General features: G+C 28.7%; 1 protein-coding gene across 3 annotated transcripts; it reads right to left on the minus strand.

Annotated features, from left to right (window-relative positions):
* Positions 1-21,024: 21,024 nt before the first annotated feature.
* Positions 21,025-118,025, minus strand: LOC122509333 (elongation of very long chain fatty acids protein AAEL008004). 3 transcript variants are annotated; one of them, XM_043623313.1, is made up of 6 exons: positions 117,853-118,025; positions 111,872-112,024; positions 37,240-37,586; positions 29,246-29,383; positions 27,817-28,059; positions 21,025-21,524 (listed from the first exon to the last, which is right to left on the minus strand). In XM_043623313.1, the coding sequence occupies exons 2-6, from the start codon at positions 111,900-111,902 to the stop codon at positions 21,336-21,338; spliced, it is 948 nt and encodes a 315-aa protein (XP_043479248.1). In that variant the 5' UTR covers positions 111,903-112,024; positions 117,853-118,025; the 3' UTR covers positions 21,025-21,335. The 3 variants fall into 3 exon arrangements, with proteins under 3 accessions (XP_043479248.1, XP_043479266.1, XP_043479257.1); XM_043623331.1 differs by lacking the exon at positions 117,853-118,025 and having other exon boundaries at positions 111,876-111,994; XM_043623322.1 differs by lacking the exons at positions 111,872-112,024; positions 117,853-118,025 and adding an exon at positions 73,700-74,282.
* Positions 118,026-126,741: the final 8,716 nt, after the last annotated feature.

Consider the following 126,741-nt stretch of genomic DNA (forward strand, 5'->3'; position numbering starts at 1 on the left):
CCAAAATATTTACAAATCCGTTTAGAAGTTTATTTTTCTTTGCTTCAGTTCTATAAAAGTATCCAAAATATTTAATAACCTTATCATAATTCTTTCTTTTATCATTCTTTATCCAACAAAAAAATTGAGCAAAATCAGTGAAGATTTACTCGAGTTATTCGATTTCATCGATAAACAGTTGATATTTACAAAAATAAATTTCTAATTCGTTAAAAAAATTTACAAAAAAAAGTAAGAATCCGACAGTAGTCGGCCACTTAAGGCAATCTTTTTAATTAACAATGTTTTAAAAGTGCCGTTTCATATTTTTTTTCGAATTCTTTTATGTAATGTTGTTCCTTACGATCACACAAAACTATTAAAACAATCATGTTTATAAAAAATAAATTTTTATTCGTTAACAAAATTAGTAAATAAACAAGTAAGAATCTGACAGTGATCGGCCACTTAAAAAAACTTTCAAAAACCGTACAAAATTTTTTTTTCAATTACAAAAGCTTAGATTTGTTTATAATCACCTTAGAAATGATTATCAACAAACAAAATATTTTTCTCTTATACGGTTTTATAGCTATTCAAAATTGAAAAGTGGCCGACTACTGTCTGGTTTACCCTATACACGGTTTTTAATTTTTACTTAGCGGCAATTCTCAACCACGAATCTTGATATAATTTTCTAAATAGTTTTTTATTAGGGGAGAGTCTCCAGTTGTGAGACAGTCAATTTTTTAACATGCAATATTAAAAAGCCGATTAGTTTATATAAAAACATTTCTTTTTATATGAGCCAACTTTTTCGTGTACACCGAAGCGGATATATAAACTGTTTTTGTTAAATACCAACACTGTGTGTGATAATCGACTAAAAAGCGTTTTTTCAATAAATGCAAAGTACTTTTTTTCCAAGTTAATTAATTAGAAAAGGTAAATGTAATGCATTTTCTTTTAGTGTTTTCTTTATATTTTGTGATGCAATATTGCATTGTTCCAATCTACGGTTGAAAATAATTTAATTTTCCTTTTTCAAAATAGCGCCAATTTCTGGGTGTGAGACACAGCATATCACCAGTTGTGAGACGGTGTCAACACCCATCTGGGCAGCATAAAAAATACGACTTTGCAAGCATGTCAAGTGGAAAAAAGTCAATTGATTCAGAAGAAATCAATTTTAATGCTCTTGTTGAAGCTATTAAATTGTGTTTATTTGATAGTCATATTTTGGCGAATAAATATTATTATTTAGTATATAATAATATATATTATTAATATATTTAATTATTTCCACTAAACATAACGTTTTATGTCAAACTTATTAAATTTTAGCAATTTTTAATGAGTGTCTCACAACTGGAGACATTTTTTTTTTTGACAAAAGCGATGTGCTCGGAAAATGTATCGTAACATTTTTTGCGTTCATCGAAACACTACACTTTCTTTTAATAAAAGTTGCGTATTTTCTTTAACCCTTTAACGCCCAAATGTGCTGATTTTTAACTTCGGTTTCAAGCTTATAATATTAAAAGAAAAAAATTATTAAAAATTCTACAAGGACATGTCCATATGTTTTTGGGGTCGCTCTTTCGAATGGCATGGTCAAAATTTCTAAAAAGTGACGTTTAACCCTTATTATTTTCAAAAATACTCAAAAAATATAAAATTTTGGGAAGTATTTTTTTAATCCAATTTTAGTTGTGATACCGATACAATTTTCCAAAGTTCTTGAAATCGCTTGAAATCTGTTACTTGAGGATTTTCGTGGTCGCTAATTACGAATCTGAAGTCAGATTTTAAAAATTCAAAATGGCGAATCCAATATAGCGGACAATAAAATTAAAAATGCATAGTATTCGCTTGAAATTTTTTTACTCGGGTGTTTTCGGGGTCGCTGATTACAAACCTGAAATTAGATTTAAAAAATTTAAAATGGCGGATCCAATATAGCAGACTAACAAATTAAAAATGCATCGCCTTCGTTTAAAATTTGTAACTTGGGGGTTTTCGGGGTCGCTGATTACGAATCAGAAGTCAGATTTAAAAAATTCAAATTGGCAGATTCAATATGGCGGACCACAAAATTAAAAATGCATCGTATTAACTGCTCATGCCCTGTTAAATATTGTAACATACGATAACGTCTTTGTAGACAATAGGATAAAGTTTTAATTTTATCATCAAGCTATATTGAATCCGTCATTTTGAATTTTTAAAATCTGATTTCAGATTCGTAATCAGTGACCCCGCAAAACCCCCAAGTAACAAATTTGAAGCGAATACTATGCATTTTTAATTTCATTGTCTGCCATATTGTATTCACCATTTTGAATTTTTCAAATCTGACTTCAGATTCGTAATCAGTCACTTTTTTTGACCATGCCATTCGAAAAAGCGACCCTAAAAACGTAGGGATATGTCCTTGTAGAATTTTAAATAATTTTGTTCTTTCAATATTATAAGCTTGAAACTGAAGTTAAAAATCAGCACATTTGGGCGTTAAAGGGTTAATACAAATTGAGATTTATTTGAATCTAACACTGCTTTGTTTTGATGCAAATAAATTAAGTATTTGGACTATATTTAAAGCAATTAAAAGTATATTAGTCTGAATTAACATAATAAATTATGAAGAATAATTGCATATTTGATACAAATAAGTATTTAGTTATTTTAAAAACAATATTTTATTGATGCAAATAAATATTTATTTGAATTAAAAACCATGCATTATTGAATCAAGTAATTTTCCTATAACTGATACTATAAATTAAAATATTTATATCTAGTAAATATTTACTTAGCACAAATAAATAGAAACAAAGAAATAAGTAAAAACAAATAAGTTTAATTACAACCGAACGAGCGTTAGCGAGTGAGGTATATGTAGCTAGTTCAAAATAACGAGAACGAGAGAACGTGGAGGTATAAAACGTTTGAGATCGGACACATGAACCTTGGCCACACGCCAATTATTTCCCGAACCCAATTCGTAAACCGAAGGAGACATTTGCCTAACAATTTCATAGGGACCTTTAAATTTAGGAGCCAACTTTGCTGAAAACCTATTTGCCGCATTCGACAACTTATGAGTCCTCCATAGAACCTGATCCCCCACATGAAATTTAGCCTCTCGTTTATTACGGTTATAATAACGACTCTGTTTTTCACGTTTCTCGTCAATAAACCTCGCAACCAAATCTCTCAGCGCGTCCAACCTACGCAACCTATCGCACCAAACCTCTGGATCAATCCTCTGAACCGTAACCTTACCTTCAACTTCTCTTCTCAAACTCTTAACCGGTTGAGGCTGACGGCCATAATTCAAAAAGGCCGGTGAAACCTTTGTCGAAGACTGTACGGCCGTATTGACCGCATGTCGGAACTCATGGACATGTTTGTCCCAATTCCGATGATCCTCGCCCACAAAAGTCGCAATCATCGTCTTTAAAGTACGGTTACTTCGTCCGACCGGGTTAGCCTGGGGGTGGTATGGCGGCATTGTTAAATGCCTGACACCATAGTCTTCCAAAATGGATTTGAGGTGTTGGTTGTCGAATTCCTTTCCGTTATCCGTTAACAGAAAGTGAGGAGTGTCCCACCTGAACACTACCAATTCCTCAAATGCCTTCGCAATGGATTTACCATCAGCAGATCTGATTGGTTTCACCCCAATCCAGCGTGTAAACAAATCCTGGAAAGCAACCAAATGCTTACACTGATTCTTGCTGGATGGAAACTCCATACAGTCCGCTGCAACCACCGTCCACGGTTGTTCCACAATCCTTTGACCCATTAACCCTTGAGGTCCTTCTTGCGAAACCTTAAACCTTTGACAGTCAGGACACTCGCGAACAAACCTCTGGACATCATGCCAAATGCCTGGCCAGTAATACTCTGCAGCCACCCTAGCATATGTCTTCTCTATTCCCAAATGACCTGCTGCAATTTCAGAATGAGCATCCCTGAGTATCCTACTCCGATGCTCCTCTGGGACAACCAACATCCAACCCTGTTCTTCGCCCGTGATTGGTAACAATAAAGGATCTTTCCTATGACGATATAACAAATTGTTTTCCACCAACCATCCTGGAAAACGTTGAGGAAACTCCTCGACCAATTGTTTCCTCTTGATGTACCACGGGTCATCAATGGTGCTGAAAGCCGACATCTCGTCCGTGTTATCCTCGTACATACGCGACAATGCGTCCGGTACGTGATGATTAACACCGCGACGATGAACAATGTCAAATTCCCATTGTTGCATCTCGAGTGCCCAACGAGCCAACCGACCAGACGGATCCTTAAGATTCCTGAGCCACCTCAGTGCACTATGATACGTGATAGCCTTAAACCGATATCCCTCTAGATATGGCCTGAATTTTTTAATGGCCCATAAAAGTGCCAGACACTCACGCTCAGTGACACTATAATTCCTTTCTGCCCCTGTTAAAGCCTTACTTGCGTACACAATTGGGTGTTCGCCATCCTCAGACTCCTGAGTCAACACTGCGCCAATCGCCGAGTCGCTAGCGTCACACTGAACAGTGAACGGTTTGCCAAAATCCGGCCGAGCCAAAACCGGGGCCGATACCAACTTTTTCTTTAAAGTTTGGAAAGCCTCCTCATGCTCAGCTGTCCATTCCCAAGCTCTTCCTTTTTGAAGAAGCCTCAAAAGTGGTACCTTGATCTCGCTATCATTCTCGATGAAACGAGAATACCACCCAACCATTCCCAAGAAACGCCGAAGCTGTTTAATATCATGGGGTGCCGGGTATTCTAAAACCGGTGCCACCTTCTCAGAATCAGGCCTCAAACCATCCCTATCCAACACATAACCCAAATAGGTTACCCAAGAGCAACCAAATTCGCATTTGTCTGGGTTTACCACCAAACCAGCAGACGCCAATCTCTTCAACACTATCCTCAAGCATCTAATATGTTCGTCGTAATCATCGGTGACAATTATGATATCATCGAGATACCCAAACACGACAGGTTCAAATTCCGGACCGAACAACGAGTCCACAAACCTCTGAAACGTGCCGGGGGCGTTTGTTAATCCAAAAGGCATTCTCTTAAACTGAAAGAGACCCAAACCTGGAACCGAAAACGCTGTGTATTTTTTACTTTCCACCGACATCGGTACCTGATGGTACGCCATTTTGAGATCGATTTTGGAGATATAATGAGCCTTCCTCAGTTTATCCAAAATAAAATTGATACTCGGTATCGGGTACACGTCCCTAATTGTCACCCTATTGAGGTCCCTATAGTCAAAACATAACCTAAGTGACCCATCCACTCTTTTTGACTATTACCGGTGCAGTGCTCCAATCACTGGACGCTGGTTCGATAATTCCTTGATCCCATAATTTTTGCACCTCCTTGATCAACCACTGCATAATCATCGGAGACATTCTCCTCGGCCGATGCGTGTGATCAATCAACCTAATGTGGTGCTCCGTCAACGACGTCACCCCATGTTCCTGACCTTGAGGAAGGACCAACTCATTAACCAAACTTTGAACCTTATTTCTTTGATCAACCGTAAGCTCCGAAATCCCTGCACATTCCGCGAAAATACCCTCAGAGTTTATTTCTCCATTATCGTACGCAAACTTATGCCACTCTTGGCCATTAATCCTCCAGAGACCTTTCCCGAGCTGGACATCCATATCCATTTTCCTACAGAAATCCATTCCCAAAATTAAATCCTTGGTTAAGGTGCTAAGGGCTTTCAGCTCGAAAGACTGCGCAAATCTATCGACTGTCAACCATAACCTTAATTTCCCTAAAGTTTGAGTGGATCCTCCAATGGCACTTTGGATTGCCGTATCCGCTTGTTCCAACCTTTCTCTAAATTTTTCAGCCAGTTTGGGACCAATAACAGAAACCATTGCCCCTGGATCGAACAATGCATAATATGGACGATCCGCAATGATTACCTTTAAAATGTACCTATTTCCAGGCCTAGTCCCATCGACAATCTCGTTTGAATCCGGAGAACCTACTGCATCCGATGCAGTTTCTCCCCTCTCCTGGACTTTCTTGAACCTTTTTCAACACTATTAGTCCCACTAATACCAGGGGCCTCACCAAGATTTTTCGCATAAACCACAGTTTTACCTAAGCCCACAGAGAATGAGTACTCCTCATTCATTTGACCAAAATCACTACTCTCGTTTTCGGTAACCACTATTGGCGAGCCATTTATTCCACCAGAAACGTCCCAAGTCCCGCGACGACCTGAGCATGGTTCAAGCCTAGCCCTACCGAATGTGCCCAAATTCTCGCTGACACAATTTCCAACTTTTGAGAGTGAGTTCTCCTCACTCGCAACACACAAATTCCCAATATTTGAGAGTGAGTTCTCCTCACTCGGCAACGAATAATCCATCTCTTGTACACGCAAAAACACTTCGTTACTACACACAGGGACCTCTAACCCTGTCCCTACTGTTTGGATTAGGGGGGGAAGAAGTTGTTTTGTCCCCCCCCTTTCGCGTTTTCCAAATAACTACGGAACTCCACACATCTTGGACATTGAGCAAAAACTGCTCCCTTAGCCCCACAAACCTGACACGAAACCTCAACCTGAGCTTGCTGTCTGCTTGGGCATTCTGTAGCAAAATGACCCTGTTGTTGGCAGCTAAAACAAACCCGATAAGGACACTGGGACAGACGATGTCCCACAACCTGACAACCATTGCAAATACCCATAAAAGGAACCTGACCATTACCCTGGTTTGCTACACCCGGTTTAGGCCTACCTTGTTGGGGTAATGCACCAGCCACTTGGCCGCCCGGTGCATTAGGTGGGGCTCTTACACCCCCACTTTGCGAATAGATTATAGGTTGTGCCGGCCCCGGAGCTACCTGCATTGGCTTGGGCCACCCTTTATTTGGTTGACCCCCTGCAGCTCCCCTAGGCCGACCCTGACCCATCCCAAATGCATCCACTGCATTTTCCTTATTTTCCGTTGTTTCTTGTTTTGCTTGATTTTTATTTTTGAACCCTTATCTTTTCCTTAGCCGGGGGTGGAACATATCTTTTGTCAATATTCCTAATTCGCTCGTATTTCCTCAGAATATGCTCTAATTCCCCAATATTTCCGACCTCGAAATTCGACACATACCTACGATAATCAGGTGTTAACCCTCAAAAAACCACACGCAAAAATTTCCTAGAGGAAATAGGATGCCTAAAATGATCGGCTATTGTGCGCAGACTCATAATATAAGTTGAGATTCTTTCTCCTTTAGCCTGAGTTCGAGCATTAAGCTCGTCCCAAAGGTCCTCATCATCGAGAACACTGGAGAATTCTCTCAAGAACGCCTTTTTAAACTGTTTCCACGAAACAATTTCGTTCCTAGTCAACCTATACCAACGGCTGGCTGCCCCACGCAACGCCGAAGGAACCGCCTTAAGCATTTCTTGACCAGAGAGATCATAGCATGTAATGCAATCCTCTAGCCGCTCTAAAAATTCTTCTGGGTCCTCCTTTTCGCCCGCCGAAAATTTAATTTCCCAGTCCTTAAGCGTCTTCGTTAAGTTCAAACTAGACCCATGGAGAGGTGACGCCACCTACTGCCGAACTCCAAACCACATTCGTTTCGGCCCTCCCGCTCGAATTAGATGTTGTGGTCACCACAGAGTTGGCCACTGACGTCACACAAGTCGTAACAGTGCTACTGCTGGCCGAAGCTACTTCGGCACTTTCTAATTGCTGTTTTCTCTTAAAACCCAAAAAGTAATCATCATTACTCGATAAAACCTGAGAATCTAGTTCCCCTAACAGATTGCCCTCATATGAACTCAAATCAATGGCCGCTTCCTGTTCTGTTTCATAACCCGAGTAATAGACCCTTCTTGCCCTACGAGCTGCAAGTGCCTCGCTCAAGAAAACCCTTTGAGAATTCTCCGCATCATACATTTCCAGCTATGAAACCGAAATTATTCCCGCTAAAATTTCCTTGGTCCTGAATCGTAATAAGCGTTCCCGTAGTACCTGGATTGACCCCTTTGTACTACAATTAGCCCTAACCAATTCCTGAACCACATCATTAACGGGGGTTCTTTGAATTTCCCTCCAAATGACCCTAGCTTGCCGACTTTCCAAAATTTTGAGCATATGCTTTTGATACGAATCCATAATCGACACGTTTATCCAAAATGCGAAAATTTATTAAATAAATCCACACCAAATCCAAAAAATTAATTAACAAAATTATTGTCAACCAATTTAAAACCTTTCAACAAACACCAAAAACAAAATAACACTCCAATAAAATTTCCAAACCCAAAAACAAATTTGCAAAATGTCACTTGGAACAAATCTAAATCCTCATGGATTTACCCAATTTGTTTTGACCTTTACGACCAATCGTCGTGCCAAACCCAAATTATTAATTCGCTAAATCCATAAAAAAAATTATTGTTTACCAACTAACCATTATCTGTCAAATAAAAAAAATTCAATATCAATTTTCCCGACAAATAATAAAATGATAAACAACCAAAGTGCTCAGTGACAATTAACCAAAAATTTTGGAAATTTTTACACTCAAACACAAACCCCAAAATTTTATGCTATCACACAAATCAAAAATAAAATATTTTTACACTTGTGAAAAATTTTCAAAGTCCCGAAAACTTTATTTTTGAGAAAAATAATAAAATAGAAAAAAATTATTTTGCCCACAAAATAGCATAAAATAAAAAAAAATAAAAAATCCAAACACAAATAATAATTTAAAAAAAATAACGTCACTCGAAATTCGGATTAAAATAATAATGAAAAAAAATTTCATTAATTAAAATTTTTGTTCAAAAATAAAACCAAAATATGGCTGCCACCAACGCTCAAAATTTTCCTACGGCCCAAAATCGCCGTCCTGTAAAATTTTTCCCGCGTTTATTGGCAACCTCGTCCCTAGATTAAATTTTCCAAAATTTGCGAAAATTATTTTATCTAAATAATACACAAAAAAAAACCAAAATATTTTAACAAATTCACACCAAAAACGTGACAAAACCCAAAACAATTCACGAGAATTATTTGTTTAAAATTAATTAAACATTAATTAATTGAAAATGGACGAGAAACAATTTAGAAAATTAACTTTTCTTTCCGACGCAATAGTATTGACCACACAATACTTAGTCGGCGTCGTTTGCCATGTGCTTGGTGCACTTGCACCCAACCATTGCTTCTTCGAAAAATTTTGTCAATTTTCCCAAATTTTTATTTCCCCAAAAATATTTTTCCAAATAAAAATAAAAGTCAATTTATCCAACTGTCGTAAAATAAATCAATTACTCGCGAACAATTTCGAGAAAAATCCACAAAGGTTCAACTTTTTGAACTAACAGCCAAAGTATTGACCTCACAATACCAAACCAACACGACAAACACTATGTCAATACTTTTACGGACAAAAAAAAATAATCCGTTCGATTTTTCCCAAAAAATTATCAATTAAATTCGCATCACTTGCCCAAATAATTTACCATCAGTAAATTCACTGCCAAAAATTTCAACTTATTACACTGCAATTCCCGAGATATTAGCCTCACAGAAAAACAATTGTCCCAACTTCGACATTTTTCAACTTTGCTTTTTACGCCTATTCAAAATGTCTGCCCATATATCCGAGCACATGTTTTCAAACAATTTTTCAAACCCATTTTTATCACTGAAAATAATCCCGAATATTGCCAATTTTACCATCAATAAACCCAAAAAATTCTGTGTCCAAACACAAACCTCTTAGCCTCCAAAAATATTATTTAAAAAAACCATAAAACAAAAATATGAAAAGCCATTATCGTTTTTGTCTCTCAGTCCAACGCTTTGCCCCACGTTGGGCGCCAACTTTATGACAGATTTTATTTAATTAACAATTAAACTGCATCGACTGCACAATCAATCTCAAAGACTAAAACCACCTCAGGGGAAATTCCGCCCCGGAACTAAACCGACGGATGCGACGACGGCGAGACAGAAACGGCAATTTCAATAAAGAAACATGACTTACCAAAAGTGACGAATTTGACAAAGGAACTTCCACACAAATTAATCCGGAAATTGACTTGACACAAATAATTGAATAAACAAAAGATTTATTGCTTCTCCTCGCGACGGAAACTCCTTGGTCCAAGGGAAAGACAGCTAACTCGCTCCTCTGATTGGACACTCGAAACCGCTGCGCGAAACCAACCCAAGGGCCTCAGACCCAATCAAAACCATTCCCGCAAAACCCGCGAATATTCAAAATGAATATTAAACTTAAATAACCTAAAAGGAAAATCATAACGAAATGATTCGTTACAACGCGTTTCCGCTTTCATTACAAAATATTTCATCGATAATCCCGAAAACAGGTAGATTGCATTTTTCATTAAAATTGACAAGAACACACATTCCAACCTGATAATGAATACCTTTGAATTTAACCCAAGACACTTCCAAACACGTATTCTTGATATCAGACATATCTTCTACAAGTAAAGTTGGACCTAATTCTAATCTTTGTTCACAACCTGTGTTACTTGCAGACCTAAAAGCTTGTTGTAGTTGTTCCTTCATGGCTGCAGTATATTTATTCGATATGCGCCTAATGGACCATATGATGATGTTTTGGTTTCAAAGTATCATTAAATAATCTACAATACATTTCGTGATGCTCTGATTGGAAACTCCGTGCTTCCTGTAATCGAATGACGAAATTCTATCGTTTAAGACATAATTTTGAAAAAAACGCGATTAAAGTTTTCATTACAGCGTAAACGTTATTGCGCAGTAGTGCGCGACCATGTTTGTACAATTCGAAAATTGCCTTTTCACTGGAGATATTGATATGTAACTAATGACAAATCATTTTAGTGTCCATAAAGATTATATACTTTAAGCAAAAAATTATTTTTTGATTTTTTGAAAATTTAAAAATGGTGTAAATAAACTACTTTTATACTAATTTTTTTGGATCCATAAAAGCAAAATCTATCCTACACATCATCTTTGTAACGTGGCGTTACATAGTTTCCCGCGTCTGCTGAGAATTGGGCAATTATCCCTGGAAATGACCGTAAATTTCCAAGTGTGTCAATCGCCAAGGCAGACGCGACACTTGTTTGTTCTTCGTTCGCGTATCTCCTAAGTCCGATCTTACCTAAAAGTAAGTGTTCCGCGATTGAACTGTCGCGTCGTCCACTATCCCGCTGCTTAGTGTTGTGCACCGAAGTGTATTTCCCAAATTGTAAGATCGATGGAAGTAAGTTTAATAAATAATTTTGTGTTTTAACTAACTTGTCTTCCTTTACTCTCCTTCCTCCCCCATTTTCACTAATTATAATTGGAATCTGGGCCTCTAGTTATAAAATTGGCACCCAACGAAAAACCCACCGGAACATTCCCTTCTTGCCTGGAAATTCCTGAAACATTTCGATTTTTTTCATGGTTTGGAAAATCGAAAAAAAAAATCCATTGTCACCGCATGGTCGACAATCAGTTATAAAATTGGCGGCCAACGAAAAACCCACCTTAATATTCTTTTCTTACCCGAAAATTCCCTGAAGAAATTGAATTTTATTGTTGAAAATTCGAAGAAAGAAAATTTTACCTGTCACCACATGGTCGCCTAACCTCAAAACCGAATCTTTTCTCTCTATTTGTAAATATCGAGAAAAATTTTTTTTATTCAAAACTGCTAAAAACTTTTAAAAAATTATTTATTTGTACTTCGTAACAATCACGAGACCAGTTGTTTGATTGCTTGTCTATTAACCAAGATCGTAGCATGTTTTCTACATCAGCGTTTGCTCTTTCGACACTGCCTTGTGTTTGTGGATGTCGTGGTCTACCGTGAACGATTTTGCATCGTTCAATATGCATGTGGCCATATTGAAACTAGTTCTTCTATCAGAGCAGCATCGAATTCTCGGTCATTATTACTCTGTAGAATTTAATAAGGTGCACCACACGTGAAAAAAAAATTTGACAACTCTTCAGCTACATTAAATAGCTTTTTTGGTTTTTAGTAGTCGCAGATGCAAAAATTTAGTCGCATGGATCCAGTAGTTAAATATTTACTTGTATTCTCCGCCTGAACTTGATTGAAAATCAATCAAGTCAACCTGTCCTCTCCTCTGCTGTTAAATACATCCGAAGTGATTGGTTTCACGACAACACCTTTTCTTATTATACTTCTTTTGCGATTGAAAGTTGTACAACATTGGACGAAAATTTCACATGCACTCCGAGATATACGACACTTCTTTTTAATATAAAATAAAATTTTGTCACGTCTTCCATGTCCAGTCTGAATGTGTGCTTCTAGTAATTTTGAGAAATAGTCTTCGAATTGCACCATATACACTAAATCATCGCACGGGCATTTTCGCTTTAAAATAACATGACACTCTTTCCCAATTTCTTAATTATTTAAATAACTAGCTGTCGTACCCGTCTTCGACGGGTTTTAGTTTCTACCAATACATTAAACCCATTAAGGACCAGCCGAACGAAAAATTTCAATTCACTTTGAGAACCTCGTTTTTTATTAAAATGCATATAAAAAAATTGGCACATACCATTTTTAATATAAAATTTACTCCTCTTTCACATTCTGCTGTTAAAATTTGTTTATACCAAATTGTTAAAAAGTTATAAACAATTTTTTACAAAAAAACAAGATTTTTCGAGAAAAAAAATTTCATTTCTGTTTACGAATATGATGCTAGTTCTCAAAAATTAAAAATGGCGGATCCAATATGTCGGACAAGTTTTGTAAAAATTTATTGGATTCACTTGAAACTCGCTACTCGGGGGTTTTGGGGTCGCTGATTACAAATATGATGCTAGTTCTCAAAAATTCAAAATGGCGGATCCAATATGGCGGACAAGTTTTGTAACTATTTATTGGATTCACTTGAAACTCGCTACTCGGGGGTTTTTGAGGTCGTTGATTACAAATGTGAGGCTAGTTTTCAAAAATTGAAAATGGCGGATCCAATATGGTGGGCGCAAATTTAAAAACTGTTCGAATTTGCTCAAAACTTGTCACTCGGGGGTTTTTGGTGTTCTAATTAACCTAAAACTTTTTTCTTGTAGGTTTTCAAGGTCGCTGATTACGAATCTTACGTCAGTTTTTTGAACTTTAAGTTGGCGGATCCAATATGGCGATTTTTTTAAAAAAACTTATCTAAAAAGCTTAAAATCCCTGTACAGGATCCTTAAAGGATCCTGTGCAGGATTCCGACCGGATCCTGTACACGTCCTGTACAGGATCCCGTACGGGATTTTGGGACAGGGTTCCTGTGCAGGTTTCGATTAGGAACCTTAGCTAGCAAAGGTTCCTGTACAGGAACACTTGCAGGATCCTGTACAGGAAACTTTTTAATTTTTTAAATTTTTATATGTTGTAACGATCCTTACGTTTACTTGCGGATCTTACCCGCGAATCGTTACAAAAATGGCAATTTACGGATTCCAAATTGCCGAATTATAAATTCCACACTTCGAACTTATAATACACCATCGATGACCCGTTTTAGGGAACTTCCCCGGCGCCAGGTAGGTAAACTACCCGGATCACGATGCTGTAACAAAATAAAGAACTTTCCCGGACTAGCTTTTACCGAGCTCAATATTTTATTTACGAAGTTACGTTTTATATTGAAATAATAGGGCGCGAGTACCGCACACAGAGGAGAGAGACAAGTTGAATTTAACACACAAATAAAACAAATGAATAAAGAAAATTATAAGAACACACAAGCAGATTATTTTCTTTTAAATCACTCTTCTTTTTATTTTAAACTTTGAACTTTGAGAAGAGAACTGAGAACTTCCACACGCCGGTGATTGCGACGGTCGACCGAAAATGGCGGCGTCCTATCGGCTTGCCATGAGGTCTTCCTTCTCGATACTATTTCTCGGTCACACCGTACACCGGTGATATTCCCAAGATAACGAGGAAGATGTGCACTGGACACTAACCTTTGATCCGGTCCAGACGAGCAAGGAAATCCATCTTTGATTTTTAACAATGAAACTGATCAACCGCGGTGTCACCGTAATTACCAATCGGCAGCCAGACACGAACTGTCGAAATTAGGTTAATTGACATCCTGCTTCGGTCCCGTATATATGTCATGCGCACCTTGGGTTCGCCCCAGCAGCATGATAACAGGCCCAACATCTATGACAGGTGGTTGCCAGTTGACAGTAGATTTGTGCCGATTAATATTAATTGTTGACACATTTTCGGTCGGTTGATAATTAAATAACAATAAATAACATTGTGTTTTCTAATCAACCAAAACGTGTGGAACTCTCTTGAGATAAACAATATGATTTTTATACAACTCAACATTTTTGTATTATATTGATTCTATACAATTCAACAAGATAATAATAAAGTAAAATGTTGAGTTCGATTCTGGCTACCGCATTTAATTTATAATAATTAATCAAGAATTAACTGAATAAGTTTCGGCGAAAACTCAATTCGGTTTTTATAACGTGATTATTTAAAATCAACGTTACAATGTTAAGCAACATTTGACATACATAGACTTCATATTTCAATATGTTAGGCTCGTATAACAATGTTGGACAGAAAAATGTATTGCGCATTCGAGAAACTCAAAGAAAACTACTGCGCAGGAGTTAAAAATATAAATAAATTAATTGAGGAAACTGTGTAGGATCCTTTACGGGTTCCTTCCAGGATCCTTTATACTTAAGTACCTGCAGTTTACAAAACTGTAAAGGGTCCTGTCCAGGATCCTTTACAAAGTTTCCTGTACAGTAACCTTTACAGGGACCTTTGATAGCTAAGGTTCCTGCATCGGAACCTGCACAGTAACCCTGTCCCAAAATCCCGTACGGGATCCGGTCGGGATCTTGCACAGGACCTGCAGAAAATATCCTTTAAGGATCCTGTACAGAGATTTTAAGCTGGGATCACCCTGAAACTTTTTACTTGGGGGGTTTCGCGGTCGCTAATTGTGAATCTGACGTCATTTTTAAAAAATTCGAAATACCGGATCCAATATGGCGGACGAAAAATTTTAATGTCGTCTATTTCACTTGAAACTCGTCACTCCGGGGTTTTCGGCGTCCTTGATTACGAATACAATGTCAGTTTCCAAATCAGCAACCCCGAAAACCCCCGAGTAGCGAGTTTCAAGTAAATCCAATAAATTTTTACAAAACTTGTCCGTCATATTGGATCCGCCATTTTGAATTTTTGAAAACTAGCCTCATATTCGTAAACAGCGACCGCAAGAACCCCCGAGTAACGAGTTTCAGGCGACTTCAGTGACTTGAAAAAGTTGGAGCACTATGTTTTTATATGTGAGCCATTTTTTTTAGTTTTTGCCGCCATATTAGCGTCCGCCATTTTGAAAAAAAAATTGGTCGCTTCAGGGTTTTGTACTTGAGGGTCAATGGACGCGATGTTTTAAGCTTTTGAGAGTATCTACCTACTTTTTTTGGTGAAAATACATCTAAAATGAAATTTTTTTCTCGAAAAATCGTGTTTTTTTGTAAAAAATTGTTTATAACTTTTTAACAATTTGGTATAAACCAATTTTAACAGCAGAATGTGAAAAAGGAGTAAATTTTATATTAAAAATGGTATGTGCCAATTTTTTTATATGCATTTTAATAAAAAACGAGGTTCTCAAAGTCAATTGAAATTTTTCGTTCGTCTTGTCCTTAATGGGTTAACAGTGTTTCTACCAATCTGGAAAATCAAGAAATAGCCAGAAATTTAATTTGACCGGAAAAAAATAATAATTAGTTACCATTAGCTATTTCGGTAGGAAAATATTACTATTTGAATAGTCTCCACTCTTTGGTAAAAAATAAAAAATTATCAAAAATTCGAAAATCCGAATTTCTTAAAATTCAACATTTTTTCTTCTGTTTTATGACATTTAGCTTTATTATTTTTAGGATCTTCAAAAACACTTTACTTATTTAATAGTTTCTATCCTATGGTAAAAAATAAAAAATTATTAAAAATTATCAAAAATTCGAAAAACCGAATTTCTTAAAATTCAACCTTTTTTCTTCTGTTTTATGGCATTTAGCTTTATTATTTTTGGGCTCTTCAAAAACACTTTTCTTATTTAATAGTCTCCACCCTTTGGTAAAAAATAAAAAATTATCAAAAATTCGAAAAACCGAATTTCTTAAAATTCAACATTTTTTCTTCTCAGTTACTGCATTTAGCCTCATTATTTTTGGGCTCTTCAAAAACACTTTACTTATTTAATGTTGCCAATGTTACTGGAACATTACGTGCTACTGGGGAAGTAGAAGGAAAATGATTATTAGATATCAATATTTTCATTTCTATAGGGGAGAGTGGGACAAACCGGCCATACTAACGGTTTTTTTACTCTTGTGACTAAACAAATCAACCGTTTTTATTTTTCGATTGCTTGTTTGAAAGATCATTTAATTGCGCAACTTTTTCTCAGAGACACCTATACTTTATCTTTTATTGTTTAGTTGCTGTGTTAACTTATAAAAAAATTTGCAAACTGGCCGGTTTGCCCCACTCCCTGGGGTAAACCGGCCATTTGGGTTTTTGATCTATAATATTGAATTTTTATAATCTACAATAACAACAAACAAAGAATCATGTGAACAATGGTCGTAATAATATGTAAATAATAATACGGGATTGAATTTTAATTAAATAAATTATTTTTTTTCATAGCAAAACAAAAATGTTTGAAATTATCAGGGAAACAATATTAAAAGGTCTCATTGGAAGACAATTATTTTTCATTGAAAGTAAATATTTTAATGAAAAAAACATTCTAATTAATAATAATTTTCTTGAAACTCTGATACAATGAAAATATCCTATGGCCGGTTTGCCCCATAGGCTCATTTTGAGAATAAATATTTGTTTAAAAAAAACGCTTTGCAAATTCATCAAAGTTTTTTGTGGTAAATATTCCTGAGGTGTGAACCTTCAAAACCTAAGACCTAATATTTGGAAATATTACACGATTTCCTCAGAATTTCCTTAAGAAAAAATTCGTAAAAGTGTAGAAAAAAACTTTTGCTCTCAGCGTTGCACAAACAAAAGTAAAAAATGTTAAATTGAAAAAATAAGGTATACTACACATGGTTGTTTCAAATTTCTAAATAGCACTTTTGACAATTTCGCCATTTCGGAGATATTGACACCTGGCCGGTTTGCTCCACTCTCCCCTATAGGTATAAAAATATTTGAACTTTTAAATTTTAGATTTAAAATTCCTAATTCTTTCTATTTTTATGATAAAATTGAAATTAGAATGACCAAAAATACAAATTAATTAATTAACCAGAAAATATCAATACCAACTTGATGCAAGAATCAATCAATATTTAACCCTTTGAGGAGCAGTGATACATTCAATTCATATGATCATTTTTTTGTTAACTTGTGCATAACTTTGTTGATTTTAAAAACTGAATATTGAAACAATATTTTTATCTAATGTAGCAAATTTCTTATTTTACATACTGGTCTTTAAATAAAAAACTTTAATAACTTTTCCTGAAAAGCTTGCTTAAAAATTAAGAATTACTATTTTTTTAGAAAAAAGTTGATCTAAAAAAACGAAAAAAAATTTCAAAATACGTCTTTTTTTAAAATTTTATTGTAGAAATGTGTTGTATTTATCTTAAAAAGTTAGCTAAGGTGTTTTGCATTCCCTTTACAAAAAATAAAAAATTTGTTTTTTTTTATTTTTCAAATCTTTTGGAAAAATGTCATAACTTTCGTTCATGTTAATATTTTTTGATCGGATAAGGCTATGATTTTAAGTGACGTTAATACCTAATAGACTGACAAGTTTCAGTTTAATTGGTTGAACCGTTTTCAATTCATGCGCGAACAAAGTTTTGCATACAGAAAGACAGACAGACAGACAGAAGGACAGACGCGTTCCTCGTTCGCCAATCAATTTATGGAGAACTCAACTTTCAACTAGGAAAAAGAAAATATTAACAAAAGGTTTTTACCTTTTGTCTATTAATAGTAGTCTATTAATAGTAAATGGATCTTCAAAATTAAATTAAATAACGAAGGTAAAGTGGATTGCTACATGGCAAGAATGCTGCCGTCCAGTTTAAAAAAGGCACTATCTACATATTTTATGAAAAATGAGTTCTTTATACGGTTGGATTCGTAATGAAAAGACGAATCTAATAGTCGTATTCGTAATTGAAAATTTTAATTAGATTAGAAGATAACACAGCCACACAAAAAAAATAAAGTGTCTCGATCTAGGGTCGAGACATATGTATTCCGATGTATTCCGATGCGCTGAATCCGAATCTGCCATCAGAATTTGGCCAATGGGTCCTGGTTCCGCCCTAACCTCAAAAAATACCCTAATATCGTTAAAATGGTCACTTTTGAATTATCAAAATTGAATCTAACCGCATATTGATAATTTTCGAAGATCCCTTAATTTAAATAAACTATTCTATAAGCTTTTTATTTGAAAATTCATATAAAACATTAAATCTATCGAACCTAACCTCAAAAACACATCTAAGATTCCAAACAAACAAATTATACCATACACAGCGAAATAAAAAATAGGTAAGCTCATGAAAGTTACAACTTAGGTGTTTTTATGACTGCTGATTACAAAGCCGGTGTTAGTTAATCAAAATTCAAAATGGCGGATCCAATATGGCGAACAATATAATTAAAAATTTGTTTGGATTGGCTTGAAAATCGTTACTCGGTGGTTTTCGGGGTCCCTGATGACGAATCCCATGTCGGTTTCTAAAAATTCAAAATGTCGGATCCAATATGGCGGTCTTTATTATTTTAACGATTTTTTTAAATTTATTACTCGCGGTTTTTCGGGACCTTTGATAACGAATCGTATATAAATTTTTATAATCTTACTTTATTACTCGCGATTTTTCGGGACCTTTGATAACGAATTGTATTTAAATTTTTATAATCTTAAAGCCTTAAAATATTAAGTTAGAAAAAATTGTTAGAAAACAATTCGTAAGACTTTAAGATTATAAAAATTGATATAGGATTCGTTATCAAAGGTCCCGAAAAACCGCGAGTAATAAATTTTAAAAAAATTGTTAAAAGACATATTAACAAAAGGTTTACCTGCAAGTCAGTTTGATAAGTTACGTTCTGAATTGAGTTTGTATGAAATTTAAATACAGCTTGAATTCTTTTTAATACGCGTTATTAAAATTATGTGACATATTTGATTCTTTATCTGTTACATTGAGACGGAGTGTTGAAAAAGATACAATTTAACTCTGGGCATGTATTCAAATTACTTTACTCAACGCAGCCAATGGCGCTGTCGTTACTATGTATTTTCTCTGCTACTATTCTTTCTCATACTACCTTTGCTGTTGGTACGTGACTTTTAAACACAATACGTATTTTGTACTATTTTTGCTCAAATAATTATCAGAACTTAAGCTAATTGTTTGAGACACTTATGTCATAATAAGACACTCATCGGCGAGCAGTAGAACTCGAAGAGTTTTCGTCCGTTTGGCCTGAAAATTTAACTGTAGTATATTAGTTGCCAACAGCTACGTATAACCTCTTAATAAACGCAATTATTACTGCTTGTATATTTCTCTTTAAGTTTCTAAATTTGTCTTGATTGTCCTGTAAAGAAATAAATAAAATATTCGAGACAGATTAAACATTAAAACATCTATACTTATTAAAACCATTATAAAAATTTGTGAAACACAATTTTTTTTTTTTAAGATTGTATTTAAAATTAATTTATATTTATATTGACAATGTCGATCTCATTCGATAGAAAATTCAAAACTATTGTAAATTACATACTGATATTAGATATAAAATATATAATTACTAGTTTCAAGCTGGGACACTCATAACAACAAATATACAGATACATTTTTTAGAAGGGTAAACAATTACATAAAGTTATCAGCAGTTGATTTTCCTTAAATATGGAAGTTTTGGTTAACTATAAAATTTTGTTTCATTTGCTACATATGAAAATTACAAGAATATATTTATTTGAGACCAAATAGTTCAGCCCTGAACATGGGACACTCATGACATTTTAACTAAATTTTTATTATTATATACATCTTTACATTCATGACAGTTAACAAAGTATTTTAAATAATTGCATTTTATGAAACAAACAAATAAATTTTACCATAAATCTTATGACAAAAAGGTTTTATTGGCGAAGGACACAATTATGACAATTTAAGTGAAATGACCCTTATTTTTTTCAGAGCAAGATATATATATATATATATATATATATATATATATATATATATATATATATAATATATATTTATTTATTAATCTATTTATTGTATAGCCTACCTAATTCTACAAAACGCAATTGCTAAAAGTGACTTATGTTTGGGATTTTATCTAACTCGAAATCTCATATTTAAAAACTTAATTAAATTACGATAAATAATAAGAATAATAATTTATTACTTCCAAAGTTATATTAAAAATTATCAAATTTCTATACATTTTTTAAGCTCGTTTATAAAGTAAAGTAAAAGTTCTCTTTTTTATCAAGCTGTAATTTAAACGAGATTTTTGATAAAAAAAAATTTTATGGTAAAATGAAAACAGGGCGTTATGAATTTCTACAAAAACGTTTCCCATTTTCAAATGTCCGGTTATCATCGCGGTTTTTCATAAAGTCAGCTAATTACGCAGATGAATCGACCTTAAATATTTATTTGTCTTTTGACATACATTTTTTTAAAACATTTAAAAGAATTTAGGTTTAAATATTATTTATAAATGAAGATTAACACCAGTAAATATAATTTACATAATAACATAAATAAACGTTTATATAAAAACGTAAATAAAGATTTAGAATAAAAGCAAACGTAAATTTAGAAAAAAGTATAAATGCATAAGATTATAATTACCATAATAATTATGTAGATGCATAAATTAAAAAATATATATGTATTTAAATTAAAATTTACTGAAAACACTACAATAGATATATTTATTAAAATTTTAATATGAATTACATATTTGTCTTATAGTTGTATGATTTTTAAAATTAAGGATAATTTTTTATAATTAATAATTTAGATTATCAAAGGTCGATTCGATCCAAGAATCTTTGGCGTGACAGAAACGCCGTCTCGCGATTTCTTTCTCGATCTATGTTCTCATCTTTGCTCGCATAATCCGCCCATGGCTTATTGCGATCGAGAATCAGGCACGAGTAGGACTAGATTAAAGCGAAAAGGTATCTCGTCCATCTGACAACCAAGGTTTTTTCTGATACTTCTTTACTTGGATTTAAGTTCTTTCGTGACGGACGACAATTTTTCTTTGCGATAAGCTTGTCTGTAGAAGTCTGAAAACAAGGCGAAGAAAATTGTTGAGTGAAGTAAGAGAAGAGTAGCAACGAGTTTCGGATATCCACAATCGAATACTAAAGCCTGAGCACTGTGGATGAACACCAAGAAGAACTGGACCTGTAAACAAAGAGATTTTTCATTATAAACACCATCGAGCTTTTAAAAGCATGACAAATAGTAGTTTGTTATAATTTTAACAAATTTAATTAAAAGAACTTTTTTAGAATTTATATATAATATATTGTGTAATTTTATTTTATTTTAACTTGAGATAAACGAAATTATTTCAATATGATATCCAAGTTATTTTTGAAATCTTACCTACTTTTTTCTAATGTTTCTAATATTCTAAAGTTTCAAAATATAAATTTTTTTTACCATGAATGATTTACAAAAAATATAATTTTAAGTATTAGTAGTAAATCAGAGATTTAGGACCTCTGTATTAAGTCGTCCATTTTGAAATGATATTTGATTTTTTTATTGTAGATGATTCTGCAATGAGCTACAATGACAACCAGTAATTTTTCACAGTAAACAAAGCGCCCTCTGTAGAAGAAAGATACTTATACTTTCTCAAAATTAAAATTCTTTTTTTAAGACTTCTTAACATACACTATGACATGTATAAACATTTGACCAATTATATTTTAAAACTTAACAGCAAAATTTTTTTTAAACTTTTGATTTTAGGGCCTAAAAAAGTTGCAAGATCACTTAACATTACAAATTTTTAAAAAGTGTCTTTTTGTAGTTTTTTGATTTTTTAAAATTGTGAACACGAGTTTAGTCTAAAATTTTAGTAATTTTCTTGGGGTGAAAACAACCCTTAAATAAAAAGTGCCAGGATATCCTTTAAAAAATATTAATTTTTGATGAAACTTGATATCTAGGGGTTTTTGGGGTCGCTGATTACAAATCGATGTCACTTTTTCAAAATTCAAAATGACGGATCCAATATAGCGGACAACTGTTTGAAAAATAGATGCAGTTTGCCTGAAACTCGTTAATCGGGGGTTTTTGGGGTCGCTGAATACGAATCTGATCTCAGATTTTCAAAATTACACAATTAAGTAATTAAATTTGTGTACGAAAACAGTATTTTTTGTTTATATACTTGCCATTTTTCGAAAAAAAACGATATTTTCAAAATCCCTTACGTGGTCTACTAGTTTATGGCATATATTAAAAGAAAATTTTTGGTTTTTTATTCCAGGTTCAAATTTGTCGGTACAGACATTCCGCCCATTTTGGGCCTCCAAAAAACGTCATTATTTAAAACTGATCCTGGAGCAGGGCATTTTATAATAAAAAAAACTTTGTTTAATATATTTTTTGGTACATTTTGAGATATATAATAAAGTACTGAATACGAAAATTTAATAGCTTTTAATATACTCTTTGAAAAAATTCCCAAATTTGACCATTCTGTTTTACACGTGCTTGGTGGCCTGACCCCTTAATCGTATCTTTTTGTACAATTGAGATTTCTTACAAGATTTCATCAACATACATTTGTTTAGAAACAGCAAGTGAATAAAGTTGCGTTAGAACAATTGGAAAAATTATAATTACTTTTAAGATGTTAAAAAGGAATTAGTGAAATTCGTTATTTCAAAAAAATGTTTAAACTTTGAATAAAGTTTCGGATTAAGCATATATTTGATTCTTAAACATTATTTTTCAGTTGTAGAAGTACCTTCAAAATTTTTATATTTTTTTCTTTCAACTTTGGTCACTTGCATTTTCTAAAGAAATGTATGTAGATAAAATCTTGTAAGAAATCTCAATTCTACAAAAAATATGATTAAAATGAGCCTATGAACATTAAAAAACGTTAATTTCTTTGGAAGATATAAAAAAGTTAGTCAAATCACTGAAAATAATGTTTTTGTATCAATTACAGAATATTAGAAAGAATTTGATAACTTTTGTAAGAACATTGAAAAACGTTAATTTCTTAGGAAGATATAAAAAACTTATTCAAATCACTGAAAACTAAGCAATTAAAAAACTGTAATTTTTAATAGTTTGAATTCATTTGCAAGTTTACAAATTGACTATTTTCAACTTGCAAACCTTCATTTTATAAGAATTTCCCAGAAATTTTTTTGTTAATGTATAATTACAAAATAAAGGGATCGATTGTCATTAATCAGGTGAAAAAAATTCGTGAATAAAATTGTTTTAAAAAAATTTTAATTTTAGAAAGAAAATTGTAACATTTTAGAATTTGAATATTTACCTCGAAGAGCAAAAAGAATATTTTGATACAAAAGCAGGAGAAAGCCCAAGGAGATAAATTAAAAAAAATTTCATTTCTTACAATAATTAACATGTTTAACAAAATTTTCAGTACCATTAAAGTTATTTTTATCTCAATAAATTTTTACAGTGCAATAAGACATGATTAAACTTATTATTAAAATGTTTAAATTTGTAATGAACATTAAGCGACGTTGCTACATCTCTAATAATTCCTGCAATAAGGAGATAATTTTCAATATACTTATAAGAAGATATTGGTATTAGTGGGTATATGCAATGCTATACAAAAGTATAGAGTAGGTAGATGAAAGAGTAATATGGACAAGTACTTTAATACGAAATAGTATAATAATAATTAATTCTATCTACGGCTGCAGCCGATATAATCCCTTAATTTTCTAAGATAGGTTCATAATTTATTTTTAAGCATTATTGAAATTATGCTTTTTTACATAAATAATATAGGCAGACATGCCAAAGCAGAATGTCACATAGCTAAGCTGTAATTCGGTTCAATTTCTGAATATTTATCTTCATAATTTTAGTTCTGCATATTTTAATATACAGAACTAAAATTATGAATTAACTAAAATTATGAAGGTTTGATTTTTCATTTTGAAAATGAATCATTTTGTGTGCATCCGTATAGGGAAATTTTTGCCAATACTTTTTTAAATCCCTAAATACTTTAATTTTATAATACTTTCTGGTAATTAACTAGAGCATTTTATGATGAGATTTAACTATAGATAAATGGTGTGTTTCTTCGCGGATATCTTGAAGATGAATGTCAACAAAAAATTAAAAATACAGGGTGTCAATAGGATTTAGTAAATTTTGTTAAAAAATGCACCATGCGAAAAGATTCATAGGAAAGTTCCTCCTTGGAAATTCAGATCCCATCGTAATTATGACGATATTTAACTTTAATGAAATATTACAATATTACAGTATTAATTAAATATTATAGTAATATTACAGTAATTTTACGTGCTACTTGAACGTTAATTAAATTTCATTTTATTCAATTAAATTTCTGCATTACATACAGCATCAATTTGCGGTTTAAGACAGAAGAATAGCTTTGCATTTGGCAAATATTCTACAGTAATAGAATAATGACAACTATCTGCGTGGTACAAAATTACTTTACTGATATTACATAAATTTACAAATTAGCTATACTGGTAGAATAGAGTTCAATGCCAAATGTTGGCCTAATACACGGATTTCTAAGTACTGACATTATATAAAATTACTACCGCCTTTGTACTGTGCCAATGGTCAATTACATCTAAATTCTACTTTCTTCTCATGGTCAGAAGAATTAATATTAATTAGATCGTTGAAAGTGGATAATAGAAACTTTTCACAGAATTGTGGATTTTTAGTTTTCTGAATAAAATTCCAATAATATATTTTCAAATATATTTATAAACCAGTTGCATGATTGAAAAAGTACTTAAAATTTATCCTATTCATTTTTAATTGAAAAAATAACACATTCTTGACAAGTTAGTAAAATCTATTACTATCTATTAGTCATAAAATAAATTACAGGGAAAAATTAACATATTAACAAATTTAAAAAAATTAATTTTGTGACTCTGAACATTCATGTAAAGCGAAAATATAAGAACTGAATACTAAATCATATTATTGTAATGAAATAAAACATCCACTTTTACACTAGGGTCCGCGGTCTTTCAAGTCCACTTCAGGCACTAATATGTGTTTAATCATTGAAATGCATGTGTTCTTTCTGTCAGTTGTGTACACATATATTGGAATGCCAAATTATTGCGCCACCACACATCGCAGTCGCACCACGAGTCCTATAAGTTGCAATTGCCCAACGAGTACTTTTCACTTTCCCCTCCCCTCCATCGGTAAATTTTGCTTTAACGACCTCAGAAATCGGCCAAGAGTCCACCACGAAGAAAAAATTGAAACATTGTGTACCATAGGGTATCCATAGAGTACTAGCTGATCACTCTTCGTATCACACGTTCTCTTTTTATTTCTACTACTTATATTTAAATCCTCATAAGCATCCATACCCTTCTCTTGATTATAAAAACTCTCTCTCAATTTAAAAATTAATGTGTAACGCTTTCTAAGGAAAGATATACCTACCCCACCCAAAAATACTTGAAAGTGTAATAACATTTTCAATATTGCCTCAACGTTTCTATGGATTTTACAATATTACAGCAATATAAAATTATTAAGGTACAGGCAAAGATTGATAATATTTTTCTATTTTCATTTCAAAGTGCAATTCTGTGCTGAAAAAAATTTATCTTATCCAAAAAAATGATTTATTTGTCTATCTTTCATTGAATTAAAATATCCATGACTGAGACTGAACCTCTGACTAGTAATAATTATACGTCTCTCACGGTGTGTTTTTTTCGATTTAATTGGAAGGAAAATGTACCTCAAATTTTCTTGCAGATTACATCAAAGTATGAAACTCTACGAATTTTAAGACCATAAATAAAGAAAATTTAGCATATAATTAACATGAAATAAAATTCAGATTAGTTTTTAAAGCCATGTTTATTACGAATGCTTACATAAAATACTAATCCGCAGTTATTTTTTAAACAAAATTGTGGAACATGATGAAATAAAGCTTGGACTTTTGGAATTATTGATGTTGCAAGATCGAGGTAGCTCTTCTTGAATTCTTCGATGCCATCTTGGTACGTGCTTTTCAATTATGAAGAGAAGCAACTGTCCACAACTTTTTTTAAGTCTTCTAAAGCTTTTACAAATTTAAGGCAACCCAAGCTACATATTAATCTTAATTTATCGACACTATCCAAAAGTTTCTTACATTGATTGCCTTTAAAAAAAGGAGAACTATAAATTAGCGACCTTTCAACAAGACAATCTTTAACCCACTGCAAACTTACATCTTCATACTTTATCATCAAATTATTAAAGTAATAATGCTTGCTAATTTAAGATCAGTTGCAACAGTGCCGATAAGATCATTTATTTTCAAAGATGACCAAATGAGCTTAACGTTTGTAAAATTCTCTTGAACCTGAAGCGCAGCACATAGAATGAAAACTTTTTTTCTCCAAAACATTTGAATTCCTTTTCAGTTTTTTTAACTTTATTGATTTCGATTTATCTTTAATCTGTAATGAGACACATATTTTTAAAAATCTTCCTCCTCCATCGATTCCAAATTTAAAATGTAATGAATCAGCCATTTATTCGCGCTCTTCACATACGTATTTTAAGAAAACCTTTGTATCATTACAAATTATAACTCGCTCTAGTACTTGATTTGTATTCTCAGCTTTTTGATTTATAAACGGAAAATCGCGTTCTTCAAAAAATGAATCCAATTTGTGATTTCTTTCGAAAACTCTTTCGAAATCGGTAGAAATTTTTAAAGTTTTCTTTTTTTTGGCTAAACATCTACAATTATTAGTTTGCCACGAGATGGTGATAGTACGACCGTATTTTTATCATCCATGTTGTTTACAGTGACATTGTTGTTTACACGACAGCTGATAGCTTTTCATCATTTGGATTGTAAACACTGCACAAATTACAAAATTTTGTTTTTGTTGCTCTCTTTACTTCATAAAGGACTTGAGATTCTTTTAAACAAATTAAACACACTCTATGCCAATTGAGGAAAACAACTTGTGTTTAAGGTAAACATCACATATAGGTATATCATAATCAACGTTGTCAATGTTAAACATTTTGATTGTCTTACAGATGAATTGCATATATATTTCGTAAAAATAAAAATTTTCGTTTTTTTCATTATTCTCAAATAGCGCTCGGCGGATTTCTTTGGTTTTTGGACTTGAAATTTATAGAATTTTATACTTTAATGTAATCTGTAAGAAAATTTTAGGTACATTTTCCTTCCAGTTAAATCGAAAAAACACACCGTGCTCAACGTCTGCATCTCCAGTACACACGTTAAATCATATTCTGATGATCGAAATTATATTTATTTCTTTTCATAAAATAATTAAGTAAGGGGTCAACCATAAAGCACGCAAAGCTTAATTTCGGAAATTTTAACCCCTCTCTCATCATAATACCACTTTACATGCCTGAAAATTTAGCTCTTTTGTAGAGAAAAATTTATATTTTTTCTTACCAGTTGTACTGTTGTTAAATGCTTTTTCCACCAAAGATATTTCTGGTACTCAGGTCCCATTGCTGATAACATGTAGTACAAATACATCACCACGTGAACAGCGTTGTTTATTAAGTTTCCGAGAGTACCGTGACCACCTGGAATGAATTTGACACAAATCCATGTTTCGAGGGGTGTCAAGGAATGATGATAAAGGTGCAAAAAGGTGACTTGACTGTCCTTTTTTCGTAGGATAAAAAATATCTGAAATATGAAAATCTTATTTTAGAAAAATTACCATATTTGCAAAAATTTTCGAGTTATATGAATTTTCGAAATTTTGAATTTTTAAAAGTAGACCTATTTTCAATAGCTTAGAAGTTTAAAAGTATTGAGTTTAAAAAAAAGTTGTCAAAGAAAGAAAATTTTGGTTTTTCTTCAACTTTTAAGTAATGTAAAATTTTTTTTTTTTATAAACAAACTAATTTTTTTTAACTTTGGACCAGATTTTTTTTATTTTTTTTTTATTTATACTTTATAATATAGAGAAGATTTTCCAAAAAGTCGCGAAATGGGCCTGATGTGTTAAATGAGTTTAAAAACATTTTCAAAAATCACTTGCAAGCATCACAGTTGGATTTTTTTACAATTAGCTATTTAAAACTGTCTATTGTGTACAATTTTTAATCTATTTGAGTGTTCTTTGTTTCTAAATTAATGGAGAATAATTTCTCAAGACCCCTTGCATGCAAACTTCAAAGTATTCAATTTTTTAAATAATTTTTTTTCAACTAAAAGTTAACAAATTAATACTGTATTTTCATGTAAAAATAAACGTTTATTTTCTTATTTCGTTACTGCACATGTCCTAAATCAGTTTTAATTAATATATACCTAATATAACCTCCAGATAAATGGTAAAGCATAAAATAATTTATTTAAATTGGTAATAAACAATATTAGTTTATTATTCTGAAATATTTTTTTTAAATTGGGTAAAAAACTAAAAATTTTGAGCATCAGACTTTAAATTCGTAATCAGTGACAAAAAAACTCTCGGAATTAAAATTCTGTTAAAATCCATCGACATTTAAAATTTTTCAAAATTTTTGGCTGCCATATTGAATAAAAAACTTTTTAAAAAAATTTTATCTGATTTCAGATTCGTGTTCAGCGACCCAAAATACCTCTTAGTACCAAATTTTGGAAACATACATCCAGTCGTTTACCTGTACTGCCTATGACGTGTATACGCACGTCATACACACCTTGTGCCGTTTTTCATGACGTGTATACAAGTCATCCACACGCAAGGGGTTAATTAAGGTAAATATAACACAAACATAACCTCAAAATAGATTTGTAAGTTTTACTGTTCATTGCCTTTATAAGTATAAGTATAAGTGAATTTAATATTTCAAAAATTATTAAATGACAATTAAAAACATACCGTATCGGCAAATTCCGTAAATTTGCTTATGAAATACCACCAACAAAGATTAGCCATTCTAAGGGCTGAAGGATTGTGTGAGTAGTCGACTGGTTGACATTTGTAGCTGTATTCTAGCAACCATCCTGACATTAAGTGCTGCAATCATAAAAATAAGAGTGAAGGTTTGGACAAAATTCATGTTTGTATGTAATTATTTTTAAGATTGTATTCTTTATAATAATGCAGTGGTGTAAAAGTCTATGCAAGGAAAAAATTATTTTACTATATAGGGTTCCTAGCAGGTACGGGACCATAAAAGTAATATGAATTACGTAATGAAAGTGTTGGTAATAAAATAATTATAATTAAAATATAGGTAATAAATATTTACTGTACATTAATTCTTCACATTATTCACAGTCTTTTAAAAATTATTAACGCTAATTTGTTATCCAGAATTTTTATTCTTCTGATATGTTCAAGGAATCGATTTATTTTCTCTATTTAATAAATTGATTTCTGATGCTACGACTAAAGTTTCTGAGATTACAAAAAACTTTGTTCAAGAATTGTGAATAATCATTTCTGAAATAAAATAATCCCATATGGTTTGAAAAAATTTGATGAAGAAAGAAACTAAGAATTTGAAAAAGAATTGATTCTAGCCTTCTCCCATTTTTTCAAAACTTCCCATGGTTTAAATAATGAAAAAAATTGATAAAAAAACTAAAACATATAAAAGAACTGATTCTAGCCTTCTCCCATATTTTCAAGACACTTCCCATGGTTTGAAAAAGTAAACAAAATTTTGATGAAGAAACTAAGAAATTAAAAAAGAATTGATTCTAGCCTTCTCCCATGCATTTCTAGTCTCTTCGTATGCTTTGAAAAATTGAGAAATTTGCTAAAAAGTGATTGTAGCCTTCTCCTATACTTTTCTAGACAGTTCGCATAGAAAAATTTTAAAACATTTATGAATATCCGTGTGCAATTGAGTTTTAATCGAAAAACTGACATGGCGGTGAGATTACCCGTTTCCGGCCTGCTCACATGGGGGTACATTCTCTGAATTTGTAGAATTCATTTACTGTTGATGTTTAGTTGTCTTTTAGTGAAAAGTCCTGGCACCACGACAAGGTCTACCGAACATACACTGCAAAAACAAGTGTCTCATTTTGAGACGTTTTGTCCCATATTTGAAACACATAAGATGTCTTAGTCCACATATTTGAAACAGATATGTGTCTCATTTTAAGACGTTTCAAAGTGTCTTACACATTTAGCAATCCATTTTGAGACACGAAATGTGTTTCGAGTATCCGTCTCACACTAAGAAGACGTTTTACGTGTCTTATACGCATTGAGTTACCTTTAATGTCTTAAAATGAGACACGAGATGAAATTAAATGTCTCAATATAAAACAGATCCATGATGTTTTATGATTATTATTTATCCAATATTTTATTATTACTAATAATTATTATTATTATTATTATTTGCTTATATTATATTTAAAATTTTTTTAATGTAAAAAGTAATATAATGATAATTTATAAGTTTAATAACAAAAATTGAGGCGCAAGAATAGGCCCTAAAAGTAATTTTTGAGAATTCTCAGTTGTTAGAATTTTATTAGACATAATTTATTTTTGGCTAAATCTTAATCAGACAGAAGTTATGTTTAATAAAATGAAAAGTAATTTTAATTTCTAGTAAACAGAATAAATAAACACATACGCTCAGTCCGAAAAAAGAAAAGTTCGAAATTATTCGATCAAATTTGTAATTTCAAACTTTTTGCACACCTTTAGCAAAAAATTAATTTCTATTGAATATTTAAAAAAAATATAATGCTTTTTTTTAAAGAGAATTCAGTTTATTAAAGAATCAGAGGTTTATCAAGTGCATAAGAAAGTTAGAAAAAACAATTAATACTTTGAAATTTCTTGGCCTCTTGGTCGTTTTTATAGTTTGTTTAATGTACGCAAGCTGCATTTAGCTATTTCATAGAGCGAGAGTGTGGACCTTGGCTTATGGAAAGTAGTCGAAGGAAATTCCTCGAGGGAAAAAAGAATCATTGCACAAACTCTCGAAAACAGGATGCTTCGCCTTTAACGAACCGCTCTCCCGAACAAATCTTCGTTGGGCAATATGTTTCGACGTCGATGAGCTGATAGGTTATTCGCGAATTCAAAGATTTGTACATCCTTTACTTAAAATGATGACCTCAGATAAAACAATTACTAGATTTTTATCTTACTTTATATATTTGCATTGACCACGATACAATATTTTTGTGCTTTTCATTTCATCACTTCCTAAAGTAGTTTTAATTTTTTATTGCGGTGTATACATACAAATTTTTACTATTAAATCTAAAAAAACTATAGATTTTTAAAATAAAATTTTAAAAACCTGATTTTTTAGTTTTTTTGAATATATTTAAAGAGTATATTTTAAAATAGTCGAATTTAAAAAAGGCTATTTTGGGTACGATTTTCAGATTTCAGACAATTTTTAATTTTCATGTCCGCCATATTGGATCCGCCATTTTGAATTTTTTAAAAATAACCACAGATTCGTATTTAGCGATCCTAAAAACCCCTAAGTAACTATTTTTAAGCGAATTCAGTCGATTTTAAATTTTCATGTCCGCCATATTGGATCTGCCAGTTTAAATTTTTAAAAACTGACCCTACATTCGTATTCAGCGACCCCAAAAACGTCAGAGTAACTATTTTTAAGCAAATTCAGTCGATTTTAATTTTTCTTGTCCGCCATGTTGGATCCGCCATTTTAAATTTTTAATTAGAAGAACAGACTATTTAAGATAATAGCAGGGACATGGAGAAGTTGAAATAAAAAACAGAGCATACACTGTAAAAAAAATTAGGGAGTTGACGGTCACTCGAGTTGAGAGTGAAATTTTTCGAGTTAAAAATCAACTCCAATAGGGAGTTAATTATTAAATTAACTTACTTTTGGAGTTGCTTAATAAAATTTAATAATTAACTCCAAAAGGGATAAAATCATGAGCATTGTCAGTCAAATTTAAAAAATAGAGATAAGTTGCTAATCCTGAAATAAAATAAATATCTACCTAGGAAAAAAATACAATAAATTAACATAAAATTAAAAAAAAATTCAGTATAATTTAGCTAAATGACAAGATAATAAAAAACATTTTTTATACTACGACAGATCTTAAAATGTAAATTTTAAAATCTTAAAGGCATTGTATTAAGGATTGTCACAGCTGTGGTGAGGGGCAAGGGGATTGCTCCCATTACTCCCATGTAAAATCTTGCATGTTTGCAACCTCAAAAAAAATTTCAGTTTCATAATTTTAATCAAAAATCCTATATATTTATTTTATTTAAAGAAAAAAAAAACATTCAAAAAAGATGTAAAAATTAATGATAAAATTTTTTCAAGACTAAAATATTAAAAAATGTATTTAATTAATTTTTTGAAAAAGTGCTAAAAACCATTACACAACATAGTCGACATATGGTTGGTACGACTGGAATATAGTATATTGTCAGAGGTTAACCTCAAATTTTTTAGTGTTGAGAACACGAAAATTACAATAAACAAATGTAGAATATAATTATGATGCAAAAGAAACATAACAGTTATCAACTTATGTTTAAGGAATATTATTAATTTCAAATGTACAGATCAAATTTGTATTTTTTTGAGGTTGTGTGTTGTTGCGATGTTGCCACATTTTCATGTGTTTTTGTGTTTGATACTTATACAATTATTACTGTTCTGAAAACTAAAACTTTAATAATTATTTATTCATTAAATCTGCGGTAAACTTTTTCTAAAATCTTCCAGTTTAAACTTTTTGACATTGTCTATCCATATACAAAACCACAGAATTTTCTCTCATTTCCTTCACACTTTTTTTCTAAGATTTATCTGAGCTCCCATAAGAGCCTATGTTAAATTGCAAATTTATTTTATTTTTTTAAGAAAAAACTACGTAATAAAAAATTCTGAAAAAAATCATATGTTTCTAAAATAATATAAAGATTAAACTGTCAAATTTTTATAATTGTCTCTCATTTCCTTATATTGCCGGTGACAATCCTTAAATACAAATAAGTCACGTACTACACCGAAAAAAATCTCGATGATATTATTATTAACTATGACCCTATAGTTAATCTTAACCTAGTAAAAGTAATAAGGATTCCTAATCATTATGGTTAGGATCGCTAGGTTGATTCAACAAATTCAAGCCTGGCAAAAATAACCCTGCAAATCCTAGTCAAATTGACTAGGATTTTAGTAATTTTGCCTATTTCCATAATGCGCACGCGTCTGCTTCTGTTCTGACAGTGTTTACCTCTATATCTTTCGCGTCATTTATCATGATTTTGTAAAACGATTTTTTATCATTACTCGCGTCTATTTTTTGTACATAAAATGGAGTTCTTATACATACATCAAAATTGCTGGTTTCTCGGAACCTCTGGAAATATAGATAGTCCATGTTTTAGAAAGTAAACTATTTAATTATATTAGTCAATTCTTTCAGACTTTTTTGGTTAGGTTTTGATATAAATCGTCGAAATTTTTACGCACGTGGTGACAACATTTTTACTATTTTAATCGCGCAGTGTGTTTGAAAATTTACCTTTGCAATAATTTGTGTATTTAAATTTATTTTCATTTAAATGGCATAAATAATAAAAAATAAATAGTTTTTGACAAGTGTATAAAATTGTGTACTTGAAATGTATAAAACATCATCTGATTAAGTATTGTATTTTGACTCGAAAATCTAGTGTCTATTAAAAAATTAAAATACCAAGTCGTGTTTAGTGTAGTGGTTATCGTTCCGGGTTTCAAAGTGCGTATTCGTTAGGTTCGGGTGTTCGCGTCCCCCGTGCGTCAAATATTTATTTCATAAGTTTAAATTAATTCTTAGGTATATAAATACAAAGTCAAATATAAATATGTTCAAATACAATAATTAATTTTTTTCTTTTTTCTTTTAATTAGTTTTTCTCTTTTATTTGATAGTAAGAATTTGATTAGCAATTTCAAATAATTATGATACACAGTGTAAATCTAATGTTATTCTCCTAGTCAATTGGACTATTTTTTCCTAATTACATCGACTAATTTTCCTGGTCACTTTAACTATGCTTGAATTTTATTACTTTGACTAGGATTCTATAGTCGGTTCCTCTCGTAACTAGGAAACCTAGTCAATTTCTGGTATACGGGTCCTAGGCATTTTTTTCGGTGTAGTCATAATTACTTTCTACCATCTGTAAACTATACTGATAAATATAAACATAAAAAAATATTATTAAACAAGTAAATAATATATTATATTATATTAATAATAATATATTAATTCAGGGTGTCTACAACTAATCTGAAAAAAATTTCCCTGACATTTCCAGGTTTTCCAGGCCTTCTAAAATTTTTTTTCCATGTTTTAAGAATCGACATAATAAGGGGTTACAAAAAATGCAGTGCTTAGATTTTATTTGATAACACTTATAAATGACGTGGGAGAAGTTTACAACGTTTGTCATCAACGATTTGATGAAAAAAACTGTTTTTCACTCAGAAAACAATATTTTACGTTTACAAAATTTTCTTTTTTAACTATTTATTCAAGAAATATTGTAAAAGTTTTATTAAGATAAAAATTTGAATAGAAAACTATTTTTTCTTCTAAATCATTGTAAACGTCACCAACGTGATAAATTATGAATATAAAATGAACATTTTTAAAAAAATTATCAGGGCTCGAACCAAAGACAGTATTCAAAAATGATTGTAGGTCAAAAGTTCCAAATAAAAAGTTCTATACCAAATGTTTCAATTTTACGAATTTCAATTATTCGTTTATTCTTCAATTAAATATATATATATATATATATTAGAAAATAAAAACTTTAAATAATATTTATAAAATGCAATTAACCTTCTTAAAAAAAATTAATTTCAAAATTCAATTACTTATTTATAAAAATTCATGCTATATTGCTTTAAAAAATTCAAATAATTATCTAAAATTTAAACTGAAATTCATTTTTTAATCAATTTTTATTAGAATTAATTTAATCAAATACAAAAATAAATAATTTATTGAATTATTGAATGTTTCTTAAAATTTAATTTAATTTAATTCACCAACAAATTTTTAAATTGATGATGAATTTTAATAAAATTTTTAAGGATAATTACATTTTTCGAAGAATTCGATTAAAATTATAGTATTAAAAATAATTGAAATTCCTTGATAAGTTTTATTATTTATGAAAATAATTGAATTCCTAAAAAGAATTTTATTATTTACGAAAATAATTAAGGGGCTGGATGCTATAAGGAGATACGCGCAATGTTAAGTAAATGGCGCTTATTCCCTTATAACATCCAGCCCCTCAATTAAATCCCAGTAAAAATTTTATTATTTATGAAAATAAAAAAATTAGATTCTTTTGGGAAAATTTTATTAGAATAGTAGATATTGGAAAACATTAAAATCAGTAACATTTTTGAAAATAATTGAAATTTTGCCAAGAATTTTAATAAAATTTTTGAAAATTATAGAATTTTGGAGAAAAATTTTATTATTTATAAAGATAATGTGAAATTTTGACGAGAATTTAAAAAAAATTTGAATATAATTGAATTTTTGAGAAGAATTTTATTACTTTTGAAAATAATTGAATTTCTGCAAACATTTGTAATTTCTATAAAATTCCCCAAATATTATATCGTACAATTTACAAAATTCTCGTCCTTTTCCAATCAAATTACGGACTTTACGGACCTTTTTTCAAAAAAACTGACTTTTATGGACTTGAAGTAAATTGACGGACCTTTACGGGATTTATGGACCTAGTTCGAGCCCTGAATTATGTATTTTAAAAACAAATTGACTTATTTTACGAAACAAATTTTTTCAATGACATTATTTCTGTTTTTCTTTTGATCTATCAGAATTTTAAGTGGTCAATATTTTTCAATTTGATTATATGTCTGCGTGGTTCATACTATTTATCAAAATAGAATTGCAAATTGGAAGGTCAATATTAATTATTACTATTAATTTTTTGAGGCGCATGATTATTCCCCGAATGTCATTTGACCGAACTGTCATTTTACCGAATTGCGTTTATCCGAACTGTTATTTTAACGAAATGTCACTTTTGCGAATCGCCATTTTTACGAGTTGTCATTTTTGCGAAATATCATTTTTACGAATTGTCATTTTTACGAATCGTTATTGTTTTGAAATGTCATTTTTTCGAATTGTCATTTTTACGAAATGTCATTTTTGCGAATCGACATTTTTACAAATTGTCATTTTTGCGAATTGCCATTTTTACGAATTGCCATTTTTACGAATAGTTATTGTTCCGAATTGTCATTATTACGAAATGTTATTATTGCGAATCGACATTTTTACGAATTGTCACTTTTTATAAGTCATTTTTGCGAATTGCCATTTTTACGAATTGACATTTTTACGAATAGTTATTGTTCCAAATTGTCATTATTACGAAATGTTATTATTGCGAATCGACATTTTTACGAATTGTCACTTTTTATAAGTCATTTTTGCGAATTGTCATTTTTACGAATTGTCATTTTTACGAATTGCCATTTTTACGAATAGTTATTGTTCCAAATTGTCATTATTACGAAATGTTATTATTGCGAATCGACATTTTTACGAATTGTCACTTTTTATCTTTGATTTTTCCTTTGTTTGAGTAAAGATACCTTCTATCAGGAATTATTAATTAAATAACAATTTAAAGAAGTAATTCACTACCATTATAATAATATTCAGTTGTCTGAAGGACAAATTAACATATTAAATTGGCATGTCAAATTGACTACAAGCTTACTTGACTGCTAGTCTGTATCTTAGGAATAGAATTTAGATAATTAATTAATTATTCTAAAAATGCAAATAAAAATTATGTTATAACAGTAAATTGATTGACATTGTGAAATTTATAATTACCTCGTACATCATTCCAAGTGAAAAGACTACTTGAAAAGCGTTGTAAGCAACAAGTACGTTCCTGAGGCGAAAGGGTTTTCTGTTCACCATAATTCGTGGACCAAGGATCGCCACACAATACAAATACAAAAGCACAATAGCAAAAGTTGGAAATGGGGAATCCATTAGGGGCCAATTGCTTACTCTTGGATCAGAAGCAGTTGTTAAAATTTCAGTATATTGCTCTAAAGCCATTCGAACAAGGCCTTCTGCCCCTACGAATGATCTGTTTGTGTCCTTAATTATTTCATGTCGTGGCACAGATTCTCTTTCAGCTACCAGTTCAGCAGCTGCCGACGCCATTTTTACTGAAACAGAAAAATTGTTTCCTTTAAACATTTCGGGAAAATCAACATTTTAATGAATTTTTGTAGTTCTCTTAAAGTCTCCTCAAGAAAATAATAATGAACTGGATTTAATGTTAAGAAAAAATAACAGAAGAAAATCATCTTACTAAAGATAAAAATTAATCAACAAAGTAATCCTACCATAGAGCGGTGATTGAACTCTAATTGCTGCATAAAAAGAGATAAACTTCAGTATAAATTAAAATTGAATTAGGAATAGCATTAATATTAGTTAGTAAATATAAGTGAAAATCATAGGAAACTAAGCACACATATAGTGATTACAAATTGAAAGGCGGATTTGTTGTTTAACTAAAGAAATTAATCTTAAAATAGGATAACTTTCTAATTTTCCAAAAGAAGAGAAATTTCTAAAATTATTTAAAGTACAATCTATTTTCTGATTATTTTTAGGTTAACGCTTTGTTTTATCACATATTACATTATTAATGTCATTGAAACAGAATAATAAGCTTACAAATTTTGCTTTTAAAATATAATTTAATCGCTTGTATTAAGTGTTATATCCGATTAGATTATCATACAAAGAATTACCTAGGGGAGAATGGGGTAGCCCCGAACACTTAAACTTTTTAGTGAATAATTTCGGTTCAAATTTTTAGAATCCAATCAATTTTTCGAAAATACGTCCGCCATATTTGGACCGACATTTTAAATTTTGAAAAACTAATTTCAGATTCGTAATCAGCGACCCCAACAACCCCCGAGTAAGTATTAATCGAATCCGATGAATTTTAAAAAAAATATTGCGCCATATTAGATCCGACATTTTGAATTTTTGAAAGATAAGTTCAAATTCATAATCAGCAACCTCGGAAACCTCCGAGTAAATAGTTTCAACTGAATTTGAGCATTTTTTACAAATTTCGTAGACGAGGTTGTTGTATTAAAAGAAAATTGACTTTTGGTCGTCATTTTTTATCCGCCATCTTGAATTTTAAGCAAATAAACTTGACCATCTAAAAGCTTGAACATTTTTGACGCGATATTTCAAGGTTTTATGAACTTCTTCGAACTCAATGCCTTTGAAAAAAATTCATTTTGGAAAATTTTTTTTCAAAAAACAACATTTTTTCCCAAAAAAATGTCCGTAACTTTTTGGTTTACGATTTTTCTAAAATTTTAAGAGCAGATTCTGAAAGAGCGATGTCTAAGACGTAAGGAATAGTTACTCTGGATTTTATTAAACCCCTGGTCGACGAGAAAATAACCGTCAAAAGTTGTTTCAAAAATGTGTCCGTCCCGTCCTTAAAGGGTTAAATAAGGAAAATGAAAAAAATGAGTCAATAATTCAAAAATAAAAGTTAAACTGTATAGTTTGTGGCTTCTAGGGCTAAAAACAACCCTTAAATAAAAAGTGACAAGATATCTTTTACAAAATATTAATTTTTCATGAAACTTGATATCTAGGGGTTTTTTGGATCGCTGATTACGAATTCAATGACAATTTAACAAAATTCAAAATGGCGGATCCAATATGGCGACAACTTTTTTAAAAATAAATTCAATTTGCCTGACACTCGTTATTCGGGGATTTTTTGGGTCTCTGACTATGAATCTGTTGTCAGATTTTCAAAATTCAAAATGGCGGTTCCAATATAGCTGACAAGCTTTTTAAAAATAGATTAAATTTGTCTGAAACATACATATTCATTAAATATAAACAAAAATTTTCTAATCTTATTAAAATGGATAATTGCACCCCTATTATTAAAATTTATATTAAACCACTGTAAATAGTATAATCAACAAATTTCCATCCCTCACAACACCAGGTATTTCCTAAAAGTTGAAATTAACTTGACTGTAATAACACAGCCACACAAAAAAAAAAGTTCTGATCTGGGGGTCTCACTATGTAGACTTTATGTTTTTTGGGTCGCTGAATCCGAATCCGAGGTCCATTTAACCTCATCAGATCAGGATTTTGACATAACCTCAAAAAACCAATATGGCGGACACATTTTTGAAAAGTTCATTGGATTCGCTTGAAATTCGTTACTCGGGGGTTTTTGGGGTCGCTGATTACGAATTTGAAGTCTGATTCCAAAAATTTAAAATGGCGGATCCACTATGGCGGACACGTTTTTGAAAAATTCATCAGATTCGCTTGAAATTCGTTACTCTGGGGTTTTTAGGATCGCTGATTACGAATTTGAAGTCAGATTTCAAAAATTCAAAATGGCGGATCCAATATGTCTGTGTCAGCCATATTGGATCCGCCATTTTGAATTTTGAAAAACCGACATCAGATTCTTAATCAGCGACTCCAAAAACCCCAGGGTAACGAATTTCAATCGAATCCGATGAATTTTTCAAAAACGTGTCCGCCATAGTGGATCCGCCATTTAAAATTTTTGAAATCAGACTTTAAATTCGTAATCAGCGACCCCAAAAACCCCCGAGTAACGAATTTCAAGCGAATCCGATAAACTTTTCAAAAATGTGTCCGCCATATTGGTTTTTTGAGGTTATGTCAAAATCCTGATCTGATGGGGTTAAATGGACCTCGGATTCGGATTCAGCGACCCAAAAACCATAAAGTCTACATAGTGAGATCCCCAGATCAGAACTTTTTTTTTGTGTGGCTGTGTAACCTTTTGAATCCTTAGTCCCCACGAACAAAGAAGAAAATTAGAAAAGTTTTAAAAATCAAAATGTATTTATTGCTAAAAGAGATGTTTCTTGAGGTAACCCTGGGAGGATTTTTTTATTTATTTTTTTTATTTATACAATTTTACATACTTGAAAGTCAAAAAGATGTTTTTTTAAAATAAAAAATCGGTTAATTTATTATAAAATTAGTAATTTAAAAAAAATAAAAGTTTCCAGGGATACCTGAAGAATTATGTAGGGTCAAAGTGGTGTAACCCCTTAAAATGAAATTTTAAAAATTTGGTAATTGACCACAAAAAATTATCCAAGTCAAAAATCTCTTCATTTTTAGCTGTACTACAAGTCAAGCACTTTTACAAAAATTTAAATTTGAAAATTTTCAAAATTGCGTTTATCAAGAATCTAATATCAGAGATTAATATTTCAAAATATCCGCCATTTTGAAAATTAAATTTTTGTAAAAGTGCTATCTTGTAGTACAGCTAAAAATGAAGAGATTTGTTACCTGGAGAATTTTTTGCTTAAAAATGTAAAAAATTATTTTTTTTAAAAGTACATTTTTCCCATGTATTTTCAATGGGAAATTACGATAGATTACCGGCACGTGTTAATATTAACCAATCGGCTTCGGATTTTCGGAAATTTTTTTTTCTCATATTATATTGGCGCGGCGTAAACAAAATTCGAAAAAATAAATTTGCCATGTATCTTAGGGACACCCAAATAGGGATATAGTACAGTGGTCTGAATCTGCAATTTACTGTTCGAAAAAGTCTTTAGTCCACTGATTATGACAAAATCTAGCAAATTTTTTCTTACAAAATACTCAAAAATAAATTTTTAAGAACCTTAAGGAAACACTTTTTTCAATTTCAAATATTTATTACTTTTATTTTAATGCAAATAAATTAATGATGACAATTTGTAAAGTTGCTAAACATTCTTAGTATCTTCATAAACAAGTCTAAACATTTGAAAGTAAAAAATTTTTTTTAATTTTTTGAACTTGGACGACTACTGTATGTCAAAAATTTTGGAATATACAGTAGTTGGACAGTCAACGATTGTACATGCTAGTATGCAATTATAACGATATTATATCAGTTTTGAATAAAAATGTCAAGGAAAAATCAATACAAACCACCATTTTGAATTTTTAAATACTAAATTCAGATTTGTAATCATCGATCTTGAAAACCCCCAAGTAATGATTTTCAAGTGAATCAGATGAATTTTATAAATATTTCTGCCTTATTGGATCCGCGCCAATTTGAATTTTGAAAATCTATCAGATTGAGAACCAGAGACCCAGAAAACATAAATATGCAATGTCACGATAAATAAATCATGTAATGCCATAAAGATTTAAAGAAAGAAATTTAAAAATCAGTAAAATCGAGACATAATTTTCCATTATTATAATAACAATTATAATAATGCAATCCCTTCCAAATAATGTTTTTTACTATTTTATTGCAATAACTTATTTATTTAAACAATCAAAGTAAGTATACCATTATGACCGCAAAAAAGTAATTTTTATAATTATTTTTAGACTTTTCATTAAAACTTTATTAAAATAATAAACATTGCATCAGATAGTACATGGTTTTATGAACTTTTAGCAACTTTGAAACTTAAAAAATATTAATATTTGTGCAAACAGTAGCTGTTGCCCAACAAAATTTTTTTAAAAACGGCTTGCGGGGTTATTGGGGCAACAGGTGGTGTATTCCACGTCAGTTCAACACAAAAAATTTTATTAGGTTTTGGGATTCGGTTGAAATTGGGTAGATTATATCCTCTGGTGGTAATAAATAAAATCCCCAAGCGATTTTAAAAAATTTAATAAATTGGCGGACATATTGGATTTTTAATTTTTTGTACTTTTTTTGAAAAATATATATCTCTGCTTCTTCTTAACGGATTTTAGTTTATGACCTCTTAAATTGTTCGTATTGAAATATGCTTTTATTTAAGAAATTAAAATTAAAAAAATTATTTAAATTTTTTGTTTAAAAAATTAATTTAATTTTTTGAAAAGACATAGAAAAAAAATGCTACCTTCAATTTTGATCATTTTTTTACCATTTGTAGCCATAAATGTGTTGAACTTGTCCTGAAATTTTCATCGTGGGACAGCCAGTAGTTTTTGAGAAAAAAAATAAAACGTAAATCCTCGCATAGCGCTGTAGCGCTCAGTTTTAATGCCGCACGATTGTAAATGGAATTTTAATGAAAGTACGAGTTTTTATTAACCCTAGAACTAAAATATGATTTTTTTATAGACTAACGAAAAACTGGGGTGGATTGGTACCCCAGATTTGAAACAATTGTAAAAGGTTACCTTTTTGTAATTTTTTTAATTTGTCAACAATGTGGCTAATTTGAAAAAATTAAACGGATTTTAAAAGGTAAATAAAGAAAAACTGTAAGACCTCGGAAACTCCGCCGTAAAAAATAGAAACCTCCTTTGTAATAAATGATTTTTATTCTATTTTAAAATCATTTAACATTTGTATATATTGTAAATAATATTTAAATTTTCAAGTTGCCTTAATCAAAATAAAATTGTCTCTATTTACCTTTTAAAATCCGTTTAATTTTTTCAAATTAGCCACATTGTTGACAAATTAAAAAAATTACAAAAAAGGTAACCTTTTACAATTGTTTCAAATCTGGGGTACCAAACCACCCCAGTTTTTCGTTAGTCTATAAAAAAATCATATTTTAGTTCTAGGGTTAATAAAAACTCGTACTTTCATTAAAATTCCATTTACAATCGTGCGGCATTAAAACTGAGCGCTACAGGGCTATGCGAGGATTTACGTTTTATTTTTTTTCTCAAAAACTACTGGCTGTTCCACGATGAAAATTTTAGGACAAGTTCAACACATTTATGGCTGCAAATTGTAAAAAAATGATCAAAATTGAAGGTAGCATATTTTTTCTATGGCTTTTCAAAAAATTAAATTAATTTTTTAAACAAAAAATTTAAATAATTTTTTTTATTTTAATTTTTTAAATAAAAGTATATTTCAATACGAACAATTTAAGAGGTCATAAACTAAAATCCGTTAAGAACAAGCAGAGATATATATTTTTCAAAAAAAGTACAAAAAAATTAAAAATCCAATATGTCCGCCAATTTATGAAATTTTTTAAAATCGCTTGGGGATTTTATTTATTACCACCAGAGGATATAATCTACCCAATTTCAACCGAATCCCAAAACCTAATAAAATTTTTTGTGTTGAACTGACGTGGAATACACCAGGTACAGTTTGCACAAATGTTAATATTTTTTTAGTTTTAAAGTTGCTAAAAGTTGATAAAACCATGTACTATCTGATGCAATGTACATTATTTTAAAAAAGTTTTAATAAAAAATCTAAAAATAATTATGAAAATCATTCTTTTTTTGCTGTGAAAAAGGTATGTAACCCCTTAAATACATTCTTTGTGATCAACTTGCAAAAATACAGTAGTATACCAATTTTTAGCTAATTAGGTAAATAATTTATAAGTAAGGGAAAAAACATTTTTTTTTAATTTTGTTAGTTATTCCTTGGCAATGGTATATGGTCATTATTGCATATCAAGTTGTCTATATTTTTTTGTAATAGTTGCGTTAAAATACATCAGTATGACAAATTGTAGCTCTCCATCGTAAATAATTTAGAAGTTAAGTGGGGATTGGTCACTATTTATGCATTTTTGGCAAAAAATCGTACAAATTTCTTGACAAGGCTATATCATCTCCAATCACATTCTCTATATTTTTCCTGTAATCTACTTGTGAAAATACATATCTGTACCAAATTTAAGCTCTCTAGGTCAAATAGTTTGGCTTTTTGGGGGGGGACGCAAAATTGGCTAAGGATGCAAGTCTTACCAGTGGGGTTCTGTCGCTACATCTACCGTGTACAGAACCCTAAAAATTAACAAAACAATGTACTTGAAATGCAAGCCTAGAAAGTTGGTACTTGTCAAAATCATGAGAAAAACCATGTATTTTTTATCTTCAAAAATTCGTAACAAACGCAAAAATTTTTTTTTACAGTAGCCTGGAGTTATCGGAGCTACTATTTTCAAGCTGTTTTAATACAATACAGACAATAGAGAAAAATTATCAAAAAAAGTTTCTAATAGAAAAACAAGTGTTATACATTAATTTATGCATCAGCATCTACTAATACTAAAATGTCATATGTGTGCCTTGACACTGAGAAGAGTTACACTTGCACATGCTATTTATTCATGATCATACCTGTAATTTTAATCACACATATATGCAAGAAAGTAAACGTAACCCAAAAATAGTCTTAAAACTGGCACTCGATTTCACTTCCAATTCGAAAGCCTTTAACGAATTAGCCACGTCACACTGGACCAATATCAACTTTGTATCAAGTTATCGAAAGCTGATTGATACTATGGTATAAACACATAGTGCAATAGTCATCGTGTGACATGTACCTTGAGATTTCTAGTTCGACGAGCGAAAGTAAAAATCAAATGAAAAAATAACGGACCCGAAGGAAGGTAAGGTGAAAATTCCATATGATGGGACACAAAGTCGCTTGGGTAAATGAGCGTAGCGGATTCTGTAATAGGACCCATTACTTATTCATCAGGTAGTGTGGTGGATGGCCCACTTACCCACTAACGCAGAGCGCTATTGGTTCATTGCTAGTCTCCTTGACTGCTTGTAAAGCTATACTGGTGAGATGAAACACCCTCTGGGTCACTAACATGCCTTGTATCTCGAGAGAAATGAGGAAGAAGAGAGGCCCCTGTTGAATGAGATCAAAAGGAGATGCAAAATCTCACCAAGAAAGAAGCGGCCTTTTTCTCTCTCATTCTCTCCCGCCGCTTAACTTTCTCCATGACAAGTACCGTTCGTTTACCATCTGTATTGCCGTTGCCATTGCCGTGAATGCACGATCTCCAGACCAATCGGAGGTATTATGATGGTCATGACCTTCGAAACCGAGACCTTTGGATTTCATTAAATCCCATCCATCCATTTGTTCATCGTCATTTAAAGGAAAACAATTCATTTATTTATTTGTTGAAATAGAATTTTGATTCTTTAATTGCAAAAATATTCTATATTTTCACAAGAAAAACTAGTTTCTTTTTTTTATTAATGCAATGGAAAACTTTTCTTCTGCCACGAAAGAAAGCAATTTATTTCTTCTGCGCTGAAATAAATAATTATGAGGTTCTACCATAATATTATAATAGTGCTTCTGTCATTGAGTGGTAATGATTTTATACTTAAAATTGAGGTTAAGATGTTTTATCGCACCAGTAATACATTGATGTTAAAATCATATTAGGTTCAAATTCCACAAATTCTATTGCTAAACACCAATATTGTTCTATTAGTTCCAACTGATCCTGATTTACAAAAAGAAACATGGGTTCAAAATGATACCACTTGCACTCATTTTTTGTTTTAGTCGGAAAATTTCAGAATGAATCATATCGGGTTCTTTTGGAGTTAATGATTAAATAAAAAATTTGAATGCATAACAAAATTATTTAATAAAGAAACTATTTCTACTGTTTTATAGATGAAGCGTATCTTAGCTAAAGAGACTTATATTCTTCAAGTTTTCTGTATTTATTAAATTAAATAAAGTACATAAGATTAGAAAATTTTAACAGATTCCAACCATCTAAAAACCATCCAAAAGTCTACTGACTAGAAAAATAACATTAAATTCATTTGTTTTTATTTTCTATTCATTAATAAGTATGTAATAAATTATTAAATCCTTACAAAAATTATATGCAATAAAAAAAATATAATTCGAAAGCTTATAAAGTTCTATATTAAGTGATATATTAATAATAATAAAAACTTCATTTCTATTGGAAAGAAAAAAAAATATGGGATTTTATTCTAATTTCATGGTTCCTTTCCTCATTCCCATCAAGTGTCATTCTATCATTTGAAGGTCATTTTTAATCATTTACCTAAATATTTTATTGATTTTCTACAGTGGCCCAACTCTGGCGACCATGATCAACTCTGACAACATTTTTTTTTTTTTTGAATTGCTTATAACTCTGAATCTTTTGGTCAAATTTTTTTACAATGTTCAGCAAAAACATTGCATTTGAGTTGATCTTTCCAACAATATGCACGAAATTGCGAAATTCGTTCTACAGGGGAAGTTATGAAGAAAAGTCAAAACTATGCCCAACTCTAACAACACTCCCCTAATTATTTGAATTTTCCCAGAATTTTTCACAAAAATAATAATTAAATAATTTAAATTTTAATAAATTACATAAAGATTTTAGCACTTGACAAATTTGAAAAAAAAATTTCTTACGGGACCATTCAAGTATTACGTAAGCATTTAAGGGGGAGGGGGTTCAGCTATTGCTTAGTTTCAATAGAAAAAATGGCGCTAATGCATATAAAAAATCTTACGATGGGGGAGGGGGGGTCTAAAAACCTAAAAAATATGCTTACGTAATATTTGAATGGCCCCTGACATTTTTTAAGGGGAGGGTAAACCTATATTTTCAACTATATGATGAAAATATTTTTTATATTTAATAAAATTATTTTTTTAGTAATTTTTTGAGAGGAATTCAATGGTCATGAAAAGAAATTGGTCAGAAAATATTTTGACCTATTTGAATTTTTATTTTTTCTAAAAATTAATATATTTTGAAATCCATACGTAATATTCTAGAAAATATGTTTTTGTATCCATAAAAAAATTGCTGAATGAAAAAATTAATATTTACAAAAGTTATAGCATTTAAAAAAAAAATAGTTTTCAGGTTAAAAATTTAAAAAAATATGATTATTATTAAATTTTCTTATATGAAAACTCATTTGTTTTTTTTTCTAACTAATTTCAGAACATAAACTTTTTAAAAAAAATGTTTTATCGAATAAATTTTTAATAATTTTTTGAAAAAGTTTATGTTCTGAAATTAGTTAGAAAAAAAGGCAAATGAGTTTTCGTAGAATAAAATTTAATAATAATCATATTCTTTTAAATTCTTAACATGAAAACTTTTTTTTTTTTTTTTTTGAAAAAATGCTAAAACTTTAGTAAATATAAATTTTTTCATTCAGCAATTTTTTTATAGATACAAATATTTTCTACAAGATTACGTATGGATTTCAAAATCTATCAATTTTTAGAAAAAATAAAAATTCCAAAAAGGTCCGAATATTTTCTAACCAATTTTTTGATGATCATTGAATTCCTCTCAAAAAATTACTATAAAAATAATTTTATGAAATATATTTAAAATATTTTCTTCATATAGTTGAAAATATAGGTTTACACTCTCCTTAATAAGTATATAATCAATTAATTAAATCCTTAAAAAAATTGTATGCAGTAAAAAAAACAATTCGACAGCTTATAAAATTATATATAAAGTGATATGTAATTAAAATTTTAATAAATTTATTACTTTTTGAAAAAAAATTTTTTTTTGTTATTTTTTAAACAATTTTATATTATTTTAAAATTGGAGAAAAAATTTAAAATTATTATAAATGTCATCATTAAAGTCTCATCTTTAATTTAAGACCAAAAAAAGTTAAAAAAATCTTATTTGGTTGCAAGATATTATAATAAACATCCGAGCATTTTCATTCAAAAAACGTACAAAATCGACTAATTCAAATGGAGACTGTTTCAAAAATACAAAACATTTTTTTTAGAAAATATAAAGTTAAAAAAATATTTATTTTACTAAAATTTGTAAAAATCCATAATTTTGATAAAAGTTAGAAAATTCTTAAAAAATTAAGATTAAGAAATCGAAACTATATTTTGCATATTTTCTGTTTCTCAATCACAATTTTGTTTACAAAATTATAAGTTTCTTTTTGATACAGTAGAAAATTTTTTATAAAATTTCTATTTCTTATTACAATTTGTTAACAAAATTATGATCTTCTTTAAAAAAAAATAATTTGCATCATGTTTAAACAAAAATTAATTTATTTATAAAACATTTGTTTAGAAAATTTCAAATATCTTTAGGAAAAAGATTCTGATATAATTGTTATTTGTTAATTACGATTTTTGAATAGATTATTTTTAAATTTTGTTAAAAAAATTGTATAATTTCTATTTTTTATTATAATTTTTTAACAAAATCTCAAGTAATTTTTTTTAAAGAATTAAAAAATGTTCGTAAATTTTATTTTTCAATCATATTCCTACCTATTGGTCGTTTTTACAAAAATTGAATATTGTTAGAAATTTTTTTTTGAAAATTACCTTTATTAGAAAAAGAAAATTAGAAAAAACTTTCTTAGAAAGTCAGCTTTATTAGAAAAAAAATTTTTAGAAAATAAAAAATTAGAAAATATATTTTACAAAAACTGTACCCCAACCGTTTTATCTTTCTTGGTCTTAATTCAATGATGAGACTTGAATGATATCATATCAATATAAGTTTTAAATTTTTTCTGCAATGTGTAAAAAATATACAATGTTTAAAAAAATTCAAGGTTCATTTTGAACAGTTTGAAGTTTACTGTTAAATCATTTTGATACGAAATTCAAAATAAATAAAACTTAGGATGCAGGCAGTACAAAGGGAAGAAGAAATTAAACTTGAATTTAGAAATTTTAAGAAAAATTTAACAAAAATGTATTAAGTTTAATTTCTTTAAATAAGAAATAATTTCGTAGTTTTCATAAAAGTTTTTATATGATTCGTTAGAATATTTTTTCTTTATAACTATAGATTTATAGAAAAAAAATTAAAGTTAAGGGAATAATTTATAAGTTAATTATATTATTAGATAATAATACTCTCCAAATTTGAATTAGTTAGAAATAACTAATTTGGAAGTATATAATCAGTCATTTTTAACTGAAAATCAGTTATTTTTTACTAATTGAAGACGTAAAAAGTGATTGTCAGTTCAATAGTGATTTTTAACTGATTCAAATTTAGAGAGGAACTTTGTTTCAATTTAAAAAATGTATAATAGAAAACATTTGAAGTGTTGTAAAAGCTTTAAAAAGACGTCTTTTTGAAATCTTAATATATATTTTTTGGATGTCTTTTGACCCAGACTTTAAAAGATTTAAAAACATCTTTTATATTTTTGATATTTATTTTATTCTTATGCAAAAAAATAGGTCCTTGTATATTACAATATAAAGACATTATCTTGATATAAAAAATTCATATCTCAAAAACAGAATATTAATTTTGTAATAAAAGTTTTCCTGTTAGCAAGTAACTGTAAACCTCTAATTTATATTATGTTAAATAAAGAAAAATAATTTCTATCACAATAAAATATTTTAACTACATTGTGTAATTTTTGAAAGTACGGGGGACCAAGATTCTGGAGAATTTCTATTTAAAAGCGATTCCAAAGGTAATTTAAAAAGCTTGCAGGAAATTTGACTCAAGCTTACATGTTATTTATTCAATACATTTAAATAATTTCGTTGTCAATTATTGTATATCCTTTAATTAGACAATTTCAAATTTATAATTCAATTATAAATTTATGTTTCCTGTTTCACAAATGTAAGAAACCATTTTATCATTAAATATAGAAAGAGCGAAAATGCGTAGAAAGAAATCCTTCTACAAATGTTTTTTATGAAGGAAATAATTCGCACCAGATTGGCAAATATTACTAGAATTAAATAAAATTCATCCAATTAATTAAGAAGCTTAGTGTAACATTTGTGGCAATAATTCTAAACCATTCAATAAAATTGTGAAGTTTCTTGCGAAAAATAATGAGAATTCAATGGAAAAATTTTCTATTTATAATCAGCTTTAATTATCTTGAGGATTTCATTTATATTGGATTAATCTTCCTATCTGTTCGTTTCAAATATTACGATATTCAACTTTCATCTTGTTTGTTTCTTCATCCCTAAATAACATTTTCTAAACTAACGATTTTTATAAGATCGCGAAACATTAATTTTTACATCACCCTTTTTAAAATAGAAACAATTGATTTTGAATAAAAATATAATATTAATTTAACTATTATAATTTAAACAAATGTAATTTTTAATTATATCCTTATTTATTATTGAACATAGGTAATTATTATTTTTAATTGAAAAAATTGAGTTTGAAAAATTAAGTGTATTACTTAATTACACAAAATGAACATAAGAATTAATAAAATTTACTTACATGATCTAGAGTACAGTAAGTATCGATTATTACTAATTAATAAAAAATAGGAGTAAATAAAGTACATAATAAGAAACTTGACTTCTCTTCAATATGTAGTTAAAATCTAAAAATTTAATTATTAATAATAAATTCGTAATTATTGCGTAATTATTGCTTCAAATATTACTTACTACGCTTAATACGTAGTTTTCGTAAAAAATTAAAATTTATTTTTTCTATTATTTCTTATCATGGGAAAAGTATGAAATAAGTTGAAGTTTCCATTGTGCATCTTAGAAGTTTGCTCTCGTTACGCACTGAAGACAGTAGTAAATAAGTAGGCTAGAAAAATTACTAATTGAGATATGTTTACGTACGAAAAATATGCAAAAAAAAAATAATTAAATAGATCTCTCCAGAGTCTGTAAAACTCGTCAATAATTATCTATTATGGTTGCATCTCTTGTTAGTAGCATAAATATATTAAGAAACTGTTATTTATATAAAGTGTATAATATTAAAAAATCCTAATATTATTTATAAAAAATATTTGCAGTTCAATAACAATTCTGCTGTTTTTTTAATTTTTAAAATTATTTTTATTCCCCTATAGTCAAATGAAAGACTGCGACCCCATTATCCGGACTAATTTTCGGTTCCCCTTTCACTTTTATTAATTTTCTTAAAATCTGGTATCTTGAGACTGAAACTAAAAAAAAATATAAACAATTTTATCAAGTTATAATACAAAGTTAAATTTAAAAAAATTTTAACTTTTTAATACAATAATAATAAAATAAAAAAGCTTATTTGATGCTCGGATTGTCTGTCCTAACCGCAATATCTACTTCGAGTTACGTAGAGAGAAGTTAGTCTCTTTAATATTCATACCTTGTCACCATCATCTAGTAGATTTTACACTAATATGCACTATTGTATGGACAATAATCGATTCATGAAAAACAACTATAATTTTTTTTTACTATCATTTTATTACATTTTTATACCACCAAAAGAGTTATACTACACGAAGAAAGAAGAATAATTATAAAATTACCCTATAAAGTGTAAAATTTGAAAAACTTTACACTACTCGGGGTAAGTTATAAACAGAATAGAATGTAAATCTTGTCAAGTTTTACAATCCTCAGGGTAAGTTTAATTATCCTTTTTTCCCGTCTGGTGATAAATTTAGTACTGGCCCAATATTGGTTTTGTATCAAACTTTAATTCCAATTTTAAAACCAACACAGGAATTATACCGGCATTAAAAATAAGTATACCGACCAAGGACCGCCTCGGTACCTAAGGGGCTGACCATAAATTACGTAAAACATTTTTTTTTGAAAATTTGACCCCCTCCCCCCTTGTAAGATATTTTACATACATTAGCGCCATTTTTTCTATTTATCGTATGATCTTGCTGACCCCCCTCCTCCCCCCTAAATGTCTTACGTAATTTATGGACGGCACCTAATATAACAACCAATATAAAAGTGTTCAGTAAAAAAAGTATTCAGTAGAGCAAAATTGTATTTACTGCAAAATAAAGTATCTTAATTTCAAATTTTTTGCTAGTACATTTCTTTAGAAACTGCAAATGACGAAAGTTGATAGAAAAAATTATAAAAATTTTGAAGGTATGTACTTTTACAACCGAAAAATAATTTTTAAAAATTAAATACATGTTTAATCGAAAACTTTATTTAAAGTTTAAACATTTTTTTGAAATAACGAATTTTACTCATTGATTTTTAGTATCTTAATAGTAATTATAATTTTTTCAATTTTTTTTTACGCAACTTTAATCACTTTCGTTTTCTAAAGAAATGTATGTATAGATAAAATCTTGTTAGAAATCTCAATTCTACAAAAAAAAATTTACGTTTAAAATGAGCCTTTGAACGTTGAAAATCGTTAATTTCTTCGGAAGATATAAAAAAATTAGTCAACTCACTAAAAATCGGGGTTTTCTTAAATATCTTATTGAAAAAATTAATATTTTATTGTTGTTAAGGTGTCATTTTTTTCAGAATTTTATACGTTTATTGAAAATAAAAAGGAAAAATTTTTAGTTATTATATTTTTCAAGTTAAAAGATATTGAATAGTCATAAAAAATGTAGGGGTCGCACAATTACCGCCGGGAGGTAGTGTATATAAAATAAGTTGTTGAATAATTATAAATAATATATAATAAATATTTATATTAACTGATATTAAATGTTTATGTTTGTTATATTATTATTATTATTCCCTTTTCTCCGTCGATTTTAAGCATTTAAATAACAAATATAAATATATATATGGGGCATTCCAGGCTAAATCGGAAATTATTTTGCTTTTGCATCTCAAATTTTTTTAAACATTTTTTTTCTTTTAGTACTCTTTGAAATGAGCTACCTCGATTTTTTTCAAATTTTTTCATAAAGCGGTTCAGGAGATACAAATTTTTGAAAAATGACGTTTTTTACGTAAATTTTTTATTTAGATGCTTATAACTCGGTCAAAAATTGATCAAATTGGACGTTATTATAATGAAAAGTTTTTTTTTCACGCGTAGTTTTTAATAAAAATATTTTTTAAAAAATTTTAAATAATTTACGATAAGATTTTTAAATTTTTTAAATAAAATTTCATTTTTAACAATGTATGTATTGATCAATTTTTTTCAAAATTTTTTGTGAGAAACTAGCACTAAATTAACAATTTTTAAGCCTTGTCCGATGGTGGGCAAGCGATGGGATCTATATATTTAAAATTTTTTTATTTTTATATACACAGTGAAAACGGTAGGCCTAACTTGTCATTTCACCAAATCACAATTTTACACAGAAAGAAGGTTAAGTTTGGAGAGACTCAGTCTGAAAACACATTTTCTGAGAAAAATTTGTGTGATTTTGTCAAATGGCAAGTTAGTCATTGGCCACCACTGCGTATGTAAAAATTAAAAATTTTTAAATAAATAGATACCATAGTTTGCCCACGATCGGACAAGGCTTAAAAATTGTTAATTTAGTGCTAGTTTCTCACAAAAAATTTTGAAAAAAATTGATCGATACATACATTGTTAAAAATGAAATTTTATTTAAAAAATTTAAAAATCTTATCGTAAATTATTTTAAATTTTTTAAAAAATATTTTTATTAAAAACTACGCGTGAAAACAAAACTTTTCATTATAATAACGTCCAATTTGATCAATTTTTGACCGAGTTATAAGCATTTAAATAAAAAATTTACGTAAAAAACGTCATTTTTTAAAAATCTGTATCTCCTGAACCGCTTTATGAAAAAATTTGAAAAAAATCAAGGTAGCTCATTTCATAGAGTACTAAAAGAAAAAAAATGTTTAAAAAAAATTTGAGATGCAAAAGCAAAATAATTTCCGATTTGGCCTGGAATGCCCCATATATATTACATTGTTTATCATGTTTAAGCATTTTATTCTTTAAATTCACTTTTGTTTAAACTATTTAATAATAATAAGTCTATAACAGTTTAAATAAATTATATTATGCTTTACTATTTGTCTGGATTGTATTAATTTAGGACATTTGCAGTTCCAGAATATGAAAATAAACGACCATTTTTAAAAGAATGAACAGTATTGATTTTTAAACTTTGATTAAAAAGATAATTAATAATTGTATGTTGTAAATATTTTTGGGGCCCCAACATTTTTAAAAAGTAAATTTATTTAATCGCATTAAATTAAATACTTAAAACTCGACAGACAATTTACAAGTGAAATTAATAAATTATTTAACAAAAGGATCATGTTTGAGGAATCAAATATTTTTTTATACAATTTAATTGATGTGTTTATATATATAAAATTATTTATGAAATTCTGAAGATCAAAGAAAGTGCTACTTTGACCGATATTGAGATTTTTCTAGGACACGCTCACACGTTGTTGCACCTATTCTATAGATTAAACAGTGTGTAGATGAGAGTACTATCTCTATCAAGTACCGTCAGATGCTGTTAACCCACTTAATGGCGAGGTGCACAGCATGTCTCGACTTTCGATAACCGAGCTACGTATAGCATGCCTCTCATTGTCGTTTCACGTTGTTCTATAAATGATATTTAACTTTATATTTATTTCATATACTGTACGTTAAGTTGACCAAAATTGAAAATTTTTTTGCTTCAATATTTAATTATCTCTTATTTAGAATATAAAAAATTTGTTTTTGACAATTTTTTGTTATTTATTATATAATATTAGGTTTTTAATATTAAATATACACTTCCTTGACGGTATGTTGTTTTAAGAAACAAAATTAATATCGAAAAATCATATTTTCACAATCACTAATCCATTTTTTGTGGTATTTAGGTACTTTATGTTTAACCCATTTTTTTAAAAATTGTAACCAATATTTGACCCAATTTTATTAATTAAAAGAATTAGTAAATAAAAAAAGACTCAACGTAATAATATGAAATGTAATTTTAATAATGTAATTAACCCTACAAAACAAAGTAAATAAGACATGGAATTTTTGAAATTTTAAACTTTTATATAATTTGGAATTTGTTGTATTACTTTATGACATCAGAGAGATTTCCAAATTGATTTTCTAAAATTACTGATATTTCAATAAGTTTTTTTTAATTCAGAAAAAAATTGATAGAAAACTAATCGAGCTAATAAGACAATTATATCATGCGATTGAAGTAAGAGTTGAATGACTCGATTGTGAAAAACGGTATATATGTATATCAGAAGAGCATGAAATTTAGAAACCGTTCCAACATGGAGTTCAAACATTAGAAAAACAGGAATTACAGGTTCTAACTGAGTAAAGCAATCGATGAAAAGTGACCGAAATTCTTTCGGATGCTTCTTCGACTTCACCGAGAAACACACCTTCTGTTTAAAAGCATCTTTTTACTTTCATAATGCTTCTACTTGGAGCCAAACGGGACACGTTAGCGCCTTTGCACTCTCGCGTCCTCCTTTAACTTTCTGATCAATGGAGAATGAGAATTTTAGATGCTACCTTCATGTATATACGTGAATCTCGAAACGTCAAAATGAAACGGTATTTAAGAAAGGCCTCTTGACTTTCGGATAAGGACCGTCTTAACAAGACTAATGACGTGACCCAATAGGCTTCAAGCGAAGAAGTGAAAACACACTTCTCATTATGATTTTAACGTTCAAGGAAAAAAATTTGTTGAATTGAAGAAAACTTTTTTATAACAGAGAAATTTTTTTCATTTTCTGATATAATAATGATATAAACTTTTTAAAAATTACTTTCTGTGGTTTAATATTTTACAATGTAAAAATAATATTTTAATTAACAAAAATTCACGCACAACTGACTTATCTATCACTTTTTTTTAAAAATAAAATTAGCAATTTTAAAAATAAGAGAACGTAAAAATTTTTAATTAAAAATTTTTTTTATAAAAATAAAATATAAATTGGAATATATAGTATTAATATTATTATAAGTATAATAGGTAATCACATATTCTGACATAGGGAATTCAGGGAAAAGTCAGGAATTTTTAATAAAAGTACAAACAAAAATTAAATTTTTAGAATTCATAAGAAAATTCTGAATTTTTGTGTCTTTTTTGTTTGACTCATAAAATATAAAATTACCACGAATTCTAATACAAAACCTTTTTTTTCAATTTCTAATAAACATTTCTTTTTAAATAACTTAAATCTTGAACAACTATCATAAAATAAATCAATTATTTAATGAATAATTTTATACTTGAATATTTTAAAATTTATTTTAAAAGAGTTGCTTTTACAAGTTTTATAAATAAATGAACTTCAAACGGTTACAATTTGAAATTTTATAAAATTTCAATTTTAAGTGAACTTTATTAGTTTTAATGAACTTAGATTTTTGAAAAATTTTAATAATTCAAAATCTTTTAATAGTAGTTTTTGTCAAAATATATTCAATTATTTATTAAATATAATAGATTTATAAAAGAATTTTAGTTAAAACCACTAAAAAGTTGAATTTTGAAGAAGTTACGAATGATTACAGAAATTCAATTATCTTCAAAAGCAATAAAATTCTTATCGCAAAATTCAATTATGTTCAAAATTTACAAAAAAATCTCAACAAAATCCCAATTATTATCTTTATCAATAAAAAAATCTTTTTTAAAATTGATTTATTTTCAAAAATTTTAATAAAATTCTTGTCAAAATTTCAATTATTTACAAAAATTTTCCTTATTTCAATTATTTTCAATATCTACTATTTTAATAAAATTATCCAAAAAAATCAATTATTTAAAAACAATTTTAATAAAATTATACGCAAACATTTAATTATTTTTCTAAATAATAAAAATTTCACAGGGATTTAAATATTTACAAATTTTTTATAAGTTTTTTCTGAATAATTCAATTATTATTTTCAGTAACAATTGAACTGCGAGTGACTTCGACTCGGAGTAATCGTTATCTTTATGTTTTATAACAATATTTTTAAAGTTGATTAATTTCAAAAAAAGTTTAAATTTGAAATTTTTGAAAAACTTAATACCTATTGAAAAATAATAATAATTAAATATTTAAAATATTTAAAAAAGAAATTATTATTTTCGAATAATTTTACAATTAAAGATATTCGCAAATAAATTTAACAGAACATTTTTTTCAATAAAATTTTCCCTTTCTTTTCTAAAAATTCAAAAATTTTCAGTTTCATTTTCAATTAAATTTTCTAATTGACAAATATAATTTATAAACATTTTTTTTTATTTATTTTTAAAAAACTTTGAATTTTACTAAAACAGTTGAAATTAAGCAATAGAATTGATGCAAATTATTTCTTTATGAAAATTGAGAATTTTCTACAAAAATATTAAGTAACTGGAATATCTAATGATTTTCTTTCCAAAAGAAAAAAATGAGTTTGTAAACAATATTGTTATTGAGAAATAAAAAATTATGCATAAAATGGGTACATTTCTTACTTGTTAATCAAATTTTTTTAACAATTAACAATTTTCTAGTATTTTTTATAAATAAAAAGGAGAATAATTTGCATAATAATTTAGATCAGTCAAACGAAATTTGTTATAGAAAAAAGCACATAACAAACAAAATGGGTATATTTTAATTTGTTAATCATCATTTAAAAAATTTTTTTTTTAATATATAGACAAAATTATGTTTCTAAAAATCTACCAAATGTACAAGTTTAGTAACTGAACATAAATCAAAATGTAAAACAATAATTTTTTAAAAAATGATAAAACCACCTGTAATATTACCTAAAGAGGTTTTTTTTTAAAAATATTTTTGCAACATTGCTAATATTTCATGCTACTTGGTTAATATTTCTTTTGTAGGATGATTTAAAAAATATAAAGTTATTTTTATATTACCTAATATATTAAAATTTTGAAATACTTTTTGCAGAGATAGATAGCATGCTGAATTTACCAGAAAATTTGCTACCGAGTATTTCGACACCGGTGAGTTTAAAATAGACTAAAAGTTTTACTTTCGTTTTTGCATATATTTTTACTATGTGATGTTGAATTTATTGGTCAATGACACTTTTTTTACAATACGAAACTTAGATATAGATGCATTAAATAATTATTTATCTGATAAGTTATTTACAGATAAATAGTTTCAATTTGAGTGGAAGTTTGCATTTTAATCTTTCTTTATGAAATATTTTTATCACATCCTAAATATCTTATAATGAGATTACTAAGACTTTAGATTACTATTTACTAAGACTCTGTAGGAAATTTTATTTTCTTTACTTCTGTCAATCTTAATATGAGAATAATTGACGTTACATGAAATTTTTTCACAAACTCATTGTTTTAAGCAAATCAATAGAATAAAGTCACACATCGTACACATATTTGAAATTCAAGGAGAAATGTTTTACTTTAATTATCATTTTGATTACATGAAAGAATTTACGATCAACAAAGTTGTAAAATATAAAATAAAAAAAATTCTTGAAAGCTCATATGTTTTATATAGTGTAAGACGGAAGTCATTCGAGTGATTGAATTGAAGGATCGCTATCAGTTTATATATAGAATGACTTTCAATTTATATATATATATATATATATATATATATATATATATATCCTTATTAATAAAATCAGACTTTTGTCTGTACATTGCATAGAATTCAAAATTTCTATTATATTCCTTCTTTTTACACTCTAAGGAATGCGAAAATACTATTAAGAAAATTATGTGTGTATGTGTATATGTGTGTATGTGTGTATGTGTGTATGTGTGTATGTATGTCCGCAAATTTTCGACCGCGTATCACGGAAAAACGGTTCAATCGTTTGAAGTGAAACTTGGCAGTCTTTTAGGCATTAGCCTAACTTAAAATCCTAGCGATAGTAGATTAAAAAATATTAATATGGACGAAAGTTATGCCATTTTTTCAAAAATTCGAAAATTCGAAATTTTTAGTTTTTTCATATACTTTAGTGAATTGTACTTAAACTTGGTAAAGGGTTAATTTTAGTGTTTTTTATGAAGATTTAATCGTCAGAATAATAAAATTTTGAATAACAAATAAAAAGTGTTAGATTTAAATATTGAAAAATTAAAAAGTTTAAAAATTGAAATTTTTTTGTAATTAATTTTTATACGGTTGTATTTCTTAGGTCAACAATAAAAATTTGTTGTTGAAATCATAAGTTTACTTTCTTAAAAAAATTCTATTAGGTCAGAATATTAACAATATCCATATAATTAATATGAGACTTTTGTCAGTATGTTGCACAGAATTCAAAATTGCTATTATATTTTATTAATTAATGATCAAAAAATGAAAAACTCAAATTTCATTCTGATGACTAAATTGTAATAAAAAATACTAAAATTAACCCTGTATAAAATTTAAGTAAAATTAATGACAATAATTATTTCAAAAGATAAATTTTGAATTTTAAAAATTTTGAAAATATATAGCACTAGCTGTCATGTCGTACCCGTCTTCGACGGGTTTTAGTTTCTACCAATACATTTAACAATGTTTCTACCAATCTGCGGAAAATCAAAAATACCCGGGATAAATTAATTAATAATTAATAATTAATAATTAATAATTAGTTAATTAATAATAATTAATAATTAGTTAATAATTAATTAATTAATAATTATTTCTTAAAATTTAACATTTTTTTCTTCTCTTTTATATCATTAAGCTTCATTATTTTTGTACTCTTCAAAAATACTTTACTTATATTTAATAGTCTCCACCCTTTGGTAAAAAATCTAAAATTATGGAAAATTAGCAAAAATTCATAAAACCGAATTTATTAAAATTCAACATTTTTTCTTCTCTTTTATGGCTTTTGGCTTCATTATTTTTGGGCTCTTCAAAAATACTTTACCTAATTTGTTATCTCCACCCTTTGGTAAAAAATCTAAAATTATGGAAAAATAGCAAAAATGCAAAAAAATGAATTTCTTAAAATTAAACATTTTTCCTTCTTTTTATGGCATTTAGCTTTATTATTTTTGTGCTCTTAAAAAATACTTTACTTATTCAATAGTCTCCACCCTTCGGTAAAAAATCTAAAATTATGGAAAATTATCAAAAATTCAAAAAACCGAATTTCTTAAAATTCAACATTTTTCCTTCTTTTTTATAGCATTTAGCTTTATTATTTTTGTGCTCTTAAAAAATACTTTACCTAATTTGTTATCTCCACCCTTCGGTAAAAAATCTAAAATTATGGAAAATTATCAAAAATTCAAAAAACCGAATTTCTTAAAATTCAACATTTTTCCTTCTTTTTTATGGCATTTAGCTAATTATTTTTGTTTAATGTAGCAAATGTTTTACTTTACATACTGATCTTTAAATAAAAAACTTTAATAACTTTTCCTGAAAAGCTTGCTTAAAGATTAAAAATCACTATTTTCTTAGAAAAAAGTTGATCTAAAAAAACGAAAAAAAATTTCAAAATACATCTTTTTTAAAAATTTTATCGTAGAAATGGGTTGTATTTATCTGAAAAAGTTAGCTAAGGATAGTTTTTTCATTCATTTTACAAAAGATAAAAAATTTGCATTTTTTTGTTTTTTTGAATTTTTTGGAAAAATGTCATAACTTTTGTTCAAGTTAATATTTTTTAATCGGATAAGGCTATGATTGTAAGTTACTTTAATACCTAATAGACTGCCAAATTTCACTTTAATTGGTTGAACCGTTTTCAATTGATGCGCGAACAAAGTTTTGCATACAGACAGAGACAGACAGACAGAAATTTTTTTTACATTTTTAGAATTCTAATGTCTCAAAACGAAAAAATATATAAAAATTTTCAAGTTTGGAGCAATGTACAGATAGTAATCTGATTTTATTAATATAGATAATGTTCGTTCACATTAATAACTTTTAGTTTACTATAGCTACACTAAAAAAAGTTATATGATTCAAGTAATTATAATTATTTGAAAAATAATATCTTATTTAAAAAGTTTTTATTTCGATCTAATAAGAATTTATTTCGTTTAAATAATTTTATTTAGTTGAATCAAATAAATCTTAATTGGATTAATTAAATAAATACTTGACTCTAATAAATAAATTTATTTAACACAAATCATTTCTAAATTTTATATTTTTTCATGGATTGCTTCTAAACTTTCTATAGTTGAGTATTACATGTTATTTAGTCACATTTTAGCATAATTTTTCAAAAATACTTTCTTATAACGAAGATGTAAGTATAAAAATGTTTTGAATATCAAAAAATTGAAAAAATTATAATTGATACCAATTGCTATGAAGCTTAATTCAATAGTATTTGTGGGCTCTCTGATTTAACTTTTAGAGATATCTTGATCAATGTAAAGACAAAAGTTAAACACGGTGTTTATTTTGGTTTCAAACAATTTCCGGCTTTGTCCAAATTTTTCCTGGTTTACTGGACGGGTTTTTTTTAATAACCCAATGGGAAATTTACAACTGGCGTAGTACTGCGCCAGCACTGGCAGCACTGGCGGCAAGGCTGAGAGCCAGCACTGTCATGGCACTGGGATGATAACGCCGTCTGGCGCTGCCGAAGTACTGTCTGTCAGTGCTGCCAGGCAGCGCTGGCGCAGCACTGGACCAGTGCTGGCTGAGAATATTGCCGCAATAAATGCCGTATTGTTATTAATTAGTCGTAAATTCATAATTAATTTATAAATAATTTAACAACAAAATGGTAAATAATATTAATAAACAGTTATTATTATTAAAATATTTCTCTTCTTAAAGAAATTGTATTAAAGATGGAGACTAACAATATGGATATAGTAAATGAAGTAGAAAAAAATTGTTTATAACATTTAAAAATTAAATAATAAACAATTACAGTAAGTGTGCATTAGATTTTCATATTTTAGTACCTAACGATTGGAATCTAGAAATATCGCAAACCTATGAAAATAAACAAAGTTGCTGACGAGGGGAATCGAACCTACGACCTACGGACTAACAGACTAACGCTCTAACCACTATGCTAACGACACATGTGTACAGTAAAGTATTAATATCTCAGTATCATTCAGACATACAATTATTGAGTCAAAGATGAGAAAAAAATAGGAATACGTTAGAAATAATAAATTGAAATAAAATAAATTAAACTAAATTTTTAATAATTAAATTACTTTACTTATTGCATTTAACATTTTACGTAATTCTTAAATTACGTGGTAATTTTTTAATAATTTTTTATTCATAGTAAGAAGTATAATAGTATTTTAATAGGAACCAAATTATTATTGAGATTAAAGTTTAAATTTTGTTTATAATTTTAATTGGTTTAAATAATTTATTATTTACAAAATTAGACAATTGTGTTAAATTGTTATTATTAAATTTAATAAGAATAAAAAATGAACAACCAAAAAGTAAAATATTAATTTTTTGAATAAATTTATATTTATAAACATTCATAAACTTTTTTTATAATTTTTTTCAAGTTTATGTCAAAAAAGCAATGTTGGCAAAGAGCGTTGTGAACAATTTTTCTATACTCAGCCAGCACTTGCCGCCGTGGCTTGTCCAAGCTTTGGCGAAACAAAAATTCTGTACTGCGCCAGCACTAATTGTCGAGGCTCGGCTAGACTACGCCGAACAATCGTCTGAGTACTAAACCAGTGGTGAACATCGGCACTACACTGGCATTTCCCATTGGGAATACATTTAACAGGGTGCTTACCAACCAGAAAAGACGTAAAATATCAGGGAATTTAATGTAACCAAGAAAAACTGGATCTACTTGCTATACAATTAGTTCGAATTAGACTGTACTATAACTCAAAAAACTGGAGGAAATTTTAGATTTATTTTAATACATTATATTGATTGAAGTACTACAAATTGAGAAATATTGTTTTCTGCATTTGAATTAGTTAAAAATAACTAATTTGATAATAAAAAGTCGGTCACTGTTTCAAATGGTATTATTTTCCTAATGAAATAGACAATAGTAACTAATTATTATTTTTTCCCTGTCAAATCAAATTCCCGGCTATTTTCCGGTTTTCTAGGTTGGTAGATACACTGTTAAGTGCATTATCAGAAACTACAACCCGTCGAAGACGGGTACGACAGCTAGTATATATATATATCATCATTCTACCAGTTTTTGACGGTTTTTTAGTTTTGACAGACAAATTTTTAATTTTGTCTTTAAATATTGCAAAAAATTGTCAATAAATATTATTAATCATACCTGGACAAAATATCTTCAAAAATAAGAAAGATAGGACCTTTTGCATATTTGGAATTTTTACTATACTTAAATTTGGAAAATATATCGCGAATTTCTAAATATTATATATAGACTAAAGTCTAACTTTGATTATAGACATACTAACACAATCCTTTTGTCCAAAAAAAGAATTTTTAACTGTTATATTTAAAAAGCTAAATGATTTTAATATTAATTCACGTTACATTAGTCTCAATATCTTAAATGCACTGTAAAAAAAATTAGCTTTTGCTAATTTCGGTATTAAAATAGAACCAAATTACGGTTTAGTACCAAAATTGGTACTAAATGAGTACCTTTCTTTTTACAGTGTGAGCTATAAGCTTATATGTTATTTAAATTATAGGCCTTCTTATGGGGCATTAAATAAGAGAACATTTCAACCCGATTTATACAGAGTATAATTATACATTTTCTTTGCATTTTCCATTTTGAAAAAAAAAATGTTAGGACACTTATAATTATTTTTCTTTGATTTTGTGGTTTTCTCAGAGACATTTATTGATCTATAGAACTTATCATGATTAAATGTAACAATAAAGTTATTAATATTTTAAAACTTTGAAAAATTCAATTTTTTGAAATTCTTGTTTAAGCTTTAATGTGTCAAAAACCAGTTTATAGAATATTTAAAAATGAATCGGTTGACCTGAATTTCACAACGTTTTGACCTGCTTAACGAAAGCTAATAATTTTCAAAGAATTGGAAATTTTTAAAAACTAACATTTTTGTGATAATTATCAAAAAACAATAATGAAAGAAAACCATTTTATATTGCTTTCTAAGCATTAGATTTGTTTTGACACATATCCTAATCGGGGGATATGTCATATGATTTGACCTACTTAAGACCCCAAAATAGGGCCAAACGGAATCTCTGGAGACTTATACATGATCAAAGGATAGTGAAATGTTAGTCCTCTGTAGGCCCTAAAGTGTCAGATGTTTCCAATTAATTTTGCACTTTTCAAGATAATTTTTTGTAACTTACTCTAGTACACTGAAAAAAAATTTATTTGGTTCAAATAACCGATTAATTGACTATTATCAATTAAATATTTAATTGAATCAAATAATATTTATTTGAGTCAATTAAATGGTTTAGTTTATATTTGCTTCAAATACTGAAATTATTGGTTTAAATACAATTTAATTGACTCCAATAAATATTATTTGATTCAAGTAAATATTTAATTGATAATAGTCAATTAATCGGTTATTTAAATTAAATAAATTTTTTTTTAGTGTAATGGTAAATAGGATGATGATAGCTGTTATTATGATAAGAAAAAGTGTTACTTATTTATCTGTTATTGTAATTTTTAGGAAACAGAAGTCAGACTTCGCACTCGATAATAATTAATTTTAAAAAAGTATCAAAAAGTAGATTTCAAACTAAAAAAAGTAGTAAAAAAGCACCTAGCTATCAAAAAATTATACTTGACGACCAAAAAAATAGTTGTTTTAGACACTTCACAAAACTGACAAAAATTCCATTCTATATTTTATTTTCCTGACTTTTTCCTAATTTTCATCAGAAATATTTACTTCCTTTTTATCCTGCTAATAAATTGAATTCCTGCAACAAATTTTATTATTCATGAAAGAATTTAAATATTTAGAAAAATAATTTAATTTTTGTGAATAATGTTATAAAAAAATTTTAAATAATTGATTTCTTTCAACTAATTTTATGCAAATTCTAATTTAAATAATTTAATTCCTGAAAACAATTTTATTAGAATTTTTTAAAATAATTGAATGTCTGTGTGACATTTTATTACATTTTTTTGATAATAATTGAATTCCTAAAAAGCATTTTATCATTTATGAAAATAATTGAATTCTTGAGAACGATTTTATTAGAATTTTTTAAAATAATTGAATTTCCAAGAAGAAATTTATTACTTTTAAAAATAATTGAATTCTTATGATGAATAACGTGAATTTATGTAAATATTTGAATTCCTATGAAAAACTCTAATATTTTTGTAAATAATTGAATTTTTTAAAAGAATTTTAAACAAATTTTTTTAAATAATTTATTTTTTCGAGGAATTGAAATTAAATTTTTAAAAATAATTACATTTTTTGAGCAATTCCTGTAAAATTGTATTAAAAATAATTGAAATCCTGCAATGAATTTTATTATTTATGAAAATAATTAAATAGTTGCTAAGAATTTTTTTAAAATTTCAAAAATAATTGAAACCCTGAGAAGAATTTTATTATTTATAAAAATAATTAAATTATTGCGAAATATTTTATTAAAATGTTAAACCATCTTGAATTTCTGTGGAAAAATTTGTTATTTTTGAAAATAATTGAATTCTTGCTTAGAATTTTATCAAAACATTTTTTTAAAAATTGAACTTCCATGAAAAATGTTTATTTTACTTATATTATTTTATATATATATTTTTTAAATTGCTTAATTACCCAATGGGAAATGCCAGTGTAGTGCCGATGTTCACCACTGGCTTAGTACTCAGACGATTGTTTGGCGTAGTCTAGCCGAGCCTCGACAATTAGTGCTGGCGCAGTACAGAATTTTTGTTTCGCCAAAGCTTGGACAAGCCACGGCAGCAAGTGCTGGCTGAGTATAGAAAAATTGTTCACAACGCTCTTTGCCAACACTGCTTTTTTGACATAAACTTGAAAAAAATTATAAAAAAAGTTTATAAATGTTTATAAATATAAATTTATTGAAAAAAATTAATATTTTACTTTTCAGTTGTTCATTTTTTATTCTTATTAAATTTAATAATAACAATTTAACACAATTGTCTAATTTTGTAAATAATAAATTATTTAAACAAATTAAAATTATAAACAAAATTTAAACTTTAATCTCAATAATAATTTGGTTCCTATTAAAATACTATTATACTTCTTACTATGAATAAAAAATTATTAAAAAATTACCACGTAATTTAAGAATTACGTAAAATGTTAAATGCAATAAGTAAAGTAATTTAATTTAATTATTAAAAATTTAGTTTAATTTATTTCATTTCAATTTATTATTTCTAACGTATCCCTATCTTTTTCTCATCTTTGACTCAATAATTGTATGTCTGAATGATACTGAGATATTAATAATTTACTGTACACATGTGTCGTTAGCATAGTGGTTAGAGCGTTAGTCTGTTAGTCCGTAGGTCGTAGGTTCGATTCCCCTCGTGAGCAATTTGGTTTATTTTCATAGGTTCGCGATATTTCAAGATTCCAATCGTTAGGTACTAAAATATGAAAATCTAATGCACACTTACTGTAATTGTTTATTATTTAATTTTTAAATGTTATAAACAATTTTTTTCTACTTCATTTACTATATCCATTGTTAGTCTCCATCTTTAATACAATTTCTTTGAGAAGAGAAATATTTTATGAATAATAACTATTTATTAATATTATTTACCATTTTGTTGTTAAATTATTTATAATTATGAATTTACGACTAATTAATAACAATATAGCATTTATTGCGGCAATATTCTCAGCCAGCACTGGTCCAGTGCTGCGCCAGCGCTGTCTGGCAGCACTGACAGACAGTACTTCGGCAGCGCCAGACGGCGTTATCATCCCAGCGCCATGCCAGTGCTGGCTCTCAGCCTTGCCGCCAGTGCTGCCAGTGCTGGCGCAGTACTACGCCAGTTGTAAATTTCCCATTGGGTATAATTGAATTTCTGTGAAAATTTTATTATTTATAAAAATAGTTGAATTTTTGATGAATTTTATCAATTTTTTTAAATAATTGAATTTTGTATGAATTTTTTTTAAAGAATTGAATTTTGGATAAAGTTTTTCAATTTTTTTTAAATAATTGAATTTTGGATAAATTTTTAAAATTTTTTTTAAATAATTGAATTTTGGATGAATTTTTCCAATTTTTTGAATTGAATTATTGTTTTGCGAAATTTTATAAAAATACATAGATATTGGAAATAATTGAATTACTTTTAATTAATTTTTAAAGAATTTGATTATAATTTTTGAGAATATTTTTTTGAATTCTATAGTATTAGCGAATTTAAAGTACCTAGTGAAAATAATATAAAAATATTAAAATAAAATAATATAAATTGGCCCGTTTGTCTATATCATGCGCAGATGTGCAAAAGTCCTCTTTTTAGGGCGAAAGCGTATAATATAAAGAGCTCCCAATGTTTTGAAATTATAAAAGTTATATTATTGTAATAATACTACTTTTTTACTTGAGTTTCTGTCAAATGGAATATCTTTCCACATAATAAATGATATTATTGTAAGCTTACTTTAAACTTACAAAATAAATTTATGAAATTTTCTTATAAACTCAAAGTATAACTAATAAATAATCAGATTTCTTTCCACATAATACATTACATTATCTGTAAGCTTATACCCTAAACTTACAAAATATATTTGTGAAATTCTCATATAAACTTGAAGTAACAAATAAATAACCTGATGTGTAAAAATAGTTAATTAACTTTATGAAAAAAGAAAAGAAATCACGATGAAGAATATTGAGCAAAAATTGTATTTTTGTTGTTAAAATTCGTACTCGCATGAGTGAATCAGAAGTGACGAAAGAGACAGGAAAAGTGTTTATTATTAACGAGATTAAATTGACGAGATTGATCCAAATATTCTCGGCCCGTTCTCAATCGATTATTTATCACGTAAACTCGTTTCTTTAGCGAGAGGTCGACTGATATTTTTTCACGCGCTCTTATAGACGGGTCGTGTGCCAATGCACCGAACTTGTAAGTTATATTGCAAACTAGTTTTCAACAGTCTCTAGGTTAGGCTACGTTTTCTTATATTGCAATAATTAGAAAAAGTAATCTATCGTAATGCCACAAAAGCGAAAAACGTTCATCAAATTTTATGATCACTAACTATTTATATGATCACATATAATATGAGAAAATTAAATTATTTTATTGCTATTAATGCACTATTTTGTTTATTCAGAAACTGCCAGTTCTTACAAGTTGAATAAAAAAATATTGCGAAAAATTCATAAAATTAATTTTGGCGTATAAAATCCACTGGATTTTTATTAAAAGTGCTGGAAAAAAATAATTTTTAAAAGTAGTTTATAAACTACCTAAAATTGAAAAGAATTCTAGTACAAATCCTTCAATTTTTTCTATTTCTGATAATAATTTCTTTTTAATAAGTTAATTCTTGAAAAACTATATCATAAATTTATTATACTTATAAATTATTTAATAAATAATTTTATTTAAAAATTTCAAAATTAATTGGATTTCAAAAGAGTTGCGTTTACAATCTTCATAAATAGATAAACTTCATTCAATGGTTTCAATTTGAAATTTTAGAAAATATAAATTTTCAATGAATTTAAATAGAAATTTTAAGAACAACTGATTACAGAAATTCAATAATTTTCAAAAGTGATAAACTTCTTCACATAAATTCAATTATGTTCAACAATTTACAAAAATTCTCCTTAAAATTTCAATTATCTTTATAAATAATAAAATTCTTCTCCGAAATTCAATTATTTTCAATAAAAAATTTAATAAAATTCTTGTCAAAATTGTAATTTTTTTCAAAAATTTTCATCATTTCAATTAGGTATTTATAATATCTACTATTTTAATAAAGTTTCCTAAAAGAATTCAATTATTTAAACCAAATATTAATAAAAATTTCACAGGAATTCAATTACTTGTCAATTTTTTATAAATTTCTTCGCACCAATAATTCAATTATTTTTAATTTTTAAATGAAGTTTCTCGAAGGAATTAAAATATATTCAGAAAATTGAAAAAAATAGTTCTGAGATATTCAATTATTTCGAAAAATTTAAATAAACTTCTTTTAAAAGTTCTATTATTTAAAAAAGTGTTGACAAAATTCTTTACAAGATTTAGTTAATAAAATTGCAATTTTAATAAAAATTTCCTATACAATTCAATTATTTTCAATACAATTCTTCTTAAGAATTCAATTATTTTCACAAATAATACATTTTTTATGGGAATTCAATTATTTTCATAAATAATAAAACTTTTCTCGAGAATTGAATTATTTAAAAAAATTTGAATAAAGTTTTTTTAACAAGAAATTATTTTCACAAATAAAATTCTACACAGGAATTCAATTCTTCAAAAAAATTTGTAATAAAATTCGTTGCAAGAATTCAATATTATTCTCATAAATAACAAAACTTGCAGAATTACAATTATTTTTTGTACAATTTTAAATAAAATGATAGAAAATTTCATTTATTCTTAAAATTTTTTTTATAATTCGCCGAAAGAATTCAATATTCATAATTAAATTCATAATTTTTTAAAATTTTTGATAAAATTCTTCATAAAAATTCAATTTTAAGAAATATTCAAGTACTTAATAAATTATTTATTTTTGTATTTAAATAATTAAATTCTCAAATAATTTACTATAATAAAAATTAATTAAAAAGTGAATTTCACTTAAAATTTTAATATTATAAATGAATATTAAAAGCATTATAGCGTGAATTTTTAGAAATAATTGGATTTTGAAAAGGGTTCAAATTAAAATTTTTGAAAATTTGAATTTATAGTTACAATATTCTGATGATATAAAATAATGATTTTATCACTCTGTCATCTTAAATTTTATTATAAAACAGAAAGGAATCGATCAATCCGAGTCAATTCCGTTTGAATTTGAAAATCTTTTAATTCCTATAGAAAAATAATAGGTAATGATTAAATAATTATTTAAAAAAGAAGTTATTAATGTTTTTGAATAATTTTACAATTAAAGAAACTCATAAATAAATGTAATACAACCTTTTTTTAAAAATCCAATATTTTTTGGAGTTAATCAGAATATTCTTCAGGGTCAGGGAAAAAGTTAAAATTTTTTCTGGAAATCAAGGAAAATCAGGGAAAAGCAAAATTATATTTTTGTGTCAACCCTGAATATAGAATATATGGAAACAGAAATTAAAAAACTAATTTTAAAAATAAAATTTTCACTGAAACTTCCAGGTAAGGCTTTATGTTTATTAATATTTTGATGTAAAAAATCCTTCTTTTTATTCCTGAATGTAAATAAAGTCTTCAATCAGTACATTGCATAAATTTTTAAACATTTTATGTATGTATGCATGCTTCCGCATACAATTAAAAAAAATTCTTTCTGACGTTTGAATATTTCTAATAAATTGTATACTTTTATAGAATAGTTTTAAAGTTGTGCGATTTGAGGATTCTTCTGTCAAATGATGATTTTTTTATATTTTTTTTTTCATTATAAAGCATATTTTTATATTTTCAATAATTATTTTGTTTTAATATTTTAATTTTATTATTATTGTTAGAAAAAACTGACAACTTTCTGTTATTACAAATATAAAATATTGAAATACTGTTTGTTTGATTCGGATTTTTTTTTATTTTAACTTAAGACACACAAAAGTCGGAGAATTAACTTTAAAAAAAGTGTTGTTTACTTTCTGTTTGCTGTTAGGTCTAAATAATTCATTTAGTGAATTCCGAAGTCAGAACGAGCATTCTGAAATCGTTAAGAAATACATGCTGAAGAAAACGGTCCAGCGACCTTGTGCCAAATATTGCTACTCGTTTTGGTTAAGAGTTGTGCAATTAATGCAACGTCCAGTTGTTTAATTCTCAATACAACTGAGGCAAAGGACCAGAACTTCGATCTTCTCATACATAAATTCTAACAACATTACTTTCAAATTCTATAACTAATTAGAGGAGAAAATAAGCGTCTGAATCGAATATCTCGCCCTACGCTCAGCTGCACACGCATCAGTACAACTGATAGCGTATAGAATATTTCAATCAAGACACTTAAATTTTTAAAACATATATTGTCATATTGTATGTTTTTGGGGTCACTGAATAATCAGTCGTCGAATATTCAAAATTCAAAATGGCGGTTTTTTAATTTTTAAGTGAAGGAATTCGTTAATTAAAAAATTTTTTTGGTTGCTATTTTGAATTTTGAAATTTCGACCACGGATTTTGATTCAGCGACCCCAAAAAACCCCGAGTAGACATTTTCAGACAGATTGGTTGAATTTAAAAATTTTTTGGTCGCCATTTTGAAGCCGCCATTTTGAATTCTAAAATTTCGACAACGGATTTGGATTCAGCGATCCCGAAACAGTCAGTGACAGTGAAAGGGGTTAATACAGTGATAAGAAATTTTGAAATATTAAAATTTTTAAAAACTTCGCACAAGGGTTTTTAGAGAACTTTCAATTCGAACTTGAAGTCTACCACATAATCTTTTCTTAATGTAGGCCATACATGTTTCTTTCAATACAGGGAAAGTGATCACTTTCTTCAATTTAATTTTGTTTTCCTTATTGCCTGTATAATTATATTGGAAACGTAGTTGGAGTATTATTGAAGGACAAGGTTCAATGTTATCTAGTATATTACCAAGTAGAATATTGAAATTTTTAATTCATAATTGCATTAGCTTTCTGAATAACAATATATTCTTCTTTTGGTTTAAGTAAATGTTGAAAATTTTTTAAAATTATTAGAAACTAATTTATTGCGAATCAAGAAATGTTAATACTTTGAAGTTAAGTAGCTTTTGTCTTTTTTTAAACAAAACTAAAGACTTATTTTGAAAATTTAAATTCTCAGGAAGTACCTTTTTATAGATTTTGATAAAAAAGTTTAAATATTTATTTAATGAATAATATACATTTTTTTGTTTATTTCTATTTGAAAAAGAAAAGTCTTTCTAAATTTCCAATATTTTGTTTTCTTGAAAACTTGAAAATATATTTTAGATTTATTTTATAAATATATAAATATTAACTAATTGTGGTTAAAAAATAGAAAATTGATTTATTTTGAATTATTTTTGTCTATGAATCACAATTTTTTTTAACAAAATTATTATTTTGTTTTAGAAAAAGAAGAAAAATATTTGCACAATTCCTATTTTTAATCTTATTTTTGGAAAAGGATTTTCCACAGGAATTAAAACATTCAAAAATTTTAAAATTCAAACCTTTTTTAAATTAAACAACTTATAAAAGTATTGTTATAAGACATGAAGATATCGATTGCTCCGAGTCGAAGACTTGGAGTGATCGTTTTCTTCATGTTTTCTTAATAATTAAAGATGACCGAGAGATAAAATCATTATTTTATATTATAAGAATATTGTTACTGAAACTTCATCAAAATTATTTTCATCATTTTAATTCAATTATTATTTTCTAAAATTTTAAATTATTTTTTATAAATAAATTTATGAATAAATTTTTATGAATATAAATTTTTCCTTAAAAAATATTTATAATTTATAAAAATAATTGAATTTGTGTGAAATTTTTATTATTTATGAAAATAATTAAATGTTTGCATACAATTTTATTAAAATTTTTTTTAAATAATTGAATTCTTTTTGTGAAATTTTATTAAAATAGTAAATATTGAAAATCATTGAAATTAGGAAAATTTTTGAAAATAATTGAAATTAGGACAAGAATTTTTTTAATATTTATGAATTTTATTTTTTTAGTGTTTTCAACAAAAAGTATTAAATTAGAAAATTTTAAAATTACATTATTTTTAAAATTGTTAATTTTATTTAATAAACGTAGTGAGAAGTTAGTTGTTGCTAGTATTTTAGATATTATGTAAAAAATCTTTTGATTTACATGTTTTCATTAAAAATTAAATAAATTTGTTGAATATTTTTAAGTTGAAAGAAAATTTAAAAGTAAAATTAATTTTCATCTGGGATGAAATAATAATTAGCGAGATTTACAATAGTAAACAGTTTTCTATATTATCAAAAATTTAAGAAATTGACATTAGATTTGAAAAGCATTCAAAAAAAACTTTTTAGAATTTTAAAAAGAAATATTCTAAATGAGGAAAAGGAAATTTGAAATATATTTCAAAACTTCTCGATATTGCGCTGCTAATTAATTTATTATTTACTGCATATTTAAGAATTCTTTTAAAATTATAGGTTATTTTTTTTCTTAACTTTTCCATCGTTTTTAAAAAGTAAAAACTTTCTGTTCAATAAGTAATACGCAACGACAATAATAAAATTTTTCACAGTGGGCAATAACTTGTAGAAAGTTTAATTTTTTTAATGAAAAAAAATAAAAATTATTTCAATTAGTAATTACAAATTTATTTTACTTTTTATAAAACGAAGTTTAAGTTTTAGAAGAAAAATAAATTTAAGGAGCATTTTATAAAGAAATAGGTTGAATCTTAGAAAAAATATTTTTTAATTGAAAAAAAAGAATAAAAAATCGAAGAACAGAGGAATTAAAATTTTTTTCAAATTTTGGGACGAAAGAAGCTTTTCTAAGATACTATTAATACTTTCACTTTGAGCACCACCATGAATCATATGGATGAACTTATCAATATCAAAATAAAGTAGTGAATTACACTAATGAATTGTAAGTGAACAGGTTCCTTAGACAACGAGTTTCGATATTCCTATGACACTAGAGATAGTGACGATCGCACCTGCTTACCTTTTATTGAATGAAGCTAATTAGTCCTGATGAAAAAGTTGTCACTTCACTTAAAAGTCTATTCGTGGTCTCACTAGTTTCTTTAAACTTTTTTTTTTGAAGAATTGATATCAAGAATGTAAACACCCCGATTTCACTTTTAAAAAAGTCACCAAAAAAAACGTTCGTTAATTAAAGAAAGTTTTTTTATTTTATGTTTAAATAAATTTTAACTTTTTTTCTTCTTAAAAAATATCACATTAAACAATAGAGGGAGGGCAGGGGTGAATATTTTCCAGGGTCAAGATGGCACGAGTTCGGAAAAGTCCTGATCGTTCTTATCCTTGTGCCGATTCGAGTGGATTGGTGAAAACATTCGGTACGTCAGACTTTTGTTCCGAAAATTTCAATATTTTTTTTTTATTAGATGAGAAGGAAACAAAAGCAGCAGCAGGTGAAAGGGGGTGTTTGTAGCATCCAAAGAAAAAAATAAGTAATCACGGAAGACACTGTGAAGGAAGTGACGTTCTCTCACACACGTGGTGTAAATCTTAACAGTCACGTGCCTATCGAACGATGCTGCGCGAATAGTCAGAGGGACTGGAGACTCAGGGTTTATGTATTGGGTATGCGAGTGGGGTCCAGAGAGCTAAGAAACGCCGATATCTGGGCCTTCCAAAGTTGGAGAGAGGGAATTGAAGATTCTCGTGGACCCATGGATTTTGATCTTTCCTTTGCCTTTTCATTCACACTTTGGACCAATTTTGAGGGACAGTCAAAGTTCCTTAAATGAACCACATAATTTCTTAATAAAATTTATATGCATAAATTCAAAGCTTTTCAATTTTAAGGGATAATTTCTTGTTCGAGAACAGTACATTTTTTAAGATTAATTCGAAACTTTGGTAAATTGTTGCTCTATTATAAATGAAAAATATTCCTAAAATATTAGGTCATTTAAGAAGGAACTATAAAAAGTAGTGGGAGTTGAACTTTTGAAATTTGAAGTTACACTGTTGCATTCAAATCTTTATCACTCTGACAAAACTTTATCAATTTTAATTCGTATATAGGGCTTTTTGAAGGATTTTTAACGTACTTATTAATAGTAAACAATTTCTACAAAAAAATATTTTAACTCTATTTATTTCAAAATTGAAGTAGTTTTAATTTTATTTTATGAAAACCTTCAGTGTCCGGTACTAGGGGACTTCCCCCTACAACTTTGAAACTTTATAGCATTTTTTCTATGAAACCACATAACTTTTTTTTGGTAAAAGATATTGATGTCAATTTTTTTAAATTGTCAAGAAAAAGATACACTTTTCACTAAAAAATTTTAAAAAAAAATTTATTCGATGCTTTGTTGATATTAAAGAAAAAGAATATTATTTTCGATTTTTTATAAAACTCTTTTCCGAACGAATTCTGTACAAAATGCGTGCGAATTCCAAAAGAATTTTTCTATAATTTTTGGTCAAAATTCCGCAAGGTATCCGATAGTAATTCCGCACGTAATAATTGCAGACAATTTTTTAAAAATAATTTCCGGCCTCTTTTCCGAACTAATTCTGTACAAATTTCGTGAAAATTCCAAACGAATTTTTCTATAATTTTCAGTAAAAATTCCGCCAGAAATCCGGTGAAAAATGTTTCAAAACGGCACACGAATTCATATCGGAACAAAAATCAAGTCGTTTTTGAGATATTATAGTCGCCAGTTTAAAAAAAATAGTTTTGAGTAAAAGGCTTTGAACGCTTTACCGCGCCTTAACTCATTATTAATGGTGTAATTGTCTTAAGAAGTCAAATATCAAAAAAGCGCATTGTCATATATCATAATGTCATCTTTTACCTTACTTAGGTTTTGTAATTTTTTATACATATTACACTAACTTTTTATTCATTGCATTTAGTGACGCTTTTTCATATACATATATGTAAAATTTTTTATATTCTGTAATCTAAAATTTTGTTTATTAATTTTTAATTATTATTTGCATTTCACATGGTGATTAGGAAAAAAGTTGTGGCTTGTCTAAAATGGCGATAAAAACTAACAGCTAGAGGTTTTACTTTTTAACTAAAACTATCGAAAAATCGTAGCCAAAAAATCAAAATTTCTACTCTTTGATTTTTAATGAGAATTGAATTATTTAAAAAAAGTTTCAGAAGAAATGATTACACAGCCATACAAAAAAAGAAAAGTGTTGAGGTTAGGGGATCGCAGAATACCCTTTCCATACGTATTTTGACGTGCTTAAAACGAATCTAAAGTTCATTTTGTCCCAGCACGTCAGGATTTTCCCTAACCTCAAAAAATGTATGGGATTTAATATGACAGAAAATTTTTTTTTAAATAATCATGGATTTGCTTGAATCTTCTTACTCGGGGAGACAGGCGGAGATTCCAGAATCTCCACCTGTCTCCCCGAGCAAGAAGATTCAAGCAAATCAGAAACCCCCAAGGGTTTCTGAGGTCGCTTATTACGAATCTGAAGTCAGATTTTCAAAATTTGTTATTAGCGATCGGAGAAACTGCCAGATACCAAAATTTATGAAAATCAAATGGATTTTAAAATTCTTGTCCGTCATTAAAAAAAATAAACAAATACAATTTTTAGCTTCTTTGGCCATAATAAAGCTTTTTCTCGACCAACAGTGGTATCAAACCATTTTAAAAAAGATGGTTTACAAATCCCTGCATCAAATGTAACTAAAAAATTACACATTTCTCGAGGACACTCATTTTATCTCTTTCTTCAAAAAGAGGTGTCTGTTTATTGTGCTATTAGTTTGTAGAAACATTTTTTTGATTTGACCTAATCAAAATTTGAAGGTCAAATTGAAAGAAAACTATTTTTTTTCGTCACCAGCTTACAGCTCGTGAAAAACCCTTTAAAAATCACTATTCATGTATTAAATTTGATTAATTTTACTTATCAATATATTAAATCGAAAAAAAGATATTTTCAAAAAATCAAAATTTTGAAACTCCATAACTCAAAAAATATTTTATCAAATTCAAAAAAAATTATATTTTAATAATAGTAACATTTTAGCAAAGTTTAGAGAAAATTCATTTTTTGACCTGGGCAGTTGAGGAATTTTGCCTCATCATATATAAGTATTCCTTTTTCCCAAAAAGGAAGGACTGGGATATCATAAATTGTCCTACAGGTGAATTAAAGCTAAAATCTTCGAGGAAGCTTATGTCAAGTAGCGAAAATTATACACAGAATATCACCAGGAGTCAGGGTTAATTCAGGTCAACTTCTTCGAGAAAGTTTACTTTTTTATATAAAAAAATCAGGAAGAAACGAATTTTTGGGTCGATTTAAGTCAACTTCTTCGGGGAAGTTAAACTTTTATAACAAAAAAAAAATGCACCAGGAAGTAACGAAGTTTCCGGGTCGATTCAAGTCATTTTATCACTAGTTTAATTTTCAACCATTTTCACAGGAATTTTTCTCTTGAATACAAATTTTATTTCTGACAACACTTTTTAATAACACTCTGTCAAATATATAGTTTCAAATGGTTCAGCCATTTTTGTGTGATGCGCGAACAAAGATTCTGTGACATACATAAGGGAGAGGTACGCCGATTGAGACAGATTTTGCTATCAAAGAATATTTTTACACAAACCATATTTAGCAAATAGTTATATTTACCATTAAAAAATTATTGTTCTGGGCTAAAAAATTGCTGTAAAAAATAATTTTTTCTTTCAAAAATAAAAAATTTATGACATGTTTTTTGATCATATGTTTTTTGACCCAAAAAAAGTTGGAATGTATGTTGAAATACCTAAAATTTATTTATTTACATCATCTTTCCCGCAGTCCAAGATGGGCCATACATGAGTTACAAAAAATAAAATTAATTATTTAACAAACTTAAGTTCAAAAAAATAAAATTAATAGTAGAATTTGAGAACGACATTTTCAACAATAGTTGTCAATATAAATGTCAAGAGCAGATTGGAAAATTTTTGTAGATGAAAAAAATAAATCAAGGTCGGGCTTAATTTGTGTGAACATCAAGTTTATGTGGTTGCACAAAAAATACAAGGGTGTGACTTCTGTGATTGCATTTGAGGGGCGATCAAGGTAAAAGGGTTGTAGGTTTCTAGAGACAGGACGAGGAACTCTAATACGTATCTGGGAGAGGAGTTGTGGAGCGTTTATTTGGGAATTTAGGATTTTCCATAAAAATAAGGTCGCGTACAGGATTCTTTGTTGGGCTATTGTACGAAAATGAAATCTTTTACACAATTTGAGGTAATTGCAGCCTTGTCGTAGATAAATTTTATCAGATTTAAACGCCAAGTATTTCAGAAATGATTTTTGGATTTTCTCCAGTTCATCGTTATATTTATTGTAATATGGAATCCATATGAATGGGATATAATTTATTTTAGAGAGAACTAGAGATTTATATAATGCAACTATTGTTGACAAATTTCTAAAATACTTGGTTGATGTTAATAAACATCCTATAATAATTAATTTTAGACTGAGACAAAATGAATAATGACGTAATTGTTCATTTATTTAGAAAATTTGAAATTTTTTTTAAAAACACAATTCACTTGAAAGAGAAAAAATTCACTCATTTATTAAAAAATATCACATGATTCAACAATACGACAATAAACCATTTGGTATTATCAATTACATAGATCATAATATCTTAGTGTCTCAACCAGCGTATCTGTCCTCTGCGCTACATACTGTGACGTTGCACAATTTTCCCTTTTACTATTTTCTCTATTTATGTGAAGAGACAATATTAAATTATTTTCTAATTTTTTTTGCTCACTTTTCTTTCTTTATAATGACTATCGAGCTATTCAAATAAATGAGAATTTCCCGGTTCCTGTTGACCTAAGTTACGAGGGCTACCGCGCATGGGCAACATTTTTTTTAATAGTTGGTTGTTTTGCTTGTCGGTTAGGGTGTTTGGTTAGCGTCCGTCGAACTCGGGTTCAATTCCCAGTCCCCTCGAATTTATTTCCACAAATTTTTTTTTAATTTGAAAAACATTTAAAAAAATTGCAGCAAACTTTCATAGCAAGATTGCATGAACCTTTGGCAGAAAGATTCACATCAACCTTTTATGGAAAGCTTGCTAAACAGTAGACATTTTGTGATAAATACCAAGACAGAATCATTAACAGGTATTTATCTTACTGTGCAAAATTTATGGTACCTAACGTATATTTATTAAAAGCGTATACTGCTGATTAAAGTAAACAATTCTGAACATAATAATTTTTTTGTTTTAAAAAATGTTGTTTGATTAAAAAAAAAACGTTTCTAAATATTGTTCGTCTTGTAGTAGAATATTAAGAACTTCCAAGAGACGTTACTATTTAAATCACGAGTTACGTCATATTTTCACTTAAGTCTTGTATAATTCATTAACTTCAACTTCATTTCCTTCCCGAACCAGTTAAGTTTTTGTAATGGAAGATTGATAAAGATCAAGTTCTAAAAAAAGGAATACTTTTTCCCTGAAAATCATGGAGAACCATTCTTTGAATTAAGTATTGTGTTCCTCCATTATTGTAGTAAAATCAGTAACATTTAGAAAATAATTCTACAATGTAACTAGAAGTATGTGAATGGTTTTTTGTTCTCTTTTTTAGAAATGAATAAAAAATGTATTACGTTTTTTATAATTCATGAGCGGTATTTAAGACGTAAACAAACTCTGTTCGTCACTATAAACAATTAACCTTATTAACTTTTCGTTCTTCTTTGTATTTAATATTATATTTTAATATACAAGTTGGTAATAAAATTGTTTTTAAAAAAAGGAGGTGAATTTTTTAATAAAAATCGTTTAATTGTTTCTTTAGTTTTTATGCATAGTGTAATCAATAAAATTATTAAATTTTTACGATTTCTTTTAATGAATGAAATCTAGATACCTCATTAATTATTTACAATGATTTTGGTAATTATCAATATGTTTTTTTACGTTTTTCATTGTAATGAACAATCATTTCCATTGTTAAAAAGAGAGTAAAGATCGTTTGCTTTGTAATTTGTGTAAATCAAAATAAAATTTTTTATTCTTTTTAACATATTCTTTTCATTTATAAAATGTGACGTGTAACTTTCCTTCTTCTTTTTTCTTCCAAGTTGACATAATCTTTTGTCCTTAAGTAGATTTTACTTAAACATTTTGTGCTCTTTTTCTACTAAGTCTTCTTCTATTAGATGAATTTTTTTCTGTTTATATTTCAAGCTTTATAAAATTTCTATAATTACTTACATTCTGTTTTTACTTAATTTTTTTAATATTTAACGACTCGTCAATATTACTTTGTAGTATCACTATTTCAAAGTTTAATTCAAAATAAATAATATACAATTATTTCAAGTCATGTTTAAAAAGGGGACTGCACCTCTATATCTTAACTACACTAGACTTTTATAGTGCTATTTTTATTTAACAACGAAAGTTATTAATTTAAATAAAAATAAATAAATAGTAGATAATAATTATAGCAAATATTAAAATAACATTTATATTTTTAAAATCAGAGTTATATCTGTACATTTCTCTACATTTGAAAGTTCTCATATTTTTTTTCGCTTTGCTACATTAGAATTCGAAAAATGTCAAAAAATTATTTGTCTGTCCGCATGAAAAATTTTGTTCGCGCATTTTTTAAAAACGATTCAAACCTATTAAAGTGAAACTTGGTAGTCTGTTTGATAATAACATAACTTAAAATCATAGCCATTTCCGATTAAAGAATATTAACTTAAACAGAAGTTATTATTGGGGAAATTGGGGAATTGTCGGTCACCTTCATTATTTATTAATAGGGTAATGTCACATTGAGTGGACCGCAACTTTGAGTGGACCACCTGAGCTTTTAAGTTATCTGACAGCGGAAACGTGAAATAAATTAAACGAATAGCAGCACCGCACCTAGAAACCGTAAGAAATTATGTTCCGCGATAATCATTTACGTTATCGTTTGATGTAACTCGTTTTTAAGAACACAAATAAAAAAATAAGTCGCTCTTACAATAAGTGATTTATTTAAAAAGTGATTCGGAAGTGTAAAAGTAGTGTAAAATTTAAGTTTTAAAAGGTAACTTATTTTTTTCCTACTACTTAGGGCATTGAAATTGATTGTCTCAGTTTAATTAAGTGATAATTTTGACTCAAAAAAAATTGTGGTGGCTGCCATACAAAGTTGCATGTCACCGCATGAGTGGACCACTGTTTATAACCATGAGTGGACGCCTGTGTTTTATATTTTTAATGTCAGTTTACCATTTTTATGGAAATAAATTGGCAATAAATTGGTTTGAAACTATGTTTTAAGTTCTTTATTAATTTTTTTGTGATTTTGATGTGATATGTGCCAAATTTATTAAAAATGGTTTCACTTGTAAACATTGCGACACAATCATGGTCTGAAGCTGCATAAGCATAAATTTTGTTTCAATATATCAGAAATATTAAATACATTAAAGAATTTAGAATAACTTTTACAATTTTATAGGAGTGGTCCACTCAAGGTTACACTTTTTTCATTCCTTAAAAATTAGCTATTTTTTTAAGTCAATTATTTTTTCCAAATAAAAAAATCAAAGCTATTATGGTATAAACACTTATCTAGGGATCTAAACTAATGCTTGGAATAGAAACCTCCGATTAATTTGCTTTCATAAAGAATTTTTTAGAAAAAAAGCTTAGGCGGTCCACTCAAGGTGACATTACCCTATTTATAAGTTTTATCATCAAATTTTTTTTTATTTTCTTCTGTTCGTCCAATGTAAATTTTTCATTAGCTTATGACTTTAAAACACTTTACAATTACCTATAAACCGTAAACAAAAATCACATGAAGAATTGCATTCAAATATTTATTTTGGGCCTTCATGTTTTTATTGTTTTTACAAGGATTTTAAAAAATTAATTCTGGAAAATATTTTTTTAATTATTTATTTTGCTTTAAATTAAAATGAATAAATAGTACAAAGCTTTTTGTATAATTAAGTATTTGGGAAATTGTGGGCCACCTTTTTTTGGAGAAGTATTTGTTCTTTGTTTTTGGCAATTTAATTGTACAATTGTATCAATGCAGGTACATATTATAAAAACCACTAATAGCTGTAGTAATTTAACAAAAATAATTCTATTCATTTTGTTTCATGCGATAGAACGATTCACTTATTAAAATTTGTAATTAATGAAGCCTATTTTAATTGTCCAAATTGTGATTCCGATTAATTTTATTTTCTTTTCTAATTTTAAACTAATAATTTAACATTTGAAGCGTTGGGTGCAAAAAGGGCGTATAACAAAAAACGACGAACGAAGATATTTCAAGTTAAAGTTTTAATCTTTACGCGGTAAGAAGCGAGGAATAGAAAAAGATTAAATTTCCAGAAATATTCTGTTAAACGAGGATTTTTTAATCTTTCTGAATAGGCGAATTTCCAAAAAAACCCAATTCCTCTGTGAACAGCAAAATATTAGAAAAATTAATTCTTCTCTACTGCTCGTGTCAATGAGATGATAAAAAAGAATAAGGAGTTTCTATTTTTTTGAATGCGCAAAATTTTTCTGCTTCTCAACGTTAAAAAAAAATACAGAATCCTATCCTTTTGAATCGACAAAGTAAATCTTGTAAAAGCGAATTGAAGAAAATAAGAAATAGCTATTCTTTTCAATCGACTTTAAGCGATTCTACGTAGTCAATTCAAACGAATAGAAATTGTTTATTCTTTTCAATTAACTGCTTCAAATTTTAGAAACGCATTAAAAGGAATAGAACTTTTGACAAACAATTTGAAAAAACCTAATATTTCCAATTATTTGTAGGAGTAGGAATTGGATTATTTTGGAAATTCGACCATTCAAAAGAAATAAACTTCTGAATTCTTTTCAATTCCTCGCTTCTTACCGGACAGTTGGCGCTTTCTTCATTACCTCTGAAAAATAGTAATCAATATATTAGTATTTTTGTTTGAATCAAAATAAAAATGATATAAAGATTTTCTTCTTACTTGTTCTTCCTACTGCAGGATATTTGTTGTTCATAAATGCTGGTGAATTATCAGGAATAAAAAAAATTAATTATTTATATTTAATGGTAGCTATTGTTTGATTTATTTACAAAATTAATTAAAGCTGATCAAAACAAACGAGAAATGCTGCATATTTAAATTTTATCATTACCTCTTCGATTATTTCCATTTATTTTAGAAATAGACGTCGAATCTGATGTCGCATTTGTGGAATGTCGTACATTTTCAACTTTTGTTGCCACTGAAAAATATTTTAAAATTCTTCATAATATAAGTTATTAATAATTTAGATTATTACAATGTTTTCTCAAAATTTAAATTTAATATGATTTTTATATTTAAATCATTTTTTCAATTTTCTAAACTTTAATATAAGATTAGTTAATGAGAAGTAGTCTAATATCTTACGTATGTATTTGGATGGTATATATATTAATCTAGACTCTACAATTTGATTTAAAATGAACAAATCAAAAGTAAATAGTTACCTGTAAAACTAACAACGTTTGGATGACTTCCAAGTTCTTTTCCTTTCTAAGAAGACTGAGAACTGTGAAGGTGTCACTTGTTTTAGCCAGTACCGTCTAAAATAATCGATGAATTCTTCCATTAAAACTACTGGCTCAAAAGTTTTACTACTATTATCCATTAATGGCAACTTCTCGAGAGCAGATAAATTTTTCACAAGCAAATCAATGTAGGAACAATGTCATTTTCTGGCAATAATGCTAGGTGCTTGACTTTTTCAATAAATGCATGCAAACATTCATACGTATTCAAATACATGCGTAAGCCAAGTTTGTTTACGTATTTGTCGATGTTCTGGAAAAACAATAAACTTGGTTTGTTAAGGAAATTCTCTAATTTTAGCAATGAAAGTTTAAAATAATAAAATTTAGAATCTTTGAAGTTTCATGATCACAAATACCTAAACTTCATTGTAAAATAATTTTTTTATCCCACATGCACAAAAATGGCGATTTTAGATAGCTGACAGGGAGTAAAGTCACTCATTTGTCCGACCATATGAAAATGGCGTCTATTTTCATATAAGTCGAACAAGTGACTGACTTTTATTCCCTGTCGTTTGCTATCTGAAATCGCCACTTTTGTACATTAGGAATAAAAAATATCGTAAGTAACACGGGAATAAAGGCAGCCATTTGTTTACAGTGATTTTTGTGACACGAGTGGAGGTTGATGGCGCCCCGAGACCGGAACGAGTGTCACAAAAACCACCGCAAACAAATGGCTGCATTTATACCCTTGTTGCTTAATATACTATATTTTAGCTATATAGTATCCGAAAAACTATATTTATTACGTGAAAAATGATATCATTTTCGCATTTAGAATCTCAAATATATACTGAAAACCTACGTGATGAAAACAGGAATGTACTGAATTTATGAAAAATAAGTATGATGTTTAAGGAAATATAAAACATAATGTTAAAGTGCAAGGTCGATCATCCGAACCTCTGTTAACCCAACCCTCTATTATCCGAACCGAAAATAATTTTATCTGAACTTTTTTTTGTCCTCCTAAATTTTTCAAATCAAAATAACGAAATTTTTGCCAAAAAATTTTTTTTAAATCTTTAATTCTCTGTTTTATTAATATATTATTATAAATTAATATATACTTATTTATTTAAAAAAACTGTCTAATTTTTGTACTTTAATTACAACCCAGTAGAAAAAAACTAATTCAAATGAATTGAAACGAATTAACATTTTTGGTAGGCTCCAATTCGTATTTGTCACAAAGCGGGATTCACTCAAGCTCTTTGTATATTCAATTGAATTTAATTCAATATGTACCAATTTGTCCAAACGAATTCGCATTCGAAAGAAATGGCCAAGGAATGCATTGAATTCGTGCTAACGAATTGAAAAAAATTAAAGGCTCAAAACTTGTCCAGTGAATTGGTACGGATAGAAGGTTCGGAAGTTCAATACAGTTTCACGAATTCAGGAAAATTGCATCATGGCTCCAATTCGTATTTGTCACAAAGCGGGATTCACGAAAGCTCTTTGTGAATTCTTTTTAATTCATTTCAATTAGTTTTCGTTTACTGGGAAAAGAGTTTAAATTTCTATTATCCGAACTTTCGGATATCCAAACCCAGCGTTGCCTGGATTAGTTCGGATAATCGAGGTTCCACCGCATAAACATTTTTAAATGGGAAGTTTTCTTGTAATTTCAAGAGATTTGATTAAAAATGAGCAAAAACACTTAACTAGTACACTATGAAGTCATGGTTTTACGGAATGTGATGGCGCTGAAACGGAATGAGGGGTAAAGGGAAGGGGCATGCTTGACTCGATGATGGCAGTAGCGTACCTATTACTGGATCCTTTTTTCCCCTTGATATAACCTAACCTCAAAATTGTTAGTGAGCTATCGGACAATATTAATTAATTTATTCATTTGTCTACAAATGTAATTTAATAAATCCAATAAATGCATTTTCTTGATCTAATTTACTTGAAACAAACCCATATTTTCTTATTAGAAGAAATTTATTTGCTTATGTCAAGTAATTTTGAGCATTGGGCAAAGTTATTGAAATAAGAAAATATGGGTTTTACTTAATAAATATCTTACTGTTTCAAACGAACTGTTTTACATGCGCTAAGTCCTGAAAAAGTATTGAATCAAGAATATTATGTTCTCACGTCAAGTAATTTACCTTGAGTCATTTTATATCTTGAGTCAAATCATTTTTTTATTTCCTTTAAAGCAACTATTTATTTTATCCAACACCCATAGTCTTGAACCAAGAAAATAGGAAGATTAATATAAGTTAATAATTGTTTTAACTCAATTAAAAATTATTTTGTTATAAGAATTATTAATTAATCTAAGCATTTCTTTTACTTAAAGCATTTCTATATTCTCATGTTTCAAAAACATTAATTTCTTGCGAGAATGTTATACACTGAAGTCTTGGTTATGCGGACAAGTCAGGTGTGTGTCCGTATAACAGGTCACCTTGACGAAAAAGTATAAATGTGGAGGACAGTACGAAGATTCAAATTTGCCCTCGGTTAAAATAGAATAGTCTGCTAATTTTTTTTATATTTTTAAAATTTATTAATATAGTGTAAAATTGATAATTTGAATTTATTGAATTACATTTGCAGACAAATAAATAAATTAAATTATATTGTCCGATCTAATTTAACTCCCGATATCAAGCTGGATTTTCCTGAAAAGGGAAAGTAAGCACCTAGGTTAGAATACCCATTGTGCCAGACTCCATCTCGCTCGTTTATAGCAACCCCTTTAGAGTCATGTTCTTCTCCAGAAGTCCAGTATCTCTTCAATCGATAGGTTCCTTTCCTGCTTAGGGTCAATGATCGCCTGACCCCAACTAGATAACCTGATCCTAGCTAACGCTGGGCATTCAGATAATATGTGAGTCGAAGTCCCAGCTGAGAAATCTTGTACAAGAACATGTACAGGAACATTGACCCGAACCTACACAAGATCAGCAAGTGAACTTGTACAAGAAATTGGAACAAAGAACATAAACAAGAACGTGTACAAGAACTTGCACGTGCACATTCTTTAGTGGCTTTTGAGTCATTGAAGCCTCATAATCAAAGACTAATTATGTTTAAGGGCCAAATTTTCTCGAGTGTACCAAAGTCAAAATTGCAAGTTGTTGGATCGGGCTAATATTTTTACAGTATTTAGTAATATGTATGACTAATTAACCACCACGTAATATAAGATTTTATAAAAAATTGTAAAGGGAAAGGGGGTTGATGATTTTGGATCAGTATGAACAGTGAGTTTTCTAAAAAATCGTAGCTTCTATACAATAAAGTAAAAAAAAATTTTACCTATATGTTTTTGGTATAAAACTTTTTTTAATTTTTTTTCAAGAAGGACCTTCTTTAAGAAGGACCCTTCTTTTTTTATACCAAAATAAAGCTTAAGATGTGTACTTTCAATATCTAACACGAAAAAAATTACGCTTGTTTTTCGAATTATTAATTATTTAATTAATTAATAAAAATTGAAATATTTTACAACAAAATAAAGTTAACGCAATTCTGAAGTTACTACTGTAAAACATTACAAAATCCGCATCCAACAAGTCCAATATGAAATATTTTGGATAAATTGACGTTTTATAAATAATTATTAATAAAAATTAATTAAAAAATGAATATCATTTATAAAAATAAAGATAAAGTGTTAGTTTTTTTCAACAATTGTTTATACAATTTTATTTAAAAAAAATGTATTCCAGTTATTTACATCGATTGTCTAAATCCAATGAAGTTTTAAAAAAAGTATCCGCCATATCGAATTCGTTTAAATTTTTATAATTTCTAACCTTAATAATGTATATGCTCCGAAATTTTTATTTTTTAAAAACTACTATCATATTCGTAATTATAGACCCCAAGAACACCCGAGTAATTAGTTTCAAGTAAATCCGATGAAGTTTTAGAAAAAGTATTCGTCATATTAAATCGCCATTTTGAATTTTCGAAAACTACTATCATATTCGTAATTAGAGACCCCAAGAACCCCCGAGTAATTAGTTTCAAGTGAATCCGATGAAGTTTTAAAAAAAGTATCCGCCATATTGGATTCGCCATTTTAAATTTTCGAAAACTATTATCATATTCGTAATCAGCGACCTTAAAAACCCCCGAGTAACCAGTTTCAAGCGAATCTGTGAGGTTTTTAAAAAAATGTGCACTTGCTGTATATTATTTATTAAAAAGTCAACTTTGAACGCCATTTTTGATCCGCCATTTTGTTTTTTTATTGTTTTTATTTCACAACATTTTAGGTTAGACATTTTGGACGCGATATTTTTATCTTTGAGATGTATTCCTTCGCCATAAATGATAAAAAAATTTGATTTTCAAAGAAAAATCTTTAAAAAATAGTGTTTTTTTAAATAACTGTATGTAATTTGTTTATTTATAAGTTTTCAATATTTTTTATTGCAGCATTCGAAAGAGCGGTTCTTGAGCTTTTATAAATGTCAATTGCAAATATGCAGGGGTACCTCGGCTAGTATGAATCCCAACGCGGCTGTTGGCGTGGTTCCCATGGCCACTGTGACACCCCTGAAAACTATTGCTTGCAGCTGGTCCAGTTTCTCTCTAACCGTTATCAGATGAGTCTTAGACCAACACACCACAACTGCATGAAGAAACCTGGGTTTTAAAATTATCTGATAGAGCCAATTGACCATATTAGGCCTTAGTCACCACGATGACCCTATCGCCCTTCTACACTCCCAGGTACTTCGCCAATTCGGAAAAGGAAATTTCTTTCCATAAAATACCGGTTTCTTTAAATTCGGTACCTTATATTTCCTTGTGAAAACTACTATATTCGTTTTCTCTGGGTTTACAGAAGGTCCCATTTGATTGCACCAATCGTTAACAATCTTAATTGCACGTTCCGTAAGCTCTAAGAGAGTCTCAATAGAGTGCCCTCTTATAATTATAAGAAAATCATCCGCGTAACTTTGCGTATAATATTCCTGGCTGTTGAGGTTTCTAATTAACTCATCCGCCACTAAGCACCACAATAAAGGAGATACAACTCCTCCTTGTGGGTACCCTTTTGAGACAAGGCCTGTTACTCTAGCCTCCCCATACCCTGCTTCAAGGGCCCTTTCGCTGAGCATGCTATCTATCCACTTAATTAGCATCTCGGGCACCCCTCGCTTCCTAGCTGCCCTACAGATAACTTTGGGAAAGCACCTTCAATATCAAGAAAGGTACCAACCGCATATCCACCACTGCTAATTTGTCCCTCTATTTTACCTACTGCCAAATGGAGGTCTGTTTCTATTGAGAAGCCTGCTATATATACATGCTGTCCCTGATGTAGGGGATGATCTCTAAGACATTCCTGTCTAATAAAATTATCCACCAGTTTCTCTAACGTCTTTAATATAAAAGAAGTTAGGCAGATTGGCCTGAAGTCCTTCGCTGCCGTATACCCTGACCGACCGGCCTTCGGAATAAACACAACCCTCGTCTTTTTCCAAGACTCTGGTGTGTAACTAAGAGCTATACACGCTCTCATAATTTTACACAGGGGTACTCTACTACATTCCAAACCCTTTTGCAAAAGAACCGGATATCAATCAATCCCTTCCGAAGTTACAACCGTGGCTGCTAGTTTTCAGTGTTCCCGATATCTTCGGTCCCTACCTGGTCTTACGCCATGGCTGTTCTCCGAACCTTCTCTAAAGTCCGGGAAGTTTACCTCCATCAGATTCTTTAGACACTCCTTTTTATCCTGGGCTTAGAGCCCGTTAGGCAACATAATAGTGGTTAATTTTGCCATTAGGTCTCGAGCTAGTGCTTTATGAAGTGTTTATGCTTCTGGTACCCTCTCGATTCCCTCGCAAAAACTCCTCCAGCTGACACCCCTTGCCCTCTCTACTTCTTGCTTGTAAGAATCGCGAGCGGTATGATATTCATCCCATGTTTGCTGATGCTTACGTTTCTTGGCTTTATTGAAAAGCTTTCTTACTGTTTTCCTATGTTCCCCCAAACGGGGGGTCCACCATTTACTACCCCCATTGGAGCCCAGTTTCTTAACTACACAGTTTCTTTCAAAGAAGCAGACAATAGAATCTCGCAAATATTTCGCTGCAAGCTCTAACTCTTCCCGTGTTTCATACGAAGTGGGGAAGTATGCCATGGAGGCCTTGAGGTCCTTGATATATGAAGCCCAGTCAGTACCCCTAGGATTACGTCCCCACTCATGTTTCCGATCCTTCGATTCCAATCTAAACGTAATAAGTCTGTGGTCCGAGAGGGAATCTTCATCAGACACCCTCCAGTCCCTCACATAATCACACAAAGATATGAAACAGATCGTAATATCCAACACCTCTTTTCTGTTAACAGTAACGAAAGTCGGCTCATTACCCTGATTTAAAATATCTAAATCTGTTTCTATCCGAAAATCTAAAAGTCTTCTGCCTCTGTCATTAATGTCTGTGCTACCCCAAACGACATGGTGCGCATTGTCATCACAACCTATTATCAAAGTGAGACCTCGCCTTTGACAGTAATCTACCAACCTCTCTACTTCTCTAGGTGGCCTTAACTACAGCCAAGTCCCTAGTAGTTAATTCCAAAAGGGGGGTAGCGTCTAGAACTTTATAGATCAGACACACCTTTGGAACTGGTTCCTGTGATGAACTAACTAGCTCCCTACATCCGTTCAGACCTCTAATTCTCCCCTTGAAAACTCAAGGTTCTTGAATAAAGGCTAAAGCTGTCTGCATCTTTGTCAAGCTCTTGGCTAAAATCGCCAAAGCGCCCTTACAATGATGCAAATTAATCTGCGTACAATGAATCTCGGAAGCAGACATTTTAAGGCTGATTCAAAGTCACCTGAGTCGCATCCCCCCCTGGGTACCATACCCAGCAGCTGTGTCAGTACCTTGCCTCGTCACTCTTAAAGTGATTTGTCCTAGTCCAAAACACAGTTTCAACTGCTGGGCTTGGAGAGCTTCAATGTCGCTCTCCAGTACTCCAGCGCGAGAGTCCAGCCTACAGTCGCAGCTTGGTCCGTTACCCTCTCGCCGCCCGAATACACCCTCCAAGCGGATGTATCCACCCCGGTATTTTGTCTACCGAGGTTCTTAGGGATTAAAGCCTGGTTCACCCTAGGACCAGGTACCCAAGCCACAACACTTACCAGCTTGATCAGCTGTGCCGGATCTACCACCTTAATAATAAGACCCCCTAACGCCTAACTAAACATAGGTATACGGTTATTTAGCCATTCCCTAGATTCTAAGTCTAGGCACTCTACCAGGATCGCTCTCCTAGTGAGGCAAATTTAATAAATTCAAATTATCAATTTTACACTATGTTGATAAATTTTAAAAATATAAAAAAATTAGCAGGCGATTCTATTTTAATCGAGGGCAAATTTGAATCTTCGTACTGTCCTCCACATTTATACTTTTTCGTCAAGGTGACCTATTTAGTTATACGGACACACACCCGACTTGTCCGTATAACCAAGACTTCAGTGTATAACATTCTCGCAAGAAATTAATGTTTTTGAAACATGAGAATATAGAAATGCTTTAAGTAAAAGAAATGCTTAGATTAATTAATATTTCTTATAACAAAATAATTTTTAATTGAGTTAAAACAATTATTAACTTATATTAATCTTCCTATTTTCTTGGTTCAAGACTATGGGTGTTGGATGAAATAAATAGTTGCTTTAAAGGAAATAAAAAAATGATTTGACTCAAGATATAAAATGACTCAAGGTAAATTACTTGACGTGAGAACATAATATTCTTGATTGAATACTTTTTCAGGACTTAGCGCATGTAAAACAGTTCGTTTGAAACAGTAAGATATTTATTAAGTAAAACCCATATTTTCTTATTTCAATAACTTTGCCCAATGCTCAAAATTACTTGACATAAGAAAATAAATTTTTTCTAATTAGAAAATATGGGCTTGTTTTAAGTAAATTAGATCAAGAAAATGCATTTACTTGGTTCAATGAACTTTTTTTTCAGTGTAAATCTTGTGTATTCAGAAAACTGTCAATACACTGAAGTCTTGATTATACGCACAACTCGGGTGTGTGTCCGTATAACCAAATAGGTCACCTTGACGAAAAAGTATAAATATGCAGGACAGTACGAAGATTCGAGGGCAAATTTTCCCTTGGTTGAAATGGAATTGCCTGCTAATTTTTTTTATATCTTTAGAATTTATTAATAAAGTGTAAAATTGAAAATTTGAATTTATTAAATTACATTTGTAGACAAATGAATAAATTAATTAATATTTTTTTTTTATTGTTTTATACTCCTGCCCTATTGGCCTTACGCACTTCGACAAGAGTCCCCGAGAAATACTTTTTTTTTTTGGATTAAGCATAACCATTCTACTTATGAAATTTTTTCTATATATTAACCTAATTTTGCGTCTACAGCCGACTTTATTAGGAGTACTCGCATTCGCCTGGACCACCCGTCAATGGGTTTTCTCGCCAGAGAAGAGGGAAACTGTAAAAAACCTCTCCTGAGTACAACCGGTTTATCGACAGTCGAGTTCTAATGGTGTGTTTCGGACAATAATCGACGGTGCACATTATTATACGTCGACGTCAAATCTAAAAAAAAATAACTTAAAAAAATTAAAGTATTGTATATCTAATATTGTAACCAATAATAAGTAGAGGAACAAAATTTTCAAAATTAGTTCCTCTACTTATTATTGTTTACAATATTAGTTATACAGTACTTTAATTTCTTTTAGTTAATTTTTTGATCAAATGATTTTAATATATTTTTTAATTGTTTATTTTAATTCTACTAATTACTGATAAATGTTGCAAGTATTGTTTTAATATTTGTGTACGGAACCCGCCATTACAGTGCGAGTTCAACTCGCACTTTTCCAATTTTTTTTATATCTTTAGAATTTATTAATATAGTGTAAAATTGAAAATTTGAATTTATTAAATTACATTTGTAGACAAATGAATAAATTATTTAATATTGTCCGATAGCTCACTAACAATTTTGAGGTTAGGTTATATCAAGGGGAAAAAAGGATCCAGTAATAGGTACGCTCTGCCATCATCGAGTCAAGCATGCCCCTTCCCTTTACCCCTCATTCCGTTTCAGCGCCATCACATTCCGTAAAACCATGACTTCATAGTGTACTAGTTAAGTGTTTTTGCTCATTTTTAATCAAATCTTTTGAAATTACAAGAAAACTTCCCATTTAAAAATGTTTATGCGGTGGAACCTCGATTATCCGAACTAATCCAGGCAACGCTGGGTTTGGATATCCGAAAGTTCGGATAATAGAAATTTAAACTCTTTTCCCAGTAAACGAAAACTAATTGAAATGAATTAAAAAGAATTCACAAAGAGCTTTCGTGAATCCCGCTTTGTGACAAATACGAATTGGAGCCTACCAAAAATGTTAATTCGTTTCAATTCATTTGAATTAGTTTTTTTTACTGGGTTGTAATTAAAGTACAAAAATTAGACAGTTTTTTTAAATAAATAAGTATACAGTAAGAAAAGCTATCCGTCAGTCATAGGAAAGTATGGGAATCGCATAAGTCTGTCTCACTCCCACTCATGGGATATGACTGACGTGGTAGGTTTTCGTACTGTATATTAATTTATAATAATATATTAATAAAACAGAGAATTAAAGATTTAAAAAAAATTTTTTGGCAAAAATTTCGTTATTTTGATTTGAAAAATTTAGGAGGACAAAAAAAAGTTCAGATAAAATTATTTTCTGTTCGGATAATAGAGGGTTGGGTTAACAGAGGTTCGGATGATCGACCTTGCACTTTAACATTATGTTTTATATTTCCTTAAACATCATACTTATTTTTCATAAATTCAGTACATTCCTGTTTTCATCACGTAGGTTTTCAGTATATATTTGAGATTCTAAATGCGAAAATGATATCATTTTTCACGTAATAAATATAGTTTTTCGGATACTATATAGCTAAAATATAGTATATTAAGCAACAAGGGTATAAATGCAGCCATTTGTTTGCGGTGGTTTTTGTGACACTCGTTCCGGTCTCGGGACGCCATCAACCTCCACTCGTGTCACAAAAATCACTGTAAACAAATTGGCTGCCTTTATTCCCGTGTTACTTACAATATTTTTTATTCCTAATGCACAAAAGTGGCGATTTTAGATAGCAAACGACACGGAATAAAAGTCATTCACTTGTTCGACTTATATGAAAATGGACGCCATTTTCATATGATCGAACAAATGAGTGACTTTACTCCCTGTCTTTAACTTTAAAGATTCTAAATTTTGTTATTTTAAACTTTCATTGCCAAAATTAGAGAATTTCCTTAACAAACCAAGTTTATTATTTTTCCAGAACATCGACAAATACTTAAACAAACATGGCTTACGCATGTATTTGAATACGTATGAATGTTTGCATGCATTTATTGAAAAAGTAAAGCACCTAGCATTATTGCCAGAAAATGACATTGTTCCTACATTGATTTGCTTGTGAAAAATTTATCTGCTCTCGAGAAGTTGCCATTAATGGATAATAGTGGTAAAACTTTTGAGCCAGTAGTTTTAATGGAAGAATTTATCGATAATTTTAGACGGTATTGGCTAAAACAAGTGACACCTTCACAGTTCTCAGTCTTCTTTGAAAGCAAAAGAACTTGGAAGTCATACAAAAGTTGTTAGTTTTACAGGTAACTATTTACTCTTGATTTGGTCGTTTCAAATCAAATTGGAGAGTCTAGATTATTATCTTTACCATTTAAATACATACTTAAGATATTGGACTACTTCTCATTAACCAATCTTATATTAAAGTTTAGAAAATTGAAAAAATGATTTAAAAATAAAAATCATATTAAATTTAAATTTTGAGAAAACATTGTAATAATCTAAATTATTACTAACTTATATTGTGAACAATTTTAAAATATTTTTCAGTGGCAACAAAAGTTGGAAATGTACGACATTCTACAAATGCGTCATCAGATTCGACGTCTTTTTTTAAAAAAATGGAAATAATCAAAAAGGTAATGATATAATTTAAATATGCAGCATTTCTCGTTTATTTTAATTAGCTTTAATTAATTTTGTAAATAAATCAAACAATAGCTACCATTAAATATAAATAATTAATTTGTTTTTGTTCCTGATAATTCACCAGCATTTATGAACAACAAATATCCTGCAGTAGGAAGAACAAGTAAGAAGAAAATCTTTATAACATTTTTATTTTGATTCAAACAAAAATACTAATATATTGATTACTATTTTTCAGAGGTAATGAAGAAAGCGCAAACTGCCCGGTAAGAAGCGAGGAATTAAAAAGAATTCAGAAGTTCATTTCTTTTGAATAAGCGAATTTCCAAAATAATCTAAATCCTCTGTGGAGCAAGGAAAAGTAGCAAAACCTATTATTCCTAATTAACTTTACCAAAATATGAAACGCACATTCAAAAGAGTGAGAGTACAACAAATCAGTAGAAATATATTATTTACCTAATTCTAAACATATAAACTATTTGAAAATTCACAGTACTATTAGAACTTTTGCAAATAATTTTGACTTATTTCAAATCCTTTGATTTTACTCAATGCAATTTCGTTATTAAATAAAATCACTGTTGATAATAATTTTAGTTTTTAGTTTCAAGCAAGGTTAACGGGAAAACAGTATATCTGTCAACGCTGCTTTAAATTTATAGGCGTTTCGTCTTCTGATTCGTAACTGAATTATCACTTGATTTTTCTAGGGCGAATTCGAGATTTAGTTGAAAATACTGGTTCAATTTCAATGGATTCAGCAATTGATTTTGCGTAAAGCATAAGATCTTCAAATCCACTGTCTGTTTTCATTTCTTGGAAAAAACTTTTGATTTTGAAAATAAGTCCAAGCGCCCTTGAAATATTTATTTGTTTTTCCTGAGCATGTTTGCTAATCACATTTACTCTGAACAGAATTGAATACCAAATACGTAATTGTATAATTACAATTAAAACCGTATAATTGCCTTTTATAGTTGTGGGTTGATTCTTCTGCTTTTTGTGTAGAACTGCTAACCATCTCCGATAAAAATGGAGAAGCTTAATTTGGAAGAGTCCATGAACAGTCTCGCAAAGAGTATTGAAGACATTAAGAAGTCATAAAAAGAAAATATTATTATATTTTGGCATATACGACAACGATGATACAGACTTACTAGCTACAATAAGAACAATTTCCCGAAATATTAATTTGAATATACCTGAAGTGGTGATAGCAGACGCTTTCAAATTAGGATAAATCAAAGGCTGTCGTCCAGTCCTTGTTAGATTCATTGCTCCGAGGTGGGTGAAGCTTATCTTTATGAAATTGTCAGAATTTAACAAGCTAAATCTTAGTACAGACAATGATCGTTCTAAACAAGAGAGAGGGAGAAAAGAAAAGAATTATGCAAGCAGGAGACCATCTAATTAGAGTAAGATTTTATGATAGTATCAAGAAAAACTAACTATTTCTAGGAATGAGGGAAATTTTCCCTGATGATATAGAGCCTTTTTTGAAGTCATCAAAAAAGCGTAAAATGGGAGAAAAAGGTAACGTTAATGATATATCGGTACATGAAATGGTATCAAAGAGAAGGGGAAGCTAACTGAACAAGAGTCTTTTGGCGGAAGTTAAAAATGATAATTTATTTTGGCCTACTTCGATGCCATTAGCCGAAATTGTATGACCTAAATATGTCACTTTTTTCATAAGAAGCTTTTATTTCTCTTAATTTATTATTAGCCCAGCATCTGACAAAGATTATAAAACAGAAATAAATCTTAATTTTAAATCGGACCATGATTTTTCCGGAATAAATGTCATCTAGAAAATATAATACTTTTTGGTCACGGAGAGGTCTCAAAACTTTCGCCATTAGCTTAGATAAATAAAAGAGTACGTTCATCAGCCCAAAGCGTAAACTCGCCAGTTTCATCGGGTGTGATGAACACAGTTTTTGGTTGAGAATCGGCCAACAGTGTGTTATTTTTGCATTTTCGCGTTCAAAACCTAATTTCTCTTGAAGGAATTGACCAAAACGAATGAACCTTGGACCAAAATAATGCTAAGTAAATGTAGAATAGAGGAAAATTATAGACAATGCTTAATCTAATTTTTCGAGCTCCTGGGAGTTGAGTGAAGTTAATATTTTTTATGAAAAAATGACAAATTAGAGTATAAAAACCTGTAAATCATGATAAAACTTAATAAAACAACTTTTTTGTAATCATTTAGGTTCACTGAATACAAAAAAGTTAGTGTTTTGATATTCAAAATGGCGAATTCAAAATAGCGGATGAAATTTTCAAAATTTAAAAAAACTTCTAATTTATCCAAATTGTGATATTTTAATGTTTTCGTGGTCGCTGAATCCAAATATGATGGTAAAATTAAAAAATTCAAAATGGCGGACCCAATATGGCGGACAAAATTTTTAAAAAGTGCTTCGACTTCAATAAGACTTGGTACTTTTACGTTTTCGAGGTCACTGAATCCAAATATGATGGTAAAATTAAAAAATTAAAAATGTCGGACCCAATATGGCGGACAACATTTTTTAAAAGTGCTTTGATTTTAATAAGACTTGATACATTTACGTTTTCGAGGTCGCTGAATTCAAATATGATAGTGAAATTTTTTAATTTAAAATGGCGGAGGTAATATGGCTTACCAAATTTTTTTAACATGCTTCGATTTTAATAATACTTGGTACACTCGACTCTCTCGAATCTTTTGCACTTACGGGACCAAATCCTCTCATACCTTTTACCAAAACAAATGCCATGGTAACGCAAAACAAAACAATAGGTATAACCAAACATGTAAATTAATGACAGTATTTATGTTTTAGTTTTAATATTTACATTTATAATAATTTGTGACGATGTGAATCGTCACGTCATCTGTCGGAATTATCCCTGAACCGTGATCATTAATTGGTATGGTAATTTAGAAAGTTGAAACTGCCGAGTGACCCACTATCAGTGGTGAATGTGTGTCGCGCGGCTAGTTAGTAGGAGAGAAAGTGCTAGAGGGCAGAGCCGCTCATTGTTAAAGAGAGATAGAGAGAGGAGAGCCGGTGGAACGACAGAGAAGAAGAAATGAAGAAGCCGAGCACGTGTGTAGAAATACAAGAAACAGGTGTCAGTAGTTTTTCGCCGACATTTTTGGTAGTTAGTGACCTACAATATATGTAGGAGAGTCGATCTACGAGATATGTAGAGAGAGTGTTTTAACAGACATAGAGAGAGAGTATGTGTAATAATTTCGCCGAAAGTTTTAGTTTTCGAAGGACTAGAGTGTTGTGTAAAAAGAGGATTAATAAAGAGTGTAAATAGAACTGTAGTGGTTTTCTTTGAATTATTCCTTTAGTTATCCCTGAGTTAAATAGCCGTCGAGGAACCAGACAGAAAGAGAGAGATCGAGAAGCGTCTTTGGGTGAGTCAGTATCGAGCCAGTGTTGTGCCAGACGTGTCTCTTCGTTGGCATTTCTGCTTGACAACTTGTTCAGGCAGAATTTCCTCTAACGATTGAAAGCGTCTCAGAGGTGTTGTTGTTTGTCGGGTTGTTGTTAAAGAGTCGAGTAGTTTATTAATTGAGCTTAAAAATTAATTGGCGCCTGACAGCGAAATTTATTAACTTAAATTTCATATTATTATTTTTGTTGAAAGCGTCGGATTTTGCCTGACGTAAAGCAGAAACTTTGAACTAAAATTAAAATAGTTTAAAATCATACGTCACAAATTAAAATTTTAATATAGTCATTTATTTATTTAATATAAAAGGTAAAAGGTGCGGGAGAAAAATTGCAAAAGAAGCGAGAGTGTAAAAGAACTGAATGAAAAAGATCCGAGAGTCGAGTGCACTATAATATTTCTGAGGCTGCTGAATTCAAATATGATGGTAAAATTAAAAGATTCAAAATAGCGAACAAAAAGTGTTTAAAAATGCTTAGATTTTAACATGATTTTGTACTTTATGATTTTATGTAAAATACAATATTTTAATTTTCCAACGTAAGATTTGATTTGTACCAAAGTTTTAATTTTTTGTAGCTATTGGAAATAGTGCAAGTAGTGTTTTTTTATTTAAATCTATTCTTTACTTAGATTGTTTTAATATATTTTAATTCCTTGAAACTATGTACTTATTTGTAAATTGAATTACAGTCGTTTGATATTTTTTCATCTTTCAATTGTTTTTCCGCTATTCTTTTTTTAAAAGTTAACCATAGAATTTGACTGCGCTTGACGGGTAAGAAAATAAAGTTGTTACTTTTAAAATTTGTCTAATTAAAATATAAAAAAAAATTTTGTCCGACATATTGAGTCCGACATTTTGAATTTTTAAATTTTACAATCAAATTTTCATTCAGCGACCTCGAAAATATTTTAGTACCAAGTATTATTGAAATCTAAGCACCTTTAACCATTTTTGTCCGACATGTTGGGCCCGCCATTTTTAATTTTTTTATTTTACAATCATATTTGGATTTAGCGACCTCGAAAACATTAAAATATCACAATTCGGATAAATTAGAAGTTTTTTTAAATTTTGAAAATTTCATTCGCCATTTTGAATCTCGAAACACCAACTTTACACTACCGTCCAAAAGTATCAGGATGATTACATTCGACTCTATGAAAAAACATGCCATCACTTTTTCAATAATATCTCGGAAATAAAAGGAGGTACAAAAAAAACTTAAATACGGTTAGAAAGCTGATTAAATTCTGCGTAAAATAAGCCGTCTTTGAAGTCATTTCGTTAATTATTTTTTAAGTTGTAGAGTGAGAAAGAAATAAAAAAAATTATCAAATTTTCTCATTTTTGTCTCTTGACTTCAACTTTTTCAAAAATCTAGAAAAATTTAGATAAAATTTTTCTAAAAACATAGAAATCTTCGTTAGAATTTCAGCTTTAAAATAAGTCTTCGAAAATTAAAAAAGGTTAATCCGTCTGTGATATATCATTAAAAATGTGAAGCCGTGTTTCGACCGATTGGTGCATTGAAATTCAACTCTGACGACTCGATTCTGGCTTCTCTCGACAGCGAATGAGAGAAAACAGGGACGAATTTTTTGCTGGAGAATAATAAATAATGATGTTTCACGAGTAATATGAAGAAACTCGAAAGTTCATCGTTCCCCCGCATGAATTCGTTCCTGTCTTCTCTCTCATTCGCTGCCGCGCGAAGCCACAATCGAGTCGTCACAGTTGAATTTTAATGCACCAATCGGTCGAAACACGGCTTCACATTTTTAATGATATATCACAGACGGATTAACCTTTTTTAATTTTCGAAGACTTATTTTAAAGCTGAAATTCTAACGAAGATTTCTATGTTTTTAGAAAAATTTTATCTAAATTTTTCTAGATTTTTGAAAAAGTTGAAGTCAAGAGACAAAAATGAGAAAATTTGATAATTTTTTGTATTTCTTTCTCACTCTACAACTTAAAAAATAATTAACGAAATGACTTCAAAGACGGCTTATTTTACGCAGAATTTAATCAGCTTTCTAACCGTATTTAAGTTTTTTTTGTACCTCCTTTTATTTCCGAGATATTATTGAAGAAGTGATGGCATGTTTTTTTATAGAGTCGAATGTAATCGTCCTGATACTTTTGGACGGTAGTGTATTTTTGTATTTAGTGATCCTAAATGATTACAAAAAAATTGTTTTATTAAGTTTTATCATGATTTACAGGTTTTTATACTATAATTTGTCATTTTTTCATAAAAAATATTAACTTCACTCAACTTCCAGGAGCTCAAAAAATTAGATCAAGGATTATCTATAATTTTCATCTATTCTACATTTACTTAGCATTATTTTGGTCCAAGGTTCATTCGTTTTGGTCAATTCCTTCAAGGGAAATTAGGTTTCGAACGCGAAAATGCAAAAATAACACACGGCCTATCAAGGGAACTTACATATACCTCATTTTAAATCGATTGTAATAAAAAGACAAATGGTTTTTTATCAATGTCAGATGGTCGTCTAAGTCGGGGAGGGGAAAATGTTAACGTAATGTCTGTGCACGATAATCAATCACCAACCTACAATCGCTATTTCTGCGAATTAAAAAACCAGAACTCGTGTAAGAAGAGTTAGTGGCACGAACCATACTCTAACTAACTTTCTGTATTTACTAAATTTTTTTTTATAATTTGTCTTTCTTTATTACTCGCTCGATAAGGCTTCTTCCACATAGGTGTGCTACTATTTTTTTCTAAAATCTCCATTTCTATTAATGAGGTATAACTTAATTCATCTAAATCTAAAGAATTAACGTGTCGATTTTTATTTAATATATTCATAAAGTCGTTGAGAACATCTGTATTTTGTGGACCCAAACTTTTTAATGTCATTTTGTCATTTACTTAAAAAGTCATTGTTGCCAAAGTTACCACAATTATAACACTTGAATTTGCCTTTATTTTTCTTCAATGGGGGTCATTTGTCGACATTTTCATTCAAAAGTTTATTTATTTCTCGATCTCTAGAAGAGGTATTGTACTCTTTGATATCTGAGTTTGAGGAGAACTAAATTTTCTTAGTGCTAGTTAACAAATTTTGCTTTGTACTCCTAATTTTGTCTACGCGTTGATCGTTCAATCGTTCGAAATCCACTATATTCCACAATAGTCTGGCGATATTATCATCATTCCTCGAAGTCGTAGTCCTACAAGTATTTTCAGACCGTAACCCAATCAATATTTGTTGTTCAGTTTCGTAAAAGGATAATTTTTCCCTGGTGCAAATAATACGGATGAAGTTTAAACGAATTTCGTTTTGGAATGCCGATCGCTTTCGTTCAGAATTTATATCAAATTGGTGTGACAGAGTAGATAGACGAGGAAGTACGAGCAATGTAACAAGTCAAGCTAGTTGCATTTCTGTCATCAGCGACTCATCCGAGCGGATTTTGAGAGCACCATCAGCCTGTAGAAAGGTGGCGGTCCTAGGGCCCAACAAGCGTAGCTTGAAGCTGGCTGTTGTAGTCACGAGCTTGGAGGAAGCTGGAAAACTTGAAAAGTTGGGACGCATAAAGGTGGGCTTTACGTCGTACCCAATCAGAAAAAACGTATGGTCTCAGATGCAATAGGTGCCTGTGATACGGACACATAGGAAAAGGTTGTAAGGCGGTAGACAGATCGGCTGCGTGCTTTAGGTGCGGAGAGGTTGGTCATATGTCTGTGTCTTGCAAAAGAAGCCCCTCTGCAACATAATGGGACCTTCACCCTACGAATTTTGAAGCCAACAGGTAGTTCCGTGGGTTGAAGAACAGTCCAGCTTAAAACGGGAGTGGTTTTTGGTGGGTCGACCAGAACAAGAGCTGCGCAGTGTCGGATGGGAATGATACAAATAAGTCAATTGATATTTTTTATAATTGCTTGTACAATGCATTGGATGATTTTGTCCTATTAAAATGTGTTTGCGACTCGTCACACATTGTCATATACAATGTATTTGAAGGATGAGTATTGTGGTAACCCTGATGATATAGCAAATTTATTTGCTGCTCATTTTAGCTCTGTGTATAATAATCCTGATGTTCCGTTGCCTGATACAACTTTTCCGGCTATTGGTGAGGTAAATCTGCAACCCTTAGTTATAACAAGAAATGATATTTTTGAAAACTTGAAATTTAAATGTAAACAAAGGACCGGGACCAAATAAAATTCCCCCATCAATTATTCGCTCGTAAAGATTTGCTTTTGTTAAACCACTATTTCTTTTATTTTATCAATCACTTCATTTATCAGTGTTGGATGTATCATAAACAGCAATGACATTTCTGCTAACCAAAATATGTGCAGGATTTGGAAACTATTATGTCCTGTAAATACTTGGGAAATGGTTTTTTCTCTACCTCGTTTCCTCGGTACCTTGGAGGGTAGAGGTCTCATTACCTGAAAAGGGACGCTTAGTCTCAAGTCGCAAACCGACGCAACAAGTAACAAGTTTCATTTATAATGTTCTCAAATAAATATTGTGTAACTATTATTTCACTTTATTGAATTACAAATATATGTATTAAACTAAATTCTGTGTTCTAATTATTTCATATTGTAATTTCTAGAATCTGTTTTTTATTAATTAATGTTCCTGTGTTTCTAATGTTCTGTATACTGTGCAATATTTAACAGGTTATGGGCCCAGGACAAACATAGTGAATATATAGTTTGTTAAAAAGAAAAAACAGTGACTCAGGTTTGTGAAATAATTTGGTGACAATAAACAAAGTGTAAAGTGAACTGTGTTTTGAGAAGCGAAACGCAAAGCGTTACTTTCGAGACTCAAAGATGTCGGATTCCCAAGGGACGCTCTATGGCATTGAAAAGTTAACTAATGACAATTATCAAACATGGAGTTGCAGAGTGGAGTTAATGCTCACCTCGGAAGATCTGTGGGATGTCATCATTGAAAATCCTCCAAGTGATACAGCTGCAGAAAAAGAAATAGCAGCATGGAAGAAAAAGGACGCTAAGGCTAAAGCGAAAATCGGACTGCTTTTGGACAACGACCAACTAACCCACGTAAAAAACAGTAAGTCTGCAAAGGAGTTATGGACGTCGATTAAAGATTATCACAATAAAGCAACCGCTCATGGTAAGATTTTTTATATTAAAAGTTTGTTCAATAAACAATTACCTGAAGGCGGTGACTTAGAGAAACACATAAATTCTATGGTCGATACTAAAGATAAATTAGCAACTATCGGAAAAATTTTAGACGACGATACATTTATCTCAGCTATTTTTAATAGTTTACCGGATTCGTATAGTAATTTGATAACAACTATGGAAGATCGGTCGGATGATCTTATGATAACGTTCGTCAAAGGAAAACTCCTAGAAGAATATAGAAAACGAAAATTAAAAAACGCGGAAAGTAATTCAGAAGAAACAGCAATGAAGACTAGTTTTAATAAAGATAATAAAGAAAAACGCATTGATTTTTGTTTCTTTTGTAAAAAAGCGGGACATTTAAAGAAAGACTGTAGAAAGTGTAAAAAGTGGTTAGAAAAACGCGAATCATCCGATAAAAAAGGATCTTCTGAAAATTCAGCTAAAATTTGTTTAATTAGCAAGGAAGGGGAAAGAAACTCACACTCATCGTGGTTTATAGACTCTGGAGCGTCTAGCCACATGACGCGAAGCAGAGAATTTTTCACAAATTTTACTTCAAGTAATATGACGGTTCAGGTCGCCAAAAAGGATACGGTCATGAACGTCCTTGGAAAAGGTTCGGGAACTTTTATTGCTACTAACGGTTCGGGTACTCAGGTCAATGTAGAATTGAAAGAAGTGTTGTATATTCCATCGTTAGATCAAAATCTGCTTTCCGTAAGCAAAATTTTAGACAATGGATTTGAAGTAATTTTTAAAGGAAATAGGTGCGAAATTAGACGTGATAATAAAATCTTTCTCATCGGCAAAAGATTCGGAGATCTTTACAAAATAACGGATTTAGAAACATCGAATTTAACTATCTGCACAACAGAAAAACACAAAGATAACTGTCTTCATAATTGGCATCGAAAATTCGGTCATAGAGATCCGCAAGCGATTAAAAATTTAGAGAATAAGCTTCTCGCTACAGGAATTAAAGTTGAGGAGTGCGGTATTAAGCAAGTGTGCGAATGTTGCGTAAAAGGTAAAATAACTCGTAAACCTTTCCCTAAAGAATCGAAAAGTTCCACAGATTCAATCTTAGATTTAATTCATACCGATGTTTGTGGACCAATAGAACCACAGACACCCGGAAAAGGAAAATACATCTTGACCCTGATCGATGATTACAGTCGCTTTTCAACAATAAAAATTATGCAGAATAAAAGTGACGTTACAAAAAACATAAAAGAATTCGTCGAGTTCGCGAAAACTCAATTCGGGAAGACACCAAAAATAATACGGTCCGATAAAGGAAGGGAGTATATTAATAATGAATTAAAAGATTTCCTAAAAAATGAGGGAATTCGAGTTCAGTATACGGTGGCTTATACTCCAGAACAAAACGGTGTTGCAGAAAGAAAAAACAGATCGCTAATCGAAATGGCGAGATGCATGATTCTGGATGCAAATATCGACAAGAAATATTGGGGAGAAGCAGCAAATACTGCCAATTATTTGCAAAATATCTTGCCCACAAATTCAAAAGACAAAACACCATTTGAGCTCTGGTATTCGAGAAAACCAAATGTTAAAAATCTTCACATTTTTGGAACTACAGCATATGCTCACATTCCCAAAGAGCAAAGAAAGAAATTAGATGTGAAGGCAGAAAAATTAATATTTGTAGGTTATTCAGAGGAGTCAAAGGGTTTTCGACTCCTTGACAAAAGCACTAACCGCGTAAAAATTAGCCGGGATGTAGTTTTTAATGAAGCAGAAATCAGAAACATTGAACCGGAAGAAACTTCAACGAAAAATAAAACAATTTATTTCCCTCAAGTCAACAATGAAACAATTGACAACGAAAAAGAAGAGGATGAAAATTCTGAAGTTGAAACCATCTCTGAAGATTCTGAAATCACCATCTCCTCTGAAGATGATTCCAGTAACCCTGATCTTGAACGAGAAATCAACGCTGAAGAAAATGCTGAAAACACTCTGAGAAGGTCAGCTAGACACAATAAAGGAGTACCACCTTTAAGACACATGGCTGGTTTTAAATCAACATTAAGACCTCAAGAAGAACCAAGAAACTTCGCAGAAGCTATGAAGAGTGAAGACAAAGAAAAATGGACAACTGTTACCAAGGATAAAATTGAATCAATGAGAAACAATAACACATGGGAATTAGTGGATTTACCTGCAGGTGCAAGAACAATAGGGTGTAAATGGATCTTTAAATTAAAAAAGAATGCGCAAGGTGAAGCGTGTAAATATAAAGCTCGATTAGTTGCACAGGGTTTTACGCAAAAATTTGGTGTAGACTATGATGAAATTTTTGCACCAGTAGTTCGCCAAACTACGTTTCGTACATTGCTAGCAGTTGCCGGAAAAGAAAAAATGCTTGTTTACCACTACGACGTGAAAACTGCATTCTTGAATGGAGATTTACAAGAAAATCTGTTTATGAAACAACCAGAAGGATTTGAAATTCCTGGAAAGGAACACATGGTGTGCAAATTGAACAAATCTATCTACGGATTAAAACAAGCCGCCAAAGCATGGAATGAAAAATTGCACAAAATTCTTTTGGAACTTGATTTCAAACAATCAAAAGCTGATACATGCTTGTATATAAAAGAAATTGGTGAAAAAATTATTTTTCTCATTATTTACGTTGATGATTTAGTAATTGCAAGCAAAAGTGAAGATTTAATTCTTCAAACTGGAAACAGTTTGCAACAAAACTTTAATCTAATTAATCTCGGGAAATTAAGTTATTACCTTGGGATAGAAGTAAAGCAAAACGAGGAAGGGATTTTTAGCATCAATCAAACACAATATATCGATGAAGTTTTGAAGTCAGTCGGCTTGAGTGATGCAAAAATGTCAAAAATTCCTTTGGACACCGGATACATCAAATCAAGAATAGAAGAATCACCAATGGAAGACAACAATGCATACCGAAAATTAATAGGGAAACTCTTATTTATAGCCGTCAACACAAGACCTGACATTTCGGCAAGTGTTTCAATTTTAAGCCAATTTAACGCTAAAGCAACAAAGTCAGATTGGAATGAAGCAAAAAGAGTTGCATTGTATTTAAAAGGAACCAAAGATTTAAAATTGCTACTTGGAAACAATGACACTGAAGATAAAAATCTACATGGATATGCAGATGCAGATTGGGCAGAAAATCGAATAGATAGAAAATCGAACAGTGGATATCTTTTTAAATTCAATGGAGCAACAATAAGTTGGGCATCAAAGAAGCAAGATTGTGTTGCTCTTTCGTCAACAGAAGCTGAATTTATTGCCATTGCAGAAGCAAGTAAGGAGGCAACATGTCTAAGACAACTGTTGGAAGACTTTAGACAACGCCAAACGAAATCAACAACCATCAATGAAGATAATCAAGGGTGTTTAAAAATTTTAGATAACAAAAAGTTTACAAACAGAACAAAACACATTTCAACAAGATTTCATTATGTATGGGATTTAAAAGAGAAAAGTTTTTTGAAATTTCAATATTGTCCTACCGAAATAATGACAGCGGACATGTTAACAAAAGCTCTTAATAATGTTAAATTATCTTTACACAGAAAAGGTTGTGGATTAATTTAAGTAATTTTATTTTGTTTTTTATGATCATTACATGTTTCAGATCAAATTATCATTACTGAGGAAGGGTGTTGGATGTATCATAAACAGCAATGACATTTCTGCTAACCAAAATATGTGCAGGATTTGGAAACTATTATGTTCTGTAAATACTTGGGAAATGGTTTTTTCTCTACCTCGTTTCCTCGGTACCTTGGAGGGTACAGGTCTCATTACCTGAAAAGGGACGCTTAGTCTCAAGTCGCAAACCGACGCGACAAGTAACAAGTTTCATTTATAATGTTCTCAAATAAATATTGTGTAACTATTATTTCACTTTATTGAATTACAAATATATGTATTAAACTAAATTCTGTGTTCTAATTATTTCATATTGTAATTTCTAGAATCTGTTTTTTATTAATTAATGTTCCTGTGTTTCTAATGTTCTGTATACTGTGCAATATTTAACAATCAGTATTTCCTTTTGAATAGAAAAAAGGCAGAATACACCCGGTTTATAAAAATCGTGTCGAAAATAACGTACAAAATTATAGGCCTATTACTTTACTGAGTACAATTCCTAAGATATTTAAAAGCATAATCTTTGACTTTATTTACAGAATTTTATTATTATTACTGAGTCTTAGGTTATGTAGTCATTCGCAGAATTAATAATTATGAAAAATAGTCATTCGGAATAACAAAATTTATATCATTCGACAAAATAAAAAATATTTTAAAAGACGATTATATTATTTAAAAATTAGAATCAATGATTATTCTATAAAATGAAAATTATCATATAATTATCATATAATAATTATCATATACATATATATTATATTATTATTTATATATAGGGGAGACTGGGGCGAAAAGTTAAATTGTGAAAACAGTTAAAATTCATTATCTTTCGAACGCAAATAGTTAGAGCATTGCAATTTTAATTATAGAAGGGTGTTATCACCCTAAATAAATGTCCGGAGTTATGTGACATTCTGCTAATTTTTGTGGGTCCATATTTAAATTTTTTTTCACCCTACTTTTGAAAATTTTTTCGTAAAAGAAAATATCAACTTTTAAGTATATTTTTTGCATTTATTCTCACCGCGATTTTTTACTTCATTATTTGGGTCCCCTGAAGAGATACCTAAAGGTATTTGCTAAATATCTTTAGTCCGATTTTTTATATTTGTTGTTAAAGCCAAAAACGCACCCTGGGCGAAAAGTTAAATGTATTTTTACATGTTATTAAATTTTTTTTTTATTTTTCGTTTTTTTGGGTTTATTTGTTTATTATTTATTAACTTTATAACTATTCTAAAGCTTTTGTTAAGTAAACAAAGATCTTTTATTAACTAAATTACTTGTTTACGGATACTTTAACTTATCTACTACTTAACACCTTTTAGAAAATAGTTTTAGTAGGCTAAAAATAGAATTTAACATTTTGCCTCAGCCATTTAACTTTTCGCCCCAGCATGTGGCGAAAAGTTAAAAAAAACAAAATTTTCAAAAAAGGACAAAACATGTATTTTTTGCGAAAATACCAGGAACTTTTTTATTGAAAGTTGTAGGGGACAAGTTGCCCTACAATATTGATGTATAAATATTTGCATCTAAGCGGATTATATTGTCTAAAAAAAATCATTTATGCAAAATTTAACTTTTCGCCCCAGTCTCCCCTATATTATATTATTATTATTTATATATATTATATTATCATATAATCATAAAATTATCATATAATTATTTATATTTAGCAATATAAAAATTATGTGAAATGCAATTTCGCCAACATACAAATTGAATTGAATGGCGATTAGAGTGAATGAATTTTAGGTTATGTAGTCATTCGGAGAATTAATAATAATTATGACAAATAGTCGTTCGGAATAACAAAACTTATGTCAAAGAATTTTTCGACATATCAAAAATTATGTCAAAGGTTAATTCTATTATTTAAATATTAGGATAATGCATAATTTGAATAATTAAAAATTATGTTCAATGGTATTTCGAAATATGAAAATTATGTGAAATGATATTTTGGTAATAAGAATTTCGATGTTTTGAAAATTATGAAATTGAAATTTGGGGAATAATCATGCGCCCCTTTTTCTGTTTAAAAATATAAAAAATAAAAATAATTAAATAGAATTTTTTTTAAATGCCGGAATAATTGTTTTTATGTCATTATATATAAATAATTGTGAAATAGTAAAATACGAATTTAATTAACGATAGGTATAAGGTTATTATTTAATTAATTTCTGTTAGTTAATGATGATTAAACTGCTCACAACAGTCTAAATTATGGTTATATAGAAAATGAATAAATTAATTGAATTAATAAATAATATAATGTTCACTTATAGGAAGACTATTCACAATCTCACATTCATGCAGACTAGCTTATTCAGTGAGGAAAAGTAGATAATAGATATTTATTCGGCGTATAAAGGAAAGTCTACATTAAGGCGTTAATACTATATTTACTGTCTCAAAAATTTTTTAAAAAGGTCATCTCCCTTGGAGAGATATGGACAATACTTATAATTTTTGGCACTCACTTTCAAAATAATTTTTAATCATCCACATTATTTTCTTTTTTAGCACATTTTTTAATTTGCTTTTCGTTACTATTTCTTAAGCATCTAAAATTAATATAAAAAATTCAAATTATACCTACCGAACTACATGGAAACATTCAGACGATTTTGCAAAAAGTTTCAGAGTCGGCCTAATACGTATAGTGATTGTAAATAAATTTTTAATTACCGCTTATTAAAAAGCGTTCATTATTTTAGAAGTTATTCAAATTTTTGTAAAACATTGAAAATGACGATTTTTTAAAAATATCTAAATAAAATATTGGTCAAATGACTTCTGAAAAATCTTGTTCTTTTTAAAATTTTATTATCTTTAAAAAAATAAAAAGAAACAAATTTCAGTTTCCATAAATGTTATGTTTTAAAATGTAGTTTCCTTTACCTGAAAATAGGTGGTCTCTTAATTTTGACCGGTAGAATATATTTCAAAAAAATTCTGCTTTTACTGCAAGGAATTTTACGTAATCCAGAAATGTTGTATTTTCCATTAAATCAAAAGAAACATTGTTAATATATTTTTTCTTCGTGAATAATATCATTCAGTTCATTTGGTAAATGTATGGGTAAACTAAAATAGTTGTATTTTCGGTCAGTGTGAGTCCAATTTATATGATTGACAACTGTTAAAAAATCAATTTTGACAGCTAATTTAGTTTGTCGTTGTCAATATCGCAATGTCTTAGTAAAGTACAGGGTTCAAGCTTTAATTTGACTCCTATGACAAGTCTATAGCACGCCGGATTTACTTGCTAGAAATTTTCAAAAACTGCAAAAAATGTGGTTTGTGTAATTGATATTTACTGTTCCACTAACAATAGTAACTTTTTGTTGAAAAATTATAAATAATTCTAAGCTACAGTAAACTGTTTAAATAAATTTTATATTTAAAAAAAATATTGTTAAACCTTTATAGGTTCCTATCTAGAAAAATATATGAGTACATGTAGGTTATCCGTATAAGAATCCACATAAGATCCTATATAGAAAACTAAGTAATCCTATTACATTCCCATAGGAGCCCTGTAGGAATCTATAACACAGTGCAACAGCATTTTTATTTCTTAGATCGGATAGAGTGATTCTTATAGGTTTTTTGATGCTGAACGCGAATCCGTAATTAGAATTGTTCCATCACCTTGGGTTTTCGAGAAATTTGACCTTGAAAATTAAAAAATGCCGTTTTTGAGGTACTTTTTGGTTTTTTACTACAACAATTTTTTCTAGGGTTTTCAAGATATGCGTACGAAAGCTCATATCCTCCTCAATAATTTTCAATTTCGACCTTTTAAAAACATCTATTTTTTGATTAGTTATCCTTTTTTGAAGTTCGCGTCATAACATTTTATTGCTTATAACATTTTTATAAACAAATTAGATGGTTTCAATCCGATTAAAGTCATCAAAAATCACAGATTTAAATGTCCGCGCATATTAGGAAATATTGAATATTAAACTTCCGAAAAAATTATACGTGAAATATTAATAATAATAATATTACCATGTTCAGGACTAATTATTAAAACTTCGTCTGCTAATACAAACGTATAATCCAATATTATCTGAATATTGCCTGAACATTGCAAGTCAATATTTGTAGTGTAATTTTCACTCAAATTTGATATTTAATGAGCTTTGATACTCAATATTTCTACACTGGAAAACCGTTGGCAGAACTGTTCGCTCAATGTTCTGAAGTGCTGCGTTAAAAAACGCACAGTTAACTTTAGTTTTAGGAGAGTAACTCTCCTTTTTGATAGAGCTGCCAAACTATCTGTCAAGCAGCCGCTCACTTAACGCCCTTGGTAGTGGTAATCCAGTTTAAGAGAGCAACTTGCCCAATTTTGATTGAGCTGTGAGTTTAAACATCAAGTAGCTCTGCACAACAGTCAATAGCGGAACTGTTCTATCAACAGTTTTTCACTGTAACCTAGCTAATCGAGGTTCTGGCAAGTTTCAGCGATTTCTCGCTGCTGTGTGGAAAATGGGCTTGGATTTCCTACAAATATAGAAGAAATTCAAAAGACATCGTCATCTGGTGAAAAACTGTACGACTTCAACTATTCGTTATAAACAATACAAATTCAAAAGTTTGTTACAAAAGATACCATTTCGATGAAGATCTATAAAAGAGTTGCACTAAAGAATTTCTAATGATTAAGAAACAAATGATAAAGAAATGATTTTTAAGAAACCTCTTTTTAAAAATGCATAAGCTTATTTATGTTTATAAAAATGAAAATATGTTTTTTTCGAAATGGTACTTTTATAAACCTTTTTTGAAATGGTATAGTTTATAACGAATTCTTGAAAAGGTACAGTTTTTCACCAAGCCGACGTCATCTCATAAATCAATACTTAGTGGGAACCTGTAACTGTATATGATTAATTCGAAGGGAAGGTAGAGCTGTACGAAACTTAAGCAATATATTATACGAATAAGGTATTGGTATGAAATGTAGAAAAGAATTGATATTTAGTTATAAAAAATTAAATGCAAGTGTACACGGAGAGAACCGGTTGGTAATGGCTACTGTCGGTTTACTTATGTTAACTAAATATTTTAGTTAATAATTTTCGACGGATTAATTTAATAGTCGGATTTACTAAACGAATTTTAGGTTCTTGTCGCTCTCTCATGTAAGTTCATTAGTAATCGAATTTTGTAGCCATGACTATAACTCTTCTCTCCGTGTACTCAAGTACTTACTTACTGACTGACTCCGGCACCTTAAACTCATGGATGACGGTGTGCAAGATGGAGAATGGTTAAGAAGTTGAGTCCACCGTCGATCTTAGACAATTGCAAAGTAAGAATTAGCCGAAAGTAGAGTGCTGAAGCGTTTGTTAAAAGAACGCTACCCTGAAAGTAAAACATTCTAAAATATTATTGAATTTCCATGAATTATTGACAATTTTAATTTTCATAAAACGGTGAAGGAATCAATTACCGAATCGACATCAGTTGTCGAGTCGTGGTGACTATTTATATCTATAAATATTAATTGTATTAAATGCGTAAAATATAATAATATAACAATAACCGATGGTATATTACAGTAGTGAGGCTCCGTGGCTTGCGATCATCGAGGTTAAGCACCCTCAAGTATGGTTAGTACTTGAATGAGTGACCGCGCTTCGACTCTCGCTTTAGCCCTGTGTTTTCTCACTACTTTTGAGATATACATATTAAGCGGGAGGTTTGACGTCTAAGTATAATGATGTGCACTGTCGATTACACAGCCTCACAAAAAGAACAAAAATTTTTCTCCGGCGAACCAGAATATTATTTCTTACTTATTTTGGGTCGCTGAATCAGAAACCGAGGTCAGAATTCTAAAGTTGGTTCGTTTAATACCAACCTCAAAAAACATAGTTTTTAGGTACTTTTTAAGCTTTAATGAAATAATTACAGCTATTTTTCAAATTAAAACTATAGATTTTGCTTCAATGAGTGAAATTAAATATCATTAGGCAAAATTCCTCAAACTCAAAACTTCGGATCCAAAGTGGCTATTATTTTAAAAATTAGATTGATTTACTTAAAACTTATTGGTACTCGAGGGTTATCAGGGTTACTGATTGCACATCTACTGTAAGTTTTTTAAAAATTCAAAATGGCAGATCCAATATGGCGAAACCAATTAGATTTCAAAATTTTGTTCTCCATATAGGGTTTGCCATTAAAAATTTTTGAAAACTAACACTAGATTTGTAATAATTGATCCTGAAAACCCCCGAGTACCATGTTTCAAGTAAATCAATTCAATTTTTTAATTTTCTGACCAATTGGATTCAAAATTTTTATATTCAGGAATTTTGCCAAATGATATTTAATGTTACTCACTGAAACAAAATTTATAGTTGTAATTTGAAAAATAGATGTAATTATATTTCATTAAAGCTTAAAAAGTACCTAAAAACCTAAAACCTCGGTTTCTGATTCAGTGGCCCAAAATACATAAGAAATAACTATTCTTATTCGTCGGACAAAATTTTTTCCTTTTTGTGGGGCTGTAATTTGTTTCAATTGTAAAAACACATTATTATATTGGAAATGAAGAGTGTTTGGTGAAAAATGCATATTTTGAAGAAATTTTTTTTGTCGATACAAAGAGAATTAATTTATTTTATCAATATTTATATAATGCTGCATCATTTAAATAATATTTTTCTAAATTCTCATGTCAAAATATTGAGAATTGAGCGAGTGAATGACAATCTTCTCAGGCGCCTCCAAAAAAGTTGTTTTGCAGTGTACACTGTAACTCGCAACAGAATCATTTAAAACAAAAATAAAAACAAGAATGCATGTGTTAAGGGGCAACACCACTTATTAGATGCAGAATAAGAGATCTATATCTTTAATGATTAATTTTGAAAAAATGAAAAATCGAATAAGATTTCTTTTTGGAGGGTTTATTAAATACATAATGAAGTTTAGAAAAAAATTTTTATTTAAAATTTTATCAGAAAATGGCGTCGGTAAATTTCATATTCAAAATCGAATATTTTTTTACAGCCAGAATAAGTTTTTCAATAGTTTAAGTCCTGGAACAAAAATTTCTTGGTTTTTTGTTCCAGGGCTTAAGCTTTTCAAAAATCTTTTCTGGCTGTTTTGGTTATAAAAAAATAATTAATTTAGAAAATGTATGTATGTATGTATTCCCTTTTTTCATTTTCCTAATACAAATCATTAAAAATTGGTCTCTATTTCTGCCTCTAGAGTGGTGTTGCCCCTTAACCCCTTAGCAGTGTAGTCAAAATAAGCTTTTCACAATAATGTTTTAAAACATCGGACATATTAATTCCTCTGCTTTAAGTTTTAAGAACTAATTTGAGAACTTTAAATTTTTTGGTCGCCATTTTGGAGCCGCCATTTGAATTTTAAATTTTTGACTAAATATTTGGATTTAGAGACCTCAAAAACCCCCGAATGAGCATTTTCAGCCAAATTCGTAAATTTAAAAAAAATTTTGTTCGCAATTTTGAAGCCGCCATTTTGAATTTAAAATTTTCAATAACGGATTTGGATTCAGCGACCCCGAGAACCCCCGAGTAGGCATTTTTAGCAAGATTCGTTAACTTTTATATATTTTTTTTTTCGATGCCGCTATAGCGGTCATACACACTGGGGATGGGGGTACGAATTATTTTTGCCTCTATAGACGTCAAACACTGTGAAAGGGTTAAAGGAGATGTTTCTTGAGGTAACCCTGGGAGGATTTTTAAATTTTTTATTTTTTTCAATTCTACATAACACTTTAAAGCCGAACAGACGTTTTTTTCTATAAAAAATCGGCTGCTAATTTGTTATTGTAAAATTAGTAATTTTTAAAAAAAGGAAAAAACTCCCAGGGGTACCTGAAGAATTATGTAAAGAATTTAAAATTCAAATTTGAATGATTTAAGACATGTGCAGTAACGGAATAAAAAAATAAATTTTCATTTTTAAATGAATGTACAGCATTAAGTTGTTAACTTTGATTAAAAAAATTATAAACAATTAAATATTCTTGAGAAATTATTCCATTTTAATTTAAAGCAAAGAACATTCAAATCGCGTGTATGTGATTTTTGAAAATATTTTAAAACTCATTAAACTCATCAGGGCCCATTTCGGGACATTTTAAAAAATCTTCTCTATATTTTAAGGTATAAATAAATTTTAAAAAAAATATAAAAAATCGGGTGCAAAGTTAAAAAAAAATTTTTTTAATAAAAAATTTCAAAAAAGTTTTTTTATTTTATAAATGTCAAAAGAAAACTAAAATTTTTATTCTTTCACAAATTTTTCTTAAACAATATTTTCAGATTTATAAGCTACTGAAAATATTTCTACATTCACAAATCCAAAAATTCATAACTCGTAAATTTGGGCAATTTAACAAAAAATTTATTTATTTATTTAATTTAACCGATATATTAAATTAAGACGACATAATTTTTTCAACTAAAAAGCATTTACTAAAATTTATATTAAATCAATATTTATTTCAATAAAATAAAAGTGAATATATTTTATGAGTGAATTGTTCTCATGTCAGCAAAATTCTTGTATTAAATTTCTTAAACGATGATATCTTTTTAAGTTCTTTTTTGCATTCTGGACTGATTCAGTTTGCGTACAATATAAAATGTCAAAATACTCAGAAACAACGAAAGAATAAATTCATACATTAATGAAGGTAACTTATAAGTCTGTGAAAAATGTTTATTTATTGCATTAAAATGCAATTACTTACTTTTGTTGACGCAAACCAGTAAATCGATTTTAAAAGAGGTTTCTATTTGCTATAATAAATTTTCCATTCTTTTGCCTTTGGACTAATTTGGCACAATATTCTTAATTATTTATAAATTTAATTTTTAAAATTAACTCTTTATAAATAGTTATAATGTCGCGTTTATATATTAAATTAAATAAATCAAAATAAAATGTAGTTCTAATTATTTCAATATTTATTAATATAAATATATTCAAATTTAACATTCAACGTAGTCGAGTCCTCCAAAATTGCTCTATAAAATAAAATGGAAGCACAGATAAATACAAAAATAAAAACCGCTGCCAAATTAAAAGATGAATTTATTGTGTTTCATTTTTTAAAACAATATAATGTAAAATTGACTTGAATTTATTTCAATGATTAATTTTACTGGAATATTTTAGAAATAAATTTCAGTTTATGGCTAGTTTTTTTTGACTGAAACTTAATATTAAGATTTACGTTAATTATTTTTATTATAAAATATAGACTTTGAATAACTTTGAAATTTAGGTCGAATTTAACGTATTTTTCAACCTACAAGTCAAAAAGAGACATCATAAGGACCCTCCTAATAAGGGTCTATTTTTTTTATTTATTTTTTTTATTTTACCTATTTTTTAACCTACAGGTTGAAAAATTGGCCACATTTTACCTGGATTTTAACGTAAGGGAACAACCTCTTGTGTTCGTAATAGATAATTAATTGTTGTAATTGTTATATTGTTATTTTTTAATAAAATTTTTAAATTTATGTTTTACTGAGTATTACATAACCCTCGCTCCGATATAAACAAAAAATTAAAGAAAAAATTATTTTATTTATTTAATATTTTGATGTAGGTATTATTGGATGAGATGGCCATTAATGACTTTTATTTAAATTTTTTTGTGTTAATTTTAGATTCTTAAGAAATATTAAAGAAAAACTAATTAAAAAATGTCTGGTAACAAAATAATTTACACCAGAGATAAGAGATCTATTTGTAAGTTAAAACGAAAGTTACAATCAAACGACATTGATTGTAAATTGGATTCAGTGCAGTATTTGACACTCTTGGATACATGAAAACTACATTGAATTCCATGACAAATGTTCAAAATGCAACCAGAAAAAGATAAAAGTAATGTGAACCATTAAAAATTAAGTATATAGGGAAAAAGCCAAAAATTATAAATATCGGCCATCTCTCTCGTATATATGTGGCTAATCTTTGACGGATATTCAGGGAGAAATTTTTCGTTACTTTAAAGTTAAGTGTTCAATGTTTAAATTATCAATAAAAGTTTAGACAAAAGTTGGTTTTTATAATTTTTACAGTAGTTTAAAAAAACTATGGCTATCTCCCACGAGCTTACCCTATTTAAAAATAATAGTTAATGATACTTTCAAGCATATTTAATTGTTCATATAAATACACATATTTTAACATACATAAATAAATTATTATATATGGAAATGTGTATAAAAAATTTAAAAATAAATACAATTTAAAACACGTGTTTTTACAATTGACATTATGAGAATTAATGAATCCATGGTTCCTGAATATCTATTTTTATTTATTTATTTAATATATTAAATAGGTAAATAAATGAAAAATAGATATTCGTTGTGCCAATTTGTAAACATACGTGTCAATTTTTTTTACATTTGCATTAATAACAAATGTATAAGTGCCGTTTAAACAATGTACAATGCAATTCTAAATGTCACTTGAATAACGCATTTAAAAATAAATAGAAATAATAAACAGTGTCAATTTCATAAATTGTTATGAGTGAATAATTTAGTGCTCTACACTGAAAAAAAATTCGGCAGAATGTGCTTTTTACTCAGGCAATTTTTGCCTAAGAACAAAAGCAATACACGTAAAGCAATTGTTTCTTTAGAAAAAAGCAATCAAAATTGCTTTAGGTTAAATTTTTGCCTTTAAAAAAGGCAAAAATTGCCTTTTTTAAAAGAAACAATTGCTTTGCGTGTATTGCTTTTGTTCTTAGGCAAAAATTGCCTGAGTAAAAAGCACATTCTGTCGAATTTTTTTTCAGTGTACATCAAAACAAATTTTTGATACAACGGGTTTTGTCCTATAGAATATACAAAGGGTAAAAAAATATAAATTTTTTCATATTTGTACACAGTGCTAAAATCTTTATGTATATTAAAATTTCCATCATTGTAGAATCTTTCTAAAAATGATAGTTTTTAATTTTCTGACATTTTTTTTACCTACTAAAAATCGTGATTTAAATAAGATTGATATGCATTTGAACTGTGCGCGTGTAAACCGCACTGCATGACAATTTTAGATAATATAGGTGTCTATTTCTATAAAATTAATATTTTTACTATAAAACTTATTTTTAATTATTTACCAACGTCATATGTAAAGTTAGTTTTAAAAAATAAAAAATTACTTACATTTAAAATATAACGTAATAACATAATTAAACGTAATAAATGTCAAGGTTACGCGTCTTGCCTATCTTCTGAACCCACGTTGCGAGATTGCTTTCATTTTGTGATCGTGAGGAAAGCGGAAAGTTGTTCTAAAGGTAGAAACAATGGTCGGTATTCTCATGAGGCGTTTAGATGTGTTGTTGTTTGTTGCATAAGAGGTCAATGGCAAATTTCTTCATTTGCAATCATGACTTGTACTCTTGTAAAAAATAGAAATTTAATCATTTTTTACGATTAAGTGCGTTTCAAAAGTTTTATTGTAACCTGAAAAATTAATTCAATTATTTATTAATTTGAAACTTTTTTTTGAAATATTATAAAAAATAAAGTTTATTAAAGTTGTGAATAAAATAAAATTATTATATTTTATTTAATATATACACAATATTTCTTTTACTACTTTTCATAGTTCTGTGAAGCGCCAATTCACATAAATAATGTATAAGAAATATAATAAAATTACCGACAGATTAGCTCAGTCGGATGGATGCCTCGCTTGGCGGTCGTTTAAGGACCATGGGTATAGTACCCTTGGTTCGCGCCCATTTGGCTTGGTATTTTTCCGGCACGTGAGACAATCTGAACGGGAGGTTTGACGTCGAGGTATAATGATGTGCACCGTCGATTATTGTCCGCTACACACCATTAGAACTCGACTGTCGATAAACCGGTTGTATACTCAGGAGAGGTTTTCTACAGTTTCCCTCTTCTCTGGCGAGAAAACCCATTGACGGGTGGTCCAGGCAAATGCGAGTACTCCTAATTTTCAAGTCGCTCTGTAGGCGCAAAAACTTAGTATTAGGAAAATGCACTGAAAAAAATACATGAGACATTTTCAACTACATCCCCTTAGTAGAGTAAAAAGTAATAAAACGAACTACTTTTTTAGTTGGTCTGGCTACTTTTGATACTTATTTTAACTGTTTTATGTAGTTAAAAATTATTAATTAAATTAATGTAATTTTATATTTAACTTTGTAACTGCAGGTATGTTACAGAAATGACTACATAAAGTAGTAGATTCTACTACTTAAAGTAGTTCGATAGACTAATTTTGTAGTAGTTTTTACTTCTTCTAGGAGTTGAATTATTTTCCATGTAATTTATGTTATAGGTTTTTATAGAAGATTATCAACTGTGAAAAGTTGTAAATGCAACTACTTTAAGTAGTAAAATTAACTACAGTTATCACTTGAACTGTGTCAGGAATGCCTTTAAGTATTAAGCAACTCATCGAAGCGGGCGAGCGTGGTTAGGTGGTTAGGTTATCGGTTTACGAATGTTAGGGTCGAGCGTTCAACTCCCGACGTTTAGAGATTTTTCTCCGTTAGGTATATAGACATTAAATAAATAAGGTATAGGTAAACAAAAGTGGGTAGGGGGAAATATAAAAAAATACAACTCGATAATATTTATAATAAATTATAAATAATTTTATTTTACCATTTTCAGTAGTTGTCTTTATTACTGAGTTATCTTAGTAACTTTAACTACATATCAGCAGTTAATTCTACTGCAAAACTGTCATTGGTTCCTATTTAACTAAGAAAAGTAGTTAATGCAACTGTATTATCACTTCATTCAACTACATATCTGATAATTAATGTAAGTTCAAAATTATCTTTGGGGACTTATTGAACTAAGGAAAGTAGTTAAAAAGTAGTCAAATCTACTAAGAATTTTTTCAGTGTGTATATGGGTGATTCTCCGCGTAGAGCACGATTTGGTTTATGAAATTTAAAAAATTTTTTTTTATCGTTATGATTAATATCAATATATTTTTTTGAAGATAAAGGCTTTAGAAAGAAAAATCCATAGCGGGCCGGAAAAATTATTTATAATTTTTGTTATAAACAAGTGTAGTAATTAACTAATTCACTGTTTGGACACATTCTGTCAAAAAAAAATTTTGCGGTAATTTAAACAATATTATATCATAAATCTCATTTAAAAATTATTATTTCGGTAATTTATGGTAATTTATGGTAATTTTTGGAAATTTATGGAAATTTTTGCGATAATTCATAAAAATATGTAAAATTTAAATTATTATTAAAAATTTGGATTTTGGTAATTTATGGAAATTTTTGGAAATTTATGGAAATTTTTGCGATAATTCATAAAAATATGTAAAATTTAAATTATTATTAAAAATTTGGATTTTGGTAATTTATGGAAATTTTCGCGGTAATTTATGGAAATTTATGGCAATTTGTAAGGTAATTTAAAGAAATTTTGTCGGTAATTTTTAAAAATATTCAAAGTAAAAATCACAATTTAAAATTTTTATTTCGGTAATTTATGGAAATTTTTGCGGTAATTTATAAAAATTTTCGTGGTAATTTATGGAAATTTATTTAATTAATTTATGGTAAATTTTTCTGAGCAATAGGTTTTTTTATTCCTTATATATGTGGCACCATAACACTACATTTGCACTAGGTTCTTCGTAATACAAAGGTCGGTGGAAATTCTGATGCCGGTGGAGACTAAGGTCGGTGGAAACTTTTTTCAATCGCCTTCAGTTATTTTTATTTTTTAAAAAAAAATATCATTAATTTTCAATCGGTTTCAAATGGACTTCATTTGTATTGACTAAAACAATATAACTACGCTTTATTTAACCTTTTTTTATAAATAATTATTGTTTAATTTATAATAAAATATTTAAGGGTCGGTGGATGCTGGTGGAGACTATTTTGTGATTCCCTTTTCAAATTCCCAACATAAAATGAGTGAAAAATGAATAAATCAATTAGAACATTGATTCTTTTTCCTGAATTAACTTAAGGAAGTTATTTTTTGTGTTTACAAAAGTAATTTTAAGTTAACATTTGATTTTCATTTAAATAATTCACTGTTTTGTTAATAAAATAATAAATAGCATCTAAATTTGCTGTCAAGCATAAACTGAAAAAAAAACATATAAAATGAATTTAAAAAAAAAAAAATTTTTTTTCAACTGTACTAAAGTAGACAATACTAAAATGTCAATAGTAATTGTATTTATTATTGCATATTACTAAAATTATTAACTTTTTTTTCTAAACTTCCTATGGGGACAGGTAAAAATTTGACGTTTTCAGCCTTAAAACCGCTTATTTATGAAAAATTATAATATTAGATACAAAAGTAATTATTGGTTTTTGTTTCTAAACATATAGATAACCTTTTTACGTTGGAATTGTAAAAATATATGAAAGTTATTTATTATTTTTCCATTACAACATGAAAAAAACCAAGTTCTGCGCTACGCGGAGAATCACCCATATATAAGAAATATTATGTAAGAGAAAATGTAAACACACTTGTATAGCTAGATAAGCTTAAGACGGGTGTATAAACCAAATAAATAAAAAAAAATATAATAAAATTATTCCATGTTTTTTCATAGAAGAAGTGTATCACTAGGGGTGCGTGATAAGGTCCTAAAGTGAATTTGTTAGAATTTTTATATCACAGAATTTTATTCTCTAGAATATTATTTCAGCAGAATATATATCATTGTTAGAATGTTGCAGAATTTTCATTAAATCGATTATTAATGTTGACGAATTTTTTGTACGTAAGAATAATAAAGAGATAAAAATTCATTCTATTCAAATTTTAATAATTTCGAAACGTTCTTTTGTAGAATTTAAATCATAAAGAATTAAAAAGTAATTAAACTTAATTAAGAGTAATTAAAAAGAATATTAATTTATCAGAAAGGAAACTAGAAAGAATTCATATTTAGTAGAATATTTTTATTTGTTTGAATTATAATTTGTCAGAAAGTGAATTTGATCGAATTTAATTTTGTCAAAACATTAAATTTGACCGAATATCAATTTTATAGAAATATTTTGGCGCGAATTTTAAAATTGACCAATTAGAAGTTATCAAAAAAATTGTGTGATTGGTCAATTTTTAAATTCGTGCCGAAATATTTTTTTAATTGATATTCGGTCAAATTGAATTTCTAGCAAATTAATATTCGAAGATATGATATTCTGAGAAAGTAAATTTCTAATAAAATATTTTTCGACAATATTAAGATTCCATAAAATTACCAACAAAAACTTGTTTCGTTAAAAATGGTAAAAAATGTTGAATAAACTTAAAAAGTATTTTTTTGAAAATTAAATGCAACTAGAATAATTATAGAATAATTATAGAATAATTACGTAAATTTTTATTACTATTTTTAATAAGTTTAAATCGTTTTTCTAGTATACAATAGCAGAGGATTAATTTTTATACCTAGTTTTAATTTTAATGTAAAGTTTAAAATTAATAAATATTTAGAAACAAACATTTTTCTCTTTCCAAAATGCATAAATAATTAATTTTTAGAAATATATGTTAAAAAAATCCAAATCATGACCTCACATGACATTAGAAATTAGATATTTTTTATTAAATTAATTATTACAATTAATCAAATTAATATTATTAATTATAAAATAAATAATAATATTTATTTTACTTGAATTTAATGCAAAAATTGTTATGGCAGTATGGTAAAATCTAAATTGACTATGGGTTCCGTTATACTTTACCTTTTTAAAATCTGCAAAAAAAAGTTAAAAAAATATTTTTCCGATAATAGTACTAAGAACTGCGTTTATTTCGACCCTGATCTAGTTTCTATGACGTACAAACTTGGGAGAAAGTACATGAGAGAGAATTAAAGAATACGATGAACTTGTCGAGACGGAAAAATGATTGTGAATTCCTAACGGTTGATATGCTAAGTTTTTTACTTCATAATAAAAAGAATCGCGCGATGATCTAATGTAAATTCTGCGATTGTTGAGAAACATTTAAGAAATTATTATTAAATTTCTTAAATATTAAATTTTAATTAAATTTTAACGAAATCCAATAAGGCGGATAGAATAGAAAAAAAATTTGTTTAAATCGCTGTTTTTCAAAATATATTTTTTAAGGGTAGGTGCTGTCACTTTTCTAAAAAATATTTTCTAATCCTTTTTGTCTAAAAGAAGCGATTTCTAATTAAATCTGTTTTCTAAAAAAAGTTTTTTCAATGAAATCTGTTTTTTAAAAAAAAGTTTTTCTATAAAATTATGATTTCTAATATTTTATTTCCTGAAATTTTTGGAAAATGACCATTATTAGAAAAAAAAATTAGAAAATCACCTTCATTAGAAAAAAGTTTTTTTTTTAGAAATTCAGCTTTTTTAGAAAATACGTTTTAGAAAAACTGTACCCCAACCTTTTTAAGATTTTAATTATTTTTTTAAGATATTTCTTGTTTAAAATTCAATTACTTTTTGTATAATTATTTTGTTCTTGTGCAAGTACCTTTAAAGAAATTTAATTTTATATTCGTTTAAATTTTTTGCAACGAAACGAAACTACATTCTTAGTTAAATATCTATTAAAGTCTAAGAAAAAAAAAAAAAATTATACAAAAAACTCTTTAATTTTAATCAACGAGCATAAAAGAATAAAAAAGACATTGTAATTAAAATTTTAGTATTTTTGCGAGAAAATATGAAATTAAAATACATACAATGTGTTTTCGGAATTTATATTAAATTATTAATCCCCAACGAATTTCGAATGAATCCTTTTCATCTAGGTGTCGAAAAGTTTTTTCAAAATATTTACAAAAAAGTCTTTTTCATAAGAAACAACAGTTCAATTTAATTAGCCTTCAGCGACCTCTAAATAATAATCCGTTTAAAAAAATCATATTTTTTATCAATTTAGAAAAAATTTGTGATTGTCAAAAAAAATGTATATACACATTTGCAACATATTTATCACATAATGAGAAACTAAGAAAATATTTTAAAGAGCTAAAGGTATTTTTTAAGTAAATAGTAATTAGACAAATTTTGATAGAAAATGGATATTGGTGGTCAATATTTATTGTCTAAATTTACATAGCATAATGAATTTCTCTTGTTCACTTTTTGACCTTTGTAATATCTAATTTAAAATACTGTACGGCGCAAATACTCTAACTACAAAATTTTGAATACATAAATAGGGCGTTCTACGTCAAACGGACAACCTCATACTTCTAATGGAAAAAAATTTATTTTCAAAATGCTATTATTTCTATTATAATGAATAAAATTAAAAAAAAATTACGACAGTTTTTTATAGTAAATTTAATCGTCTTTATTTTGGTAAATTTTATTTTTAAAATTAGATTATTTTTGATTGAAAAAAGTAAAAAAGAAACTTTAAATTTTATTTTTGGAGGCATTCGACCATTTAAAAAATTTTTGATAATGGCTCAAAAAATAGTTTTAAATATATACATTATATGTGTTTAATGACAGAATGGCATCTTTTATCGTTCAAAAGTTATTTCATTTATAAGGGAATGGTATTTTACAAAAAGAAATTAATAATTTCGATTAATGGTTAGAATTTTTCGATATATTTGTGACACTGTTCACGGTATTGTAAAAAAAAAAATTAATTAATTAATTTAATTTATTAAAATTTTAATAAATTCAAAAAAATAAATAAAAAAAAAAAATATATATATATATATATAAAAATATAAAAAAAATAAATAAATAAATATAAAAAATATAAAAAAAAATATAAATTTTAATTAACTAAAAAGACTTGGTGTTTTCATCTTCTAGAAGAAAATTCATCGATATATGAAAAGCAAACCTAAGAATAAATAATTTTCAACAGCATTTTTTTCAAATGTAATTAATAAAATTAAAATATTGACCACCTAGAGGTGTCATACAATTAATATTATAATTATTTGTAATTATTTTCATTAATAAATAATATTAAACTTTTATGGTTAAAAATTGTAATTTAAATTAAAAATATTGCGTATCATGTATCACTTGTTTCAACATTACCTGAACAGTGTCGCAAATATATCGAAAAAGTCTAACCATTAATCGAAATTATTTATTTCTTTTTGTAAAATACCATTCCCTTATAAATGAAATAACTTTTGAACGATAAAAGATGCCATTCTGTCATTAAACACATATAATGTATATATTTAAAACTATTTTTTAAGCCATTATCAAACATTTTTTAAATGGTTGAATGCCTCCAAAAATAAAATTTAAAGTTTCTTTTTTACTTTTTTCAATCAAAAATAATCTAATTTTAAAAATAAAATTCACCAATATAAAGACGGTTAAATTTACTATAAAAAACTGTCGTAATTTTTTTTATTTCATGCATTATAATAGAAATAATAGCATTTTGAAAATAGAGTTTTTTCCATTAGAAGTATGAGGTTGTCCGTTTGACGTAGAACGCCCCAAATTTTACAGTACCTATATAAGGATATATTTCGACTTAAATTTTTTATATAAAAATTTAATACACTTTAATCCTGATGTTTTTATTTTTTCTTCTAAAACATAAAACTTTGATTCCTGGCACAAATTTAATAATCAATTTAATGGCACAAACAAATGCATTGATGAATATTTTATATTTCCTTGGAAAAAAACGAGCCACATGCTTGCGTCAATGCTTAGAATTAAAGAGAGTGTAAATTCATTTATGTTTCAATTTAATTTATGAATGCTTGATTAAATGTGTAAAAGTAAAAGATAATTTCTTCATTCGTTATGGTCTGACTCCTCAACTTTTTCCAAATTGCGAAAAAGTACATGTATTTTACAATTAATTTTTTTAGTGAAATACCGAACTTGCATTATAAATTTTCTATAAAAGCGCTTCTTTAAAATTAAAAAAAATATTTTATATAAACATTTTTTAATAAATGTGAGAGTTTATAATAAAAAAAATTCTAGGGTAGGGGCCTTACATATAAATAAAGCCAAAAACAGCTAATGGATATGAAAATAGAAATATATTTCCAATATACTTATTTTTTAATTTCAAGCAATTTTTTTTAATTTCCCTTATTTAATACTAGCTGTTGACCCACCTAAATGCATTTTAGGCAAAAATTCATTGTGATTGGCGACCCGAAAACCCAGAGTCACAACTTTGATAAAAATTTACTTTTTTTTTACACATATCGACTGCCATATTAAATTCGCCATTTTGAATTTTCAAAAACCATCACTTGGAATTTAAATTTAATCCTTTTTATCTAAACTTTAAGCCTATGACAAATAATGCTTTAGGAAAATAAATATATTTTTTTCATTATATTTTTATTGTATCAAAATGCGATTTTAGTTTGCAAAAAATATTTTAATTAATTATAAATCAGAAACCATAAATATTCACTTTATAAATTAAAGTAACATCCAGTAATTATTTAATTATTAAAATTCAATATTATTTACACTTTGAATTTTCCACAACTTATTTTAAAATTATGTTCAAATATAACAAAAATATTAAAAAATCTGCCCTATATACCTATTACCTAATAATTATATAATATTGTAATTTTTTTATTATATTTAATTACAAAATTATAATTTTCTGCTGAAAAAATCGAAACAAATTATGAATAATAATAATTAATAATATTAATTTATGTTTATTTTAAAATTCTAGAATCCAGAATGTTAAAACAATACGAAATGTAAGACAACAAAAAGGTTTACTTTTACCCTTATAATTCGAGCTAAACGCAGAGAAACTACTGGATTTCCAGAAATTAATCCAGCAATTACTTTTCATAAGGGTAAGTTAAATTAATCGTTATTTAATATATGTATATGGGTCAAAATAAGTGAAAACATCCCACAGTAGGTCAGAGTCGTAGATTTTTTGCCAAAAATCCAATTTTTCAACTTTCAAATATGCACAAACGAATTAGTATTTAAATAAATAAGGAATTTATAACATAAAGGATTATTTGTTAAATAATAAAAAATTATGTCTCCAAAATTATTTAAAGTTTAACATTTAAGACAA

The sequence above is a fragment of the Leptopilina heterotoma genome, unplaced genomic scaffold (assembly GCF_015476425.1).
Source record: "Leptopilina heterotoma isolate Lh14 unplaced genomic scaffold, ASM1547642v1 Lhet_115, whole genome shotgun sequence".
In the NCBI taxonomy this organism is placed as follows: domain Eukaryota; kingdom Metazoa; phylum Arthropoda; class Insecta; order Hymenoptera; family Figitidae; genus Leptopilina; species Leptopilina heterotoma.

Bases quoted from the DNA above. Each gene is read 5' to 3' on its own strand.
- LOC122509333 (XM_043623313.1), bottom strand. From the start codon at position 111,902: ATGAGTTTAAGGTGCCGGAGTCAGTCAGTAA. The intron at 29,384-37,239 runs GTAATTATAAAT...TTATGATTGCAG, and splicing joins CACTTGGAATGATGTACGAG to CACTTAATGTCAGGATGGTT. The intron at 21,525-27,816 runs GTAAGAAAAAAT...CTTTGTTTACAG, and splicing joins ATTTAACAACAGTACAACTG to GTCCAGTTCTTCTTGGTGTT.